This window comes from Solanum stenotomum, chromosome 4 (assembly GCF_019186545.1).
Source record: "Solanum stenotomum isolate F172 chromosome 4, ASM1918654v1, whole genome shotgun sequence".
NCBI classification, from domain to species: Eukaryota; Viridiplantae; Streptophyta; class Magnoliopsida; order Solanales; family Solanaceae; genus Solanum; species Solanum stenotomum.
The window spans coordinates 5,073,588-5,180,378 of record NC_064285.1 but is presented as its reverse complement, the minus strand read 5'-3'; the positions used below and the strand labels follow the sequence as shown (position 1 = coordinate 5,180,378).

Below are 106,791 nucleotides of genomic sequence, written 5' to 3'. Positions count from 1 at the left end.
CCCCCGTAAAAAAAATTAAAAAAATTATTTTTTGAAAAATATTTTAAATTTAAAAAAAATTAATTTTTACGCCACTCCTACCAACCCCAACCACCACCCTTTTTTTTTTACTCCATATGGTCAGAAATTAATTTTATAAAGAGTATTTTCTAGTTTCAACCAAAAAATAAAAGATATTTTCTGGAAATATATTTCATTCACTAACCAAACATTAAAAAATATTTTCTGGAAAAAATTTTCTACTCACCAACCAAACATGAGAAAATAAGTTAAAAATCCATTTGTTTTCCAAGAAAACATTTTCTAGGAAAACATTTTCCTTCATACCAAACACACCCTAAGGCCTCATTTGTTTTTGTTAAGATTAAGACGTCTGAATCTGAATGCACATCTGAATGATGAAGATCTTATCTCTAGATTTGAACACTGAATGATTAAGACCGATTCTTATTAAATATCTGAATATATATATATATATATATATATATATATATATTATGTATAATTTTTCTTAATCTGTAAACACAATAAATAATATAATTCAAATAAAATAGTAGTTAAATATTACATTGACAAGATATTAGAAAAAAACCGTCAGTCTTTGATAAACGTTAAGATATTTAAATTATAAATTAATATTTTAACTTTGATAAAAATAAAATGGAACTACATAGACTATATATATATATATATATATAATTACAATAATAAAAGTAATTGTTAGAAAACAATATAGTCATCTTTTTTTTTCAACAACACATATTTATGAAGTTGTTTTGCACTTTAGTCAAAATAAAAATTTTACAATAAATTTTATAAATTCTTGGTAAACAAGCCGCAAGAACAAAAATGAAAAGTATAAGGAATATAATTTGGATAATTAATAAAGTTGGAGAATTAGAGAGGCTTGAATTTTTTTTTGAAGAAAAAATATGGAGCACAATTTTTTTCCGAAAAGAAATGTGTCTTTAAAAGGGCCTGAATGAGAAAAAAACTCAGTCACAAGTTTGATTCATTCAGACCTTTTCAGATCCATTCAGACCCATTAAGAGATTTTTTTAGTAAAAAAACAAACGCACTTAATGACCTAATGTATGAACCATTCAGATTCATTCCTCCATTAAGTGCAAACAAATGAGGCCTAAAATGGTAAAGGATAAATGGAGTCATGTAAAATTTTCACAAAGATTATAGGGGTATTTAATCATGAAAATTAAATATTTTTTTATTTTATTTAAAATAATTTATTGGAATTGAATTTTTGTATGTATAGTCATACTTTTTGTAAAAAATATGTAGAATTTGAATGTTCTTTTTTAAAATATGATTTGTATCTTCAATTTCTAAACACTAGTAAAATCGTGTAACTTGAATAATTAATCTGAAATTTACAATTAAATCTACTTTAAAATTGTAATATCTCATTTCAATGTAGAGTTTGCCTATGGTATCAACCTATCAGGTGCTTAATTTCTTCATAAATTTACCAGATAAGAAGTTTGTCAATCTTTCTCCTTGATCCACCCTCAGTCATGGCGTCATATGCATATACCCCTTAGAAACTCAACATCCTCGTTTTGTTTTGTCCCACCATGCACATAGGGAGTGTACGAATTTGATTACCATATTTGTCACAATCAAAGTCTACGATACGTATTGTTCAAGTTGATCCAACATATTTTATGAATTTGTCCCTTGAATACACTATATTAATTAATTATTCTCGAATTTAAAAACGCATGTACCATATATAAGTTTGTGCTATACCATAAAATTCTTTCACCTTCCTCTCTTATTATTCCCATTCCAATGAACTCGATTATATTCATCCAATTTGATTCTCGAAGCAACATCATCAATTGTTAATTTGATACTATGCACTATTTCAACAAAACATATGATGCAACGTGAAGATTGGTTTTTGTCAATATGCATCTCAAATAATGTCTTATGTAAGCATGCATCTCTTAATTATATGGCTTAATTAAGTAGCTTCGATTTTATTAGCCATTCATTGTATTGTATCTATCACCAAAAGACGTGGTATTGCGGATGAAGTTGCTTCTTCCTTCTCTTACTTAGAGGTCTTCATGTTCGAACCTTAAGTATGAAAAAAATCCTTGATAAAGAGTACTACCCCTCAAATGGGGCCTTATCCGCCGAGAATCCAGATTTATCGAACTTCAATACGGATATCAAACCCCAAGTAGAAAACCAATAATAATAATAATAATAAAAAAGCAAGCTTGCATGATGCGTCTCAATTAACTATATGGCTTAAGTTATTTGATTTTATTAACCATTCATTGTATTTTGTATCTAATAAATCCAAGATAAGTTCTTTTGAGAACAAGACACAAGAGGCTTGTAAAAGTACTAATTAATCACTACTGAATAAAGTTCTATACTAAACAATTAAATTTGTCGCTAATTCTATTTAGTGACGGATTATCATAAAGGTGGATATATATATATAAAGTTAATTTTTTTATTATAATAGTAGAACTTTTTATTAGCCAATTATTATTCTTTTATATTTTGGAAAACAAGCAACGTGCAAAAGTATGAGCACATTATTGAAGCTTTGATTGGTTTTATCATTTATGAAATAAAATCAGCTTATCAAATAAGTAGAAGACCCATAAGACATGCCCCGAGTTTCATTCTCCCAATTAAAAAGGAAATTCTAGAAAAAAAAAATATTTTAAAAAAATAAAAATGAAGTACAAATATTTCAACAATAAACAATATTCCATTAGTTTCAATTTGTTTGTCGTAGTTATTGTTTTGTACAGTCAAAAGATTTTTGTCAAATACTTTATAATTATTTTTTGAATTATTAACTAGTGTTCTTATATATCTTTTCATGTAGATGTAACTATAAATAAATAACCTAAAAAAATAATTCTTTTATGTCTAGGTTCATATCGAGGATTAATTAATTTTGATCGTTAAAAATGATAATTAACCTGCTATTACACGACTCGTAGTCACGTGAGAGGGGGGATTGAATCCAGGTAGTGGCGCCGCAAATCAATGATTTTTGTACTAAAGCTCAGCTGTCCACGTGGGAGAAAAATTATGTTTTGCACGGCGCAGCCACCTGATCTCCGCCGTAGCCTCCGCCGCAATATCCTTATGTATAATATGCACCCAAACCATGCTGAGTTGTTGACCATTGCAACTTGGAAAAAAAATATATGTGGTGTAATTTACTCTTTTTTTTAAAGTAATATTTTTCATTTTAATCTGTTTGACGTATTTTAATTTGACATGGAATTTTAAGAAAGTAAAGAAGAATGTTAAATTTTATGGTGTAAAATTAAAAATATGTCAACTATACCAAAATATGATGTAGTAGAGCGGTCTTAAACATGTTAGGTGATAAGTTGAAATTAAAGAATTGCTATTAATAAAAAAAAAGAATCATTCTTTTTAAACGGATTAAAAAGGAAAATAGATTAAACAAATTGAAACAGAGGGAGTAATCTTGTATAATTAGGATAATGAGGCATTAAGTTACTAACAAATTTATAAATATTTACCACACTATATTTTTATTTTGCTTTTCACTTGGTGTCTGATATCCTTATTAAAATTTGACTATTCTGTCCAATTTACTACCTTATACTAAATTGAAATTAAAGAGTTGCTAATAATAATAATAAAAAAAAAAGATCATTCTTTTTTAACGGATTAAAAAGGAAAATAGATTAAACAAATTGAAACAGAGGGAGTAATCTCGTATGATCAAGATAGTTGAGGCTTTAAGTTACTAACAAGTAAATAAATATTTATCACATTATATTTTGATTTTGATTTTCACTTGATGTCCAATATCTGCATTAAAATTTGACTATTCTGTCCGATTTACCACCTTATACTAAGTTACAAAACTCTTTAAACTTTTCTTAGTTAACTCATGGTGTATTTGGTACGAATAGAAAATATTTAATTTATTTATATGTTTAGTAAGTAAACAAAAATTAATGTTTCAAACCATTTTACTAACTTATTTTCTTTAATAACCCAACACATTAACGTGGAAGCAAATGTGGGATTTGAAAATATATATTATTTTCTGATTTATCGAGATTTTTTTTTTATTTCTACGAGGTAGGAATAATGTTTGTTTATAAATTATAATATACTCTTTTCATACTTAACTAGGATTACACTGAGTATATTATAGATTTATAGTTATTATCTTTTCTCAAAGAATAATTTTTGCAAATTTTGATTAATCAACCATTAAAAAATTGTTTTATTTGAAAGCAAAGGATTCGTGCTAAACCTATTGTGGATTACTCTATGACTTCATGATTGAAACAAAATGAATATGATATTTATTATATTTAATTGACGTAGAAAATTAGGAGTTTAATTAAGTGGAGATTAGAATAAATACCAACTAAATTCCCTTATTATAAAAGCATAAAAATGTCAAATGTTAGGTCCTCACAACACTACCACAATCATTTTTAATTCTTTATAACTTGTGGTTATAAGATGCTAATCATGAAGAAGATGTTAATATTATCTCTAATCACTTCATTCATTAAAAATAATCATTATCATGTGGTTGTGGTTGTTGGTGATTTATGTTTAAAAAACTCAATCAACCCCATTTATTTATACTTATTAAGGATAATAATACTTACAAAATCATGTCACCAAAATGAAGTCAATGCTAAATACAAGTTAAAGTCTAATTAGTTACGAAATTTGTTGGCTATTTTTAGGTCACACGTCATTAAATACTCTTAACTAATTTATTTTTTTTAATAATTCATCGTTGATTCTTAACTAAATGCAATTAATATAGAAATTTTATTATTTAGCTATAACATTTTATTTATCGCTAATTCTTCGCTTTACGTAATGCCCTCAAATAGTTGCATATTTCGAATTGGACACTTTCTATTTTCCACGAGCAGACATGATAACGTGACAACCCCATGACCCTTTGCAATTAAATTATTGAAATTGATTTGAGTATTGCCTCTTTTATTGTATCATAAATTAATGTCCAAACATTGCACCTGCCTATTAAATTTAATACCTTCTGACTTTAATTTTTCTTAAATATAATATTCACACACTTCTTCCAACTTCATGACAAGTCTTGAGGTGTACAGAATCGAATCGAAAATTGAATCAAACCACAAATCGAGTCAAATTAAGAAAAAAAACCCGATTAATAGTTGGTTTGACTTGGTTTGGTATTGAAAAAAAAAACTGACTATTTTTGGGTTGGGCTGGTTTTAACTACAAAAAATCAACCCGAGACCAAACCAACCCGACATTATATATATAATTTTAAAATTTTATTTTATACATAAAAATATTTACTAAATATTTACTTTGATATAATTTTTAAATATTTTTTATACTTTTTCATAGTTTTTATCTTTTAATATATTATTTCAAGTTTGAAACTTAGAATTCTGAATGGTTCAATAAAGATTATAGTCTACAGTGTTGATAATTATAATAAAGCTTAAATCAAATTCAAATTAATACTAATGCAAAAAAAAATCAATTCAACACTAAGAATGACAAGAATATTGAATATTTGTTCTTTGATTTTACATTGGTTTAGACAATTCAAATACATAATCTAATTTTAATTTCCTTTAATATTTAGTCATGTAACTAATACTTATTAAACTTATTTTATATATCATGATCATTTTCATTATGACTTGTTAATTTGCAATATTTGTTTACACGATTTCATTATTATTATTATTATTATTATTATTATTATTTTGTTGGATATTCTAGTGTCATTACTCATATCATATTTTGTGTTATTTTCTTAAGAAACACCTTAGATATATAGTTGTATTTTGGTAGGACTAAAGAAATATTTGAAGTACAAGTAAATTATATGTTTGTATGAATACTTTACCGGAAAAACCCGGAAAAGCCTAAAAAAAATCCGAGGTTGAAAAATCCGAGTTTTATTGATTTGGTTTGGTTTATAGATTTAAAAATTCGACACAAATAATTTGGTTTGATATTTGAAAAACCCGAACCAACCTGGCCATGTACACCCCCACAACCCTTAAATAAATTTATATTATTGGCTTCGACAAAATTTTATTCAAAATTCTCCTCAGATAGCGTTTGGATACACATTACACATATTTGTTGGAATAAATATTTTAATTAATTTTGAAATAATACAACGATAATAACAATAATAATATATTTAATATAATTTTATAAATAAAATTTCAAAAAGACGATGTGTATATAACGTTATTCTTATCTTATAAAGATAAAAAGATCGTTTCTAATACGAAATTACCTACTACAACCTTCCGTACTTAAATCCTCATATCAACCAAAAATCCATAATAAAGTGAATAATATTCATGTGTAAGTTAGGAAATCTCACGTGTCAATATCTGTCCAAATGTCACCACCTTATTGGTTACATATCCTTGTTTGAAGAATGCTTAGACGTAAGAAAGATACTACACTCCTTGCTGACTTTCCTATATTAACGTCTAACAATAGATATAAAAATTAGTATTGTATCTGTGCATAGAAATTACTACTAAAATTTCATTCATTTTTTTTATTTTTTATTTTTATCCCCTGGGAGCTCCCATCCCTTTGACTTCCTTGGTGACTCGAACTCGTAACTTTCAAATTAGAAGTGAGGAGTGCTTACCATCCGAACAACCCCCTCTCATCATATTTCATTCATAATTAATCAACATGCATCATCTTATTTATTGAATAAATAACATGGCTATAATAAATTTATATTATTTGTATATTATAAATATTGTATGAATTATGAATAAGTATTATCTAGAGAGACAGAGATAAACTTTGAAATAAATAAATTTAATTATTTTAACTCTTTTAAGTTATTGAATTCTATATTAATAATTTATATTAAATAAATTTCTTAAAGATAAATGCAATACTTGCACCAAGACTCCTGGTTTGCCTTTCATATAACCTACAATTTTTATGGCATACTTTCTTTTTAAGTCTACTTCTACAACAATATCAATAATAAGATATCCAATAAAATCTCATTAGGTGGGATCTGGAGAGGGTAGAGTGCACATAAACTTTATCGCTATCTCGTAGAGGTAAAGAGGTTGTAATTCTCATTAGGTGGAATTTGGGGAGGGTAGAGCGTATGTAAATCTCACTACTATCTCGTGGAAGTAAAGATGTTGTGTCTTGAAAGATCCTTGGCGCAATTGCATCAAACACAATTAGTTAAAGAATTAAGGAAAAAACAATAAAGAAAGCATAACAGTTAATAAGAAAAGCAGTGTAAGATCTACAAGAAAGAACAATAACCCTAATATGCGACCTCTCCACTCTTTCCTATATAGAGTCATGTCCTCGTTTATATGAAGTTGTGTCATGTCTTGTCTAATCACCTCTCTCCAATACTTTTTCATCCTACCTTTACCCTTTATTCCCAACACCTAGCCTCTCACAACTCCTTGGGGCGTTCGCGCACCAACTCTTTACATGCCCAAACCATATCAGTCTCACTTTCCTCATCTTATCTGCCACACAGAGGCTACCCCGACCTTCTCTCGGATAACCTCATCTCTAATTTTGTCGCTCTTAGTATGCCTACACACCCATCTCAACATTCTCATCTCCGCAACATGTTTCTTATGATCTTCTGAACATATGAGTTCCCAACTGACCAACACTCCCACGTCATATAACAAGGACGATCTAACCATTATTATTTATTTTAAAATAGATTAATTTATGCTCTTTTTTTTCAAAAAAAAAAAGTGTGAGAAACGAGGAGGGTTAAAGATGTAAAATCACTAGACAAAAGAGGCTATAAAAGGAGACAAATGAGAAGATTAATACCACACAAACAAAAACTAGTGAGGCTGAGAGAGAGAGATAATTCATCTATTTCTCACACCTGCACACACCACACACACCAAACAAAAAAATAATTAATCACATTTTTAAAAATTCTCAAGTTTTCTTTAATTTTCATTTTATTTTCCCCCTTCTGTTTAATCCCCCTCTTCTTTAGTCCCCTTTCTGTTAACAATCTGTCTTTCAAGAACAATTCTTGGATTTTGGGTTTGTGTTTTTTATTAAAAAAAATTAATTTTTTTTTTGAAGAAAATGCAAACTTTTAGACATTAATTTCTTAAGAAGTCAGGTGTTTTCAGAATTGAGATTTATTTATCATTAAATGTTGTAGAATTTATTCATTCTTTCTATCTTTCTTCAACTTAAAGGGCTTATTAGTTGTCCCTCAAAAAGTTGATTTTCTTCTTAATCACTACACAAAAAGGGGTTGTTATTTGAAGACCACTTTTTTTGTAATTAATCACCTGTTCTTTTTATTTGATAAGAAACAGGTTGATTTATTTTAATTTTTTTAATTAATTAATTAATTAAAATTTGTGTGTTTTGTATCTAGCTATGGTTACTACTACAATGGATTTTTGGACTAATACACTTTTAGATCTTAACTCATCAAATTCTGGTGGTGAGCTTATGGAAGCACTTGCACCTTTTATTAAAAGTGCTTCTTCTTCTTCTCCTTCTCCTTCTGTTTCTCCTTCTTTTGATTTACAATCTTCTTCTTTGTCAACTTCATATCTTTACGAATCATTTTCTTCAACGAGTCAACCTAATATGAGCTACTATGATAATGGTTGCTCCACTTCCAGCACGATAACCCCTACTTTTTCACAAGGGTTTTCGGGCTTGGTGGAAGCGGAGCAACCATGCTCAATTGGGCTGACACAAGCCCAAATCTATCTACCACAGCAAATTATGCCAGCTGTCACTTTCCAGAATAATAATCAGTATGTATCTTACTTGGGGCCAAAGCCAGTTTCCATGAAGCAATCGGGCTCGCCCCCAAAACCCCCGAAGCTATACCGCGGTGTTAGACAACGCCATTGGGGGAAATGGGTGGCAGAGATCCGATTGCCTAAGAACAGAACCCGGCTTTGGCTTGGTACATTTGATACTGCTGAGGAGGCCGCCTTGGCATATGACAAGGCGGCCTATAAGCTCAGAGGCGAGTTTGCTCGTTTGAATTTTCCCCATCTCCGTCATAACGGATCATTAATTGGGAGTGAATTCGGTGAGTATAAGCCGCTTCACTCCTCAGTTGATGCTAAGTTACAGGCCATTTGTCAAGACTTGGCACAAGGAAAGAACATTGATATTAAAAAGAAGCGAAAAGTGTCTTCTAAGGCGATGGTGATGATGGTGGAGGAGAAAGAAGATAACAAAAGCAAGACAACGGCGGAAGCCGGGTCAGAAAGTGATGGATCCGGGTCAGGGTCAGGATCGGGTTCCGGGTCATCGCCAATTTTGGAATATACGTTCGATTCAATTTGGGACATGTGTTCAGAGAATTACGTGTTGCACAAGGATCCATCTCAAGAGATTTTTAATTGGGCTTCACTACTATAGTTAAATTTAGTAATTATGATTATGTTATCTTTTGTAATATTTTGTTTATAGAAATTTAATTGTGTAATTAGGTGGATAAGATTAGTGGGATAGCCATTGCAATGAATTTTTGGTAATTGCATAGCTAGTCCTTAGATTTATTGTGAAGATCCAAACTGGGCAGCTGATGTTTTTTGTCAAGGCTAGGCCAGTGGATTTTTTTTTTTGTTCATGTTGTATTTTTGTTTTGTATCTATATTTCATTAGTTGTAAGTTGTAACTCATATTTTTTATTCTATTTTTTAACAAGTAAAATTTACAAATAAATATTTGTGTCAGTAGTTCTTACAAGAAAAAACAGAAAAGATATGAAAATTACAATTGGATTTATGCCAAAATATTTCTATAATTGTAAAATACGTATATTCCCGGTGCAACATTCAGGCTGCTTCGCCTAGTAGAACTATGTTTATATTACTCTCTCACAACCTTATTGTCACATTTTAGATCGCTCATATTTTGCTCATCCCTATTTTAAGATATTTTATTAAAAATATATTGATTAAACATAATGAAGTAGGTAAAGGTAAAATAAATTTAATTATTTAAAAATTATTATTATCGATCTAATTATGAGGTTGCTTAGTTTGATTTTTAAAAAATAATATCGACCTCAGGATGTCACTATCATGAATAAAATTTTATCGGGTGTATTTGCCAACCTTCTGAGATCTGTTTTAAGTTTTATTGATATTTGTGTTAGGAAAACCAACCTCTGGAAATTAGTTTGTTGAAAAAAAAAAAATTATACTTAAATACCGACCTTGTGAGGTTTTTTTTTTTCAAACCACTTTTAGGGTCGATTTTAGTAGTGAAAGTTACACTAATTTTCCTAGCCTAACTCACTATTTTTCACAAAACAATCATTCATATGAAGTGACTCTAAGATATAATAATCATAGAGATAAAATGTAGGACTATTTTATTTTTGTGTTTGGTTGGAGGTATATTAGGCAGTCCTAAAATTATTTATTTCACCATTTATATTTTAGTGATGTGATAAGTTACCCTATATACATGATAGAATAATTTATCTCAGAATAATTAATCTTGAGATAACTTGTTCCCACTCGAACAATCATCTAAAAGTCATCATTAGTTTCATAATTTCCACTCAAAGATTCCAAATTTAGACTTTAGAGTTTAGACAATGGATAAAACACCAAAGGGACAGAAAAAAAGGTGGCACCAAATTAGTGGTAGACTGATTCAAAATCTCTCTTTTCTTAATTTGTTCATATTCTATTTTGTTTATTTAATTAAAAATTGCTGGTGTGTTTGTTGATATCCAATCAAATGCCACATGATGTGTGAATGGGAGAGGGAAAAGGTAGCCACTATTTTTAGAAAGGGCCTAGCTTGCATTCAAGTTCACGAAAAGGATATATGCCCAAGTGGGATGATGTCTATCTCTAGAAATATCAAGTGAAAAGGATATACATCTATTCTTTGATTTTATTGGTTCAATCCTCCCACCTCACCCCACCTCACACCCCCACCCCTTCCATTAACGCGCTCAACGGGCGAGATAAGGTGGGGTAATTCAGAATTAAGTTTATATTATACTTGATTGATGAATTGATGGTATAAACTTATTATTCTTGATATTATTTTATCCACAAATTAGACATTAGTTTAGAAATTATAATTTCATTGCAAGACTATAATCTTAAAATAATATAGTGTGAAAATCAAAAAGGTCCTTTTAAGTATTCACTATTTAAAATTTATTGACCCGACTAATTAGGTTTGAGCGGTAGAATTATAGAAGAGGACTTCATTTCTAGACTAGTATTTGTGTGATACTATTTTTATTAATTCATATTAAAAAAAAAGGACATATTATCATTAATTTGAAAGTAATGTATGACTAAGTCAATTCATCTCGTTCTTCTTATGTGGAAAAATTGATTTCCACACTTAGCTAATTGAAAGTAACCATTTAGGTTTATGACAAACCTAGAAATTGAATATTGATATAATTTAAGTACCTAATCAGTTGTCTACGTAGAAGGTAAGAGAAATGCAATTGTGAAACAATATATAAGAAAATATGTTGCATTTTGGCACCAATTACACTTATTACAAATAACTTCTTGTTACTATATCAAAAGAGATAAATGTTGATTGATCTGATTAATTACGCTTAACTTGGTAAATTAAAATGATTAAATAATTTTAAAAAAAATGAAATTCTTCAGAAATACACATCGAATATTAAAATCGTAAGAAAGACTAAGATTTTAGAATGGACTTCTCATCAGCTAGCTATACAAAGGTAGGTAAAAAAAATTCAAAACTTACAATAAAGTTGTACAAGCTAATACAAAAAGGCCAAGGAAAAAAAAAAGGAAAGTAAATTCTGTGTTATTGGAAAAAACAAGAAATTCTCTTCGGACTGTCTAAAAAAGCACTAAGCTTTTGCTATGCACAGGGTTCGAGAAGGCGAGAAAGGACCAAATCACGTACACTATTGTACGCATATCTTGTCTTGCATTTATGAAAGATGCAGTTTCCACAGCTCAAACTCGTGACCTCCTGATAAAGCTAAGCTATGACTTGCTAAGACATTTCTGATTGATTACATGACTATTTTTTGCCAATATATTCACAATTAAACTACAAGAAACCCTAATATTTTTATTCATTGAACTTATTCCCCAAACTTTAAATTCTATAGGCACATCCATTGATAGAGACAAATATAAACGTTGATCCTTCGAATTTGTGCTATTCATACTCCTTTCTACCTCCTCAGGCAATTTATCGATGTCTCCATTACCAAGAATAACCTCGAAATCTATCAAGCTCTTAGGATATTGCTCTAATTCTGGAAAATCCCCACGAGCAATATTCTTCTGCTTGAAATACAAAGAAATACCTCCGTCCCATTTATAATTATACGAAATTCTTGACATTTGATTCGTGTTCTTGGCTTCAATTGTAACGTCATATTGATAATAAGTACGTTTATCACGATGATTTTTGTTTAATTTCTTGACTATAACTTGTTTCACGTTAAATTGTGGATCATTATGCTTGGTAAGTAATTTGGTAAGACCTATTACCAAACCAATAATAATTGCAACAACTACTAACGTTATAACTATACATATATAACGTCGAGAACAACAAGAAGAACGAGAACTCCCTCCTTGTTGGTTGATCTTGTTTCGATGATTCTCGATGATGATAGCATTTTCTGGTGGTGGGACACGATAGATTTGGTCTTTTGGAACTTGAACAACGTAAGTTCTTGAGGAAAAATGTGGTGATTGAGTATTAGAAACGTCGTGATCATATGTTGTTTGGTTTCGGGGGAATTCATCGTCACCATGTTGAGCTTGGGACCGCTCTTCCATGGAAATATGGAGAGCGGTGAAAGAAGGATGTTTAGGGTTGTAAGTTTAGAGATGGACCAAAATGTGATGGCTAAGTTTGCATGGGATTAGGTGGTTGCATTTGCATGGGAAAAAAATGGGATGTTGAGCTATGAGAGTGGATAACTTAACATGTGTCTTCTAATTAGTTTATAACTTATTGTAAATGTGATTGTTGTCCCATCAAATATTATTAGCGCAAATTATAGAAATTCACACATTTTGTTTTACTTATTTCCATTATCCCCTATTACTTTTAAAAATCTCCAAAATCCCTTATTTCTTTAATGTATCCGAGCCAGTATTTGATGTATCCGAGCTAGTTTTTAATGTATCCGAGCCAGTATTTAATGTATCCGAGCTAGTTTTTAATGTATCCGAGCTTCAATTATTGTATCCGATTTTTTTAATTTTTAAGGAATTAATGTAATTAAAAACTTATTAGGAATAGGTTGTAATTTCATATGAAAACATATTATTACAATACATAAGTTTAAAATTAAATGTGAGAGATAACTAATAAAATGTTTGATAATGTATAGTTGTTCAATGTCACATGGTACATGTTTTTTGGCTCGATGATTGTGTAGTCCAATGGACAAATATTGGGCTAAAGCTGATGATGCATGTTATGGGCTTGAATTGATCTTTTAACTTGGCAAGCTTTAAAAAAAGAGATACAAATATCTCACATCGGATTAAGAAAGGCAATTGAAGAGCTTTATATTTAAAGCATATCACAAAAGTCCATATTTTACATGCACTTATAGGCTCGATGATAACATAAAGGGATAAATTTGTGAAATCCATTCAGTAAAAATGAAAAATATGTACGTATATATATACCATGTACTTGAACTGTGACATTGTCCCAACATAAGAAAAAGAACCTGGAAGTTGAGCAATTGAGCTCATTAATCACTTAACGCCCTAATAATTATGATTAAGTGGGTAGCTAATTTTGTATGTTAGTGTCCCAAATTAGTTGTGTTAATAATTTCACATGATTGATGGGATTGAGTTAGGCTTTTATTATACATTTTAATTAACATTAGTGCTCTCTTATTTTCCTCCCTTTGAATTTTTAAATGATACAAATATAATATTACGTGACTTTCATTTAGGGCCAAATAATAGAAAGTTCTAATCCATAATAAAAATTATATAGAAAGCATTTTGGTATTACAAGGCATTAAACCTCAAAGAAGAAAGTGTTGTATGTTATCAGTGCCGCATAGAAGATTAAACAAGAGTTTCTTTAATTTAGTCGAAAGTCGTAAAAAAAAGTATCGGATAAGCAGCTAACATAAACTACTATCGTACAACGCATCTTTGGTCTTGAATTAAACCTCTGCTCTCCTAATTCAGTCTATAGATTTTGGTGTAGGTTCAATCTTAGTTGTTTAGCTTAGATCCATCAATCAATCTCCTTTTTTGGCTCTCTCTTTAGCCCCATGTTTCTTATCCCTAGGAGGTCTTCCTCCACTAGCAGATTCATACTTCGAATGTTTTCTCAGTCGAGTTCATCGCATTAAATTTATCTTGTAAAATTTATATTTTCTATGTGATTTGCAAGTTATTGCACAGAAGCAGAATTTATTTAGTGCGCATTTCAAGAGTAGCAATTACAAGTTTTCCCCGAAATTCCAATAGAAACTTTCTATTATACGTACTAAACATAGAAAAATAATCGTTAATCTTATTTAACAACCAATTATTAATTATTTTTGTTAAAACAACAAATTATTAATTATTTTTGTAACTAAATCTTTTTCATGTTTAGTGTATAGTTGAGTACGAGTGGTTGGTCGAATAAGGGTAATAATTCGAGATATTCTATCATGTGTTTCATGATGAGTATTATATAATTTCAATATTATTTTATTCTACTATTTTAGTGTAAATGGTGAAATAAGATTTTTATACATAGAAAATGAATAAAATAATCTCATGAGATATCTTCATCTATCTTATCCCACCAACCAAATGACCCAGAATCATAACAATGAAATAAATGATTTCATATAAAAAATGAATAAAATAATCTTTTGAAATATTCTGATCTATCGCATCCCGATCAAACAACCCCCCTTAAGTCTTCATCATCTTTGAAGAAGTACACAAACAAAATTGAAGTCTAATCTTCAAGTAAGATGTCCCTACATCAATTATAATTCTTCTCTCATAATAGAATGCTCTCCACTTAATATGTTCTATTGTTCTCTTGATTTTTCATTGTCCATCTTTCCCTTTCCATTGTCCTATATACTTAGAATTTAAATATATGACTTAAAATATTTTTTAACCTTCTTTCTCTACACTACAATCTTTTTAATGACCAAGATGCAACATTTCATGTATAGCCAAAAAGATTTGGTTTTGCTCTATTTGCATTGTATTTGTCTAGGGATTTAATTAAAACCTCATGACTTCCTTTTAATTCTGAAGAATCTATTCAACATACAATTAGTTGGATCATTAAATTCATGTCACTAGTTTAATAGTGCAATCACGTGTATATATACACAAACTGCATAAAAAAGAAGGACTATGAATCGCACCTTATCACAAAGTTATATGGATCTGAGTTAGCCCACCTGGATAACCAGAAGCTAATTTCTTCAAATTGTACAATGTAATTTTTTTTTATAATTTTTAAAAAAGAAGAAATTCATATAAGAAAGAATATCATCTAGCTAGCTAGTATTATATTATATTTCCTAACTTCCTATCCCCTTAAAAAAAAATAGAAGATAAGACTTATTTTAAGCAATGAATTTGGTAGGACTATTTGTTGGCACAAGCACTATGGAATGACCCTTGCCTAACTTGGCACTTGGCAGACAATGGTCTCACAAATCACAATTAATTTGTAAGTTATGATTAGATCATGAAACAAAGCTGGTGAATCCAATTTTTTCCCTTCTTTATCTCTTTATTATAATAAATAATTCTTTTGTTCTTTTATTTATTGGATCTATCTATATTTGAATTACTCCACTTTGTTTGGCAAGGGTTTGATGAAAAAGTAAACGCCAAGAAAGAAAAAGAAGGATGATCACACTTTGTGACCCCATTGCAAAACAAAGCAAAATGAGGGTATGGTAGAAAATGCATCATGTACCAACGGTTATGATGGAATATCAAATCGCGGCGGATCCAGAATTTTTACTAATGCGTTCGAAAAATAAAAATGTAGTGCTTGAAATTTAAACGTAGAATCTCAAGTTGAATTTTGAGTCCCTTCAACCATTAAGTCAACCTCTTATACTATGTTTAGAAAGTTCAAAATATGCATAAAAAGTACCTTAAATATGTTGTGTAATTTTTTGCCAAGGAAGTTCGACCGAATCCTTCGCTATCCCTCTAGATCCTCTGATGGTAAATACTCTTCATTCTTAATCAACAGTTTCAAATTTGAGCTTTGAATATGAAGTCACCTTTATTAAGAAACACTTTACTTATTATATGAAACTTCTCAGCACAAATTCAAATCTAATCAGGACCCCACTACAGATTAAGCATTTAACCTGTGATATAAAACTTTCCATCACAAATTCAAATTTAGTCAGAACTCAATACACGGAGAAACCAACAAGAGTGCACCCTATAATAGATGGTAAAGATAGAAGCAATAAACAAAAAAGTAAAGAAAAGAAAGCTAGCTGTCCACTGCCTTTTGCCTCCTCTCTTTACTTTTCTTTTTAAAAAAACTTCACTCTTCCAAACACAATTTCAATACAAAAAAGAACACCAAACATCATTATTCTTATTGTTCATCAAATCTCAAGATTTCAAAAAAATCCAAGTAACTCAAACAAACATTCAACATGAAAGGTATTAGAAAGTGTAAAGAAGCTCCTTCAACAGATTTATTAGTCTGTTTTCCTTCAAGAGCTCATCTAACACTTATGCCAAGTCCAGCCTCTCATCATCACCATTTAAAAAGATCAAACACAAGAGGTATTGGACCTGCTGGCCAAGCTAGTCCTATGTTATGGAAAAGGACTGAGATTTCTGAGCCAACATCACCAAAAGTCACTTGTGCTGGACAAATCAAAGTAAGACACAAGCCGAAAACATGTAAGATCAAGAATTGGCAATCAGTAATGGAAGAGATTGAGAAGTTACATGTTAAGAAGCAAAAAAAGAAAAAACTTGTTTGGAATATGGAAGGTGTTGGATTCAAGAAAGACGCGATGCAGTTGTTGACATGTTTGAGGAATATAAGATTTGATTTTCGATGTTTTGGATCGTTTCATACTGATGAAACAGATGTTATCACTTCTGATGGTGAAGACGAAGATCAGGAAGATGAAGAAGAAAATGATGATGAAGCGAAAACAGCATCAAGAACTGTTTTCTCTAAGTGGTTTATGGTTTTACAAGAAAACCAAAAAACAGAGGAAACAGAGCATGCCAAAAAAACAGAGGAAACAGAGTACTCTGTTTTTGGTCATAATGATGTTCCACCACCAAACGCACTTTTGCTTATGCGTTGTCGCTCTGCTCCAGCAAAAGGTTTGCTGGAGCAGAAACACAAAGACAACGACAATGATGATGATCAACGAAAGAATGAAAAATCAAGAACGGAGAATAATAAGAAGAAGAAAAGCTTAGTAGTGATGAGATATGGGAGTGATTTCTACAAATTTTCATCTGATATATCAAAAGAAAATTGGGTTGTGGGTGGAATTAAAGATCCATTTTCAAGAAGTCGAAGTTCGAAGAGGTAATTAACATTCAAGATGATCAAATTTCAAGGTCATTTCTCTTTGGCCAATATAGCAGGATCAATAGTGTTCTCACTTATCCTCCAATACGTGACTTGAATCTTCAACCTACCGACCACTTATCCTTCAGTATGACTTGAATCTTCAACCTATCGATCAATGATGGAGATGTTCAACCACTAGAGCTAGCTTCTTTGGCCAAATATCCCCACTTTTGTTCTCAATTTTCCTTGAAGTTTCTTCAAATACTAGCATTTAAATTTTTGATGTTTGAATTTATCTTTTTGTAATGTGTACGTAGATGTGTAATTTTGTATAGTACGTTTTCCCCCGCTTATCTCTGGTTGTTTACTCAAACAATATACAATCTTAGGATATATTTTTAATGGAGAAGATTTACAAATGTACTTTTGTGTTTGGACATTTTGATTTCGTTAATGTATCTTAAGCAGGATTCAGGATTTAAGTTCTATGAATTTAATTCTTTAACGTTTTTCTTATTGAATCTACTATACTTTTAAAGTTATGGATTCATCCTAATAGGAGTGTTTGGTATGTTTTTCCATGTAATTTATATACTCTACTTTATAAATAATATTGAATTCAAATGAATCTAATATTATCATAAGCTTCCACAAATATATGTCTTAATACGCTAACTTATGTATGGTCTAACATTTTGAATCATGTTAGGCGATTAATAAGCGTTATATGTGTGGTTTAACATTTTTAAATCGTATTTGACGGTAAAACTCGAATTCGAGATTTTTGTTAGCATACCATACTATTAAAGTATGCAAATCATCTTATAAGCTCAAGTTATTAGGAGGAATAATGTGTAGCTCTTATGTTAAGTGCAGAAAACCTTCAAAGAGAAAATGCGCTACAAACAATAGTAGGGATACAATGAATGATACATAATTGGTGAAATTTAAAATTGATTATGAAAAACGTTTTATTCCTTGAAATTTAATTTGAAAAAAAAAAAAGAAAAAAAAAAGAGAAGGAGTTATGACTTTGAAGAAGCTGACAAGATATTTAAACTTCACACTTCTTTTTTTTTTTCAATTCAAATTAAAGTCACACTATTAGTTTTGACGTAAAGAATACGTGAAGTATAATTTCAGAAGAAGAGATTTTTTTTAAAAAACTACTATAATTCAAAGTATATCACAACATTTATATGACTAGAATTTTTAATGGAAAATTGTAAATAGTAGCAAACTATTAATTCAAATTAAATGTTATAACCATAGTTTGATTTAATTGTACCCCATAGCAAACTGTTGCTATTTTCGCCTCTCTCCATTGTGGAATCTCGCTCTCCACTCTCGTGTTGTTGCGCTGCCAGTCTCGCTCGCCTCTCTCGCTTTTATACAAACACAAATGTATAAAATGTGTTTGTGTTTGTATAAAACGAGAGAAAATTGTATATATACATATATTTTCGTTCCCCTCTTCTAGATCTCGCTCGCCACTCTCACTCGCCTTTCTCACTTTATACAAACACAAATGTATGCATTGCGTTTGTGTTTGTATAAAGAGAGAGAAAATTGTATATACAAATACAAATGCATATATTTTCATCCTATACACTTATGATTATACAAATACGATCTTTCCCTACCCAGTTTCCTTTTGTCTTTCTCTCTTTCTCGCTTTATACAAACACATTATACAATTGATTCTTTTGTATATGTATAACGAAATAGATTATACAATTGATTCTTTTGTATATGTATAACGAAATAGATTATACAATTGCTTCTTTTGTATATGTATAACGAAATAGATTATACAATTGCTTCTTTTGTATATATGTATAGCGAAATAGCCAGCTTCTTTTGTATATACGTATAGTGAAATAGACATAGCAAACATAAAGTTTGCTATGGAGCGCAATTATGCAAATTATAGCTATAACATACAAATATGATTTTTATGTTTGCTCTATGTGAAAGTTGCTCTTTTTTTAAATCTATTATAAAGATATAATGTCATTCATATAATTATAAAATTTTGATATCACATAAAGTATGATAAAGGGAGAATGATAGAACAACATACCTAGTGAAATCTCACTAAGTGGGGTTGAGGAAGGTAGAGCGTACTCGGATCTTACCATTATCTTGTGCGAGGTATAGAGACTGTTTTTGAAAGGTAGTTGACTCAAGTGCATCAATCCAAGTAAAAGAAAAGGGAAAATAATAAAAATTAACTATGTTTTAATCTCGAACAAACTAATTTAACTACTCCCTCTATTTCGATTTATATCTATTTTTTTACTAGATACGAAGTTTAAGAAAATGAAGGAATTTTTAGACGGAAAAAATAAATCACGCCCAGTGGGACTCGAACCCACAATCGCTTGATTAGAAGTCAAGCGCCTTATCCATTAGGCCATGGGCGCTGTTGTTTCATTCACAATAACCAAATTTATTTATTATGTCTCACTAACATGAATTTTCCATTAATAAATACACTCTCCTTTTTAATTATTTAGTAGTATCATTATTTTATTGGATACCAAAAAAGAAAAAGAAACGAAAATTAATTTTGAATATGACATGATATTTTGTATAGCTATATATATATATACCATCAAGAAAAGAATAAAAAATTAAAGTTCAAACGATTTTAAAGTATATTCTTAAATTTTGTGTCCAATCAAATATGAAGTGAATCAAAAAGGAAGAAATTTAGCTAGCGTTTGGCCATAAATTTCCAAAATTTTGGGCAAATATTATTTGAGTTAAATTTCAGCATATGTTTGGCCATAGTATTTGAGAAATATATTTCACCTTTTTAAGAAATTTGATTTAAACCAATAAGTTTTACTAAAAACTATCAAAACTATCATATGTTTGTATTACATAACACATGACTTTGTTACCCTAAGCCGATTGTTCATCATTTTCATCAACAACCATATCATCACTTTCATATTCATTGAATATTTCATCACTACTTTAATGTTCACGTAAAAAAATATGTAAAACAACACAAACAAATACTATAGAGGGTGTTCTTGAAAAAGATAAAAATTTGATGTAGAATTTGAATTATTAAAAGTTTTCAAATAATGAGACTTGACCCAAATACTAGCTTTTTTTTCTAGTATTTGAGAATTTGGGTTATTTGTCAAAAATATTTATCAAATAATAACAAATTATATGAACAAATATTATTTTACTAAATTTTTCCTCAAATTTTACTTCAGAAATCTATGGTCAAACAGGTCATTAGCATGATACAATGTATGTTTGATATTGTCACTCAACAGGAAAGAAAATAATGGTAAAAGGAATGTTTGGTGGTCGTAATTATGACTAATTATTATGTTTCTCTTTATTATCCACATAGTACTGCTGGTCCTACTCCTATATTGGATTGGTAATTAAGGGTAAATTAGTAAAAAACACTAATAATTGATAATTAAGGGTAAATTAGTAAAAAATACTAATAATTGGTAATGAAGGGTAAATTAGTAAAAAATATTATTTTATCTATTTTATTTGTTAGCTTTACTTTTTTTTGTCCGTCTAAATAGGAATATATTTTTTTAGCAATTCTTTAATTCTAACATTGTACATAATTAAAAGATAATTTAACACATTTTATATATCTTTATTTTTATACCATAAAACTAAAAGATATTATTTATTTTCTTAAATATTGTATCAAGTTAAAATAGATACATAAATAAATTAAATGGAGCGAATACCTCTTATTTATGAGTTTTTAGAAAGCGGTGTAAAAGGGAAATTTGATAATTAATATGAGATGAAGTGAGTTAACATATATATTTTATTTCTATTTACTTTCAATTAATTACTAATAAAAGACAAAATCATTAAAACTCATTTCAAATCCGTTAATTTGTCAAATAGTTCCAAGATTATTGACCAAAAAAGAAGGGTAAAAGTTTTACCTCCTCCTTTTGAGGTTGTAACCCCGTTCTTACGGTTTAGAAAGCTCCCATTTCGCCTGTTGCTATGAGAATCGTTTTTGCTTTCTTTTCCTCTAGCTACTAAGATCTTTTAGTTCGCCTGATTTTCTCTTGCAATCATAAATAATTACTTCTTCTGTCCCAATTTATGTGGCACTATTCAGATTTCGAAATTCAAACAAGTCTATCTTTGACTGTAAATTTTTTATTTATTTTAAAAATATTTTAAATTCTCAATTATTTTGACTTATGGTACTTTTTACGTAGTTTACAAATATATAAATTTTATTTTAATAAATTCGAAGATTCCTTATGCAAATTCTTGGTCAAACTTAAATTGATTGACTCTCGAAAAAATGAAAAGTGCCACATAAATTGAGACAAATAGAGTATATTAGTTATACACTACTGGCGGATGGTTCTTAAATATTACATTAATTTAGTATAATTCTAATTGGTTATATATATAATAACAACAATAATATATTTAGTGTAATTTTACAAGTGGAGATCTGAGAAGATTGTGTATATATGACTTTACCCCAACTTTGTGAAGGTAGAAATGTTGTCTCCAATAGACTGTCGGCTTAAACGAAGCATATCAAAATCAGTAAGAAAAGAAAAATAGTACTAAAAAAATCATACAGAAAACCATGTAGAAAAAATAATTGTAACCACAAAATAGTATGATAAATTAATCAATGAAAACAATAAAGTAATTGTAAAATTAAAGAACATTATAGTAGGAAAGTTACTAATACTAATATTGATAAGAGATATAAGTAGCACTCAACCAAGGGCATATCTACGTGGAGCATTTCGGGTGCTCGAGCACCCATCGACTCCAACAAATTTTTTCTGTATCTATAGAGAAAATATGAAGAAACAAATATAAAATATAAATAAGCACCCACTTAACAAAGAATACTAGTGGCTGCTTTGGTTCTTTACCTACTAGTCATGAGGTCGACTCTTTCTGGCAGCATTTTTTTCTAAATTGCACCTTTTATTTCAATTAATTTTTTTCCATCTTCTCTCCTTTTTATTTTTTGATTTAATGTAGTGTCATTTACCTTTTTAATCTTCTCTATTTTAAAAAACTTTTTGGTCTCTTTTTCTTTAGTGTAACTCGTGATTATAAGTTATTTTTGATGATAATTAATTAATCATTGTTTTATTATGTACTATTTTATTGACGTGCTCGAGTTGCTATATATTTATACTTTGTGATCGCTAGCAATTTTATGTTAAAGAAAGTTAGCGAGTGTGAGAACAAGAATTCGAGCATTCACTTATCGAAAAACAGACTGTCTCTCTAAAAAGGGAAAAAGCTTCAGAATCTTGTTAGGAAGCTTGCCAGCGCCAAGATAATGAGTTGCTTCCGCAGAAAGGCAAGAAAATGTGCTCGAGGAGAAGGACTCACGCTTGGTGATTCAGGAAGATTAAAGAGCAGTGAGCACCCACAACCTTCAAATTCTGGATCCGTCACTAACTCAACTACCTACTAACTTTCTATCCCTAATCCTCGATCTCTATGCATATCATTTTATTTAGGGTCATGTCCTCGGTAAGTTGTAGGTGTATCATATCATGTCTAATCACCTCTTTCTAATACTTCTTCAACCTATCTATACATCTCTTGAATTCCAACATAATCAACCTCTCGCACTGGGGCATATGCTCATCTCCTCTTTACATGCATGTATCATTTCCACCTTGCCATCCTCATCTTATCTATCATTGTCGTCACCTTGTCCAGTATATCCTCATTTTGTATCCTATCTCTCCTACTATATCCTCACATCCATCTCAACATTCTTATATTCACAATTTATATCTTTTGAATGTGTGAGTTCTTGACTAGTCAACACTCCACACGCCTATATAATATAGTTGTCTAACAAACACTTTATAAGATTTATCTTTAAGTTTCGATAACAAATATTTTTATCACACAAAACACCATAAATGAGCCTTCGTTTCATCCATCCGTCCCAATACAATGTTTAACATTGTCATCAATTTCTCTATTTCCTCGTATAATTGACTCAAGATAGTTGAAATTTTCTCTTTATTGGAGATGACTTGAGTGTTAATATTTATTTTCACTTCTGCCTTATAAGTTTAGTTCATATACAAATTCTAGGGCGGATCAAATTTGAAAGAAAATCGAGCGTATAAATTTTGATTTATACGTATTATATGCATATTATATACAACTATAATACATGTTCAATTTTTTATCACTATTGTTACACCAGCACAATTCCGGAGAAAAATGAAGTCTTTCTACCGGAGAAGAGAACGATACACGGCGGTATTATTCTTATTTCGCGCAGCTTTAAAGGTGAGATTTTGAACTGATCAGGTACAAGTTTTACAAAATCAATACCAGTTTTTGTTATATATCACTCTGTAACCTAGATTTTGATATCAAATTCATTGAAATTGCTAGATATGAAGGATTCTATCAACAACCCTAAAAGGGTAATCTTTTGGGATTTGAACCTTAAAAGGTAATTCTAAGTAGCCCATGCTATTTACATATTACTATTATTGTTATGTAAAATGTATTAAGAGCCATGATTGTAATTTATTAGTTGTTATTGAAGAATTGGGGGAAATTGGGGCTTTTACTATTACCGCGCCTTTGCGACAATTTCCTATCTCAGCTCTAGCAATAACCATTTATATAGCCTCCTGGAAAGTGATGAATTGTTTTCTATCAGGGGTTTGAAACCATTGGCAACAGAATTCACAATACTGTTGTTCAAACATTATGCTTTGAGGATCCATTACTTTGATTTGGGCAGTGGGATAATGACATTGATCTCAATTGGCACTTGAGTATAAGAAATCCTTTTAAGCTTAGTTGTACAATCAGCATCACATATAGGTGTTCGTAGCACACTAGCCATCCTACTTAGGGACTTAGGACCCCAACAACTAAATAGAAGATTGAGGAACGTCACCATAGAGGGATAACTTTCAATACCTCATCCTTAGAATTGATTCTGGCCACCCAAGGTTTAACAACAGACTTAGTATTGATCATGTGAGGGCCAAAACTAAGTATTACATCTCTATCCGCTATTGATTGGAATTCACAACATAATAACCCTCAATGTGATAATAGACATTAGCTTTCTGAGTGAATTTACCCTTGCTCTCAAGGAATCTAGCTACAATTGGTATAGTTGGGGAATCCCAAATAACATATAGTATCATAGCACTTCTCCAAATTATAGATTCACTAGCTACCTACTCTTTGTCCTGTTGTCCTATTTTGGCTCTATCCTTAAGCCCAGTGGTATGAATTGAATCTATGTTGCTCGGACTCTTCAAAAACATCAATGAGTGCGTGTCGGATTCTCCAAAAGTAGTGTGTTTTTTAAGAATCTGACACGGATGCAGCATCGAAAGTGAAGAGTCCGTGCAACTTAGAATTGAATACAATTTTAGCATAAAAAATATGCAACATGCAAAATCCATATATATACTAATACTAAAAAAATCATTTTATGCAATATTTGCTAATAAGATTTCGTCAAATATTTTAAAATTATTTCAAGGGTATCATCCATTATAAATATGTGAGAAATATAACAATGACTCAAACAAGAATAAATTGGGACGTTATTAAATATATTTGTACATTGTATGTAGAAGTAAAATGGTTGTTGCAATTTTTTGAACAATTACATTTGAAGTGCTTAAACAAACAAGAAAATAGTTTGTTATGATTATTTTTTTAATCATGGACCGCACATCTTACGGGCTCTAATACTAACAGTGTTGATAAAAGAAGACGATACATTCAATTAGGTTTAAATTATGACCTTTTCGCCATTAAGCTTTTTACCTCACAAAAAAATAGTGTAACATAAATTTACTTGTAAGATTAGAAGAAGAAGACAAAAAATCCAACTAGGTTTAAATTGGACTTTTTACCTGTTAAACTCGATTCACAAAGGCTATAATATGGCAGAGACTTCATTATAGTTATCGTGTGAATAAGGGAAGACGAAAGATTCAACTACAGGTTTACATTATGACCTTTTTTTGCTGCAAAATAGTGTAACATAAATTTACTTGTAAGATTAGTAGAAGAAGACAAAAAATCCAACTAGGTTTAAATTGGACTTTTTACCTGTTAAACTCGATTCACAAAGGCTATAATATGGCAGAGACTTCGTTATAGTTATCGTGTGAATAAGGGAAGATGAAAGATTCAACTACAGGTTTACATTATGACCTTTTTTTGCCGCTAAATTTAACTCGCATAAATATAAGTATAAGATAATTAAATTATATATGTGACCATTCTTCTTTCATTTTTTGCTAATACTAATTTAAATTATATATGTGGCCGTTCTTCTTTCATTTTTTGCTAAATACTAATAGACTTTTGTATACCCTTAGTAATGGGAAGAAGAGAAGGTAATGGACATGAAAATTGTGTGAATGAATTAACTTAACCTAAAAGCCCAAACCTTTCTTTTCTTGATAGAGAAACGTGGTTGACAGACACTAAGAATTGATTCAGAGAAAGACAATTTATTAATTAGGTTTAAATTGTGACCTTTAAATAGCTATACTTAACGCGACAAAACTACTCCCCTTGTCCCAATTTATGTGATGTTGTTTGACTTGACACGGAGTTTAAGAAAGAAAGACTTTTGAAACTTAAGGTCAAAAACAGGTCATGTGTTCCTTTCTGGTTTATACGGATAGACATTAGCTAGAAAAAACCAGATAAACTTAAATATGGATCTCAAGATGATTAAATTTTAACTTAGTTACCATAATGGGTGGAAATATCATCAGAGTACAAATGTATATTTTCATTTAATTAAAAAAAAAATTTGTAAGACAATTTGCAACTAATTTCTCTTTTTCTTGAGTACCTTTCATAAAATGAATAAAATTTCTCATTTTCTTTCCCATTATGTGTAAGTGCATTGATTTGACAGTGTTTTGTGTAATTATTTCATATTGATTTTCCTCAAAATCACATTAGAAAATTTTCAATGCGAGTCTGATGAGAGGTTGGCAGGTATCATAGTAACAAAAACTAATTCTACGCAAGATTTTAATATATTTCAAACCAACATAAAATTTCTACAAAATATCATTTATTCCAAAATTGGAGAAACTAATAATGTGCTTCTACAATCGCTGCAACAACTACAATCATACAAAAATCACCATTTCATATGAAGTTACCTTCTCTCAAAATCAATCTTTAATTTTTTTGACAAAGGTAACAGTAAAATCAATCTTTAATTTTGTACATCCATAAATTGAAATATACAATTTTTATAACTTTCTTGATGACTGAAATGAGTAAGCTAAGACATTTGTTATTACTCTATGACCATCTCTTGTGGATTCTAGATTGAACAAATATTAAATTATTTTCTTAATAAGAAAAGTTTGACTAAAAAATTGGTTAGGATAAGACCGAAGACATAAACTTCATATATTTCAAAATGATAATATCTAATTTGGTATATGATGCACCATTATTTAGTTTTATGCCATAAGCTAAGACATTTGTTATTACTCTATGACCATCTCTTGTGGATTCTAGATTAACAAATATTAAATTATTTTCTTAATAAGAAAAGTTTGACTAAAAAATTGGTTAGGATAAGACCGAAGCCATAAACTGCATATATTTCAAAATGATAATATCTAATTTGGTATATGATGCACCATTAATTAGTTTTATGCCATAATAGTTATGGGTGGCACCTAAATATCTTCTAATTCAAACTATTCAAAGATTTACACAATCTAAATTCCCCCTATAAATAGAAGTCAATTAGACAAAGAAACTCACAACAACAAAGCTATTCGATCTCGAATATCCAAACAAACACATATCTCCTCCTATTCCTCATATTTAGCCATGCCCAGAACAAAAGTGAAGTTTGCTTTGATTGAAAATAAGACTAAGAGGAAAGCCTCTTACAAGCTAAGATTAAAAGGGTTATTTAAAATGGCTTATGAACTCACCGCACTTTGTGGTGTTGAAATGGCTATAGTCGTCTATAGTCCTTACCAAAACCAACCTGATTTGTTTCCAAATTATGCTAATGCATTCAATACCTTTAAAAGGTTTAGTGAGCTTTCGGTGTTAGATCAATCAAAACACATGATGACGGGAGAAAAGTTCATGAAGCGAAGGATTGTGAAGTTGGAGAAACAATTACATAAGGTAAGGAAAGAAAACAGGGTCAATGAGTGCACAAATAAGATGTATCAAGTGTTGAAGGGAATTGATACTCCCGATGACATGCACCCTTACGATCTCAACGATTTGAGCTTTGTGATAAAACAAAACCTCAAACAGCTACGTGAAGTGATGAAAGCGAAGACTGACGGAGAGGGTTCCACATTGAATGCCCATCAACCTGTGGTACCTCATGGGACCAGCTCTGAGGAGCCAAGGGCTCCTTTGTTGGAAATAATTGGGGCTCCAGTATCAATAGTTCATTCGGTGGCTCCATCGTCGGTTCCTAGTGCGACCAACTTTGAAGAGCTAAGTACTGATCTATTGGTCCTTGTTGTGGATCCAATATCGATGGTTCCTCATGCGGATCCATCGATGGTTCCTTCAGCCGCTCCTGCTCAAATGCCCAAACCATGGTGTAATCTAATGGATCCTTTGAGGACTCCTCAAACGGTTCCTCTTGTAGACCCTTCGAGGTTTTCTCCTCCCCCTTTCTCTCCATTTTCTTTAGAAAATTTCCCTCAAATGGTTGTACAACCGTATCCTCCATTACCTCAAGAAATGGCTTTTAGAAGGGCTCCTGGAATAGCCCCTCCAATGCCTCCAACAACAATGGCTTCTCCCATTCCTTCACCAATAATTACTCCTCCAATGGCTTGCTCGGAACCATCAATGGCTTATTCACCCGCTCATGTTCAAATGCCCAAAACAATGTGTCATCTGGTGGTTCCTTTGAGGACTCCTCAACCTGTTCCTAGTCCTCAACCGGTTCCTCTTGTAGACCCTTCGAGGTTTCCTCCTCTTCCTCTCTCTCCGTTTTCTTTAAAAATGTTTCCTCCAATGTTTCCACAATTGTATCCTCCATAACCTTAAGGAATGGTTTTTAGAAGGGCTCATGGAATGCCCCCTCCAATGCATCCAACAAGAGTGGCTTCTCCAATACTTTCACCAATAATGGCTCCTCTAATGTCTTGCTTTAGTGTTTCCTCTAATAACACCCTAGATGGACTCTTCAATGAGTATCCCCCAATGAGTGCATCAATCCCAATGAATAACTATCAGAACTACTCCGTTGGCTTTCCACATAGTCCAACATTGTCTGAGATGCTGGTCGGAAATGATGATGATATAATGACTTTAATTAATGATCCATCTTTCAACAATATTAACATTCAAGATCCAAACCACCACAACAATTTATAAGGATCTAGGACTAATGTCTCTTTTAATTAGCATTGTTTTGTAGGTTCGTGTTGTCGTGTGGACTATTCGTGTCCTTTGTTGTTTTCCATGTCTAAATTGTGTTATAGGACTCTTCATATCTCTTTCCATGTGTCCTCATTTGAAGTGTCCATTTGTTGTGTTTCTTTTTCTTTTTCAAAGTTTGTGGTTTTATTCACTTATTAAATCTGTATTCAGTTTTTTTTTAATGTTTACTATATACTTATATGTTTATTTGTGCCTTTATTGCTATTATTGAAAATGTTATTGTTAGTATGGTTTTCAAAAATGACCTCTTACACTTCAAAAATCTATCAAATCAGTGTACGTATGTGGTAAATCTTCATACTCAAACTTTCATGTGTAAACTAATATAACAACAAAAACATACCCAACATAGTTCCACTAAGTGGGAAAGTGTAAACTTATAACACATCTAAAGTTGAGAATGAATTAAAAAGTAAAGAAGATTATCGTAAAGACCTATTTAAACATCCATGTAATGGAAAAATAAGGTCTAAAGTAGTTTCTGTTTTAAAAAATCAAGATATAATTAATTATTTGTTTCTTCTTGTAAAGAAACGGATCTTGGGCCTAATCCAAATCCAAAAGCTAGCTCTTAAGAGGAGGATTATTCAACAATTCCAGAAGCTAGCTCTTAAGAGGAGTATTATTCAAGTCTATATAAGGAAACCACCATTTTTTTTCCATCCGATTTGGGACTCTTCAACACCCACCTCATGCCCCAGACCAGATATCTGGCCCTTGAGCAATTTAATCTAGGGACCCATCATAGGTAAACAACAATTAGGATGGGTCCTGCTCTAATACCACGTAAAGAAATGGATCTTGGGTATAACTTAACCTCAGAAGCTAGCTCTTGAGGGAAGATTGGCCAAGTTTATATAAGGAGACCACCCATCCGTTTTTCAACCGATTTGGGACTCTTCAACACCCGTCTCACGCCGGGGACTAGACATTCGTTTATCTGTAGTATCTATATTAGTTTCATTCAATATATTTATCGGGCTGGTACTAACACTAGTTTTACAAAAAAAAAAATAATTACTACGTTCCAATCTCAAATAAGTGGGGAGTCGTCTATATGAATCTTCACTTCTTCATTTAAGCTCATTTGTATCCTCATCATATAAAATAAACTAAAATAAAATAGAAGTAAAAAATAAGTTGGATAGCAATAGCAATTCTCTAACAAGTTTTTTGTTGCCGATTTTTTGCCTTTAAGAACACCCTACTCACTTCCTCATCCTCTGGATTTTCTTGTATCAACATTTCACAATCTTGGATAGCTGCTTTCCATCTTCCCAACTGCATATATCAACTAAAACTTTATGATATATACCTTGTTAAATAAGTGTGATCACATCATCTAAAATGTTAAGCGGTTAGAGAGGGCACACTTTTATTTACTTAATTAATCATGTCTTTAACAAATGTGGTCGAATTACCTTGATGTTGCAGTCTGCTCTCCGCAATCTAGCCTTTGTATAGGAAGGACGCAGTACAAGAGCTGCAGTGCAATCTTCCACAGCTTTTTCGAATTGTCCTAGCTTGAATCGACATGCTGCTCTGTTAAACAGTAGAATAGAATTGTATGGCTCTTGTTCTAGTCCTTCAGTGTACTCAAAAGAAGCCTCTGAGAATTTATTTTCTCTGAACAACTCGTTACCTTTTAACCGAGATGATGCCAACCCTTCAATTCTCCTTAGAATTGTGATAATTACTTCATTGCTTTGATCCAATTTTGTTGCTTCTTGAGCTGCAGCTGTAGCCTCCTCAAACCAGCCAACTGTTGCATAGGCCTCAGCTCGAGTGATCAACAAATAAACTGTTTTTACTGAACCAAGAAGGCAAGCACATAGCTCGGTTTTTATATGAGGTACTTTCTGAATTGTGGTGTATGCTTCCTCATGTCTATGCAACTTTATTAATGCTTCAGCCCTCATGGCAAAGATCTTCATTTGAAATCAAGTAAAAGGAAAAAAGTAAGAATCTTTAAACATCTAATTTCTTTATTAGACTTTGTACATTAGGGATGGACTTTAGGCCTCATTTTTTTCCCCATTAAGATTAAGACGTGTGAATCTATATGCACATCTAAATGATTAAGATGTTGTCTTTAGATTTGAACACGGAAGGATTAACATCATTTGTTTTTCAACATTTGAATGAACATAATGTAATTATTTGTAAACATAATAAATAAACAATAAATCAATTAGATATTTTTAAAAAAAATTAATTTAATATAATAAAATCATTATCTGATTTAAAAAATGAAATATTCATGTTAGCTAATGATGGTGGGGATGGGTTGTAGTGATGGTGGTAACGGTCTGTGGTGGTTGTGATGTTGGCGATAATATGTTCACTAAATATTTATGTACGCCCTTGTTCTAGTCCTTTAGTGACTAGGAATGGTGGTGGTGATAGTTCTTATGGTGGAGGTGGTTGGTGTTGTAGTGACTGTCGTGATGGTGGTGATTGATAGTGGTGGTTGTGATGGTGAAGTTGGTTGATGTTAGTAGTTGGCGGTGCTGATGATGGCGGCTAAAGAATGTTTTGGTGGTAGTTAACGGTGGTGCTAGTTGTTATGGTTGATTATAAGGATTGACCATAGTGATGGTAGTGGCAGTTAGTTGTGGTGGAGTTAGTGGCAACAATGGCAGCGGTGGTGGTGGTTGTGGTAGTTGGTGGGTGTGCTAGTTGTGATGGTGGAGTTGGTTGGTAGTAGGAGTTAGTCGCAGTGGTGGTAGTGGTGGTGGAGGAGATGACGGTGGTGGTGGGATAGATATAATTATAGTAATGGAGGTGATAGGTGTGGTAGTGGCTGGCAATAGTGGTGATGGTGATGACAGAGGTGGTTGATAGTTGATGACAATAATGGTAGTTTTCAATGGTGGTGGTGGTTGTGATGGCAGAGGCGGTTAGTGATAGTGAAGACTTTGTTCAAGATCTTAATGATTAAGACCTATACAAACCAATTAGGTGCTTAAATCTTAATGAAAACAAATACACTTAATGGCCTAATGTCTGAACCATTCAGATTCAGACCTCCACCAAGTACAAACAAATGAGGCCTTAGTTGTAGTGAAACCTGTGGAGCTGAATCTACTCCTAAGGTGATAGAATTTTGTGTTTCCTTTAGCAATGTATTGTAATCTCTCAGCTTCTGTGCTTCTGTGCATTTTAAGAGCTGTCTCTTAATATCATGAGCCTCTACAATGTCCTTCTTGTTAACTTTTCGCCCTGATTGTTTGTAATGATCTATGGCTTTCTCTGCATCTCCCAGCCTGTCGAAATGAACAAAATTTTCGACTACATTAACCAAATTTAGACAAAATCATCTAAAGAAAAATAATTGACGATTCAAAATGATTAACCTAACGTATAGTCTTGCAAGACGATAATGTGCATTGTGATAAGAAGGGTCTAGCCGGACGGCCTCTATACATGCAACAACTGCCTCAATCACGTGGCCTAAACTCATCAAAGCTGCAGCCTTGTTGCTATAATAACTAGCATTTCTTGGATCAATTGCAATTGCTTGATTGTACAAATCCAATGCCTCCTCAAGTTTCCCCTGTCTGTACTGCTCATTGCCTATGGACTTGAGCACATCAGGGTCCAGTTTATTTGCAGAACCGCGAAATGAACTCCCTGGTTGATGGCTTTTTACAGTACTACTAGTTTGCCTTGCTATGTTCCCGATCAAGATTTTGCCTTTCTTCTGGATAGCCTTTTTGTCACTTGAGGAATTTTGGTTCCCCTGCAGCTTCAAGTTTCCCAAGTGGCTTAGTAGTGTAACATTGCCTGTTGAACTATTATTCAACGTTCCATTCACCTTGGATTTCCGATGACTAAAGATTGTCATGCTCAATTCACTCGAGGTGAATGTTGGTTCTCTTCTAAGCTTTTGTGTGTATGCCAAGTTCGCAACTTGTGACACTTTGTTCTTGCTAGAAATCGAATTCTTCGGACAAGTGCTGGTGTGACATCTTCTTGAATTCTTGACAACACTGGTGTCACTGGACCTGGTTGTAATGTTGATTTTTGTGCTAGTATTTCTTTTTGGAAAAAAAGCACCTATTAGACCACAACCTAATCCATTTAGTACTGAATTATCTGCAATTTTTGACATGGTTGATTGACCACTTTTTCTAGTATTTTCCATTTCAATAGTTTCTTAACAGAGGTTTTCAAGAAAATAGAAGCTAACTACTGATCTCAAGTTCTCAACTAATCACTGAAAAGATATAAAATAGGAGACTTTATATATAATATATAGAAGAAGGGTCAACTGACAAAAATCAAATATGTAAAAACAAAGAAATCAAGATATTTCCTTATTGATAGGCCTGTTTTTTATTTATTTATTTATTATTTTTTTTTTTTATTATTATTATTATTATTATTATTATTTTTCATATAATATGAGTGAATATATTCTATAGTGGGTGTATTTTCTTTAATATTATACGTGCTCGGATTTTAGAAATAGGTATTTTTAACATGATGTGATATTATTTATTTCGAGCTAAGGGCACATATGTTTGGTTTCTCAAAAGCTACACTATTGAGAGTATTGATAGTATTCATGAGTATGCGTACTGCAGGGTCCATTCAAGAGTGACACTCTTAACATGATTTTCTCCCTATTTAGAGCTCGAACTCGAGACCTTTGATTGAGGATGGAGTAGTTCCACCACTGCACCACAACCTATGTTGGTTCAACATGTATTACTATTTGTTGTTGCACTTGTTTTGTATTTTACTGATTTATTTTTCTTACAATCCTGCATTTGTTACATTGGGTATAGACATAATTTTAGAACATATGGCTCTTTATTAAGCTTTTCAAATTGAATTTCATAAAACTAGGCCTGCATGTTTGTAGGAAATGCTTTTCTTCTGCATGGTCTGCCGGCTTGTCTCATCAAGCCAACTACAAAAAATTCATTATTTTGCGATAAAATATGGAAAAGATAATTCTAATACGCAATTTACATTAGTTGAATGACCATATGAGTAGTCAACTCTTACTTTTAAGGTTGTACTTAAGTACATAGTCTGCATTTATAAAATAGTTGAAAACATAGCCATAACACAAATTTCATAGATCATAACAGTTTATAATAATGTTTGAATGATTCATCTATGTTTGCAACTTGAATAATCAGTTTTTTGAGCTTATAAAAGGCGGAATGACCTGGGAGACCCTTGTACTTGACTCTGTTTGTAAGTTGAACCATTGTACTTATGACTTTACCAAATGGACCCTTAAACTCAAACACTATTTTAAACCCCTTTCCTATCTAATGTGTGCGCGTGTAATAATCTTTTTACACATGAAATACCATGTCATTTTTTAATGACACGTCATTATTATTATTTTTCCAATGACACATCATAAATCAAATTTTAAAAATAAATAATACTAAAAAATAAAAGTGCAATTTTCTCTCTCTTTCCCCTTCCTACTTCAGCTTCTTCATTCCCATCCACCCTTATGCCTCACCCCAAAAATAAAAAAACCATCATTTTCATCTTTCTTCATATTTCACACTCAAAAGTTTCTCAATCATATTTATAGATTGTAATTAGCTCTTGCACATGTTTTAGGTTCTATTTATTTTGATTTAATAAAAAAATTCAAGAAAACTTCAAGTTGGGAAAAATGTATTTAGGAGCAAATTCAAGCAATAGATCTTAAATTTATGAAAATGGTGAATGATATGTTTTCTTGCAAAAGTTTTTTTAATTTTATATTTGATGATTATAGTGATGGGGTGTATCTCAAAGAAGAAGAATAGGAAAGGGGTAGGGGCGGGGGTGGGGGTGTCTGGGGCTGAAGAAGAGAAAAAAAGATAAGGTGGGGCTGAAGAAGAAGAGAGAAAGAGTGGGGGTGGGGTGGGCTGAAGAAGAGAAAAAAGATGGGGTGGGGCTGAAGAAGAAGAGAGAAGGGGTGGGCTGGGCTGAAGAAGAAAGGTTTTGAATTTTTTTTAAAAAATTATTATTATTATTTCTTATAATTTTGATAATTTTAAAATAAAAATATTGCATTCACTTGCTTTAAAACGCGTGTTGTCTCACATTTGTCCAACTCAACCATTTTAATGTCACATAAGCTCGGTCAATGGTCAGAGCGGTTTGGAAAATAGAGTTTCATCAAGTTTAAGAGTTCATTTGGCAAAGTGATGAGTAAAATGGTTCAACTGACAAACGGAGCCAAGTATAAGAGCCTCCTAGGTTATTCCGACCTTATAAAAACATCAACTACTTTACCCAAGTTGTTAAATTGGTCATTAACATATTACAAGTAAGTTTTTTTTTACTAATACAGTTCGATGAAGCATAATTTGTAGAACCAATTCTTCTTCATATTTAGGAAAAGTAAGTTTAAATTCTAAATATTTTTTGCAAAAGAAATAGTCAAATACAACAACAACTCTAACATAAAAAATTCCAAATGAAGTTAAAAAAAATGATTTTCATGACCAAACACCCTCAATATTATTTGAAGTTTTGATTTGCACGTGGGATAAACAAGGTAAAAAGTTCAAAATCACTCGTCTCCAATGTAATTCATGTAAATCAACCCCTAAAAGTCCATTTATGTGAAAATCAATCCCATTTTTCTGTACATAGAAGGATGAAAAGTTGAAAACCGATAAAGGGCCTAATCCAAGGCCCATAATCACACTTGCATTTCCCATAAGACACAAACTAGCTAGAATATGATAATATTTCACTTCTCATATCAAAATTATAACTTCTTCTTTTTTTCCAAATTCATGTCGAAGATACATCTGAGACCTTCCTTCTAGATAGAAACTACATGTAAGAGTGTGTCCTACAAGAAATGATAAAAAAATCTATGTTTCAGCGGACAGCATGCATTATATCAATAGGTCCCATTATTAATTACTCTAATTGAGAAATTTACCTTAATTTATACCTCGCAAAGCTAAAAACGCCACACTATGAAATAGAGGGAGTATCTCTTACAACTAGTTAAGCTAATTGTGACCACTTTTACGTGGTACATGTGCTTTGGCTTATTCTCTCCTTTTTATTGAGTTCGAAGTTTCGATGGCCATTTAATTTTATTTTTCTTTTAAAAATCACTTAATTTTATCAAATTTGCTTCCGTGATCATTAATTCTAGAAACATAATTTTTGGTACTTATTTAGTGGCGTGACAATTAAAAATTCTTAGATAAAAAAAGATATAAAAGCTTAAATACATTTCTTATATAGTGAACTTATTAAAAAGTTAATTTACAAGCTCTCCCGGCTTATTTTAGTTTTAAAATCTCAAGTGGATGATAAATCGAAATAAGAATTTGGTCAAGTTTATGATAAATTGGGTCCTAAATAAATTCAAATATTAATTTTAATTTTTAAGATATTTTTTTCCTAAAAATTTGGAGTTGTCACGTCATTAGATAGGTACTGAAAATTTTATTTATAGGAATAATGGCCATGAAAACTAAATTGGTTGAGTAACTTTTGGAAGAAAAAACAAAACAGAGTGAATATAATGGCTAATTATCTGAAGTTGAGTGATCTATCTCCTTTTTATTTGATCCCTCTTAGACTTAATATGGAGTTTGAGAAAGCAAGTGAAAATTTTCAAATCTTGTGATATTAATAACGATTTATAATGTACCAAAATATGTTTTGAATCTTGTAATCTTAAATATGTCACATGAGATATTGAATTAAAGAGTTAATGTAGAAAGTGACATTCTTTTTTTAAAAAATAAAAGTAAAGAGTAAGAAACATAAAGAGAGTTATCTTACTATCATATATATATATATTCATTAGTTTCAATTAATGTATTTTCTATTATTGATTTTTTTTTAAAAAGAGTCACACAGTGTTTTTAAAAACGTTTTTGAGGTGAGTCTCGAGGCGGGGCGTAGGGGTGTGCACTATTCGGATTAAACCGAATAACCAAACCAAACCAAACCGAAATTTTATTTGGATTGGTTTTTTGGTTTTTCGGATTGGTTTTGGATTAATAAATTACTTTGTTTGGTTTTTTGGTTTGGTTTTGGATTTTAAAAGATAAAAACCAAAAAACCGAAAAAAACCGAATTATATATATNGATAGGTACTGAAAATTTTATTTATAGGAATAATGGCCATGAAAACTAAATTGGTTGAGTAACTTTTGGAAGAAAAAACAAAACAGAGTGAATATAATGGCTAATTATCTGAAGTTGAGTGATCATCTCCTTTTTATTTGATCCCTCTTAGACTTAATATGAAGTTTGAGAAAGCAAGTGAAAATTTTCAAATCTTGTGATCTTAATAATGATTTATAATGTACCAAAATATGTTTTCAATCTTGTAATCTTAAATATGTCGCATGAGATATTGGATTAAAGAGTTAATATAGAAAGTGACATTCTTTTTAAAAAAAATAAAAGTAAAGAGTAAGAAACATAAACTAAAACAAAGAGAGTTATCTTACTATCATATATATATATATATATTCATTAGTTTCAATTAATGTATTTTCTTTTATTGATTTTTTTTAAAAAAGAGTCACATAGTGTTTTCAAAAACGTTTTTGAGGCGAGTCTCGAGGCGGGGCGTATCAAAAACGCTTTGGGGTGTAAATTAAAGACGTAGATCCTAAGGTGTAAGTTCTAAAATTTGAGGCGTAAGCCTTGAGTATAAAAACGTAAGTCCTGGGTATAAAAAATGTAGACTCGGGAGTTTTTAATTTTTTTTTAAAACCGTTTTTGCTTTAAATCATATTTTTTATTATTGGTGTAATGATATTTCTCAAATAGTAATTATAATACCTTTTTTCTTCATTATTGATTATTAATACTTATCTCAAATAAATATAATTTCTATATATTATAGGTTATTTATAAAAAATTATTTGTAAAATCATTGAAAGATTTACTTTTGCTTATTTTATTAGTAACGAAACTATAAAATTGAATATACATAAGACTACGCCCCGTAGATCCATGAGACTTACGCCCCCGTGTCTTGAAGCTTACACCTCGCCCCGTATTGTATAAAACACCTCACCTCATACCCCGCCTTTTAAAACACTGGAGTCACATTTATATATATCAAATAATATTTAGTTTAAAATCCACATTTTACCCTAAAGGATAACTTTATACAAAAATGACACCGGTTGATTAAAATTACTCAAAGATATTTTTAATATAGTATGCACATATTTTTCTTCCATTCATTTCCATGACACTTTTCTTGTTTTCATTTTTTCTCATTTTCACACTTACCCTTAAAGCTTCCTTCCAATGGAGACCCCATCTACCCCCCCCCCCCCCCCCCCCCCCCCCCCCCCCCCCCCCCCCCCCCCCCCTCTTCATGTTTCTCTTTTGAGTGAGTGGAAAACATAAATTGATCCAAGCTTTATTGCCTTGTATGCCTCTCTTTTAGAACCCTTCTTAAAGCATTTACAATCTTTTTCTCTCTTTTCTTCTCCTCTCTTTCCTTTCATTATTCCAAAACCCTAATACAAGATCTTACAAGAAAACATATGATCCAACAACTCTCAAATCTCTACACTTTAAACAACCATCATGTTTGATTTTTTCTTTTCTTTCTAATCAAACGTGTGTGAAAATAACCTTAATACCTAGTGGTCCATGAATAAGAGGCAAAGGACAAGTTTGTTAAGTTAACTATTAATTTTGTAGATCTTTCAAGATATAAGGTAGGTGTAAAACTTTCCTCTTAACTCACTTTTTCATATTCCTTTCTTAGATCAATCTCTTTTTAAGAATCCCATTTCTTCTTTTCTTTCACCAAACTAATTTTCAACTTTTTTTTTTCTAATAGGAGACATGGATTCTTGCAATAGTGGTAGTGTACAATCTTCAAGTGGTGATGATCAAGAATATGATTCAGTACATCATGGAGCATCACCAATATCAACTTTCTTGAATTCTTCAAACCATTTTGGTTCAATCTCATCAAGTGATCATCCATTATTACCACAATTTCATTCTCAACAACCCTCTCTCTTTAATCCTCATGACACACAAAATTTCAACTCCAATTTTCATGATTCAACAAATGTTCCATACAACAATGATCTTATTTGGCCTAAAGACATTACAAGATCTAATCATCACCCTAACAATAATTTCAACAACTTTGGAAACTTAACATCCCCAATATCACCAAATCTTCCTCCTCCTCCTCATCATCATCATCACCAAGCTCCATACTATGATTCTCCTACAATACCAATAAACCCCTCCATTGTTCAACCTAATATGGGAAAAAATCCAAGAAAAAGAAGTAGGGCATCGAGGCGTGCCCCAACAACTGTCCTCACCACAGACACTACAAATTTTCGACAAATGGTTCAAGAATTTACTGGGATCCCAACGACACCATTTACAGGTTCTGCCTACACTCGTCGCTTTGATCTTTTCTCAACCGCTAGCTCAGCCATGAAAAGATCAGCGCATATGGATAATTTGGGACCTCTTAATTATACTCTTAGGCCATCTACACAAAAGGTTCAAAATTCTCAATTTATGCCACACTTTTTGAGTTCTAGCATGATTAATAATCATGATACATTAATAATGCCAACAAATAATAGCATAGTTGGTGCTACAAATAATACAAATGCTTCCACATTTGATCAAATTAATAAGTCATTAACTAGTACAATTCCATCTCATTTGGATGAAATGGGGATGAACCATCATGAGAAAATTAGTGCAAATCTTGGTGGATTTGATCAATGTGGGACATTTGGTGGAGATCAAGAACAATCAAGAAAAGATAGGAACATTTCAAGATTATTGTTTGATGGGAATATATAGTGGTAGTACTAATTATTCACAACATTCATGTTGGTGGATATTTATATTATTGAATTGTTCAAGCTTCTTCAACATGAGAATTCAATCATCTTTAGATGATTTGATTGATCCTAATTAATTAGTTTTTTAGTCTTAGATTAATGTTATGGACAATGTTTACTATGATCAAGTATGTGGAGAATTCATTGATGACGTTGTTCATCTTGGTTATTTGTTTAATATGGTTTATTTTGTTTAATTGTATAGCATTATGATGTATGCACATGTTAGTATGACATAGATTTTACTAGGAGTACTTCTTTATGATGATTGACAGAATTTTAGGGTGTGTTACAATACGCCGACCCACGTTAAAAGTTTTCTTCTCTTATGAGATTTCAATTGAATAGCAAATAATAGTTATTTCAAATATCGTCAATTATTCGTAAGAAAGGAAAATGTATTTTTCTAAAAAAAATAAGTGGGTTCTAAGCCTTTTTCTTTTACTGTGTTTGATATGTAAGTATAAAAATATTATCATAAAAATATTTATATATAATAATATAGATAAATACTATGGAAGGTGGAAGTGCGGGAGTGGAGAGTGTGGAGTAGTAGGGATGGGCTATAAGGGTGGTCAGGGTGGAGAGGAGATGTGTTAGAGAGTGGAAGGACGCAGTCAATGTGAAATTTAATTTGTAGAATTCATTTTCTCTATTTTCACTAAAGAAGTCATTTTCCTTATGAAAGTATTTTTCAATTTATTTTACCAACATAATAAAAATCAAAAAATATTTCCGTCCGGAGTAAAAAAAACTTCCATTATATCATCATCTTCTTAGCTTGTTCTTGCTATCATCATTGAGGTATTTTTCATTGCTTTTTAAATTGTGGAGGTGTCGTTATTGTTAGGTTCCATTAATCATGAAACATATTTTGTCGTTTTATATGACCTCATAATGATGTTGAATTAACTCTTGGATTAAGAAAGTTTTTAATTCCTATAAAGGTAGACCCAATCATCAATTACACTTCAATCAATACTCTATTTTGAAACATAATGGAGGAAGATTAAATGGTTATTCCTTTGGTTTTGAATTTTAAACACAAACCACAACAAAATTTAAAATGGCCAGCCGTGCGCTCAGGGTGCACGGGAGGCCAGCTTCCGCCCCTCCTGACATCTTGCGGCATGCCGAGAGGTGACGTAATACGTGACGATCAGACAAACAGATATGTCTTCGACCTAATGACTTCGATCGCTTAAAACATGAAAAACTTTTTAAATAAAAATCCATCCTTTCTTCACTATAGAATTTTATAGAAGTTCAAAAACAAAATAAAATATAATAAAATTATTATTTATTTATTACAAAAGCGTTTCAAGTCAAACATGAAAAAATAAATACGGACAAAGAGAGTAGAAGATATTAGGAAATTTGAGGGGTTAAAATGAGTGTGTCATAATTTCTAAGTTCAAAATACCAATGATAGTGAAATCTTGGGGAATGGGAGGGGGCAAAAAAGCAAAGTAAAATTGATAGATATGATTAATCAATAGAAATTTATTTATTTGTGGAGAGTTAATTTATAGAACCTTTTGAAAGGATGGTGTGACATATGAAACACTCTATTGAATCATGGTGGCCCCTTTTACATAATAATAATAATAATCTGGCTTTTAGCAATTATGATTATTGTTTCTTATTATAGAAAAAAACAAAAAAAAAAACCATCTCTATCTAACTTGTGTCCTTTGGCCAATTCTTAGTTACTATGTCTCTTGCTAAAAGAAAATTGAATTCTATGCCAAGATTGATGTTTTAAAAAAAGTAGTTATAATTCATGTAATGTAGCTTAACTCATCAAATTTCGCTAAGTAAAACAATATTAATTTTAAAAATTGTGATTTTAAATATTGTAATACTTTTGTACGTGGCCTGCACAACATGTCATAACAATGTGTGCGATGACGAATATAGAATATTGTTCATAGGTGCATGTGAATCAAATATCTTTTATATTTAGATATATCTCATGTATATGTTATTGTGGATCCATGGCAATTATTATTGATTGTATATGTTAATATGAGGTCGTTATTGGTCACATAAATTTTAAATTCTAATTCTATCGCTATTTGTGTGATTATATAGAATGAGAAGTTTATAGTTAGATGCTTTCAAATATTGAAATGTATGAANTTGTCCATAGGTGCACGTGAATCAAATATCTTTTATATTTAGATATATCTCATGTATATGTTATTGGGGATCCATGGCAATTATTATTGATTGTATATGTTAATATGAGGTCGTTATTGGTCACATAAATTTTAAATTCTGATTCTATCGCTATTTGTGTGATTATATAGAATGAGAAGTTTATAGTTAGATGCTTTCAAATATTGAAATGTATGAACTAATAAGAAGATAGTCTTATACTATACTATATAAATATATATAGTACATAAACCGGAACAAAGGAGTAATACAATCTAGTCACTTATAGAAATTATTGTAAGCAAGCACTTACTAGTACTTAATAAGATATTGTAATAATTAATTTACTACTCTTTTAGTTTATTTTTATTTATCTAATTATAGTTAATAATTAGATAAAAATTAAAAAAAATGATAAATTATCTCTTGATTTTTTAAATTGAACAAGTAAATTAGATATCTATTTTGATTTTTAGTATAATTGATACTCCCTCTATCCCTAATTACTTGTCCACTTTTGAATTGACACACCTATTAAGAAAACAATTATTAACATAGTGAGTTTACCATTTTACCCCTATTAATTATGAAGTGGATGAATTAAAAATTTAATATTTGCAAAAAGTTCTACCTTTTTCAAAGTAATTAATTGAGGTATAATAGGAATTTTTATTTGGTCCTTTCTTGATTTGTCAAAATGGACAAGTAAATAATAATTAAGAACAACTATAAAAGGAAAAGTGAACAAGTAAATAGGGACAGAGGGATTAAGTAAAGAAGGACATGAGATTATAGTTAGTTACTATATTGATTAATGGTAAATACTCCTTCAATACCCTTAATCAAAGGTCTGTGGATCGAGTCTCCCTAGTTAAAGATGCACTTCTACTAGAAAACGTTTTATCTTTTATTATGAAATAGATGAATTTAAATTTAGCCGAACTTCGATACAGATACGTATTTATCCCAATGATTTCTAACTAGATAAAGCATGACCAAGCTCTACATCTTCTCCCCGTCATCCAACCCTCATTCTCCTCTACCTGTTACATCTACTTTTACTTTTTAAAATTTCAAAAAAGAAAGAAAAAAATTAAAAAACTTTACATGAGCATAGACATGATTAATTTCTTGAAAGGGCAATCGTAATAATGAAAAAGTTTTAAATATAGTCTTTTCACGTAGTATTAGGTTCGTCTTTATATTATGCATGATTGATATATTAAATCGTACTAATATGAACATCGACATAGTTAGTATTTTCACTAAGAAAAATTCGAAGTATAAACGAGTAAAACATAAGAAGAATAAGTTGAAGAGGGTTCAACATATATGTACATTAAAAAAAAGTTAATCATAATATATATTTTTTTTTTACTGAAAGGGGTTTGAATGAAGCCCTTCAATTCGATCCTACCTAACTTCGTCCTTGATTATGAGTTGTGATGGTATAATTTACGATATTTCCTTTTTTAATTAAAGATTTTGTATTCGAGCCTTGAATAATATGAATATCGAACATCAGATAAAAAAAATCGTGGCAGATCATAGCCAGTTTCCTACCCTACGTTACGTCCGTGATTATGGGAAAGGGAAGATGAATGCACCAAAGTTTATATTATTAAAAGAAGAAGAATCTTCTACTATACAACAGCTGCCCCAGCTCACTTTAAAGAATATTGCTAATTAAATTAATTATGAAGAAAATTCTTTCATAATTTTAAAATTTTATTTTCGTTAAACTGAATGAATCATTAATAGATCTAGTCAAATCTTTATTATAACATTATTTCTTTATAATAGCGTGAGTTTTTTTAAATCAACGTTTTATGTTATATTTTAATTTTTTACAATAATATTCTATTTATATTAATAATGACATTTAGATATATACTTTTTGTAAAATAAATCTTCTATTATAAGACATATATTATATATAAAAATAAACGGCCATCATCGTTAATGTCATCCACGTTATAAATTTCAAGTATTAATATTTACAAATAATTATATTTTAATAGTATCCTCAGTTATAATCATAGCGAAAAAACTACAAATATTTGTCTTTTTTTACCATCATACTCTTTTTATTTTCTTTTACTAACAAGTATATTCCTTTTTCTTGGTACATGACAATATCAATCCTGTTAACTCATTTGCTAAATTATTAATATTATATAGAGTGTTTTCTAAAATTATTTTTCATTCGCTGTCCAGAATCAATATTAAAATCACTGACTAATCTAGGTCGAATCATACACCTAGGTGTTTAGGTTGGGGTGCCATGGAAGGGTGGGTATGGGGGGCCCTTTAGAACAAATCAAAATGAAACATCATTGCGGCATGTGAGCCCAAAAGTTGTTTAAAATATATAAACATGTGGGATGGAGAAATAGACTTTGGACCAACACCAATATTAGACTTATTAATTAACAATTAGTACTACATACAACTTAATTTGATTAGACACAAAATTTTAAAAAATATTCTAAAATTTTATGCTCTTAAATTAAAATTTTGTGATTTTATTCGTCAAATGTTAAAATTAAAAAACTTACTAAATGTAAATAAGAAAACATTTTGCAATTAGAAAGAATATTCGAAGGTTTCTTATATTCTTTTCCCTCAATGCAAATGTTCGAGGAAGAATTAGTAATATTGTATTGATTGTAAAGATGTAATATATATTCGATCATGTATTTGACCCAACCATCCTTGTTTGTTTTGGGATGTAACTTTATTTCTTAATTAAGCTCAACAAATAAATGTCATGTTCGATCATGATTTTGATCCAAACCATTCTCGTTTGTTTTGGGCCTAGCCATAGATAACATATTGACAGGATATAGACGTTATCCACAACAAATTTAGTAAGGTTGTATTCTAGAACACTCCACATGCAAGATCCCAAGAGCTATGAAGAATAATATTTTACTTTGATTAGAAATTCCATCAATTATATTATTCACAATTTAACGATGTTTGACTAGATTCGAAATTTTAAAAAAAAATAATGAAGAATTAATTTGAAAAGCTGATGAATATATAATATATGTATAATTTATATATAATATGTGTATAATCATAGATATATAATCAATATATATTGATTAGAAAAAAAAACAATAAATTTATTCTATTATTTTTTTTATTCTTAATTTGTTCGACTATTTATGTGAAAGATCCCCCTCCCTCCCAAAATTAATTTGTGAAACATACCACATATAATTTATAATGTTGAGGTTAATTTACTCTATGACATGTTAGGTCATTTATATAAGTCGTTATTAAAAGTACTAACGGGAAGGTTAATACAAATGAGTTTATAAATATACAAAAAAAAATATGTCAATTGTTCCGAACGAACAAAGAAGTGAAAGAGTATTATATAAATTGCAATTGATAGAATACAACATGTCAATTGTTTCTAATGAACAAAAAAGTGAAAGAGTATTATATAAAATGCAATTGATAGAATACAATATGTCAATTGTTTCGAACGAACAAAAAAATAAAAGAGTATTATATAAAATGCAACTGATAGAATACAAGATTTTCTAATTTAGTACAATCCTGCTACCTACTAAAAAAACATGATTTAGCAACATACATATTTTGTAGCTAAATAATAAAATTCTTCGTTAATTTTACTTAACGACAGATTTTCATTAGCTACGAGCGAAATAACGACAGATCAGCGATAAAGTTCGTAGCTAATTCGTAGTAGTGATATATATGCACTTTCTTAAATAACATAAATTTTCAAATAAAATAATTACATACTTTAACATGATATCAAAGCAAATAGAGATTGTGAATAATTCCAACCTAATAGTAGGCCCTATTTTGTGAAGTCTCTATATGTCTATCTTATCAATTTCTTGTTTGGCAGCTCTCGAAGCATGTTATCGATTAAAGTTGTGATCCCACCTTTGCCACATTTTTGCAATTTGATATCTAGCAATATTATGACCACAATATCATCAAACCTAAAACTCTATATAATTGGTTGAGTTTTCAATATTATTGGTGGTCCACAAACTTTTATTTTTATTTTTATTTTCTTCCAAATGTTTGGTTCATTTATATATGACTTGTTCAATAAGATCCTTTCTTCATTGGCAATTATTACTTTTGATTTCCCATCTGGTATTACATATTCATATTAGAGTCTGACTAAATTTGGATTCACACCAATATAGTATTTTCTAATAAAGACGACTTCGTATCCAAAAGGATATAATTAAGGATGAAAGAGTACTTATCACTTCACCACACCATTTGTTGGTAGTTAGCAATTTAAGCGAGAATTCCTAGTGAATTACTTTATACAAATGAATTTAAGGTTTAGTTTAACAACAATATATTCAATACAATAAGGTTTAGCTTATATTCTTCTTCTTTTTCAGTCTAGATATATTCCATCATAAAATAACTCTAGTCTTTTTAATTACTTTAATAAATTTTATTCACCGTGTATAATTATTATATAATATAATTAGTGTATATATACATTATTCATTATATATTTATTATGCAATGAGTATATACCGACAACAATCGACTTCAAACATTTATGGTTAAACAGGTGAAATTATTTTAGAAATCAAAAAGTGTTAATTTCAAAAAAAAAAAAAAAGATGGGGGAGGGGAGGGGAGGGAGAGAAAGAAAGGAGGAAAGCAGTGTTTCGTGCTCCTTAGGTGATACTTACTTTTTTCATTTCTAGTTCTAGCCAGCCTTAGTGGATAGAGTTTTACCTGATGATATAAGTAGTTTGGAAGGTGACATATATTCCATAAAATAAAATTCATCAAGATGAGCATAAATTGGCTCGACAACACAATTATAAAAAAAGAAGAAGCATAAAATTGAAATTCTCTTTAATCATCATAAGAATAGGAATAAGAAACTACTCCTTCCGCTCCAAAATGATATCACCTAAACAAATATCACATTCATTGAGAAATTAATAAATATATACAATATGTAATTTATTAAACTGTCATTATATAATAAATGTCTCTTGAAAATTGAATACTACAACAAAGATGGAGTATGGAGATCATATATTACTAATTTTTTTCTTAAATTTCAAAAATAGTACTTGTTTTCGGACAAAATATTATTTTTATCAAAAACACTTATTTTGAGACGAAAAAGTACAATTAAAGTCTATATGCAGTCCTCAACTTGTGTCTAAATTCCATAGGATTTCAGAGGTCATTTCTGTTAGATTCCATATCTTCTGAAAAGATTTTGCCATTTACTACGAGCTATATGAATAATATGAGCCTTTATATCTTTTTTTTCTATTTAACGAGTAATTAATTTTACACGCTGCAAAGGTTCTCTCTATATATATATGAAAAAAAAATCAGTTCTTACTGATTGGTTCTGAAATTTTAAAATCAAATAGCATATATATTATGAAATATAAAATATGATGGAAGGGTCTTATGACTCATGTACAAAAGTCTAGTAATATTATTATCCAAGCTTAACTTCATCTTTACCTAAATAGCCAATCGAATTTATGTTTATTTTAAAAAATTGGACTATAAAAATTAGGGAAAATGATGCGGTTAAGCAAATTTATACTACTTAATTAGTCATCAAAGCAATAGTTTGCTATAATTACAACACGCAACTAACATTAACCATTAATTATGTGGGCTGACTTTGAGTTTGTATAATTAGTGACGTTTGTATAATTCACCACATTTGTATAATTCGTAACTAACAATTCTTCGTTTGATTTGTATTTGTATATGATGGTTTGTATTTGTATATGATGGTGATTTCCTTTGATTCTTCAGTTTTATCACCATATATATTCAATATTTTTTTGTATAACTTTTTAAAGTTTGTATAAACGTATAGTTTTTGGATTTTGTATAATATAATTTATATAATGTAATTTGTATAATATAATTTGTATAACTATTTAAAGTTCATATGTTTATGTTTGTATCAATTCGTTATTTCAAGTTTAGCATATTTGTATAATTCCAGACTTTGTATTACTCAATTATACAAACACATGTGAATTATACAAACGTACCCGCAAATCATACAAACAAGATGCGAATTATACAAATTATTGCCCTCTCTCCTCCCTCTCCCAGTCTTGCTCGCCTCTCTCCCCCTCTCCCAATCTCGCTCGCCAGATAAACAAATATTTATGCATACTAGTTACATATATACAATTATCTAACCGATATAACACACAATTCATCTCTCTCCCACTGTCTGCCCTCTCTCGCTCGCCTCTCTCTCCCAATCTTGCTCACCACTCTCCTCCTTATAACATGTAGCTATGAATCGTAATTAGCAAACTATAGCTATGGAGCATAATTAAGCTATTTTTGAGTGGCTATATTCAAAAGTTCCCCTATAAATTATTACACGACTACATTTATATTATACATTCATTGTCCATTTTTAGTATAAGAATGCCCATTGAACAACTATTTAGATTGTAATTCTTCTAACTTAACTTCTATACGTGACAATTTAAAAGGTTTTAGCGTTATCAAGTTATTTAACAGATGTAAAATTTATTTTTTAAAAATTGCCTCCGTTAGGGGCCATTGGATGGTTCTCATCAAATGGCACGATGAGATGAAAAAAAAATTGCCTCCTTTAGTTTTGCTTTTGAGATTTGATTTGATTAATCTTTGAGGTAAAATTGTATTAGATCAATTCTATATATTACGACTAAAATTTGGATATATTCAATAATCATATTAAAGACATGACCTTAAATAAGAGGATATGAGAAGTCGTGAATAAGAATAAAAGCTAAGATTAGTAGCTAGTTGAGCGTTGTTTTAGTACTAGCAATTCATGTTTTTGACTTGGTGGTATATAGACCATCGTGTTTGTCATAGTATTAGCCTATTCATGTAGGTTTTTACTTATTGTATCAAATATCATAAGTGGCTTATTATATTTAGGTGATTGCATCCTATTGTTGTTATGTTACGGTTCCTTGCATATATGCTCTACACTGCTTTGATTTGTCCACTACTGTTTTTTTAATTACTGTTTTGATTTGTTTGAACCGAGGGTCTTTCAGAGACAACCTTTCTGCCTTTGGTAGGTAGTGTCATACGTAGTGGTAAGACCTGCGTACACTCTATCCTCCCCATACCCTCACTTTGTGGAATTTCACTGGATATGTTGTTGTTGTAATAACCATATCAGAAGTACTACAAGTTGTATCTTTTCTCAAGTCAATTCAATTTAAGAAATACATTTTAAAATATTGATCAAAGTTCACACAGTCTGACTCTCGAGAAGCAAAACGTGATAACTAATTTGAGACATAAGGTGTAACAATTTACCCAAAAAAATAAATTCAATTAGCCAACTTCAATTGATGGAAAGTAGAACACTATGGATCCTATAATGCTTGCTAGAATGGAGGCAATCTTGTTTTGTCCTAGTCAATTGGGACTTAGTCTTTTTTCCCTAACCATCATTTTTCAACTACCTTTTAATCTAGTCTCCAATTTCTGGCCCTATTCTCTTTGAACACTTAAAAAAAGAAACTAAAATGATTTGTTATCCAAAATATTTGTAAAATAATTTTGATTTGTTTTTGTTCTTCATGAATGTATAGTGTCCATAACAAAAATCAAGAAAAAAAATGAAGGTAGAAACACTTACTCTTGTGTTAGTTAATTTAGCAGGTATTATGGAAAAAGCAGATGAGTCATTGTTACCAGGAGTCTATAAAGAAGTTGGAGATGCACTCCATACGGACCCAACCGGTTTAGGTTCACTCACGCTCTTCCGGTCCATGGTCCAGTCCGCGTGTTATCCTATCGCGGCTTATCTAGCTGCACGTCACAACCGGGCTCATGTTATTGCCTATGGTGCATTTCTATGGGCTGCAGCTACATTTCTCGTCGCTTTCTCCACCACCTTCTTTCAAGTAGAGTGCTACTGTCTCCTGTTTTAGTTTATATGACACACTTGTTCTGTTTTGGAAACTAGACGTTACAAAAAAGTTTGATCTTGTTCTATTTTTGATAATTTAAATTCGTTAAACTATTCACACGTGGCTTTGATATGATGTTTGCTCTCTTTAACACCTTAAGCTTCTGTATCCAATAAAAAAACATCACGTAAAATGAAACGGATAGAGTAGAAGTTATTGTACTTGTGAAAGTTGAAATGTCTAAATTGTAGTGAAACAGAGAAAGTGATTAAATTGATTATGTGTTTGACACTTATACTTGTATGCATTGATAGAGCTAGGGGGTTCAAAACTCCCTTCGTATTAAAGTTACACTGTATATGTAAGATCAAAGTTAATTAACGTATATATAATAGATGTTGAAATTCCTTTACTTCTTTATATTTGAATTTCCTTAATGAAAATTCTGGCTCTGCTACTACTGAGTGTATGCATATAGTTGTAGGTAAATTAAGCAATTCATGACATCCTTTTTTTGTTGGTAAGTTGGCAGTGTCAAGAGCTTTGAATGGGATTGGATTAGCCATAGTTTCACCTGCTATTCAATCACTAGTAGCTGACTCTTGTGATGAAAATAACCGCGGAATGGCATTTGGATGGCTGCAATTCACTAGCAACATTGGTTCACTTGTTGGTGGTTATGTTTCCTTATTGATAGCTCCTATAACATTCATGAGAATTCCTGGCTGGAGACTTTCTTTCCATCTTGTTGGTTTGATTAGTGTGGTTGTTGGCATTCTAGTTCGTTTATTCGCGACTGATCCTCATTTCCCAGATGATAATCTAAGATCTAGTAGTAAAGTTCATGGAAGTTCTTATTCCTTTATATCAGAAGTTCAAGGTCTACTTGAAGAAGCAAAATCAGTCGTAAAGATACCGTCTTTTCAGATTATTGTAGCTCAAGGTGTTATGGGATCTTTCCCTTGGTCGGCGTTGTCATTTGCTCCAATGTGGTTAGAACTTACTGGATTTACTCATGTGGAGACTGCTATTCTTCTTAGTTTGTTTGTGGTTGGTGATTCCATTGGGAGTTTGTTTGGAGGAAGAATGGGAGATGTTTTATCGCGAAGTTTACCTAATAGTGGAAGGATAATTTTGGCACAAATAAGCTCAGGAACAGCTATTCCACTTGCAGCAATTCTTCTGCTTGCTTTGCCTGATGATCCTTCATCAATTTTCATGCATGGTTTGGTCTTGTTTGTGTCTGGATTTTTCATATCTTGGACTGCACCAGCTACAAACAAGTAATTGATCATTAACTTTACTCTGTTTTTATAGTGTTTTAACATCGTCAAAACTTGACGTAATACATAAACAGACACTCAAACTCGGCCTCAGCACACAAGTAAACACTCCAACTTACTAAATGATCATCTAGACATCTACAAAAATTGATGTGATACGTCAATGCCAGGTGTCCACGAGATAGAGTGGGGTAGGGTTGGAGTGTTTAGTTGTCAGTTGAGGTGTTTAGATGTGCATTGTCAAAGTTGGAGTGGTTATTGAGACCAAGTTTGAGTGTCCATTTATGTATTATGCCTAAAAAGTAAAAGAAATACTACTTGTTTGTCCACTTGTTGCATTTATCATGAAAAAACTGCAGAGGGTACTAAAAGAGACACCAACAGTCCAATTTTTGCAGAGATAGTACACGAGAAGGCGCGAACAAGTGTCTATGCTCTGGACCGATCTTTTGAATCCGTATTATCATCATTTGCTCCTCCTGTTGTTGGTCTACTGGCTCAGGATGTTTATGGTTATATGCCAGTAACTCAAGGTGCTGATAGTATTTCTACAGACAGAGAAAATGCTACGTCATTGGCGAAGGCGTTGTTCACTGCAATAGGAACTCCAATGGCACTATGTTGTGTTATTTACTCTTTTCTTTATTGCACCTATCCAAGGGATAAGGAGAAGGCTCAAATGGAAGCTCTGATTGAATCCGAGATGCAACTCTTAAGCTTGGATCCTTCATCTCTTACCGGACAATATTCACTAGTCAAGTCATCCGAAAACCAAGAGAGTTATAACAATGAAAAAATCGTAGAGGAAATGGACTACAATGAGGATGAACTTGATTTTGAGGATGGTGATGACAAGACATTAATCTACCGTCGTCCAACGAGTTCCAAATTTGCTGAATAGGAGGTACTTAAGTGAGTAATAGACCTGATATGATGCAACTGACAGATAAGCTGACGTTAATAGCAGGTCTAATTCCGCGACAATAGAACATAGACTAGAATGATATTTCAATTAACATATGGACAACCAGAATGCAGGACAAAGCACACAATACAGATTGATATAGTTAATGGATTGACATAAGTTTTTTTTATTTTTTGCATAACAAGAATGATCACATTGTAACAAATATATATTACATATTAGAGGAACGTAGCTTTCTGAAAGATGTCCTCTTCTTTGTAGTCTTGTAGTCCTTGTCATTTGACATGTACCGGTTCTTTTGGTGCTTGAAACAATTTTGTCTTCTCTATATTACTATGTCTCTGGTCCCTTGGGGGAATTTATTCAATCTTATAGTTTGGGCTCCCAGAATATAGCGTCCTTGGGGCTAAACTTTTTTTTTTCTTTTGTTTCAATATAGGTTTTTGAAATGCTAAATGTTTTGAAACCTAATTTGACATGAATATTAGCTTATATTTTTGTTTGTTTTGTTTTTCTGGTGCCTGCATTGGGTTTGACTAAATCTAAATTCACGTAAAAAAATCCAAAGGTAAAGTGTACTCCAACAAAGCCATCTCTATACCCAGGACGAAGATTAGCATATTGTCTTTAACAAAAATTCTACGTCTACATTCTACCCTCCGTTAGGGTTTTAAGATGTGAATAAGAAATGAAAAGAAACATTTTGAATTGCACCCGATCAATTGTGTGACCATCACATTTAAAAGTTTAAGCTGTTAGAGCTAGCACACTTTTAATAGTTAATGATATTTTCAACACACCCCTCATGTGCGGGCCTGATTCTTTTTCATGGCCCAAGCGTGTGGAAATTCTTTTTAATTTGAGTGTCGATGAGATTCGATCCAGGACCATAACTTCAACTTTAACTTTAAAAATTTCAAAGAAAATGATTTCCTTTTAAATTTTCATGATCAAACATCCGTTTAAATTGTGATACAAAATAATAGAATGGAAAAAGTTAAGGGGAGCTTTTTAAAATTACACATTTTACATCCAAGTAGAGAGGCGTAACTTGAAATTTAGAGAGCGCTTTACCTCTTAATATAAAATTTTTCGGTGCGAATTCAAATTTAATCGACTCTAATGTGAGTACCAAGCACCAAATGAGAAATAATAAAAAAAAAAGTACGTGGGGACCCACCTGCAGCTGGCACGTGCCTATCCAACCTGTGCACATGTGCACCAAAATTATTTCCTACAACTACTGCAGATCTGCTTACTTTAGTCAGAAAATTTATGGCAATCCACTAATTATAAGGACATATTTAGGATCAAATTAAAACAGACAGCAAATCTACGTTAGTCTACTAACAGTAAAGGCATATTTAGGATCAAATTAAAATATGGAGGGTAAATTTATTCGATTTCTCGTTGTTTAGGTCAATCAATTAACGATAAGGATATAATTGAGATTGAATTCATACGAAAAATAATTTCAACTCGTTCTTATTGCTGTCTTAAAAACATATTTTTATTTACTCAAGTATATTTTCAACGAACATGTCAAAGACTTGACTGTTGAAACATGTGCAGATAAAAAGGTTTTGTCCTGTAGTCTTAAATCAATAATACTGTTATTTAATGTGATAATTAATTAATACCCCGTGCTTTCCTCGTAGTCTCTTTTTTTTGTCTATAAGAAAGACTTTAATTTCTAAAATTTTAATCCATGCTCTACAAAAAAAATAAAAATAAAAAATGCTTCCCCTTCTATTGTTGATGCTTTTGTCACATTCGCGGTGGGTAGCCACCGCGAATGTAACCAATGGTTGTAATTCAATCGCGAAGAACATTTTCATTTTATCTGGACAAAGCAACATGTCAGGGCGTGGTGGAGTCTTTAATCAAACCAGCTCATCAGGTACGGTTAATTTGACTTGGGATGGTATTGTTCCGCCTGAATGTCAGCCCAATCCATCAGTCCTCCGACTCAACGGAGGACTTACATGGGTTGAGGCTCACGAGCCCTTGCACAAAGACATAGATGTGAATAAAACTTGTGGGGTTGGGCCGGGTATGTCATTTGCTAATGAACTCAAAATGGATGACCCGGATATTGGAGTGATTGGATTGGTCCCCTGCGCGATAGGAGGGACAAATATTACTCAATGGGTGCGCGGTGGATGGCTTTATAACGAAATGATAAGGAGGACTAAGGTCGCGTTACAAGGTGGAGGGACAATAAGAGGGATGTTGTGGTACCAAGGGGAGAGTGATGCAATNAAAGGGAAAAGGGTCAAATATACCTCTAAACTATTCGAAAAGGTCTAGATATACCTCCCTTTTAAATAAACTACCTGAAGCGTTTTCAACAAAAAAAATTTGGTAAATCCCGAAAATGAGTAATTGACTAATAAAAAATAGGAAAAATATGAAGAAAAAAAAATTAACGCCAAAAATTTGCAAATAAATATAGTAACCTTAAATTCAACAATTTCAACAAATTCAACAAAAATATGAAAAATATAACCTAAAAATTCAGCATAAAGTCATTTTCATATTTTTTATTAATTAATTACTCATTTTCGTGATGTATCGAAAAAAAATAAAAAATAAAAAAAATTGTTGAAATTGTTGAATTTAAGGTTACTATATTTATTTGAGTGTCGATGAAATTCAATCTAGGACCATAACTTCAATTTTAACTTTAAAAATTTCAAATAAAATGATTTCCTTTTTAATTTTCATGATCAAACATCCGTTCAAATTGTGATACAAAATAATAGAATGGAAAAAGTTAAGGGGAGCTTTTAAAGTTACACATTTTACATCCAAGTAGAGAGGCGTAACTTGACATTTAGAGAGCGTTTTACCTCTTAATATGAAACTTTTCAGTGTGAATTCAAATTTAATCGACTCTAATGTGAGTACCAAGCACCAAATGAGAAACCAAAAAAGAAAAGTACGCGGGGACCCACCTGCAGCTGACACGTGCCTATCCAACCTGTGCACATGCTCACCAAAATTATTTCCTACAACTACTGCAGATCGGCTTACTTTAGTCAGAAAATTTAATGCAATCCACTAATTATAAGGACATATTTAGGGTCAAATTAAAACAGACAGCAAATCTACGTTAGTCTACTAACAGTAAAGACATATTTAGGATCAAATTAAAATATGGAGGGTAAATTTATTCGATTTCTCGTAGTTTAGGTCAATCAATTAACGATAAGGATATAATTGAGATTAAATTCATACAAAAAATAATTTCAACTCGTTCTTATTACTGTCTTAAAAACAAATTTTTATTTACTTAAGTATATTTTCAACGAGCATGTCAAAGACTTGATTGTTGAAACATGTACAGCAAAAAAGGTTTTGTCTTGTAGTCTTAAATCAATAATACTGTTATTTAATGTGATAATTAATTAACACTCCGTGCTTTCGTCGTAGTGTCTTTTTTTTGTCTATAAGAAAGACTTTAATTTCTAAAATTTTAATTCATGCTCTACAAAAAAAATAAAAATAAAAAATGCTTCCCCTTCTATTGTTGATGCTTTTGTCACATTCGCGGTGGGTAGCCACCGCGAATGTAACCAATGGTTGTAATTCAATCGCGAAGAACATTTTCATTTTATCTGGACAAAGCAACATGTCAGGGCGTGGTGGAGTCTTTAATCAAACCAGCTCATCAGGTACGGTTAATTTGACTTGGGATGGTATTGTTCCGCCTGAATGTCAGCCCAATCCATCAGTCCTCCGACTCAACGGAGGACTTACATGGGTTGAGGCTCACGAGCCCTTGCACAAAGACATAGATGTGAATAAAACTTGTGGGGTTGGGCCGGGTATGTCATTTGCTAATGAACTCAAAATGGATGACCCGGATATTGGAGTGATTGGATTGGTCCCCTGCGCGATAGGAGGGACAAATATTACTCAATGGGTGCGCGGTGGATGGCTTTATAACGAAATGATAAGGAGGACTAAGGTCGCGTTACAAGGTGGAGGGACAATAAGAGGGATGTTGTGGTACCAAGGGGAGAGTGATGCAATTGATCTTGATGATGCTAAATTGTATAAAGGTAGATTGAAGAAATTCTTTAAAGATGTTCGTAGAGATTTGGAGCTACCTACACTCCCTATTGTTCAGGTAATAGAAATAATCTTAACTAAGTTATGTTATATATTTTGTCTGTTTCAATTTAAATGTCTTACTCTTCTTTTAATTTGTTTAAAAAGATTGTTTCGTTTTTAGTATTTAGTAGGCTTTTAATTCCACTATTCTTGTTTTGCCCTTAACGGCACCTCCTTAGATATGACATAATGAAAGACCGATATAAAAGGATGTATATTTTGTATATAAATATCCGCAATTAGGGGTGTTCACGGTTTGAATAAAAATCGATCCAAATTGAAAAATCGAATCAAATCGATAAAATAAAACCGATTTTATTTGGGTTTGGTTTTAGATTTTTGAAAACCGATAGTATTTGGTTTGGTTATGGTTTTATTCGAAAAATCGAAGAAATAACCGAATCGATGAATTATACACATATATTTTATTAATATACATACTTAATATATTATTTTTATAAACAATTTAAAAAATCTTATACATATTTTCATTAAAATTTCTTTATAATTTACTTATTGAAAACAAAAATTCCCAAGATGAAACATTTATTAAATGAGTGTCTATGACAATTCTTTGTGGTACTGAAAATGTTATTGTCTCTTCCTTCTAGGCCAATATAGTGAATTTTAAAGCTTTATTGATAGTAAATTTAGTGATCGAAAGTTCAGTAATTTAAGTCATTCTAACTATTTTTCGTTTTGAATGGATTATTGTCATTTTTTTCACATTTTGAATGAATTGTTTCTTTTATTTTTGTATATGGTTAATAACCGAATAACCAAACCAAACCAAACCAAAACCGATAACCACCAAATCGATAAATGTATATTATATTTGGTTTGGTTTGGTTTTGATAATTTTAAAACCAATTAAGTTGGTTTGGTTTTGGTTTTGACCAATAACCGATCCAAACCGACTCGTGAACACTCCTATCCGTTATTATATAATTCAAAAGTCTTTTATATATTGTTAGTTAGCGTGTGACTATAAATTTTGAATCAAATTTTGAAAAATTACCTTAAATATATGTTTGACCATGAAACTTGATCAGATTTCAAAAATCTAGTATTCAAATATTTTCATCTAATTTTTTGGAGAAATTTTCACTTTCTTTTACAAAATTTTAATTTTTTTCAAAGTAAAATGTATGTCCAGATATAATTTCAAGTTCAAAAACTCACAACTACAGAAACTCGAATCTTTAAGTTTCAACTTCAGAATCTATAGCCAAACGGAAGCAAACGTCATGCACAGTCAAACTATAAAGACTTTGAGTAATTGTGTTGGTTATTGTGGGTGTAGGTGGCATTGGCAACAGCACCAGGGCCATATATGGAAGTGATTAGAAAAGCTCAATTGGGAATTAATCTTCCAAATGTGAGATGTGTAGATGCTAAAGGGCTTCCAATTGGGCCAGATTTGTTGCATCTTACAACTCCAGCACAAGTCCAGCTTGGGAAGATGCTGGCTAATGCCTTCCTTCAAACTCAAAGGGTGTTTCTCCCCTCTTCAAATTCAAACTAGTAATTTATGTGCCCAAAAGATCACTACTTCCCTCCGTTTCAATTTGTTTGTCTGGTTCTAATTTGATACGGAGTTTTAAGAAGTACAAATGACTTTTGAATTAATCTTATGGTCTTAAATTCAAGATATGTGGAATGTATCAAAATATCATTTAATCTTATGATTTTTAAACATATCATGTCGAAAGTTTGAAAATAAAGAGTAAAAAAAATAAGACAACTAAATTCAAATAGATAGAGTATTAAGTTTTGTGTTTAGATTTTCTTATTATTATTAGGTCATTTAGCCGTAACCAAGTTAATTACTTTACTTTTCAGTTTTCACAATCCAAAATTACACTTATTATAAAGAGTTTCATATATATATATATATATATATATAATATAGTATTTCTTCTATCTCAAAATAAGTATCGCTTTCCTCTTTTTGGGAGTCGATTATACTAATCTCTAAAGATAATTGGATTAGAATCATGTAATATGTTAGAATCAAAATCTGAATGAAAAAAATATATATATACATCCTACGATAAGTTACAACTTTTCTCATGTCAATATTATAAAAGATTATACATTTTTAAATATTAATTAAAATTCCATAATTTGAATCTCGAAAAAAAAAATAGCAACATATAATTTGAGACGTAGGGAGTAAAAGTTACTTTATATATTTAGTTCATCATTTTATGCATTTACATTGTATATTGATGTTATATTGGATTTTAATTTGGCAGGAAAATGCTAATTAATCATGCCTGAGGTTGAAGGCATATATGCTTTAATTTCTCGGTATAGAAGAAAAGGAAAAAGTTGTGTATGTTAGAACTTAGAAGTTTATTTAAAGGTAATTTTTTAAAAAAAAAATTAGATTTTTTGCTGGTGTTATTATTTCTATGTCATTTATACTACAAATTTTATTTCCCTAAATTGATTCCACATTATATGAGTCTTCTTATGATAAATAGTTGAATTCACCATAAGTTGAAGTGTCACTTATTTTTGTCTAAATCTAAATTAATTGGACTGTAAATTTGAGATATCTATGATTAAACAAAAAAAAATAATACAAATATTAATTAAATATGTCGAAAATTACTTATTATATATACATAAAGGGACAATTCCTCTCTTTTGTTTTTATTTGCAGTCTGACTCTTTATCTAAAGATGCTAAAATCAAACACACACCCAACAAAAAAAAGAAAAAAAAACTACCAAATATGGGTGCATTAATGTGAATTTATTGAGTGGATATAAACATCCACCACTTGTATACACCAAATCCATATAAAATTGTGAAGATAGCCATTCTGACTGGATAAAATCTAAACCTACAATAAAAACAAGTAAAATAAATTCAGCACATGTCAAGAGCCACAAATAAAACAATTGTACATAATCATTTGTTGATTCACTTCCCTCGAAAATCAAATTTTAGAATATATTGTATTATTACAAAGTATTTTATAATTTTTTAAAGGAGTTAATAATATTCAATAACTAATGTGCAATACGTTATCTGATGACAAATCATCAACTTAGAGTCCTTGATTGTAAGATGAGAATTAATGTTGAAGTTTATTTTTTCAACTCAATATCTAGAGTTTTCCTTCTATGTAGTACATATGAAAGGTGTATTATGTTAAACTCTGTGATACTAATATAATCATGGAGATGATAATTCATTCATATTCCAATCATACAATTGAAACAATACAAACTAACATTTAGTGTGAACTAAAAAAAACTATACTTCAACACACTAGAGTTAAGATCCAAAATTTTAAACTGAAATTTTTTTACTCAGAAGAATGATATCCTGGATTGGAAAGAAAATGTAAATATCCGTCAATTTTACATATAAATAGCCAACATTTCAAGTTGGAATATAATAACAAAACTACGCAGGTGACCTAATATCAAAGGGAAAGATAATGAAAAGGTGAAAAAAATAAACTGAAGGAATTGAAAATTCCCACCACCAATGTTGTCCGATCATTTCCACAAGTTATATCCACTTATAATTACATGTTTAACAAAGCTAGATTAGATCTAATAGCTAATAATGTCATCTTTTCTAAGCTACTAATTAACTAGCATAATCACTTACCTTCAATTTTTTAAGCATATATATTAAATTATCTAATTAGAGTAAAAGTCATTTACACCTTTTAGTGGATAAAATGTAAACTCTAATTATTTGACAATTCATTTCATGTATTCACAACAAATTATTTTTCCTAGTTGATTGCCAAAGCACAATACTATAATTTGCTTGCGAGTACAATATTCTTAGCCGTTTATTAGCAAAGAAGAGTTTTTAAGTTATAAGCACTAATAATACTTCACAACCTTAATATTCATTGACATATACAATAAATACTATTGTTAACTATCATAAGTAAGTTTGATATAATAACATATTATAATCCGATAATATGAAACTTTATTTATATCATGAACATATATAACTTAAATTCAAAACGAAGATTTTCAATCACCTGACCGATCTGCAAGACTCAGCGGTGAACTCATCCACTTTGAAAGGAGTGCCCCAATGCGAGACACTTTGATCAAAGGACTCCCAATCAGGTAAAAACACACCAAGGATCCCTAAAATACCAATAAAGTAAGTGACTATCATTTTGTTTAAAGATTGAGTGTACAAACCTATAAATACTATAACTACAGCCAAACAGGCCATTGATATTTGGAAATTCTTTTCAACGTTTTTCATTAGACCTCTAATATGACACGTTTTCTCACAGTTATATGATCAACGAGATCAGCCAGCTATTAAGTTGCTAATATTGCCCTAATTATGTGAGGAAAATTGGAAAACAAAAGAGGGAAGAAGAGGTAGAAGGTGTAGCCTTTACAATGAGAGATAAATCCAAAAAACATATATTTTAATTTTCCATTATAGCCAAACAAGGAGTTAGTTGGGACTTGGTACTGCATTTATTTTTGTGATATAAGAGAAGGACCAATATAATCAATAAGGCTGGCCTCTTGAGAAATGAAAAATAAATGATTGGGTTGACCGTTTACCTATTTTTTTATTTTTATTTAGTAATCATATCCTTAATTAACGAAAAACTATTTAATTACATAAATATTTTTATAGTTTTTATTAGTAAATATTTTTATTGTTTGAAATAATTATGCATTGTTTTACTAATTAATAATTTTATATCAAATTTTAAGTCAAATACACCTACATACATATATTTCTGCTACTAAATACACTAAAATAGGGAGAGAAGCGAGAAAGATAATTTATATATGTATCTCAGATATATGCGAATTACGCTAGATAAATGTATATAAAATACCATCTACATAGTGAAATACAGATACATAGGGAGAAGCGAGAGAGAGGTACATGCAAATCCACTTGGATACGATGTATTTGGAACAAATTATACCTATTTTTGATCTCACATAGCTGAGATACATATAACTGAACACACCAAATACATATATCTAAAGTCTAATTTCTGATAAGATTCGTGGTACTGAAAACTCTCAGAAAAGAAAGTAATTTACTTCTAAACGTGATTTGCAAGTATATGAGGTATTACATACATTCAAGGTACATTTTGAAATATAGATACATAAGGAGAAGTGAGTAGACACATACAAATTCACTTGGAGACAGTATGTCTAGAACAAATTATACTTTATTTTGACATCATGTATCTTGACAAGTCATATATATTTATTTAAAATCCAAATTCTAATAAGATTCATAATATTAAAAGCTTCCATTTAAAAAAAAAATTACTCCTAAATTTATGTTATTTTACACGTAGTAATTGGGAGTAAAATGGACTTAATAAATGTGGGTAACCGTCATAAGTTGTGTAGTATTCTCTCTTTTACACACTTCGAGATGAGTAAAATAATCTTACAAACTTCGAGATGAGGAAAATATCAGAATCATTTAATTTGTTGATTTACTTCCCTAGAATTTACATTGTATAATTGGTGGGAAGTGCTAAATGGCCAGAAAATTTAATTAGAATTTGATCAGAAAATTAAAAATACTATAATATTATTTTTATTTAAAAATAAATTGATCTTTTTTTCCATTTTTTAGTTAAAAGATATTAAAATTAAAAGAGTAAAAATGATTAAAAAGGTAAAATAACATAGATAAAATATCATTCTGATCAAATTTTCTGGCCAAAAAGTTTTTTCCATAATTGCACGGATTCAATAATTTTTATTACAATTTTATGTATATGTTAAATAAATTTATTTACTAATATACATCAATTATTATTTTAGATCTCAATAATTTAAATTTAAAAAAAAACTTAAATTCATAAACTTTAAAATTCCACTCTACCTCTATACATAATATATATATATAAAATTTTTTGAAGAAATTTATAGCATTTATCTACTAATATGTACTGTTATCTAGTATCACCAACCAACATAAGAGACCTTGAATATGAGGAGTGGAGAACCTACTTCAATTAAAGCTCACTCTTTTTTTTTTACATATATATATGTTGTACTAGTTTACTATAATTACATATTAAGAAAAAAATGAGTTAATTCAATACTCTCTTTGTTTTAATCTGTTTGATTATTTTTCTTTATAGCTTGTTTAAAATTCATTCCTTTTAATTTATTTTTTAAATTTTAACTTCCACATGACATGTTTAAAATTATAAAATTAAATAACATTTTGATGCATTTGACATATCTTTAATTTAAAATTACAAAAAAAATTAAAAATCTTCTTTATTTTCTTATATTTTGTGCCAAATCAAAATTGACAAATGACAGTCAACTTTAAAGAGATGAACTTTTTTATATATAAATATATATAAGTCTAAAGTTTCCCAACGCCTTCACTCATTGTTCATCCCATCATTACAGTATTTCAATTAATTATTTATGGTGGATTGTAGTTGTTAAGATTTGGTACCATATATATTTAAAAGATATTCCAAATCAATTGTGAATATGACGTATAAGGTAGCATAACACTAACACTTATTTTGATCAAGTCATAGTGTTATTAGGTCCGAAATAAGCAAGTGTCATGCGGAAGCTAGCAAAACAAACTTCAAAAGACCATGAGTAAGAAGATAAGTAAGAAATATACCAAAAGACACAAAGATTTAACGTGGTTCGGTTAATCGACCTACGTTCATAGGAGATGAGCAATCCACTGAGAGTATAAAATATAGAGAGAAATAACCTCAACCAATTCACTCGGAATACAATGAGGTTCACAAATTCTCCCCCATAACCAAAACTCTCAAAACTCTAGGACTACATTGTAAATAGTGATGAAGTTAGAAGGAACAAACTTCTATTTATAGTGTCCGAAACCTTTTCCTACAAAAAAATGACTAGTTAAATTTTAAACCTTTTCTTAAAAGGAAATCCTATTTATGGTAAAAAAACTCAGGGCAATTAATACTCAACAAGTGTCTGGATGAAACTTTCGTTAAGTTAAAGATGTTCGGGAATACATACAATCTTGTATAAGTAGGAGTGTCTATTTTTACTATTTGGCTTATAAAAAGCAACATCTACTCGACTCACTTTATACATGTAATAACAACAATAATATACTCGGTATAATTTCACAAGTGAACTCTAAAAACGATAAAATGTATACATCCTTAGTCCTCCACAATGCTTTTCTTTTATTCAGACTTGAAATCGGCAATGTAAAAGTCGATCTTTAAAACCATAATTTTTTTTCGAGGCACTATAGAAAGCTTGATGGGAGTAATTGGCCTTGTTTTCTACCTAGGATAAGAAACAAAATATAAAATGAAATTAAAAATAAAATAAAAATTGTGGCTGCAATTTGGCCATCAGTTTCTTCCAACTCACATTAGTTGAACCAATCACTTTCATAGGGGTTACCCAAGTGGGAGAATTAAGTTGTGTTAGATAGCTATCTTACTAAATTCATCCTTCAAAAAGTTCAATTTTTTCTGTTTGTTGTTGAACCATTAATCTTATTGAAGAAAATATATTTTAAATTATTTAATTATACTGAGCCTCAATATGTGTGCTAAGATCTTTGTTTGTTTTGATACCATATTGGATTGTCGGGGTGGATCGGACCTAGAGTATAGCTTACAAGTTACAAGTTCGTTCGAATTCAATAGCTTTGGTCCAAACCCTTTGTTTGTCTAATTGTCTTAATAAATTATTGAATATATACAAATTATTATTTTAGAGCCTATTAACTTAAAAGAAAAAACTAAATTTCGAGCCCATAAGCTTCAAATCCTGATCGACTCCACCCTATTGGAGTGTTTTTTATCGGCATAATACAGAAAAAAAAAAACACTCCAATTTTGAGCATGCACATCTAGACACCTCAACTCGTGTCCACTTTGATAGTTGATCATCTAGACACCTCCAAATTTATGTGTCACATCAGCATCAGGTATCCACAAGACACTGTGAGGATGAGTTGGAGTGTTCAGTTGTTAGTCGAGACTAAGTTGAGGCGTTTAGATGTTCATTGTCAAAGTTAGAGTGCTTACTTACCATCCGAGGCTAAATTTGAGTGTTTGCTTATGTCTTATTCCCTTCTTTGTAACATCCTATTCATTAGTGAAAGTTACATGTATAGTAGTAAAGGGATAAGACTAATCCTAGTTCACTGCTGTCCAAGAAAGACACATTAGCATGGTGGTGTTAAGATAGGTGACACATTGTTGGTAATATTTTGAGGTTCTTGAGGAAAAAAAAAGATGTCAGGTGGTGGTTGTAGTATAGTATGGTTTAGGAGGGATCTGAGGCTTGAAGATAATCCAGCACTGGCTGCTGGAGTGAGAGCAGGATCAGTGATTGCTGTGTTTATATGGGCACCAGAAGAAGAAGGATACTATTGTCCTGGAAGAGTGTCAAGATGGTGGATTAAGAAAAGTTTGGCTCATCTTGATTCATCTTTGAAGAAACTTGGCACTTCACTCATTACAAAGAGATCTAATGATAGCGTTTCTTCTCTTCTTCAACTTGTGAAATCTACCGGTGCAACTCGGGTTTTTTTCAATCATTTATATGGTTAGTTATGCTTGTTATATTAGTACATACTCCTATTTGTTGGTTTTTTGTTCATGTAGTTTCTTGTTCTTCGATTTTTGTTTCTTATCGTATTATTTTGTTGTAGTTACTACTCAGTATGGTTTGTTATGTTTCACTTCTTAGTAGTAGTTTGGTGTTGAGTGTTTCTCATTACTTTATATTATGTTTCACTTCCTCTGTAATTGATGTAGTATATAAGTTATATTTTCCCTGTTTTTGGTTGCTCCTATGCTGGTAGTTGTTGGATATATGCGACAAAGTACCACATGAAAAGTAGAAGAGATCAAAGAAGCTACTTATAATGTGTGGGATAATCTTAATGGTGAGAAGCCTTTTGGGGAAAATCGTACAGGCTTGTCTTAGAACGGACAATAAGCATATCATTTTTCGTGTGTTTTTGTATAATTTGTAATTTAACAAAGAGGGGTATATCCTGAAATACTTGATCATATATGCTTGTGAATGTGGATTTGTTATATTAGAAGGTTTATAATCAAAGTATTGTCTTCCATAATAATTGCATTTATTGTCTTTTGCTTTAGATCCAATATCACTTGTAAGGGATAATCGCGCAAAGGAAACCTTATCAGCTGAAGGTGTATCTGTGTGTTCTTTCAATGCTGATTTGCTATATGAACCATGGGAAGTTGTTGATGATGAAGGCCGCCCATTCAGCACATTTTCTGATTTTTGGGAAAAATGTCTTACCATGCCTTATGATCCTGAAGCTCCACTTCTTCCGCCTAAAAGGATAATATCTGGTTTGTTCTCATCTGCGTGCCTTGTATATTATTCATGATCTTGCTATATGCATATTCACCATTTTGTTCCACTGATGTACCTAAGAATCAGATAGAACCTACTGCAATTTTTCCCATTTTCGTTTGACTGGGTACTCTACTGTTTATTTCGGGGAATTTTCAGGTGATGCATCAAGATGCCCTTCAGACAACTTGGTGTTTGAGAGTGAATTAGAGAAAGGAAGCAATGCACTTCTTGCTCGAGCGTGGTCTCCAGGTTGGAGCAATGCTGATAAGGCACTCACTACTTTCATTAATGGACCATTGATTGAGTATTCCAAGAATCGTAGTAAAGCTGATAGTGCAACAACCTCATTTCTGTCACCACGTTTACATTTTGGTGAAGTCAGTGTTCGTAAGGTATTCCATCGTATTCGTACTAAACAAACTCTCTGGGCTAATGAAGGAAACAAAGCAGGTGAAGAGAGTGTCAACTTGTTCCTCAAGTCCATCGGCCTTAGGGAGTTCTCGAGATACATGAGCTTTTATCATCCTTACAGTCATGAAAGGCCATTGCTTGGTCAGCTAAAGTACTTTCCTTGGTTAGTAGACGAGGGTTATTTTAAGGCGTGGAGGCAAGGTAGAACAGGTTATCCGTTGGTTGATGCAGGTATGAGAGAGCTTTGGGCCACTGGCTGGCTACATGATCGTATTCGAGTTGTTGTGTCTAGTTTCTCTGTTAAGGTTCTGCAGCTTCCTTGGACATGGGGAATGAAGTATTTCTGGGACACACTGTTAGATGCAGATCTCGAGAGTGATGCTCTTGGTTGGCAATTTATTACCGGTACCCTACCTGATGGTTGTGAGTTCCTTGGAATTGATAATCCACAGGTATTTCCTTATAATCATAGCATTTTGTTGTAGTTACTGTCCTTTTTTCAGACTGCTTTGTCATGCTCTCTATAGTATTTTGCCATGTCTTCTCCACTTCGTCATTTCCTTTTTGAACTGCTTTGAATTGCTTTTTCTTGCGCCGAGAGTCTGTCGGAAACAACCTCTCTACCTCCTAAGATAGAGATTAAGGTCTGCATACACTCTACCCTCCCCAGACTCCACTCGTGGGATTACACTGGATATTTTCTTTATTTAGTACTTGCAACTATTGAAGCTCTTACTTTTTCAATTTCTATATAGCAGCATTACCGACTGACAAATATGAAGAAAATTTGTTGACGCCCCCCTCACATGTGAGCCCATTCTTTTTCATGAGTTAGCCTATGTGGAGTTTTTTTCTTTGATAATGGGTAATGGAGACTCGAACCTAGGATAGGTGTCTGCTCTGATACCATGTTGAAGCATGTGACCGTCTCATCTTAAGTTTAAGTTGTTAGATAAAGCATACCTTTTGTTTACTTAATTATGTTTTCAACACGTTCATCCTGTCATGGATAACTTTAATTGCTATTGATTGTTTATTGTCTTAACTGTAGTTTGAGGGATACAAGTTTGATCCAAATGGGGAATACGTTCGACGATGGCTTCCTGAACTTGTTAGGCTGCCCACTGAATGGATACACCACCCATGGGATGCACCAGAATCTGTACTTCAAGCTGCTGGCATTGAGCTTGGTTCCAATTATCCTTTTCCCATCGTTGAAATCGTTGCAGCAAAAGAACGACTAGAAGAAGCGTTGTCGCAAATGTGGCAGCTTGAAGCAGCTGCAAGATCTGCTATTGAGAATGGAATGGAGGAAGGACATGGAGACTCCACTGATGAGTTTGTCCCAATAGCTTTTCCTCAGGCTATGCACATGGAAATGGAAGATAATAATGTACCAGTCAGGAACAATAATCCTACAATTACTGCTATACGACGTTATGAAGATCAGATTGTTCCTAGCATGTCATCTTCCTTTTTTAGGAATGAAGATGAAGAAACCTCTGTTGATATTAGAAATTCAGTTGTAGATAGTAGAGCAGAAGTTCCAATAATATCGATGTAAGGCAAGAACTATGGAATACGTACACTTGACCAAGGCATTGTGGTAAATAGAAGCAACTCCGAAGATCAACATGAGTATCACATTTATATACGGATACGATGTCTCTACCTCTCTGTACCAGACATTAGGTTGAGACTATACGTAGTAGTTATGACTTTAGTTCCAGAGGATGTCGAAGCTTCATGGAACTTTCTTAACCTGTGTGTGATTTATTCACTTGCTACAGGTGTATCGTTGTGGCCAGCATTTGGAGAGTTGAAATTTCTCAGATGATCACTCGACTAATAGTTATCATCTTAGAAAGTCACTTTCTTTGTTGGAAATATTGGAATCGAGAAGAAAGGGTGACTTTCTGAGATAACAACTATTAGTCAGGTAACTATCTGAGAAATCAACTGAGCATTTGGATTATGAATCAGCACACTTAGCCTGGGATCAATCTATATCTGCTGCTTTCTCTCATAGCCTGGTATTATCAGCTGTAAATTTGTGTATAGCCTCTAATTGAATGAGGTGATATGTCCAGATTTTCTTATTTTTCTGCACTTCTTACCCATTAGTACTGGTGTGTTTCCGTTGTATAGAATAGGTTGTTGGGATATACTATTAACCATGTAATTGTGTTATAGTATTTTTTATTTAATCCCTTGTAAAGATTTTTTAAGTTATTTATTTAATATAATAAATTTTTGTTTAAATAGATCATTATGTATATATATGTGTCCATTGCTTATATAGTAGACAATTTTGTGTATGGAGTATTTTAACTCATACACGGAAGATTAAAATTGTTGGTGCATATAAGTTATAAATTTATGTTCACGATCAAAGATGAAGTAGGACGAACATCTTGATGATCGTAGCACAAGATTAAATATAATTTGATCTTAATTATCAGAATGGTTAAATTCAACTTCTTGTGCTAGTACATTTTGTATGTATTGAGCGGGCCAATTAGAGACATTTGTTTATGTTCTGAATATTTATAAATAAATTCTCTAGTCCACTACATGTACTTATACTCTCAATCTTGATATAATTATTATGATCTATGTAATTTATTTTATTGTTTTAATCTATTAAAAGGTGAGACTTTTTGATGAGTCAATAAATTCCTAATAGATTAGATAATGACAAATTACATTAGTGAAATAATAATTAGTTGATAGAACCATGTCTCGGACCCGAGTTGAAGACACCCCTTTATGGTTACTAATAAGTTTTCACGTGAAAACCCTGCAGGTGGATTTTAGATCCGTCACGTGAAATAAGTTAAGTAAATATAATAAAGGATTAATTTAGTCAATGCATTAAATTTTCAGATAATTTTGATTTAATTGATTGGTGTCGGTAATTCTAACACGGGGGGTTAAATAAGATGTAGTGGTAGATTTCAAAATTAAATCGAGAAGTGCAATTACAGAATTTTGGTGGAATACTTTGTAATTTATTGCGATATGGTTAATTCGTTCATTTGAGAATTATTATCGTAGTTGGAAGCCTCTATTAAATATATCTACGGTCCTTACTATGCCTGATTAATTGACCAAGTTTGAAAAGAAGGACAAATTAATTTTATTGTTGATCTTCTTTAAAGGATGAATTATTTGAGAATTAAAGATTGAGTTAGTTACAAAAACGTTTGGCGTTAAATGGATGAAAACGTTTTTGTTCTTATTACAAAAACGTTTGGCCTTTAATGGATGAAAACGTTTTTATCTCAATTTATTCTCATGATCCTCTTGATTGCTAATTAAGCCTGAAATTTATTTGGACGTTTTTCCTATTCATTCTTGAGTTGGAAAACTAGATAAATAGGCTGGATGTGGCATGAAAGAAAGTTATCTTTGAAAAACAAGTAATACTTGCCCACACAAGTAACTTGGTTGTAACAGTCAATCAGGAAATAGGAGAAGATCGTAGCTCTGGATCCTTGGCATCTGGATGACTTTTGTAGAAGTTTCAACAGGTTAGTGTTCTTCTAAATTCGTTTATGTTATATTGTTTAGTCTATATGTATGATTTGTGATCCTGAATATAGCTTCCGTTGTGCATATTCTAACATAGGTGTACTCTTTAAAGTCAATGTGTCGAAAGGGATTGAAGTCTCGTTGAGATATAATATAATTAAGTAATAAAAAATGCAATCATTCTTATAGCACGAATTCTCACATTTTGACATTCATGTATTTTCACCAAGTACTTTTAGGTGTTACATAATCTCCTACGTACTTGTTGGTATGCATCTTATGCTTCAGATTTTCGTATTCTGCTTTGGTTGCCGGAGAAGGCTATACATCCCTGTTGCTGTCATGGCTCCAAGAATCGGGGCAATAACGAAGACCCATTGGTTCTTATAGACACCTGAGACTATTGCAGGGCCTAAACTTCTTGCTGGATTCATAGAAGCTCCAGTAATTGGCCTGCAGATATGAACTTTTAGTAAGTAACAAACTTGTCTATAGAAAATGTTATACTCTACATTGTTAGAAATTCCAAATCGGAATATCACACATCGATTAATCAAAGAGAGATTCAACAATGAAAAGAAAGATCAATTCGTTGGGATCTTTCCTTTCTTCAACAGAACGAAAAGAGATAGAATCAAGTACGGAGGCAGGATAAGTTACTCATCCTAGACTTTTCATTGTCAAGAATTTACGTTGCTCAGACTCTTCAAAAATAGGTTGTCTGTCGGATCCTTCAAAAGCTACGCAGCTTTGGAGGATCCGACACGGGTGCAACAACATTACAAGTACATCTTGAGATATGATTTTACCCTGCAATGAGGACTTCAAACACTAATGTCACTCCAATTGCAACTCCAGCTACCTCTTTGGTCTGCATTTGAAGATAGTAAACTGATTAGGAGGACATTCTAGTTGATTAAATAAATGAAATATTCGTGAAAAACGTACCGCTCGATCATCAGTAGCAGCTCCACAGATCACAAACATCAAAATGAGAGTCATTAAGAACTCCCAAAATATAGCTTCAAAATCAGTGACTGGACTTTTGTACTGAGTTAACATTGGTAGTATGTCACCTTGGTGATTAAATAACACTCTCAATGTAAGACTTGCAAGTGTAGAGCCCAATAATTGAGGTAGTACATATATAGGTACCTGCAAGAATCAGGGGTGGATGTAGGCTTTAAGTTACTAGTTCGACAGAATTCAATAACTTTGGCCCGAACCTTGTATATGTGTTGATAAATCTCCTAAATATGTACAAAACTAAATATCCTACCATTCAAAACTCATAAAGTCCAAATCTTGGATGCGCTTCTGATCCTTGTGCATATAACTGATAGTACATTCTACATATATTTAGTTTAAGACCACAAAATTTAAAAGTCTTATGTACTTTTTAAAGTTTTTGTTAAGTCAAAACCAGACAAATAAATTGAAATGGAGGGACTATCATAGAACTAAGTGTGAACTATTAGCATAAAAAAGTAGCTGGTGTAATCGTATTAATTTAAAATTCTAGATCCTCCCATCACTTGCACGACTAGTAGTGCACACATTGGATTCATACTGTAGGTGCAAAATCAAGAATTCATTGATGTTTGATAAGTTCTTACTTGCATTAATGGTAGTTTTTGAGCTGCAGCAAAGGCAATGGTGACCGCGGGGTTGAAATGGGCGCCAGAAACATGACCAAGAGTGTATATTAATGCCATCAATGATAAACCCCATGCCAATGCTATCCCAACAATAGTGAGTGTCCTTTCTCTATCAACAAGAGCTGATCCACAACCCACAAATATGAAAATATAGGTTCCCAACAGCTCAGCTATAATCTGCATAATTGCGCGATTAAAATGAAATGAAACAAATTGTTAGTAGCAAACGATATAACAAGAGCTTGTAGGCAGAGGCGAATACAGAATTACAGAATCTAGAGTCAATGAGTTTAGAATGAGTATACTTTATAATTATATGTAAATGTTCCAATTTATGCATTCCCACCAGCTCTGCTATAATCTACTTAATTTCACGACTAAAAATGAATCTAACAGGAGCTTGTAGGCAGAGCCCAGAGGCAAATATGTAATTTAGAGTCAATAAGTTCAAAATGAATGTGCTTTATAATTATACATATATGTTTCAATTTATACGTTCCTACAAACTCTGCCTATTAGTTCACCGTGACCAACATAACATGAACTTGTAGGCAGAGGAGAGTCAGTGAGTTCAGAATGAATATACTTTATAATTATACATAAATGTTTCAATTTATACGTTCCTGCAAACTCAACCTATTAGTACACCGTGACCAACATAACATGAGCTACTAGATAGAGGCAAATACGTAATCTAGAGTCAGTAAGTTCAAAATGAATGTACTTTATAATTATACGTAACTACCTTTTGGAAAGCAGATAGGAAAGGACTCTGAACAGTTCCATGCTTTCCTTCTTCCATGCTTGTAAAATCAGCAACAATTCCATTTTTAGATGAAGTTGTAGAGATTATAGAAGTTATGCTGGCCATTTATTTCAAGTTTAAGGGTAGCTTATTAGTTATTACCATTACTCTTGGTTCTTTATAGTATGTGGAATTTGACTAGGCACAAAGATATTATCCCTAGATATAATTCTTGATGTGAGAGAGAGTTTATTAAACAAGAATATAGTCCGGGCGGAGCTAGAAGTCCAAGTATGGATTCGGTTACACTTAGTAACTTTTGCTCAAATATAAATTATAATAGTGTATTTGTATTAAGAAGTTTATTAAATTTTGAGTTTAGATCTCAGTTATTAACACTTGAAATCATCGTTATAAAATCAAAACTCATAAAGTTAAAATTCTGACTTCGCCTCTGAAGATAGTGAAGTGTAAAGATGAACTTAAATACTTTTGAGAACAATTCTTAAGGTTTTAAAATATTGTGTGCCGAATTTTAATGATGTTACATTTTATTCTTATAAGGACAAATATTTATTGTTGAGACAAAATCCTAGTAGTTCTATTGGTTATTCCAAGCCGGCACTTGTTGGAAGATAAGAAAATTGCAGGCAGCTAAAAGCCCTGAAATTTCTATTTAGAAAGTGATAAATAAGTACCTATTCAGAAGAAAGACCTCTAGAGATTCTTATAATACGTGGAAGTATCGATATTTTTTCGTAGAGTCGTTCGGTTTGAATACAACATGTGAAGAACATAAGTCACATGTCGATCTCAAAGCTTCATTTTATTAGTAAAACAGAATAATGTTTTGATCTTATTTTGAAAAGAAATGCTAAAAAAAAAGTTAAATGGGGTGAGAGAGGCTCGAACTCTCGACCTCAGGATTACTCAGAAGCTATGAGACCTACGCGCTAGCCAACTGCGCCACCACCCCTTTGATGCTTTCAACTCTGCTAGTTACTATTATATACAAAACATAAAGGGTCATTTGATAGTTAAGTAAAGTTACGCAGGTATTAATAATACATGAATTAGTTATGAAATAGTATGTATAATTCAATGGAGTGATTAGTTATTCATGTATTAATAATTTCATCTTCTATCCTACGCAAAATTATACAGAGAATCTCTCATAACTTATACATGTATTAGTTATATACATGTTTTAAAATTACAAACCAAACATCGTATTAATTTTACACATAGTCCTAACCAGCTGCCAAATATGATATATTACTCATATAAAATCTAATATATATATATATTTCTCCTAACCAGCTAACAAACAACCCCTGAATTTTTTTTTGCTAAATGAAACAACTACTTAACTTTTTGTATATTTAATATTATGAATGGACCTGAACCAATATTAACAAATGGCCCAGTGCAAATATTGCATAGAAGTCTCTGGTAGAATAATTTGGGTTATGCAGTGTAGGTTATTGTAAATTTTATCAGATTAGTAATTAAGGCTTATCAAAGGGATTTATTTATAATAAGTGATCTGGCCGTATAAATAATGTTTACACCTTCAATGTGTAGAATTTAAATTCATATTAAAAATGAACAAATGTAATTTAACATGTTATAACATATTATTATTAAATAATCATCAATTACTCCTAGTCCACTTTATCATAAGACATGATTTTAAAAACACCTCAAATAATTCAATTTAAATCACGTCGCTCGAAATCATGTCTCATTCCACTGTAAAAGTCATCGCAAATGATGGAAGGAAAAAAATCGTGTGACTAAATTTTAAACAATGATAACTTGAAGAAATATTGTGTGAATAAATTAAAACAATATGCTAAACATATTAATTTCACATGTGAAGTCTGAACCCAAATAGATTTTGGACCTAACTGGGTTGAATTCAACACTTTTTTTTTAATTGAAAGTGAAACACGTTTTAATAACTTAAAATCAAGTCATAGAGTTCAGATATACTGTTATTTATTTATTTATTTTTTCAACAAATGTGATTTTCTTTTATATTGGTACAAACTCACTTTAGGATCATCAATTGTCGCAATGCGGTGGTTGAGAGTACTGTTTGTCTTTTAATTAGAGTTTCTAGTTCTGAGTATGAAAAATGTTTGATGGAAAGCGCTATGTTTGAATGAGTCCTACCTGTCGGCACAAATTCAGATTAATCAGATTTCAATGCGGATATCAGATACTAGATAGAATCATCGAAACTAAAGAAGAAATCACTTTAATTAGTTTCAGTCTCATTTGAATTTGAAAAAAAGAAAGAGGTAGTAATACTTTTTTATGTTTTGTTTCAAAATCAGGTGGAAAATTCAGATTTAATATAATTTATTTTCAGTTTTTTCTTAGTCAATTGCCATTAGCAAAATAGTTTTTCCCCGTTAAACACAAGACCTATAAAGTTTAAAGTTTATTTAAAGAATGCTTCAGGTGATTCTCGTTAAAAACTTAAAAAATATGCTCTATGTGGCATATCTGATATCTCCCTCTAAAATAATATTTTACAAATTCGTTCATAATTTAGGATAATGATCATAAATAGTTTATCTGACTTCTTATTTTATTGCATCAAAATTACTAAGTTGCTTAACAAAAATATATGTGATAATATTACTTGTTTCTACTCATTAATGGTGAAGTCAGAAATTTCGTTAAGAATATTTAAGATTTAATATCAATAAAAAAAAAAATTGAACCTATACATTTCATACAATTTTCTCTATATATAGTATAATTTTTCGATAAAGAGTGTCCAAGTGGTCACCCTACTATACTGCTAGTCATTGAATCATTGATATAAGATTTAAGGAGGTTTATGATCTTGTTCAAAATATATATTAAAAAAAGTATTGTTTTTCAAACTCAAAAAGTTAACAGGGTAAAATAAGATTTACTCTTTATTTTATTGCATCAAAATTACTTAATTATTTTCTATAATAAAAAAAAAGTACTCTATTTTGCCTAAGTATCAAAGAAAGCCATATAATTTTGCAAAGGTATTTCAGAAAATCGCTTATGCAACTTTTTTTTTTTTGAATCATCAATAGGTCATTCAATTTTGTTTAAGCATTATACAAGATGAATATCGTGTTTTCTAATGATTTTATGTGATAGTTAGGTAAAATTTAGTTGCTAAAATTGTCGGACCAGAAATATAATTTAAAAATAAATATATGAAAGTAATTAATTGTTTTAATTATAGTTAAAGACTTATTTTTAATTTATTAAATCTCAAATCAATGATTTAAATTTATGACATATATCTCTTGTTCAAATAAAAACTTAGAAAAAATGGAGAGAATGAAAATGGAGAAGAGCCAAATTCATTGAGCATGGAAGGATGCGTTAGGAGTATTTTTGTCTCTCTTTAGACATTAAAATAGTAATTCAATTCGTTCATCACATTATCGACATGGTTATAAATTAACATTTTTTGTTCGTTTTTCAAAAATATATTCCACAAGTGACCAGGGACGTAGCTATATAGTTTTTAGGGTGTCCAATTTGATATCCTTCGTTAAAAAATTATATAGTATATACAAGTAAAATAATATACAAAGTGGTTAAATAACGTAATATGGACACCCTTAACATAACAAGGTGTTGTAACCTAGTGGTTTTAAGTTATCTTGATAGTGCCAAACCTTTAAGGTTTGTGAGTTCAAATCTCGCAAGTAGCAGCTTCAAGCCTTTTTTTTTTCATTTTTTTTAGTGTTAAAATTTCTAGTGCACTCATTCATCCAAAAGAAAAAATATACTCGTGTACAATTTCTGAACACACTTCGTAAAATTTCTGACTGTGCCACACACAAAACAGTTTGAATACTAATAATTTAGGCATGTGTACTATATAGTGTACCTCTCGTTTAGTCATGTTACCAAAAGAATAGAACCAACATGTATGGCCTAAAGTGAATTCCGGGATTCCCCACTTCTTTGAAGTTATATATATATATATATATATTTAAATGTTGATTTGAAATTAAAACCTCATATCACATGTAACATACCTATTGAGAAGCGAACTCTCACCAATAAGGTAAAGGTTCAGATAGCCTATCTATTGAGTTATTAAGAGTTTTCGATATCTTTCTCTCTAATAAAATATTATGATAATTTTTTATTTGAAAATAAAGAAAGAGACATAGTTTGCTTAGAATACCAATTAAACACGTTAATAATTACTTTCCGCCTATACTATAGTGATAGTGGTTATCTTGATTTCAATGTGTTTATTTATTGCTTGTTGATTGAAAATAAACAATAGTTTAATCCTTTCAACTTTCAAGTTTCACCATAATAAGATATTATTTTTCCTTCGAGATAATGCAAAAGAAAATGACAGGGTAATAATAAAATAATCTTTTAAAACATAAATTCAAACTTCGTCAGACTTTCATACAGATATCAAATATCGAGTGAATGACGAAAAGAAAAAAAAAAAGAGAAATTGTGTAAATGAAGGAACATCATTTTTGTCTATACGAACAAAAATGGAGTTCTTTGCCGACCTAAGCATATTTGCATAAATAAAATATATGCCGACTTGTTTCTAATAGTAACAAACCAGTAATTTTAATGTCATTTATTTGAAAATAAAGTCGTCTTCGATAAAAAATTTTTTTTTATCACCAATGTGAACCTTTTTAGTATATATAGATCTGAATTAATTGAGTTTCTAATCAAGTTCATGATACGAAACAAATAAAATTGGCAAAAGGACCATTCCTATTTATGAAACTAAGGTGGAGACTACTCTTTTCGTTTATTTGTCTAATTTTAATTTTAAAAAAACTTTTAAATCATAAAGAGAAAAAGTTATGTGATCGACGCACGAAAAATTATATCCATCGATGACTTTTTATATAGTATAATTATTGATTATGAGATCAAATCTTTGACAAATTTCTTACTCTATTTTATCACTTTAAGATTAATATGATCTCATTTTTATATTTCTGTAGCCAATAAATTATTATCAAGTTGTTGGTGTTTGGTGAGAATATAAATATATAACGAAAAAGGGTGAAAAATATCCCTTTTATTGTAAATCTCCGTTATATTATTTTTTATCATGAACGTTACAAAATTAATGCAAAAATATCTTTCCCCAATATAATTTGCGCCTTGCACCTATCACAAGTGATGTAATAGTCAAAATATACTTTTAAAATATAAATTGAAATTTCTGTTATTAATACGTAATAATAGTAGATTTATTGGTCGTTCAAAATGCCGACTTATTTTGTTCCTATGAAATCACGAATACTTGGATTTATTGAAAAAGAGAGATTAGCTCGAGGCAAATAAAATTAATCCCATTGAATACATAATATTAGATGTCAAGTTAGAATTTTAACGGAATAAATTTTAAATTTTATAACATGATTTCAAGTAGAGGCGAACCCATGTTGAGCATAGGAGTGTCAAACAACACCTCTTCGTCTGAAAATTTTATCAAGTATATATTAATATTTACATAAAGAGATATATTAAACAAAATGATACTATTTGGAAAAAGTTAGTCGTTCGATGTGTTGATTTTGTTGTTTGAGACTGAGGGTTCTTGAGTCAACAAATATAACCTCCTTATATATGATAATTAAACTTTATTTTTTCTTCTATAAATATTGATATCACTTTTTATAAATTATGTGTACATCACTCATTATTGGTGTTGGACTTCTAGCTCCGCCCCACATAGTATTATTTATTATTATCAATTTAACTATGGCCTAACCCATCGGTGGCCCCCTAAATTTGGCACGAAATTTCACTTAGGCTCCTTAAGTGAGTGATGTTCATTTTTGACACCTCATGTAGGGTCTTGCTGTATCATTTTAACACTTTTTGCTTACATGGCTTAGTGAGTGTAATACACTCACCTTTTTAGTTGACTTTTAAAAAATTTTCTCTTCTTCTTTCCCATTTTCAGCCACCATTTCTGAAACTTAAACATCCAACTATGGTGAATCAAAACAGTTACCATAAACAATTGAAAAATGATAGAAATTGTTTTAGAAATTTAGAAATGTAACCATTTTAAGATTTACTTAGTAAATTAATTTATGAGAATCTTTCCCAAAAGGATTGAATATTTACATAGAAGTAGTTTTTATTTTTATTTTTGTGAATCTGCTAATTAGGGGAAAAAAGAAACAAAAAGATATTTTAAAAAAACACTAATAAAGGAGCCGTGTGTAGGTTGGCATGTTTCTCATATGTTTTTGCAAGTATTTGGAGAAGAAAATCGCCTTGGGGGCGGGAGAACGGGGTGTGTGCAGATATTTCTGAAAAATGGGTGGGGGGTATTTCTGCAAATGGATTGGGGTGTTTGGAGAAGAAGACTGTGGGGGTGGTGAGGGAATTTTATTGGCTAAATTTTTAAAAAAAACTATTTGGGCAAAAATCCATATGTCATTGATTCATTGGTTACTTTTTATTTTTACTCAAAATTTATTGTTTAAGAATTGTTTTTGACACAAATGGCAAATGTCATTGTTTAATTTGTCACTTTACACGTCATCGTGAGTGTAACACACACACTTTATATATTTTTGTTGATTGGAAAAAAAGTGTCAAAATGATATAGCGATACCGTACATGAGGTGTCTAAAATAAACATCGTCCAGTTGAGGTGTCTAACTGAAACTTTGTGTCAAATTCAAGGGACCACCGATGGATTAGGCCTTTAACTATTGATGCGTTGAATATTTTATTTATTTTATTGATATATGTGTTGTCAATGTCACCAAACAAATAATAGCATGGGCATTGATGTTTGCTGGGATTGGCTCCACGATCCAGAGAGATAAATGCAGATTCACCCAACTCTCCATAAATAATTTAAATAACACTCTGAAATTATGTTGGTCACATTTATGTAGCGAGATTGAACGCAATTTAAAAAAAAAAAAAAGAAAAAAGAGATAGATACTTGTGATTTTAAACATACAATAAATACATATTTTATTTAACTTGCCGTTATTATTATGAAAACGAACTATAGTATGAACAACTCTTGTTACAAGTACACAAAAAGTAAAATTAAAGAAAATAAAATTACAAACATATTATAAACTTAATGTTTGGATGCAAGAAGAACATCATTGACCACTTTGTCAATGTTCACATATGATGATCCTGTTGATTTTTTAGCTGAAATTTCAGCCAATTCTTTCCATTCCATTGCCTTTTTCTTCATTTCTTTGCCTTTTTCACCAACCATTAATTCCCTAACAAGGCTTTCCACTTCATCCCTTTTCACATTATTATCAATTTCCATTCCAATATCCCATTTTGTCTCACTAAACCAACAATTTGTTTGTTGTTCCGCGAAAAACGGCCAACATAACATAGGCACCCCACTAGTAATGCTCTCTAGAGTTGAATTCCATCCACTGTGAGTCAGGAACCCTCCTATTGCCGGATGGTTAAGGACTTAACTTGCAAGCATTCCCCTGTTTTTAGTTTCTTCCACGAATTCGGGTGGAAGAATGGATTCATAACCCGATACAATATCGGGTCTTATGATCCATAAAAACTCTTGTTGACTATTTGCAAGTCCCCAAGCAAATTCAAGAAGTTGATTTGGAGTCATAACAGTAATACTACCATAATTGACATAAACAACAGAGTTTGGTGCTTTATTTTCGAGCCATTGTAAACACTCTGGCTCTTCTTTCCATAGGCTCGACCCAAGCCCCTTCAAATTCTCGTCATCAACTTGTTTGACGAGTAAATGCAAGGGGCCTATTGGGTAGACCGGTGGAAGGAGAGTCCGGAGCGATTCAAGGACTTCACTCTCTAGTGCCTCGAATGTATTGAGGATAATCGCGGAGGCATTTTTTGCTCTCTCTGTTTCTTGGAGGACAAATTTGATCATGTATTCATCTGGATTTGTAGTTCTCAAGAAACTTGGAAGATCCCTTAAACGTACATCTTTCATGCCTGGTATAAAATCCAAAGGTTTCTCTACATGTCCATTTGTAAAGTAACTTTCATCTACAATAATCCAAAAATCGAAAAAACGGTTAAAACATCAAAAATATCATTGATGCGTAACATAAATTTATTGTAAAATTCAATAAAACCAAAACGTGTTCTATATAGGTTGCAACATCAAGTCTAAATTCTGAATACGTCTATAGACAAACAAAAACATCAATAAATCGTAATACCTTTAAGTGGAGCGTATCCTTTTTCGATAACAGTGGAATAATGCATGTACCCTAAGAAACCACAAGCACTAGTTGTCCAAAACAGAACTTCAGGGACACCAATTTCTTGTGCAGCAGCTAAAGTGAAGCTCATAACACCATCGGAGACTATGCACGTGACAGGTGGCACGTTCGACGTGTTACTAGTCTCATTAAGCTTTGCAAGAAGATCTCTAAAAGGAGCTAAACAAGTTTCAGTTGTGGATTTACATAGAGAAGGAATGTCTTGTGTTGCATCAGCATCACAAGTTGGGAGTCCATCAGGAATAGTCTCGAATCGGAACGACGGTAGGCCGTTGAGGGAATGGGGCCCACGAGACTTAAGAAGACGTCTATGGTTAAATTTAGTATTGACAAAAGTTACGTGAAAGCCTTTTTGATGGAGAATTTTGGCTAATTTTAACATGGGATTAATATGGCCTTGGGCTGGATATGGTATACAAACTGCATGTGGTTTGTTTAATTCAGTACTAATTGAACCCATTCTTTCAATTTCTCTAAAAAAAAAAAATCTCAAAAGGGAAATGAAATGAAGGATTATTATTTTTTTAGTATGATTTGGTAAGGAAGATTGAAGAAAATGGAGATATTTATAGATAGTAAAGTACCAAAAAAGATGAAGGCAAAATAGTGGTATAAAATGGGAAAACTCAACAATTTGATTTGTATAGACTGGAAGGCAGGTATGAAAGTCAAATATGACTTACTATACTTATATTATATAGTTTTATTATGCATTATTGGTAAGATATATGATGATGATATAATGGTTTTAATAATATATATTTTTTTTAACGGAGTAGGAATTTCTACCGTTTTTCTCCCTTGATTATTTGTATTCATAATCTTAGTATCGGAGATGGAGAGCATTTACAACTATTTGAACAACTCTTCCTAGCAACAATATATCTAATAACTAAATATTTTTTTTCGATAAAAATCTAATGACTAAATTATTATATAATAACATGTGCAATAATTTTACAAGGTTAACTTTTTGGTTTTTAAAATATTATGTAAATAAAATTAGTAAAAATGTTCAAATATGTCATCGAATTTTGAGAAAAGGTTTATTTGTGACATCTGATAAAATTTTAGCTCATCTATGTCATTTTTGTTTGAGAAATGGCTCATTCATGTCATTATTTTGAGAAAATGTTCATCTATGTCATCCGTTAAAAGTTTGATTTATCTATATCATTTCAGTTAACAAATAATAACATGAATAAAAATTTTTTTCTCAAAATTCAATGACATATTTTAATATTTCCCATAAAATTATTTTTTTCAAAAGGAGGGAAAAGCAAAAATTGAGGCAAAGATAAATAGAAATTTTGTCTTTTGAGGGTACACTGCCAATGGTCCCCCACCCCACCCCACTCCTCAAACTTGTCTTTCAACATGTTCGTGGGAATCAGCAATAGTAATTCACTATTGACTTGATGCACCGCTTAAAAATAAAAAAATAATAGGGTTAATATTATCATTTAATTCTTTGACTTTATTAAATTTAATGCTTTGAAAAATGTGTTAGATAATAAATAACATTTAATAGCAATGGTAAAATAAATACAAAAGATAAATTATCTCTTGATTTTCTAAACTGAACACAAGTATTGTTAGATAACTATTTTTTAATATAGTTGACAACTATTGTTGGGCGAAGGAAATATATATCAATTACTAATATCTAAAAGCGCGTTGCATATGTACCTCATATCAATTATCATAAAATTTTAAACAAAATCACATTATTATTTTTGCCCGTAGAAGTTAATGTCTTCAAATGCCTTATCATATATTATTAATCTCTTTATATGAATATATCTTTTGCTTCGAGAATATAAATATGAAAAGGCAAGCTTGAATATAGCAAGCATGCAAAATTCTGAAATGCGAAAACAATATTTGAACAATATTAATGCATAAAAAAATGAGCAATTTAATTAGAGTTGAATGAATGTCTGTTTTTATAAATGATGATGTATACATGTTTGACAATTTTAAAAGACTAGTGTAGTGCTATAATAACGTGAAAAATCTAAAACATATGATATAATAATTCTTTTGAAAATTATAAGAGTAATTTTAAAATTCCAATACGAAAATTTTATTTTATATTTAGATTTTTTTTTAAACTACGATATTAGAAACAATAACAATAAATATATTCATCTGTGACAAAATATTATCCATAGAAAAAGGAAATAAAAGAAGTAAATTAAAGATAACTAGTACATATTATATGTAAGATATACCCAAACAACATCGCGATATGAAACAACTTAACTTTGCACGTAATTTTGATTTGTGATTTGGTAAGAAATATCATCAATTTCATGATAGAGTAATCCGAATAAAGGGATTCAAGATGCACATAATTATAATTTGAACCCAACTATAAAAGCAAAATCCAAACTTCCAAGGTGAAATTTGAACTTATCTGAACTATTTTTCTAACACATATTATAGAGATTCAAAATATAACATAAAATAATAATTGTGTCTTATTTATTTGTTCAATGTAATTATTTGCCTTTCTCCATCCCTTTCATTACATTAGCATATATCGATTCTTCAATATCAACTAGTCCTAGTGCCCACCTCTCTAACCACTAGTACCGATAATACCCTTCTAGTCCCCAATTTTTTTAACCTATTAGACACTCTGATATTAACAAATGCATATTTATTCGGCCAATCATTGGCCTTGACGGTAGCTTGGAATGATGTCATGATCTAGATAGTATGCCATAAATGCCTATTTGTAGAGAAATTAAATTGAACACTTGAACAAAATGAGGAAAATTCTAAAAGAAAATCATCTCAAAATATCTTCAACTGAGAGTGAATACAATGAATTGAGAGAATTAGAAAAACTAACTAATCTTCTACTTTATATAGACTCTACAACTTAATTACACAGACAGCTGGCAATTAGTTAAAGTATTAACAACTAACTAATCTAACAAATTTTCCTAACATTTAGTTGTAACTAACTTAAGTCGTCAAAGTAACAACTCCTTTCTCATTACTATTTCTTTTAAATAAAAAAATTATCAATTTTATTTATGTAACGATATTTAATCAAATATAAACATTAAAAATGCCAAAAAAAAAGGCCTTCAATACTTATAATCTTAAAATAACGTGAAAAATTTTGTGAGTATTAAATTATTTTAAAGGTAACTTGGAAAGTTTAGGTTATATTTTTTCTGAATATAGATTGTCATTCTTCTTGAACATATGTCTAAAAAGGAAAAAAGAGTGACAGATAAAATGGGGAAATGGATTTCTATATTTTAGTGTGAAGTTATTAATTAGAGTAGAAAAAATTAGCCAATTAAATTATAATTCGCCTAATTTCTCTAAGTTTGGATTAATTATTCCTACACCTATTTATTTATGAATAATTTATTTCAATCCATTAAAATTTCTTTGTAACGGCGTCCAAATATCATTTTTTCTCGCTGCTCAGTAGTTGGTTTTTTATTATCAAAATCAATTTGGAAGAGTCTCTTCTATTAATTTGGAACGTCAAACGGTCTATTTCAAAGTCAAATTAAGATATTAAAAATGCAATATTATTAATATTAAATAATCAACCTAACCTACTAGCTATGATTAAGCTTGAACACATTTTTGACAAATTAAATAGTTTATGGAAATGAATATATTACTTCGAAAACTAAAAAGGGACAAAAGTAAAGTGATTAACTCCAACTTAATTCTAAACCTACATAATATACATACATATAAATTTGATTTTTTGGTTTTTTTTTCAATTTATAAATCTGAAACCAAACCAAAAATCTAAAAAAATCAATTCAGATTAAGATTTGATTAGATTTTAATTTAATTTTTCCATTTAATCCAAATGGTGAATATATACCCCTACTCACGACCCTCTTATAATTAAGTTGGAATCACCCTATTAATATTTTCTAAGTTTAATAAATAGAAAGTTTAAAAGATTTAAGTAGAATCTCGAAATAATTAAGAGGTTGACGTTTGATCCTCTACGCATCGCGCGAGGGATTAAAAAAAATCATATTTTTAAAATATTGATCATTGCATGACAAATTTTTGTTGGAGTAAACGCATTAATATAATATTATTACACTGAGTATATATATATATATTATAATAGTAGTAATAATGCACTCATCTTTTTTGACACTTGATTTATTAATTATATTTTCCATACATAAATATCTCTATCTTCTTTAATCTTCCTTGACAAAATCCTTCATTTCATTTCCATTTTGAGAAATTTATATAGAAAAATTGAAACAATGGGTTCAAATAATGTTGAATTAAATAAACCACATGCAGTTTGTATACCATATCCATCCCAAGGCCATATTAATCCCATGTTAAAACTAGCCAAAATTCTCCATCACAAAGGCTTTCACATAACTTTTGTCAACACTGAATTTAACCATAGACGTCTTCTTAGGTCTCGTGGGCCCCATTCGCTCGACGGCCTTTCGTCGTTCCGATTCGAAACTATTCCTGATGGACTCCCAACTTGTGATGCTGATGCAACACAAGACATTCCTTCTCTATGTAAATCCACAACTGAAACTTGTTTAGCTCCTTTTAGAGATCTGCTTGCAAAGCTCAATGATACTAATAACACGTCGAACGTGCCACCTGTCTCGTGCATCGTCTCCGATGGTATCATGACCTTCACCTTAGCTGCTGCACAAGAATTGGGTGTCCCTCAAGTTCAGCTTTGTACACCTAGCGCTTGTGGTTTCTTAGGTTACATGCATTATGCCACTCTCATTGAAAAAGGATATGCTCCCCTTAAAGGTACGTATAAACGCCGCTTTTTTATTACTATAGCTATCCAGATACGGCTCATTATAATAAGAGGTTTAAAGCCAAATTTTAATAAGAGGTCTAAAATTTGAATATGGTATACTTGATGTATTTAGCTAATTCTCATATTTTTTTTGGAGAAAATGTAGATGCGAGTTATTTGACAAATGGATACCTAGAGACAACTTTGGATGGCATACCAGGCATGAAAGATGTACGTTTAAGGGATCTTCCAAGTTTTTTGAGAACTACAAATCCAGATGATTTCATGATCAAATTCGTCCTCCAAGAAACGGAGAGAGGGAGAAAAGCTTCTGCGATTGTCATCAACACATTCAAGACACTAGAGAGTGAAGTTCTTGAATCACTTCGGACTCTCCTTCCACCAGTGTACCCAATAGGCCCCTTGCATTTACTCGTCAAACATGTTGATGACGAGAATTTGAAGGGGCTTGGGTCGAGCCTATGGAAAGAAGAGCCAGAGTGTTTACAATGGCTCGAAAATAAAGAACCAATCTCTGTTGTTGAATGAGCAGACGAAGAACAATTGAGCTAAATTTTTTGTGTATTTTATTTCTGCATAGCAAATGTATATATAGGAAATACAAGGAATAATAATCCTAACAAACTAACAGGTGTCCTATCTTAATTGGTTAACTTGTAACAAACTATTATTTAGAATTAATAAAAACATAAATGGAAATAATATTTACACAAGAACATAAAATTGTGGAAGGTTCTGGATTGGTGCCAGCTGTGAGGCCACGTGTTTCTTCAGTCTTCATTTTTATTTTGCTCTTTTCAATTTTGCAATAGCTATGTCTGAAACACTCTTCTCTTTCATAATGAAACCTTTGCTATCTTTCTTCTCTAATTGATTTCCATCATCCGTAATTCCAACACCCCCCTCAAATTGGAGGGGGAGGAACGAACACCCAATTTGCTTAATAGAAGATGATGAGAAGTACCTGGAAGCGGTTTAGTAAAAAGATCCGCTATCTGGGAAGACGAAGGAAGAAATGATAAAGAAATCAAACCAGCAAGATATTGTTGCCGGACGAAGTGGCAATCTAAGTCAACATGCTTCGTTCGCTCATGAAAAACAGGATTTTTGGCGATATGAATCGCGGCCTGGCTGTCGGAAAGAAGAGAAATGGGTAGAGAAGGAGACGATGTAAGATCTGAAAGAAGACGGACAAGCCATGTTAACTCGGCAACAACACGACGCATAGACCTATACTCTGCTTCGGCAGAGGAAAGCGAAAGAGATGGTTGCTTTTTTGATTTCCAAGAAATAGGACTACTACCGAGGCTAATGTAGAAACCACTGACTGACCGGCGAGAGTCAGGACAAGTAGCCCAATCAGAGTCACAAAAAGCCAATAAGGTGAAAGAAGGGGAAGAATTGAGGAAAATCCCTAAGCCAGGGTCGGAAAGAAGATACTGAAGGACATGATAGGCAGCCAAGAGATGTGCTTGATGAGGTCGTTGCATATATTGACTAAGATGCTGGACGGAAAAAGAGATGTCAGGGCGTGTGTGGGTGAGAAAGTTGAGTTGCCCAATAAGCCGGCGATAACTAGTAGCATCAGGAAGGGGACAACCCATATCTGATTGTAATTTGTGAGTGGGATCCAAAGGGGAAGAAACGGGTTTAAGGCCAAGGCACTCATATTCCGATAAGAGCTCCAGGATGAACTTTCGTTGATTAAGAATTAAACCATGGGATTCCCTGATTACTTCAATACACAAAAAATAGTGTAAGTCCCCCAAATCTTTTATCTTAAATTCTGAGTCCAAGAATGATTTTAAAGCATCTAATTCTGCCTTGTTGTTGCCTGTAAGTAGAATATCATCAACATAGACGGCTAGGATAGAAATGGAAGAATCATGGCACTTATAAAAAAGTGAATAATCATTTAGGGAGTGANTGTGAGTGGGATCCAAAGGGGAAGAAGCGGGTTTAAGGCCAAGGCACTTATATTCCGATAAGAGCTCCAGGATGAACTTTCGTTGATTAAGAATTAAACCATGGGTTCCCTGATTACTTCAATACCCAAAAAATAGTGTAAGTCCCCCAAATCTTTTATCTTAAATTCTAAGTTTAAGAATGATTTTAAAGCATTTAATTCTGCCCTGTTGTTGCCTGTAAGTAGAATATCATCAACATAGACGGCTAAGATAGAAATGGAAGAATCATGGCACTTATAAAAAAGTGAATAATCATTTAGGGAGTGAGTAAAGCCTTTAAACTGCAAGGCTGAAGTCAGACGAGCATACCACTGTCTCGAGGCCTGTTTTAAGCCGTAAAGAGACTTCTTTAGACGACAAACTTGAGTAGGATCAGCCACTTTCAGACCAGCTGGGAATTTCATGTAGACTTCCTCATCTAACTCACCATGAAGAAATGCGTTGTTTACATCTAATTGATATAACCCCCAGCCCTTCTTAATGGCAATAGCAAGCAGACAACGTATAGTAGTAATCTTAACGACAGGGTTGAAAGTTTCTGTAAAATCAATACCGTCTTTTTGAAAATCACCGCGTACAACTAACCTAGCCTTCAGTCTCTCTACAGAACCGGATGAATTGAACTTAACTTTGTAGACCCATTTAGTAGGCAAAGCTTTCTTTCCCGGAGGTAATGAGACCACTTCCCAAGTGTCATTAGTGATCAAAGCCTTGAGCTCCTTAGTCATAGCATCCTACCAACCCGGATATAAAATAGCTTGGGTAAAAGAAGTAGGCTCTTGAATATGGGACAAGGAAGTGATATAATTCTGGTTAGAGTGAGATAAAGCAGAGAAAGCAAAAAGGGAAACAGAAGACGGGTAAGAGAAACAAATATCAGACACACGAGAAAGATGGACACTATTGCAAACATAATCTCGTAGGTGGGCTGGAGTCTTGACAGATCTAGTGGATTTTCGTAAGACAACAGGATCTGGAGAAGAAGTAGGAGGATTCGAAACAAGGGAAGGAGGGACATGAATAACAGGGACAGGAGGAAGTGATGTACTAGAGGAAAAATCAGGCTCATAATAGGCTTGAGGAATGTCAAAAGGAAACATAGAAATGGAGGGCTGAATGACAGCAAAAGGGTAAATATCTTCATGGAATTTAATATCCCTTGAAACAAAACACTTTTGAGAAATGAGACTTAATAATTTGTAACCTTTTTTGCCAAATGGATATCCAAGAAAAACACAAGGCTCAGCCCTTGGTGCTAATTTAGGTCGTCCATGAGAAAGAGTAGAGGCAAAGCCAAGACACCCAAAACACTTTAAATGAGAGTAAGAAGGAGGATGATGAAACAATCTTTCATAAGGTGTTTTGAAAGAAAATAACTTAGTGGGGCACCTATTAATCAAGTAAGTGGCTGTCATAAGAGCATCCCCCCAAAATTTATGTGGAAGATGGGACTGAAAAAGAAGGGCTCGACAAATTTCCAATAAATGTTTGTGTTTTCGTTCAACAACACCATTTTGTTGTGGTGTGGCGACACAAGAGGTTTAATGAATAATTCCTTGGGAGGACAGGAATCTAGAATTTTCAGAACTGGAACCTAATTCCCGAGCATTATCTGATCTAATGATTTTGACTTTTTGTTGAAATTGTCTTTCTATCATAGTAAGGAAGGACTTAAGAATTGTGAATGCATTGCTTTTAGTGGTTAGCAAAAAAGTCCAAGTTCCTCTACTAAACATCCACTATGGTAAAAAAATATCGATATCCATCATATGTAGGTGTTTGAAAGGGTCCCCATGTATCAATATGAATTAAGTCAAAAATTTGCTTAGAAGAAATCTGGCTAGTAGGAAAAGGGAGTTTGTGTTGTCTTGCTAAGGGGCAAATAGAACAAGGTACAGAAAACTTTGAAACAACAGAAACTGGAATTTCATTAATATGCTGAATATTTAAAAGAGGGATATGACTCAATCTGACATGCCATAGTCTACTTTTAACATCATTAGAAGAAATACAAGACAAACTGGATGAAACATCCTTGAAGAAATGAGAACTACAACTAGAATTTTTAAAAGAAAGAGCAGCTGGAAGCCTATTCTTGAGGACATAGAGACCATTCTGACTTTCACCAAGGAGCATTGAGCTCTTCATTGAAGGGCCCTGCATGAAACAATGAGAAGAGGTAAAAATTAGCATGTTACAAAGTTGTTTGCACAACTGATGGACAGACAAGAGGTTGAAGTGAAAACTGGGCACAAATAAAACATTGTGAATGATAAGATTAGAGAAAAGTTTCACAGAACCTGAGTGTGAGACCTCAACCCTTTGGGAATTAGGCAAATTAACACAAATAGTCTTAGGTAGAGATTCAAGATTGAAGAAGAGATCCTTGTTATAGCTTATGTGCTCACTTGCACCTGAATCTATTATCCAAGTTTGCCTAGTATTGGTGGTAGGATCAACATGTAAGTTCAAAGAAAAAAGATGAGGACAAAAGGTTATACCAGCACAGTTAACAGAGGTTGTGACTTCAGAGACATTGTTGCTTTGATCACTGTTTTTCATATTTTGAAGCATCTGCATCACCTGTGCTAGCTGATCTGTAGATAGTAGTTTACCTGAATCTGTTGAGTCCACATCAGTCATGAAAGAATTTCCAGAAAACTCATATGAAGTCACTGCATGTCCCTGAACAGAATTCTAAAAAATTTTCTGCCTAGTAAATTTAAAATTCGGTGGAAAACCATGTAGCTTATAGCATTTCTCAATGAGATGCCCTGATTTCTTACAATATTTGCATAAAAGAGTTGATTTCTTAGCATCATAAGGAACTCTCTGACCCCTGAAATCAGTAGAAAAAGTCCTTTGACCAATATTTGTTTGATTTGTCGCAATAAAAGAAGAGGATTCTCCAGGAAATTTTGGGATATTTTGCAACTCCCTTTGTTTCTCCTCCTGAATCAACAGAGCATAAGCATTTGAAATAGAAGGTAAGGGTGAGATCATGAGTATGTTACCCCTGGCAGCATAATAAGACTCATTGAGTCCCATTAAAAATTGAACTAGGCGTTCATCTTGTTTGGACTTAACATTTTTCTCTTTTGCTCCGCAGGAACACACACAAGAGCAAAGAGTAAAAGAGTCTAAAGTATCCAACTCATCCCAAAGTCGTTTGATCCTGGTATAGTAAGCAGCAATATCAGATGACCCTTGGACAAGGTCATTGAGTTCCTTTTGAAGCTGGAAAAGACGAGGGCCAGAGCTTTGACCAAACCTGTCTTCCAATTCTGCCTAAATATCTTTAGCAGTGGAGTAATACAAGACACTTTCAGAAATTTCTCTAGAAAGAGAGTTCAGTAACCAAGAAATTACCATGTTGTTAGATCTGGACCAAGCTCGATGGAGGTCTGTTCCTGCTTCAGGTTCCACAGTCGATCCATCAATGAAACCTGATTTGTTCTTAGCAGTCAAGGCTATCCACATGCCTCTCTTCCATCCACCGAAGTTGTTCCCATCAAATACAGTATTGACCAACAAAGTACCAGGAGAATCAGAAGGTGATATGAAGTAAGGGTGAGCAGGGTTAATCAAATCAGTAGAGGGCATATTAGCAGCTGAAAGGGGAACTGAAGTCCCAGTAGCTATTTCAGTAGTCTCTACCATGATAACAAAATATTGAACTAAAAAAACCGAAAAAAGTAGAAATCAGAACTCTTGCTCTGATACCATGAATGAGCAGACGAAGAACAATTGAGCTAAATTTTCTGTGTATTTTATTTCTGCATAGCAAATGTATATATAGGAAATACAAGGAATAATAATCCTAACAAACTAACAGGTGTCCTATCTTAATTGGTTAACTTGTAACAAACTATTATTTACAATTAATAAAAACATAAATGGAAATAATATTTACACAAGAACATAAAATTGTGGAAGGTTCTGGATTGGTGCCAGCTGTGAGGCCACGTGTTTCTTCAGTCTTCATTTTTATTTTGCTCTTTTCAATTTTGCAATAGCTATGTCTGAAACACTCTTCTCTTTCATAATGAAACCTTTGCTATCTTTCTTCTCTAATTGATTTCCATCATCTGTAATTCCAACAGTTGTTTATGTCAATTTTGATAGCACTACTGTTGTGACTCCTAATCAACTTATTGAATTTGCTTGGAGACTTGCAAATAGTCAACAAGAGTTTTTGTGGATCATAGGACCCGATATTGTATCGGATTATGAATTGATTCTTCCACCTGAATTCGTGGTAGAAACTAAGAACAGAGGAATGTTTGCAACTTGGTGCTCACAAGAAGAAGTCCTTAACCATCCGGCTATAGGAGGGTTCCTTACTCACGGTGGATGGAATTCGACTCTGGAGAGCATTGCTAGTGGGGTGCCTATGCTATGTTGGCCGTTTTTCGCGGAACAACAGACAAATTGTTGGTTTAGTGAGACAAAATGGGGTATTGGAATGGAAATTGATAATAATGTGAAAAGGGATTAAATGGAAAGCCTTGTTAGGGAATTAATGGTTGGTGAAAAAGGCAAAGAAATGAAGAAAAAGGGAATGGAATGGAAAAATTTGAGTGAAATTTCATCACAAAAATCAACAGGATCATCTTATATGAACATTGACAAGGTGGTCAATGATGTTCTTCTTGCATCAAAACATTGATAAGTTAATATGTTTGTAATTTTATCATTTGTTTTTCCTTCCTGTACAACACCAGATCCAATTCATAGGGTGAGGTGTACTACACATATGTGCCATGTCAGCTCTACGCCAGCCACATGCGTACCATCTCACTAATTTATGTAAAATAATTAATTTTCATTATTGGTATTGAATCAAAGGCATCGAGACTAGCAAAGTTAGTGAAAATTATTTTTAATTAATTAATTTTCCATTCTTCAATAGGGATTAATTTTCTACATTCCTCTGTGCATCCGCCACTCCATTCGCCTTTATCTACCATTGTTCAAAATATTAGCATAGGCAATAACTATCTACCATCGTTCAAAATATTAGCATAGGCAATGTTATCGTTCTAAGATATTAGCATATATAGGCAATGTTAGGAGATTGTAAAAGATTAAGTAGGCGTTTGACCATGTGGTATCGTGAGATGAAATCAACGTTTGGACATTCGAGCTCATGTATATTCTATCTCATGATTTCATATCATGAGATGAAATCTCATATTCTCCAAAAATCATGATTTGGGAATCCATATGATAATTTGGAATTTTTTAAATACAAAAATTGACTCACAAGTTTATATTTTGTTAAAACAACCTCGCATTTATATCTACTAACTATTTATTTCATATGTAAATAAAATTTATTATTCTCACCAACATAAAATTCATTATTACTTTAAATCTGGTGAACATAAATGATAAAGTAGGTGTCACGACCCAACCCACTAGGCTATGAGGGCACTCACTCTAACACCTAAGTAAGAGAATCCTCATATCCCAATAGTTAAAACATGCAAAAAATTAATGAAAATCGGAGATAAACGAAATCATAGTGTTTTTATAAATGAAAACCTTCTTAACAAATTCATGTTAAGACTTGTAAAGTAATTAACACCCCTAAAGATCTAGTCTAAACAGGTACAAGAGCTACTAAGAGTACAATATGACATAGAAATGAAAAGACACAGCTCCTACCATGCAAAGGAAAAGTAGAAGCTGCTGGAGAATTCTTCGTCTTCATCTTATGAAACATTACCAACCTGCATCCATCACCAACCTGCATCCAGACTATGACAAAAAGGCATAGCAAGAGTAGTACAAAACCACACATACTGGTAGGTATCATCGGTCAACCCGACGCCCACTGCATAACATAAAAAATCAACTAGCAAGAATATGCAATAAACCACTCGCTTCTCCACCTTTACCCTCTCTGGAATACCTTTGAAGTACACTAACACCCTTACTACTAACCACCTTCTCAGTCAACCTACTTACTAGGTTCTTGATCTTAGCCTAACCATCATAACGCATAGAAGAGTCTACGAATACAACTACACACATTCCGACTAAACATCACGATATACCCTTACTCTCTTTTCTATGTTACCCTGCCCTTGCCACATGGCACATTACATTAAGATTTCTAACTACCAACCACGAATTCCTTCATCTAAGGTGAAATCCACCTAAGTAATTATATCACGTACACTACCTCCACTTCTCGACCTTACAACACACAGACAACCCTTGCTCTCAATTATTACGACCCTTGAATCCTTGGCTTTCCCGATTCATTCAACAACAAGATACGCAACAAGTTCACTCAACATAAAAGAACAATCAGATATAAGTCAAGTCCTTGGTCCTCTCATTGAACCCAAACCCAAACGGTTAGCATACCGGAACGTGGTACCCAATCTAATGTTTATGTCGAAACATGACAACTAATCCCATATTTATGCCAGAACGTGGCAACTGATCCAAGTTAGTGTGTCGGAACACAACACCCGATCCATTCAACAAGCCACAATCACAATCATAAGTACATTCTCATAATCATAAAATCAAGTCATGATTCATGACATTCATCATTCGTCTATCTTATTACAAATAGTATGACCAACAATGTAACATTGCATACACACACGTATTATAATGAAGCAAGAACAACATAAATCACACAATCGTGAAATCACAACCATCACAATGAAGTATCCATCAATATACATCACTTAACAATAATTCGACCAACTTAGCCCTAGTTCAGCACCTAAGGCTTATTCCTATGATTAAATCATATTTTGTTCGGTGCGCGAAGGCCTACCCATAAATTATACCATTGTTTTTACATTATATTACGTAGTGAGCACAAATTTATAACTATTCAATTAATAAAACCTAGCCTACCTGAGCGCCAAATAGTTGCACGGGGTTTTGGCTTCGATTCTTATTTTCGAACTTCGTAATGGTGATCTTGATCGAAAATTCGCAATTCATCGGTCTTCTTATGCTAGAAATCTCCTTCTCCTTCCTTCCCAAGCTTAGAGTAACTTTTTAGGGGTTTCTAGGGTAGTTTACGTCTAAATTAGGTATTTTAGGAAGAAGGAGAAAATAAATGTATTTACATTCTGTATCGCCTATCCCTCTTTGGCGCCAGCTTACCCCGTTGTAGCATCGCCGCTCTAGCGACATCTGTGGCCCAAAAATTTCCAAAATTTTGTTTTTTTCCTAAATAACGATGGTTCAGATCGTTACAATAGATACCAATGTACTCCTCGTTCATCCTCGAACGACTAGTACACGGATCATTACGCACCCTACCTCGAAGTATTTTTAACTAACATCTTGGTCCATTACAAATCACGGATGGGGATGGCTTTTCAAGCCTGATTCACGACAGGTTCTATACTTTAAAGGACCGGTTGGGACATGACGCAAAGCCTATAAAAGAATCGCGTTCTAATTTACACTGCCTGACCCCGCCAGGGCGGCATCCCTCCCACTGAGACGGGGCCGCTGTGGCAAGAAATCTCCCGCTGTAGCGGGAGATCAGAAATAGTAATGGGGGGAAAGGGGAATGGTTTCCCCCTTTCCCCCTTTTTACTTTCAAAAACTCCTAAAAACTCTCTCAACTCCTCCATTCTGCACGTCAAAATCAAGGTAAGGTTTCTGATCCTTGCTCTCTTTACTTCGTTACTTACTTAACTACGCTTGCATGATATTAAATGATTTATTAGAATAAGTTTTTGGGGTAGTTTTCGAAATTGAATATAGGTTGCTTATTTGATAGAAAAACGTAGCATGAGCCACTCTCTTACGTTCCCAATGCCTCCACAGCGTCCTAGGAGTAATGATTTTGTAGAAATATGGTTGAATCGATACCAAAATAGTTGGGTGAAGTTGAATGGTCTCTTGATAAGAACTCATATTTGGGCACTATTTAGGGGTTTATTTGCTAATATGTCTACATATTTAAGTACTAGGCCCCTTAATATACTCTAATCTGCTGAAATTTTGTGAAAATCGGGGACTTTGCGACGAAGAGGAGCCATGCTCAACAACATACTTACTTTGACTTAAGTGGATACCCCCATCAAAATACTTAACCTCTACTCTTAAAAAAAAGTGTAAATGACCAAGATCTTTTATGGCAAATTCTTTCCCAAGTTGGCGAACTAACTCAGAGACATACGATAGATTACTACCTGTGATAATAATATCATCCACCTATAACAAGAGAAATATGGTGCCTTTGTGAGTTTGCAATGTAAATAATGAAGAATCTTTCTACTACAGATGAAGCCAAGGTGTAGGAGATGCATGTTAAACCTATCAAACCAGGCTCTTGGTGCTTGTTTAAGACCATATAATGCCTTTTTAAGTAGACACACATGCTAAGGATACTTGGGATCAATAAATCCAAGAGGTTGACTCATGTACACCTCTTCTTGTAGGAACCCATTGAGAAAAGCATTTTTGACATCAAGTTGTATAATTTCCCACCTTGAGCTGATGGTAATGGATAAAACTACTCTAATAGTTGTGGATTTAACCACAGGGCTAAAAGCTTCTTCAAAGTCTATGCCTTCAAGCTGAGAGAATCCCCTGGCCACAAGTCTGGCCTTGTATCTATCTAATGTTCCATCAGCTTTTAATTTGGTCTTGAACACCCATTTTGAGCCAATCAAATTCACACCAGGAGATTTGGGCACCAATATCCATGTCTTGTTAATGTGTAAAGCATTGATTTCCTCCTGCATTATGTCAAGCCAATGAGGTGACTTAAGTGTTTCCTTAGTGGTATTTGGTTCCCTCAAAATGTCTTTGCTGCTGCGAGCAACAAGTGATAAGTGGTGTTCCTTCGCTTGTGTCTAGTGATCATATGATGCCCTTGTGGTGTAGTAAGTACCTCAACTGGTACATCAACCAAAGTAGTTGACTGGAGTGTAGCATTGTCAGATTGATGGTCAACAGGTACATCAGCTAAAGTAGTTATTTGATGATGCTCATTGATTGGACCTGTAAGTACAACATGTTCCTCACTGCCACTAGCAGATCCAAAATCTGCAGCTGGAGCTTCAATACTATTGTATGGATTATCACATTCAACATGTTCCTCAGCATCTGATCCTATGCCTGAGAGGTCAATGTTACTTTCATCATCAAGGAATATATGAGTAGTAGCAACATTATCACCATTAACGTGTGTACTAGCAGCCTGTACTTCCCCTAAATCAGAATTATCATCTGCCTGCAGTTTAGAGAAAGATTCAACAAAAGTAGCAAAGTGATGTGACACATCAATGTTAGTCTGAGATTGATTTGGAAACACATAGGGTAATGTGTTTTCATCAAAAACAACATGTATGGATATGTAAACCCTACTTGTATGTGGATGATATTATCTATATATTTTATGTAAGTTGTTGTACCCTATGAACACACAAGAGTAAGTTTTTGGACTGAACTTGTTGCTACCTTTGATATATGGAAAACATCTACACCAAACACTTTTAGGCTATTGTAATCAGGTTGTTCCACATACAACTTAACAAATAGAGTCACCATCTTTAGGACTGAGGAAGACAGCCTATTAATTAGGAATATTGCAATGAGGAAAGCCTCAACCCATAGAAACAAAGATAGGTTAGCATGAAGTAGTAAAGTTAAACCAGTCTCCACAATATGCCTATGTTTTCTCACTGCAACTCTATTTTGTTCAGGTGTGTTAGGACATGAAATATGTCTCACAATGCCATAATCTTCCAAATGCTTGATAAAGTCTGTTTGGATAAACTCACCATCTCTATCACACTGAAAGATCTTAATCTCTTTAGAAAATTGTTTTTCCACCATTTTCTGAAATTTTATAAAGACCTCAAAGAATTCAGATTTCTTTTTCAGTGGATAAATCCATGTATATCTCGTGTGATCATAAAAAGAATGACATAATATTTCATATGTTGGAAAGATTCGACAGGAGTAGGTCCCCATAAATTAAAATGGATTTTCAATAAAGGTTCTTTCTTAATTTTATTTCTCAAACCAAATGAAAGTTTACAACTCTTTCCCAACTGACAACTAGAACAAACAGTAGGCATTTTATTCCAACTACTAATATTGATGAAACTATTACTATTCAAAACTTTTAAAGACTTCAAACTAGGGTGTCCTAATCTAGTATACTACATGTTGTCTGACATGTTCCAATCGTGTGCAACAGTTAAAGCATAGAGATTGTTATCTTCCAAAGCATAAAGTCCATTCCTTTTAGTACCCTTAGACAATAGTGTCCTTGTCTTCTTGTCCTTTACAACAAAGTTAGCTTCATCAAATTCAAGAGTGCAACAATTATCCTTTGCAAGCTTACTAACTGAGAGTAAATTTTCTTAATTTTAGGGACTACAAGAACTTCTTTTAACTTTAGACCTGATCCGAATATCTTCCCAACATGTGTTATGTCTAACTTTGATCCATTCCCAATAATGATTTTATCTGATCCATTATAGTGTTTAAGATCAGTTAGGATACCGGAGTTATGTGTCATATGGCTACTTGCTCTTGAGTCCACACACAAGGTGTCATCAGTAGTGTTTTGTAGATTAGTAACAATCAATGCTTGTGGTAGCTCATCTGCGTCTTGGTAAGAGTGATCCCACCGATAAAAACACTTAAGAGCAGTATGGTTATTTCTACCACAAATTTGACATGCATCAGTATTGTTCCTCTCATGACTTATGCTTGAAGGACTGTTTTGAGAACCTAGTCTGTTTATGCTGTTATAAGAACTTGTTCCTTGTCCAGGAGGCTTAAAGCCTCTTTCTCTGGAATTGAAATTATTGTTTCCTCTTCTTTGAAAGTAGTTTCCTCTTCCCCTGCCTCTTTAGGCAGAGAATACCATGTTATGGTTTAGTTGGGGCACTTTTTCTTTATCCTCCCTCATATCAAAACCCCTGAGAGCATTAACAAATTGATTAATAGTAAGATATAGTGTCTTACCTAGCATGACAGTCCTGAAGGTCTTGTACTTAAGACCTATACCTCTAGCAAAATTAATCACTTTGTTATCTTCATCTACAGGCTTGTGAATGGCTGTAAGGCCATCACACATGCATATGCATTCCTTAATATATTCGTCAATTGTTTTGGTTCCTAGCTTCACACATTGCAATTGTTGTTTGTGTAACATCCGACAATTTAAAATGGATATGAAGAAGCTTGAAATTGGAAGTAGTCATTTTTGGAAAAAAAATTCAGAATCTGGAAATTCGGCCAAGTGTGAAAATCAGTGAGTTTTTGGCCAACTTTGAGCAGTCATAACTCCTAGCTCAGGATGATCCAGGAGTAGTTCCAGTTATGTTTGGAAAGCCCTAGGAACGATCTTTCCAATGCCACTGAGTTTGCTCGATTCCGAGTTCGTATGAGCGAGTTATACCTTTTGAAAGTTGGGCAGTTGGCAGGGAGTCCGTCCGGAAATTTAAGGGCATTTTGGTCTTTTCACAAATCATTTCTTTTGAGGTTATATTGTTGTGTTAGGCTGATTGTGGATCATTTTTGTTCCATTTTAAAAGAGTAAGAGTTAGGGTTCTTGAGTGAAGAAGAGAAGAAGAGAGAAAGAAGAGAAGAAGAAGAAGAAGAAGTGGGAGCTAGGGTTGTGGATGCAAGACGTTTTCTTCATCAAATTTCTTGGGGAATCTTAGTAAAGGTATGGGAGTTCTTTATCTAGGGCAAGCTATCACCCTAGAGCAAATTTCAAATGGTTTTCAACTTTTCCAAAGTTTGTGAAAAAGCCTAATTTCTATTCAAACTCATGGGTTCTTGCATGAAACGATTTCAAATGATAAGTTATGATATTATTGATGTTTATTTGATGTTTTAAGATGAAAAACTCCATGAATCCTTGTATTCTACAAAACCCCAAAATGTGTTTATGAAGTGGGTCTATTTCTATAAATTCAAAGTTGATGGAATTATGTGTAAAGTGAATTGTATTGATATCTCTTGTGTTGTTTAATGTTTATTCATGATTAATTGTTGATAATGGGAGAATTAAGGGTGGTAAGCCTTATGAGTGAAGTATTGGTGATTGCTTGGATTTTTGGTGATTTTGGCTATGGCTTTGAATTATGGTAAGAAAGCTTGAACTCTCTTTATTGAATTAATTGTTGTTGGTAGGTTGAATCCACCTTTGGTGGAAGTGTTATATCTTGTTCTTGTGTGGTATTATTGTGAATTGTAGCCATGAAGGCATTGGGGAAGTTGTTGCATAATGTTGGCATATTGTATTATTGTGAATTGAGGCCATAAAGGGCATTATATGAGTGTTATTGTATTGTTATATTATTATATATGAATGAGGCTATATGTAAAGTCCTATATGAAGCTATATGTAAAGTTTTATGTGAAGCTATATGTGAAGGTATGATGTGAATGAGTTTTATGTGACGCTATATGTGAAGGTATGATGTGAATGAGTTTTATGTGAAGCTATATGTGAAGGTATGATGTGAATGAGTTTTATGTGATCTTGTGATGATCCTATGTAAAGTGGATAGCATTGTGAGTTAAAGTATGATTTCTCATGATGTATATATGAAATGATGTTGGATTATGAAGTATCCTTAAATGAAAATGTTGTGACTTGGTTGGTAGACTAAAGTGTCCCTCCTTGTTACTTAAAGTCTTGAATGCATGAATGTGTGAAATGGGCAGAACTAAGAAATGGTGCCCTTTCTATAAATGCTAAAAGAGGAATTCTAGGCCAAGACTTGAATCGACAAAACTAAGAAATGGTGCCCTTTCATAAGTTTAGCTTTCCTAAGTAAATGTAAAACCATGAAATCGGTAGACCTAATGGTGGTAGCCCTTCTCATGTGTGAAATGATGAACCTTGGACCGGCAGGCTTAAGGTACCCTTAATGAAAAATCGATAGGCCTAAGGCACCCTTCCAGGGGGATTTAATGAGATATCCTTATGAACCTTGATTGGCCATGACTAAGAAATGGGACCTTTCCTGGGAAGAGGTACTGTGAGTTGGTTGAACTAGAAAAGGAACCTTCTCTAAGTACATATGTGATTGAATACTCTATGGGAAACAAGGCTAGCACCGAGTGGATGTGGGTAGGAAGGTGGCCTAGTTGAGTATTAGATTAGGCACAATGAACTTCCTTGGACATCCCCTAAACCATGTGCCTACATGGGTTGCTTACTAGTTCTACCTTTGGCAAGTAGAACAACCTCCACGGAGTAGGATAGACTCCCGATTCCATACCTAGCTAGTATGGTCTATGTCGGTTATGCCTATTCTCATCATGTGGGATGCGCACTCTAGTTATTGGATAGGTTCTACAACGTGTAGGTAGTAGTATGGGATGCTATCTACACATGGCACGAGTAGGCTTTGAAGATACTAAAGTGAGTTCCCTAAGTCTAACGACTATTATGTGAAAGTCCCCTTATGTGGTTGAATGTCTCCAAAAATAGTTTCTTAAAGAATGTTGGTCTATTGATGTTATGTTGTAAAGGAAATGTCCTTATCTAAGGTAATCTTGAGGAACACTTAAGTGTGCTTGAAGAGGTTGTATGGGCGGTCATTTCTTGTCTTACTCAAGTGTGTCTTAAGGTTATATTAGGTAGAGGTCCTATGGTAATGAAATGGCATGTGTTCCTTTAAAGTTAAGCATGGGTTGTATATGAATATATGTTGAGTATGTATACGGTTGGCTATGGTTTTATATGTGAACATTGACTTACTATGTTATATTGTAATGGTAAATTTTCTTATCTATGGTAACCCTTAGGAACACTTAGGTGTATATGAAAAAATTGTATGGGCGGTCACTTCATGTTTCACTTAAGTGTGGCTTTGGGTAACTTGAGATAGAGGTCAAGAAATGATGAAAAGGCTTACTTGTCAATTATGTTCATGTATTGTACATTGGTGCTAGTTGTGCATGATGGCTTGTGATATGAAGCATGATAAGTGGTATGTTCACATTTGGTGGCCTTAGGATGATGCTTTAGTGTGGATGGTGGTATATGACGCTATCCATACATTGCACAAAGTGTTGTCCAAGGGTTACTTGAGGTGGATGGTTTAAGGTGAAGGAATGGGTTATGTGTGGAGTATTTGCTAAAGTGGTTAATGACTTGTATGTTGGTTATGGTTGGATATTGTGACTCTTATACTTGTATTTTTTTTCATGAAGTTTTACCAAATGGCATAAAAGCATGTTTCTCCAATAAACGTCCCTTTTAGCATATTTTTGCATGGCTTCCATACTTAGTACTTAATTGTGCTTAACCCCTTTCTTTCCCTTTTTGACTAAAGTGTAGGGATTTGGAGATGGGTGACATGTCATGGCTATTTGATAGGTTTCTAAGTGTTGAAGATGAAGACTTGGTGAGTCCTCATATATTCGAGGACAATACCCCATATGTTCTTTTGTGTCTTTTTAGTATTGTTTAAGTTGTGTATGAGATTGGTCCCGAATTTTGTACTCTAAAGTATTAGATGGTTTTGAGACATCATGTATAAAGTCTAGAAAGTCTTTCGCTTGCTATTGTTTTTTTTTAATAAAATATTTTCTTGGTAAAGAAAGTTTTTAATTCCTTATGGTTTTAGTGTCTATGCGATGAATGAATGCTAAGAGGCTTGTATTAGACCTCTTCGAGGTCGAGTACGCCGGTTACTACTAGGGGGTGATCCCGGGTCGTGACAATTTGAGCTGGAACTCTTTATCTTTTGTTGTTTGAAGATAAACTTCTTCCAAGCATTCCCACATCTCCTTAGCAGTTGAGCAGCCTACGATCAAGTACATGTTTTCTTCTTAGCAACACATCCTTCTCCTCCTAGTCATCAGTAATGTTGCTGTCTTCTGCACCCTTCTCGCCTGCTACAACTTTCTTAGTAGTCTGTCCAGTGGAATGTCACACCCCGAGCCTACACCCTGGACGTGGCTGGTACTCGAAGACCCTTGCTGGCCCCCAAGCGAACCCTTGGCCTGGCTTTCTTAACTTAGCGGAATAACTCAATGCAATGCAAGGTTTTTTAAAACAACCTGACTGAAATAAAATCTGGCCAAAAAGGCAACTCGAGTCTCAAAATAGAATATTTACATATATACATAGATGAGAGACTCCAAACCAACTGACTGACTGTCTATGAAGCCTCTAAAATACTGAGATGGATGTTGGGACAGACCCCACGACATCTTGATAAAACAAAACTTGAGATAACAAAATAACTGAGTCCTCCGAAATGTAAAGAGACTCACCACTGACTCTGAAGTACTCAACTGGATCAACGGCGAACCGGATGCTGGCCCTGGGTACTTGTGTCTGCATCATAATAAGATGCAGGCCAACTGGCATCAGTACATTGAATGTACGAGTATGCGAGCTGGAAAGCTAAACCATAACTCAAGCTTGAAAGGAGTACAAACGAACTCTTACCTTGGCTCTGTTTAACTCTTGAATAACTAAACTCAATATATAAAGCAATACGACACATGCAATATATAAAGCTTGTAAAACAGTGTAAACAACTTAGCTTGTTAAAGATAAAACATTAACAACTCAACTTTACTTATATAAAAGTAATATACTTTAGTGGGAGATTCTTTAATCGACAATCACCACTATGAGCCCTAGTGGTGATACAACGTTTTACCTCACGTTGCCCGAGGACCATCATATATACCTTGCCGTGATATAGAAAGCTAATGATACAACGTTTTACCTCACATTACCCAAGGACCATCATATACCTTGCCGTGATATATGAAGCTAATGATACAACGTTTACCTCACGTTACCCAAAGACCATCCTATACCTTACCGTGATATAGGAAGCTAATGATACAATGTTTTACCTCACATTGCCCAAGGACCATCCTATACCTTGCCGTGATATAGGAAGCTAATGATACAACGTTTTACCTCACGTTGCCCAAGGACCATCCTATACCTTGCCGTGATATAGGAAGCTAATGATACAACGTTTTACCTCACGTTGCCAAGGACCATCCTATACCTTGCCGTGATATAGGAAGCTAACTTTACCAAGTGGATCCACTAGCTTAATCTTACAAGTTCATCTAAAGAGTATGACCCGTTAATTCCTATGTTGGCGCATGGTTCTTATGGAGAGTTGAGTTTATATGAACTCGTGTCTCCAATTCGGTGCTCAAGACTACTCCCAAACATACTTAGCTCATAAGTGTTTTAAACACATCTTTCTTTATTTGAGATAATTACTCAAAACTTTGCCTGAAGGCTCACTTGGAATCGATGTTCCTCTTTCTTGAAAACTAGCCCAAAGGCTCTTTTGGAAACATAGCTCCTTTCTTACTCAAATGTAAAAAAAAAACATTTAGAAACTTCTTTGGGAATACATAGTATCCTAATACTTTTGAGAAATGAACTCAACTTTAAACTCTTTACTCAACTTGAAACACTTACTTGACTTGAAACTCTTGACTTAACTTGACTTGAAACTCTTGAGCCTTAAAATGAAGTTAAAACATTCATCAAAGACTCTTGAAAAGCTTTAGAAACTTGCTTTGACTTCTTTCTTGAACTTCTAGACTCAACTTTTAACTTCACTTGACTCGGAAACTAACTCTCCTTGGATTGGAATTATGAATTTAAAGTGTTTGATCACATGTTACGGATGAGTTCTTGACGTTTAAACGTACCTTGGGGTGTTGGAAACAACTTGGGAACATAGGTACAATACCTAGGAACATGTATGAGAAAGTGGGGAAAGAATGGGAAGACTTGGCGCTCTGAGAGGCGCGGAGCACCAGACCTCAAACTTCAGAGAGGTCTGGTTGGGGCTCTGGTAGGGGCGGCGCCCCAAGAGCTGGACCTCAGAGTCCCTCTTGGGGCGCGCTGGCTGGCGCAACGCACCAGCCCTTTTCCCCGAAAACTTGACTTTTCTCCTCCTTTTCTCCAACTCTAAACCTTCTAGACTTCAAAGCTTTATCCCCCAAAGACTTAGGATCATTAAAACCCTTAACATACACTAGATTCAACTCAAAAACACCATCAGAAACATACACCAAACCAACAAGAACTTCAACACAACACAACTACAACTTCAACAATTATATCAAACAACTTCAACAAACATATTTAATCTTTTCTCGAAATTAAACAAGCTTGGCGTGTGGGGGAAATAACCAACCCAACACTATGAACTCACATACCTAATAGGGATCACCCCCGACGATATCCACGACGATTTTTGACGAAAACATGCTTCTTCTTCTACTTTCTCTCCTCTTATTCTCTTCTTCACTCTCAAACCCTTACTTTCACTCTTTAAAATGAAGGAAACTGATCAAAATCAGTCTAACACACTAATATATATCCAAAAGAAAAGGCTGAGGAAAAGACCAAAATACCCTTACAATTTCCGGACAGATTTCCTACCAACTGCCCAACTTTCAAAGGGCAAAACTCGCTCATACAAACTCGGAAACGAGCAAACTTTATGGCGTTGGAAAGATCATTCCACGGACTTTGCAAACATAATTGAAAAAACACCTAGATCATCCCGAGCTAGGAGGTATAACTGTTCAAAGTTGGCCAAAAATTCATTATTTTCCATACTTGGCCAAATTTTTCAGATTTGAAATTTTTCACATTTTTCAAAAAATGGCTGTTTCCAATTTCAAGCTTTTTCAAAGGTATTTCAAATTGTCGGATGTTACATGGAACATGTATATTTAGGTGGTTTTGTGATGAGGTAGGTTAATCTCATCACTTGAATCAACTGAGACATTTGTGTCCTCCATATAAGATAGTTCGTTGGCTTAAGTTTAATGGAGTAGGACGAAATAAGATGACGAAGTGAAGAGGTCGAAAGAGTGTTGGTAGAAGGGGCCGTTGCGGTTCGATATTGTGGTTGTTATGGTTTTGATCTAATACGTTAAAGAGCGGAAAAACTTTATTGCTCTGATACCATGTAGAAATCTCACGTATAGGATTAGAGAAATCAAGGATTGTATTGATAATTGAATGGTTGAGTTACATACTCCTTATATAGGAGAAGAGTCCTATACTAGCTACACTAGGAATCCTAATACAACACAAATATATTATTTACACCTTATCCTAGTCGACTACATCAGCTTTAGTCGTACAAAATATAGACTTGTACATAAATTAGGATTTAGTAGTCTAGTCCTAATGTAACTATAACTCTAACTCGTCAGTCAGCTTCGTCGAACCTGTTCCTTTGACATGTTCTATCAGCTTCATTCAACACGTTTTTTAAAAATATATTCCACAACACACTACACAATTTGAATACTAATAATTTTGGCATATGTATTGTAGTGTGCCCAGAGGCGAACCCACGATTTGAAGATTTCGAGTGCACCAATATTACCTTAGCTCAAATATGAGCTCTAAAATAAACTTAAAAAATAAAATAAAATTGTGTTGTATAAGATAAACTTAAAAAATAAAATAAAATAATGTTGTAGCTGAATTCGAACCTAGGTCTAGTGGGTGGTTCCTCCAACTTGTACCTGCAACACAATGACACACATATACTCCTCACGGGTGCACTATTAATTATATCATAATTTATATCAATTTCTCAAGATAGATATACACATATACACGTGATTTTTTCCAAAGTTAACGGGTGCACGTGCACCCCACCCTATAGGGTGGTTCCGCCTCTGAGTGTGCCCACTATAACAAAAATAACTTTTAACGGTAATAAATATGCATATGAACAAAGAGTGTTAAATCTTTTATCGGCATTAGTTAATTATATTTTCATTGGATTCAATGTTGCTATAGATTTTAGGGACATTTACAAAGAGTGTTAATTACCTCTAATAAAACATATTTAACGGCAATTAAACTATTATCATTAATTAATTGCCACTAATTTATTTATTTTTTGATTTAGTGACCCCTCGTTCAATCATGTTACCAAAAGAATAGAACCAAATTGTATTGCCTAAAATGAGTTAATTTATTTGGATACCTTATGTGATATTAACAATTATTAAAGTTATTCGTTAATTTCAATAGTTATATATGTTGAACTTTACGCAATCAAATCAAATTGACTATCTCTTAGTTATTACAAATTAAATTACTCTTTGTACAACCAATTAGTGCGGTGTTTGTCCTCATCAAAGTCTCACTTTTAAATAAGGAGAAATCCTGGATTCCCCATTTCTTTAAAGTTAATGATATTACCGATGTGTTTAAATGTTGATTTGAAATTAAAATTTCATATCACATGTAACATGTTTAAACGGAAACTTAGGGTGTGTCGAAAAATATTTTCCTATTTTCTCATGTTTGGTTGGGTAAAATGTTTTCTAAATCAACTCATTTTTCTCAAATTCAAGGAAAAATGACTTCTCTTCAAAAAGTAAGGAAAACATTTTCCAAAACTTTCCTCCAACTTCAATACAATTTTTTTGTTGAAAAAATAAATTTAAAGGATTTTTTTAAAAATATTTTTCAACTTCAATTTTTTTATTTTTTTACTCCACCCTTACCCCGATCCTCCCCTCCCACCCAGCCCCCTACGACCCCCACCCCCACCCAGAAATTTTTTTTAAAAGTTTCTTTTTAAAAATTATTTCCAATTTCAAAATTTTATTTTCACCCTACCCCACACCTACCCTCAACCCCCCCCCCACCCCAAAAAAA

At 32.3% G+C, this 106,791-nt stretch overlaps 12 protein-coding genes, 1 long non-coding RNA gene and 2 other non-coding genes across 21 annotated transcripts; 9 read left to right on the top strand and 6 right to left on the bottom strand.

Moving 5' to 3' along the window:
* The first annotated feature begins 7,878 nt into the window (after positions 1-7,878).
* Positions 7,879-9,736, top strand: LOC125862676 (ethylene-responsive transcription factor RAP2-13-like). Its single transcript, XM_049542800.1, has one exon. The coding sequence runs from the start codon at positions 8,446-8,448 to the stop codon at positions 9,451-9,453; it is 1,008 nt and encodes a 335-aa protein (XP_049398757.1). The 5' UTR covers positions 7,879-8,445; the 3' UTR covers positions 9,454-9,736.
* A 6,790-nt stretch (positions 9,737-16,526) lies between these two features.
* Positions 16,527-18,039, top strand: LOC125862681 (uncharacterized). The gene has a single exon (XM_049542803.1). The coding sequence runs from the start codon at positions 16,703-16,705 to the stop codon at positions 17,606-17,608; it is 906 nt and encodes a 301-aa protein (XP_049398760.1). The 5' UTR covers positions 16,527-16,702; the 3' UTR covers positions 17,609-18,039.
* Positions 18,040-19,942: 1,903 nt separating this feature from the next.
* TRNAR-UCU (transfer RNA arginine (anticodon UCU)) lies at positions 19,943-20,015 on the bottom strand. Its single transcript has one exon. It is a non-coding gene; the product is annotated as a tRNA-Arg (tRNA).
* Positions 20,016-23,624: 3,609 nt separating this feature from the next.
* LOC125862686 (uncharacterized) lies at positions 23,625-33,909 on the top strand. 4 transcript variants are annotated; one of them, XR_007446072.1, is made up of 4 exons: positions 23,642-23,901; positions 24,010-24,070; positions 30,496-30,913; positions 33,651-33,909. It is a non-coding gene; the product is annotated as an uncharacterized LOC125862686 (long non-coding RNA). The 4 variants fall into 4 exon arrangements; XR_007446073.1 differs by lacking the exon at positions 33,651-33,909 and adding an exon at positions 32,810-33,041; XR_007446070.1 differs by lacking the exon at positions 33,651-33,909 and having other exon boundaries at positions 23,625-23,901; positions 30,496-32,714.
* Positions 30,425-33,224, bottom strand: LOC125862685 (inactive TPR repeat-containing thioredoxin TTL3-like). The gene is made up of 3 exons (XM_049542809.1): positions 32,418-33,224; positions 32,132-32,327; positions 30,425-30,989 (listed from the first exon to the last, which is right to left on the bottom strand). The coding sequence occupies exons 1-3, from the start codon at positions 33,206-33,208 to the stop codon at positions 30,453-30,455; spliced, it is 1,524 nt and encodes a 507-aa protein (XP_049398766.1). The 5' UTR covers positions 33,209-33,224; the 3' UTR covers positions 30,425-30,452.
* A 4,530-nt stretch (positions 33,910-38,439) lies between the features above and the next one.
* LOC125862679 (uncharacterized) lies at positions 38,440-40,029 on the top strand. Its single transcript, XM_049542802.1, has 2 exons — positions 38,440-38,750; positions 38,876-40,029. The coding sequence occupies exon 2, from the start codon at positions 38,881-38,883 to the stop codon at positions 39,874-39,876; it is 996 nt and encodes a 331-aa protein (XP_049398759.1). The 5' UTR covers positions 38,440-38,750; positions 38,876-38,880; the 3' UTR covers positions 39,877-40,029.
* A 9,657-nt stretch (positions 40,030-49,686) lies between these two features.
* Positions 49,687-52,348, top strand: LOC125862671 (uncharacterized). 3 transcript variants are annotated; one of them, XM_049542793.1, is made up of 3 exons: positions 49,687-50,017; positions 50,549-51,306; positions 51,691-52,344. In XM_049542793.1, exons 1-3 carry the CDS (start codon positions 49,730-49,732, stop codon positions 52,205-52,207), a joined length of 1,563 nt encoding a protein of 520 aa, XP_049398750.1. In that variant the 5' UTR covers positions 49,687-49,729; the 3' UTR covers positions 52,208-52,344. The 3 variants fall into 3 exon arrangements, with proteins under 3 accessions (XP_049398750.1, XP_049398753.1, XP_049398752.1); XM_049542796.1 differs by having other exon boundaries at positions 51,705-52,041; XM_049542795.1 differs by having other exon boundaries at positions 49,703-50,017; positions 50,556-51,306; positions 51,691-52,348.
* A 1,606-nt stretch (positions 52,349-53,954) lies between these two features.
* Positions 53,955-55,272, top strand: LOC125862874 (probable carbohydrate esterase At4g34215). Its single transcript, XM_049542997.1, has 2 exons — positions 53,955-54,505; positions 55,258-55,272. The coding sequence occupies exons 1-2, from the start codon at positions 53,969-53,971 to the stop codon at positions 55,270-55,272; spliced, it is 552 nt and encodes a 183-aa protein (XP_049398954.1). The 5' UTR covers positions 53,955-53,968.
* A 469-nt stretch (positions 55,273-55,741) lies between these two features.
* Positions 55,742-58,702, top strand: LOC125862682 (probable carbohydrate esterase At4g34215). 2 transcript variants are annotated; one of them, XM_049542806.1, is made up of 3 exons: positions 55,742-56,366; positions 57,654-57,845; positions 58,609-58,702. In XM_049542806.1, exons 1-3 carry the CDS (start codon positions 55,746-55,748, stop codon positions 58,621-58,623), a joined length of 828 nt encoding a protein of 275 aa, XP_049398763.1. In that variant the 5' UTR covers positions 55,742-55,745; the 3' UTR covers positions 58,624-58,702. The 2 variants fall into 2 exon arrangements, with proteins under 2 accessions (XP_049398763.1, XP_049398762.1); XM_049542805.1 differs by lacking the exon at positions 58,609-58,702 and having other exon boundaries at positions 57,654-58,030.
* A 235-nt stretch (positions 58,703-58,937) lies between these two features.
* On the bottom strand, positions 58,938-60,803 carry LOC125862872 (signal peptidase complex-like protein DTM1). Its single transcript, XM_049542995.1, has 2 exons — positions 60,375-60,803; positions 58,938-59,204 (listed from the first exon to the last, which is right to left on the bottom strand). Exons 1-2 carry the CDS (start codon positions 60,608-60,610, stop codon positions 59,114-59,116), a joined length of 327 nt encoding a protein of 108 aa, XP_049398952.1. The 5' UTR covers positions 60,611-60,803; the 3' UTR covers positions 58,938-59,113.
* A 3,326-nt stretch (positions 60,804-64,129) lies between these two features.
* LOC125862670 (cryptochrome-1-like) lies at positions 64,130-67,727 on the top strand. Its single transcript, XM_049542792.1, has 4 exons — positions 64,130-64,929; positions 65,493-65,711; positions 65,875-66,581; positions 67,181-67,727. The coding sequence occupies exons 1-4, from the start codon at positions 64,617-64,619 to the stop codon at positions 67,691-67,693; spliced, it is 1,752 nt and encodes a 583-aa protein (XP_049398749.1). The 5' UTR covers positions 64,130-64,616; the 3' UTR covers positions 67,694-67,727.
* A 2,035-nt stretch (positions 67,728-69,762) lies between these two features.
* On the bottom strand, positions 69,763-72,192 carry LOC125862871 (nodulin-26-like). Its single transcript, XM_049542994.1, has 5 exons — positions 72,067-72,192; positions 71,280-71,498; positions 70,612-70,818; positions 70,473-70,534; positions 69,763-70,116 (listed from the first exon to the last, which is right to left on the bottom strand). The coding sequence occupies exons 1-5, from the start codon at positions 72,190-72,192 to the stop codon at positions 69,948-69,950; spliced, it is 783 nt and encodes a 260-aa protein (XP_049398951.1). The 3' UTR covers positions 69,763-69,947.
* Positions 72,193-72,957: 765 nt separating this feature from the next.
* TRNAM-CAU (transfer RNA methionine (anticodon CAU)) lies at positions 72,958-73,042 on the bottom strand. Its single transcript is given in 2 exon segments — positions 72,958-72,993; positions 73,005-73,042. It is a non-coding gene; the product is annotated as a tRNA-Met (tRNA).
* Positions 73,043-79,057: 6,015 nt separating this feature from the next.
* LOC125862673 (7-deoxyloganetin glucosyltransferase-like) lies at positions 79,058-80,899 on the bottom strand. The gene is made up of 2 exons (XM_049542797.1): positions 80,286-80,899; positions 79,058-80,109 (listed from the first exon to the last, which is right to left on the bottom strand). The coding sequence occupies exons 1-2, from the start codon at positions 80,806-80,808 to the stop codon at positions 79,547-79,549; spliced, it is 1,086 nt and encodes a 361-aa protein (XP_049398754.1). The 5' UTR covers positions 80,809-80,899; the 3' UTR covers positions 79,058-79,546.
* Positions 80,900-84,611: 3,712 nt separating this feature from the next.
* Positions 84,612-91,831, top strand: LOC125862868 (7-deoxyloganetin glucosyltransferase-like). Its single transcript, XM_049542990.1, has 5 exons — positions 84,612-85,142; positions 85,301-85,671; positions 90,232-90,300; positions 90,442-90,676; positions 91,226-91,831. Exons 1-5 carry the CDS (start codon positions 84,620-84,622, stop codon positions 91,618-91,620), a joined length of 1,593 nt encoding a protein of 530 aa, XP_049398947.1. The 5' UTR covers positions 84,612-84,619; the 3' UTR covers positions 91,621-91,831.
* Positions 91,832-106,791: the final 14,960 nt, after the last annotated feature.

Coding starts and splice junctions, on each gene's coding strand:
- LOC125862676 (XM_049542800.1), top strand. CDS start 8,446: ATGGTTACTACTACAATGGATTTTTGGACTAATACACTTTTAGATCTT.
- LOC125862681 (XM_049542803.1), top strand. CDS start 16,703: ATGAAAGGTATTAGAAAGTGTAAAGAAGCTCCTTCAACAGATTTATTA.
- LOC125862685 (XM_049542809.1), bottom strand. CDS start 33,208: ATGGAAAATACTAGAAAAAGTGGTCAATCAACCATGTCAAAAATTGCA. Junction 32,328..32,417: donor CTTGCAAGACTATACGTTAG/GTTAATCATTTT, acceptor TCATTTCGACAG/GCTGGGAGATGCAGAGAAAG. Junction 30,990..32,131: donor GAGTAGATTCAGCTCCACAG/GTTTCACTACAA, acceptor TTTCAAATGAAG/ATCTTTGCCATGAGGGCTGA.
- LOC125862679 (XM_049542802.1), top strand. CDS start 38,881: ATGGATTCTTGCAATAGTGGTAGTGTACAATCTTCAAGTGGTGATGAT.
- LOC125862671 (XM_049542793.1), top strand. CDS start 49,730: ATGAAGGTAGAAACACTTACTCTTGTGTTAGTTAATTTAGCAGGTATT. Junction 50,018..50,548: donor TCTCCACCACCTTCTTTCAA/GTAGAGTGCTAC, acceptor TTTGTTGGTAAG/TTGGCAGTGTCAAGAGCTTT. Junction 51,307..51,690: donor ACTGCACCAGCTACAAACAA/GTAATTGATCAT, acceptor AGACACCAACAG/TCCAATTTTTGCAGAGATAG.
- LOC125862682 (XM_049542805.1), top strand. CDS start 55,746: ATGCTTCCCCTTCTATTGTTGATGCTTTTGTCACATTCGCGGTGGGTA. Junction 56,367..57,653: donor CTACACTCCCTATTGTTCAG/GTAATAGAAATA, acceptor TTGTGGGTGTAG/GTGGCATTGGCAACAGCACC.
- LOC125862872 (XM_049542995.1), bottom strand. CDS start 60,610: ATGAAAAACGTTGAAAAGAATTTCCAAATATCAATGGCCTGTTTGGCT. Junction 59,205..60,374: donor GAGTCTTGCAGATCGGTCAG/GTGATTGAAAAT, acceptor TTTTTATTGTAG/GTTTAGATTTTATCCAGTCA.
- LOC125862670 (XM_049542792.1), top strand. CDS start 64,617: ATGTCAGGTGGTGGTTGTAGTATAGTATGGTTTAGGAGGGATCTGAGG. Junction 64,930..65,492: donor TTTTTTCAATCATTTATATG/GTTAGTTATGCT, acceptor CTTTTGCTTTAG/ATCCAATATCACTTGTAAGG. Junction 66,582..67,180: donor TTGGAATTGATAATCCACAG/GTATTTCCTTAT, acceptor TCTTAACTGTAG/TTTGAGGGATACAAGTTTGA.
- LOC125862871 (XM_049542994.1), bottom strand. CDS start 72,192: ATGGCCAGCATAACTTCTATAATCTCTACAACTTCATCTAAAAATGGA. Junction 70,819..71,279: donor AAAAACTACCATTAATGCAA/GTAAGAACTTAT, acceptor TGATTCTTGCAG/GTACCTATATATGTACTACC. Junction 70,535..70,611: donor CTGCTACTGATGATCGAGCG/GTACGTTTTTCA, acceptor CTTCAAATGCAG/ACCAAAGAGGTAGCTGGAGT.
- LOC125862673 (XM_049542797.1), bottom strand. CDS start 80,808: ATGGGTTCAATTAGTACTGAATTAAACAAACCACATGCAGTTTGTATA. Junction 80,110..80,285: donor AGGATACGCTCCACTTAAAG/GTATTACGATTT, acceptor GGATTATTGTAG/ATGAAAGTTACTTTACAAAT.
- LOC125862868 (XM_049542990.1), top strand. CDS start 84,620: ATGGGTTCAAATAATGTTGAATTAAATAAACCACATGCAGTTTGTATA. Junction 90,301..90,441: donor CCCAAAGTCGTTTGATCCTG/GTATAGTAAGCA, acceptor GAGTAATACAAG/ACACTTTCAGAAATTTCTCT. Junction 90,677..91,225: donor AGTACCAGGAGAATCAGAAG/GTGATATGAAGT, acceptor TAATTCCAACAG/TTGTTTATGTCAATTTTGAT.